This window comes from Callionymus lyra, chromosome 15 (genome assembly GCF_982586985.1).
Source record: "Callionymus lyra chromosome 15, fCalLyr1.hap1.1, whole genome shotgun sequence".
Lineage (NCBI taxonomy): Eukaryota > Metazoa > Chordata > Actinopteri > Syngnathiformes > Callionymidae > Callionymus > Callionymus lyra.
Window position 1 is genome coordinate 8,570,064 of NC_141832.1, and position 112,618 is coordinate 8,682,681.

Below are 112,618 nucleotides of genomic sequence, written 5' to 3' on the forward strand. Positions count from 1 at the left end.
GCATACTAATGTTAATCAAATGCTAAAAACGGCTAGAGTGCTAACATTAAGCTAATGCTAAAACACAAAAACAAAACCGCTAAAGCATGCTAACCTTTACCTAATGTTAAAAACGCAAAGACAAAACATCCACAGCATGCTAATGTTAAGCTAATGCCATAAACCACTATAGCATGCTAACATTAACCTAATGTTAAAACGCAAAAACAAAACCTCTACAGCCTAACATTAAGCTAATGCTAAAACGCAAAAACAAAACCGCTAAAGCATGCTAACCTTTACCTAATGTTAAAAACGCAAAGACAAAACATCTACAGCATGCTAATGTTAAGCTAATGCCATAAACCACTATAGCATGCTAACATTAACCTAATGTTAAAACGCAAAATCAAAACCTCTACAGCATGCTAACATCAAGCTAATGCTAAAACGAAAACAAAACAAAACCCTGTAGCATGCTAACGTTAACCTAATGTTAAAACGCAAAAACAAAACCTCTACAGTATGCTAATGTTAAGCTAATGCCATAAACCACTATAGCATGCTAACATTAACCTAATGTTAAAACACAAAAACAAAACCTCTACAGCATGCTAACATCAAGCTAATGCTAAAACTAAAAAAGCAGTAACATGCTAACATTAACCTAATGTTAAAACACAAAAACAAACCTCTACAGCATGCTAACATCAAGCTAATGCTAAAACTAAAAAAAAAAGCAGTAACATGCTAACATTAACCTAATGTTAAAACACAAAAATAAAACCTCTACAGCATGCTAACATCAAGCCAATGCTAAAACTAAAACTAAAAAAAAAGCAGTAACATGCTAACATTAACCTAATGTTAAAACACAAAAACAAACCTCTACAGCATGCTAACATCAAGCTAATGCTAAAACTAAAAAAAAAAAAAGCAGTAACATGCTAACATTAACCTAATGTTAAAACACAAAAACAAACCTCTACAGCATGCTAACATCAAGCTAATGCTAAAACTAAAAAAAAGCAGTAACATGCTAACATTAACCTAATGTTAAAACACAAAAACAAAACCTCTACAGCATGCAAACATCAAGCTAATGCTAAAACTAAAAAAAAAAAAAATGCAGTAACATGCTAACATTAACCTAATGTTAAAATGCAAAAACTTGTCCATCTTTCAAATACTAAACTAATATATATCAGTTATTGAAGAATAATATAACAAACCTTTACAGGTTTTATACAATTCCGTCTGTGCTGAAGACCCACATCAACCTTATTTTAATTTAAATGCTAAAATGCAAAAACAGAATCTCTACGGCATGCTGTTGTTCCGCTCATACAATCATTTTAGAAAAGAAAAATCCCGTAAACATGTTAAAAACAAGGTCACGAAGATAACGACTCGACGGTGTGAACGCCCGGTAATAACATCAGATCACTGGTAACAGTGATCAGGATCGTAACCCACATGACACTTCCTCCTACAAGTTCTTCTGCTTCCACCTTCTTCCTCTGAGACTTGAACTGTTGCTGCACTTGAGCTCACAAAACAGGTCAGGAAAGTAGGTCAGTGTGAGCGGGAACCTCGAGGGGAGGAGGTGGAGAGGGAGGTGGAGAGGGAGGTGGAGAGGGAGGTGGAGAGGGAGGTGGAGAGGGAGGTGGAGAGGGAGGTGGAGAGGGAGGTGGAGAGGGAGGTGGACGGACGTCACGACGTGTTTTTCTCGAGCAAACAGAGCAGAACCTCTCGTGTTACCTGGATCACCTGGAGCGTGTTCGCTCTTCGCTACATGACGCACTACAGGTGCTGAGATTGTGCTTCTGTCTGAATCGTTCATGCTCGGCACAGAGCTTTCCAGGGTGTCCCCCCCCCCACCTCTCAGTCCAGGTGGAGAGGTCGGAGGAAGGTTCCTGGCGCTGAGGGTTCATAAGTGAGTTGTGATAAGACGAAGGCCTGACACGTGAGGAGCGACTCGTGGTTGCTGAGCCACTTTTCAAACTGGTCTGAGGCGGCTCGGAATGAATGGAAGTGGGGCAGGGAGTGGCCCGGCCCAGTTTAGATCTGGGTCTTCAGCAGCTCCACAAACTCCTCACCTCTGGATTAGGCAAACCTCTGGGGGGGGGGGACTCGCTGACCCACATGTAAAATAATCCACCGGGTCATAGAAATAAAAGTGAATAAATCGCAGAGTCATGACTGAAGTTACTCATGAATTTACAAACAACAACACAAACAAGAAGTGTCTGTCAACGCATGTAACAGTAACACAATGAACACAGACGACCCCCCCACTTCTTACATCACACTTGTGTGTGTGTGTGTGTGTGTGTGTGTAGGGGGGCTCTGATGTTGATGACCTCGCGGTCCAACAGGAAGGAAGCTTGTGTCTGACACAGTTGACTCTTTGTTTTTCCCTCCCTAACCTCCCCCTTCTGTCTCCCCCCCGGGCCTCGGCCGTCATCGCTCGACCTCCTCTGACGACTACTTTTGTCTGAATACCTGCTCGACTGTTGGGCGTCACTGAGTGAACAGGTTCGAATGATCTGCTGCTGGACCGAGTGTCAGATGATTGACGCGCCTCCTGCTTCACGACCGGGGCAGGAAGTCGGATTTCTGTGTGTCAAGTGTCGTTAACACAACAGACTTTTTGACACTCGTGTCCCAGGAAAAAACAGAATCTTGGCAACAGGGGTCCCCAATTTTATTTTGCCACGGTTTATAGCGGACATTTTATTAATGGACCGACCTTCAGATAAAAACTATAAAAAACAAATCATTTAAAGTTTGTGTTTCACTCATTTTCACTAGTTTGCAGGTTTATTTTGAGTAAACTTGGCTGAAAAGAGTGTTTTGACGTGTCAAAAGTCACAGGCTAATGTTACTTCAGACAATTTAGCATCTTTTTTTCCAAACAAAACACCTTCAAACAGTAATAATCAACAGAACAGAATTCTATGAATGATTTTCTTTCTGGGTGGAAGGTACAAATACCTCAAACGGACAGGGTTACTGTGCAGCGTGCTAATTTCAAGTTAATGCTAAAACACGAAAACAAAATCTGTACAGCATGATACCGCTAAGCTAATGCTACAATGCAAAAAACAAAACCTGTACAGCATGCTAATGTTAAGCTAATATCTAAACGTAAAAATAAAACCTGATTAGCCTGCTATTGCTATGCTAATGCTAAAATGAAAAAACAAAACCTGTAAAGCATGGTAAGGCTAAGATAATGCTACGATGCAAAAATCAAAACCTGTACAGCATGCTAGTATTAAGCTAATACCTAAACGTAAAAATAAAACCTCCATAGCCTGCTATTGCTGAGCTAATGCTAAAATGCAAAAACAAAACCTGTACAGCATGGTAACGCTAAGCTAATGCTACAATGCAAAGAAACAAAAACATGTACAGCATGCCAATGATAAGCTAATACTAAAACATAAAAATATAACCTCCGTAGCATGCTATTGCTAAGCTTATGCTAAAAATCAAAAACAAAACCTCTACAGCATGATAACACTAAGCTTATGCTACAATCCAAAAAAAAAACCTATGCGGCATACTAATGTTAAGCTAATACTATGACATAAAAATAAAACCTCCGTAGCCTGCTATTGCTAAGCAAATGCTAAAATGCAAAAACAAAACCTCTACAGCAGTGGTTCTTAACCTTGTTGGAGGTACCGAAGCCCACCAGTTTCATATGCGCATTCACCGAACCCTTCTTTAGTGAACAATAAAATATGATTTTTTTTTTTAATTCAAGACAAAGATATGTAAATGATATGTTTCTGTATTCCCCGTCCAAAGTATTTCTTTAGTTTTGCTGGTGGGAGACTAGAGTTGCTCAACTTAGCGTTGCAAATCATGCAGATAGTACGCTCACTCCCATCACATTCCGTATACATGTGAATCCCTGTTGTCCAGGTTAAGAACCACTGCTCTACAGCATGATAACGCTAAGCTAATGCTACGATGCAAAAAAATCTATACGGCATGCTAATTTTAAGCTAATACTATGACATAAAAATAAAACCTCCACAGCCTGCTATTGCTATACTAATGCTAAAAGGCAAAAAAAAACAACTCTATACTGTGCTTATGTTGAGCTAATACTAAAGCGAAACAATAAAACATCCACAGCCTGTTTTTTTTTTTAAGCTAATGATAAAATACAAAATCCAAACCTCTTTTGAATACTAATCTTACGCTAATGCTTAAACCCAAAAACATTCTACAGCTTAAATGCAGAAACAAAACCTTTACAGCATGCTAATGCTAAGCCTAAATGCAGAAGAAAAACCTCTACACCATGCTAACACCAAGCTTATACTATAAGGCAAAAACAAAACCTCTACACCATGCTAATGCTAAGCTAATACTCAAAGTAAAAAAAAAACACTCTTCAGCCTGCTATTGCTAAGCTAATGCTAAAATGCTAAAAAACAAAAACCTCTACAGCTTGCTAACGTAAAGCTAATGCTAAAATGCAAACACATAACCATATAGAATGCTAATGCTAAGGTAAAGCAAATGCAAACTGAAAAGAAACAAGAGAATTAAGGACCTTCAAAACCTTCTAGAGTCCAGATGATTCTACACAACACTCACTCTTATGAGTTTGTCCATTTTTTAAACTTGTGAAGTGGATCATGTGACATGCACTCTGGCTTAGGAACACAGAGGAACCCACCAGGCTGAAGTAGCCGATGGAATGTGAGACCCTCGGACTGTGATGCGGAGAAACATAAACACGAGTGTCGAGGGCCGTAAAAGAAGCGTTACACAACTGCGAACCTCCTGCTGCTCGTTGAGTAACACACAGCTGCTGAGTTTGTTTTCTTTTAAATTACGAGTGTGTTACTGACTTTTTAATGATTTCATCGCTTACATCAGGTCGACAGACGGATGAGGCGAGAGCAGCTTTACGAGAGGTTCCTGCGCCAGTGAACGTTTACATGTTTTTGTCCATAGCAGGAAGAAATACTCAGCTGTTGTAAGAAGTGTGTGTTGAACCTAAAATTTAAACAACAGGTGGCACAGTGACCTTGTGTAGGAGACTCACAACCACAGATCGCACACAAGAGTGACACAAAGAGTGAGAAAGTCACGGTAAAGATGAAGCTCTGCTGAATCTACACAAGAGTCACCGGGCGTTGGGAAAAAGTGCTGACACATGGTCTGATATCTTCGCTCGTTTCTCACTTTAATAATCGCACCATCAGCCGATTTTTTACAACGTACGAGCAACTTCCAGGAAGCGAGATTTTCACAGTGAATCAGTCGACTTGACTTGAGAAAATATCGATACACAAATATATTTTCACAGCTCTGTATCAATATTCAACAGCACTGTTTCGATTTATTTGTATTTTTTTTTTCAAAAGAAAGAACATTTTTTTATTTGATTCAATTTTTTTGGCCTTTATATCATGTTTTATTTAGTTATAAGTATGGATACAGGATACAAACATATATATATATATATATATATATATATATATATATATATATATATATATATATATATATTTATTTACAATTAACTGCCGGTCTGGTGATATCAGAAGGTCATTTTAGCAATATAGGGAATTTTATTTGGATATTTTTCTTTTTTTGTTGCAATTAATCTTCCTCCAAACAATGAAATCCTGATGATGACTGAGGACGAGAGGATACAGTGAGTCCAGCAGCTCTTAATGCTGATGTTTGGACATATTTTGGTTTGAAAACAAATGAAAGCAGTCACGACTGAGGACGAGAGGATACTATGATGACTGAGGACGAGAGGATACAGTGAGTCCAGCAGCTCTCAATGCTGATGTTTGGACATATTTTGGTTTGAAAACAAATGAAAGCAGTCACGACTGAGGACGAGAGGATACTGTGATGACTGAGGATACAGTGACTCCAGCTGCTTTTAAAGCTGATGTTTGGACATATTTTGGTTTGAAAACAAATTAAAGCAGTTACGACTGAGGACGAGAGGATACTGTGATGACTGAGGACGAGAGGATACAATGACTCAAGCAGCTTTTAAAGCTGATGTTTGGACATATTTTGGTTTGAAAACAAATGAGAGCAGTTACGGCTGAGGACGAGAGGATACAGTGACGCCAGCAGCTTTTAAAGCTGATGTTTGGACATATTTTGGTTTGAAAACAAATGAGAGCAGTTACGACTGAGGACGACAGGATACTGTGATGACTGAGGATGAGAGGATACAGTGACTCCAGCAGCTTTTAAAGCTGATGTTTAGACATATTTTGGTTTGAAAACAAATGAGAGCAGTTACGGCTGAGGACCAGAGGATACAGTGACTCCAGCAGCTTTTAAAGCTGATGTTTGGACATATTTTGGTTTGAAAACAAATGAAAGCAGTTACGACTGAGGACGAGAGGATACTGTGATGACTGAGGACGAGAGGATACAGTGAGTCCATTAGCTCTTAATGCTGATGTTTGGACATATTTTGGTTTGAAAACAAATGAAAGCAGTTACGACTGAGGACGAGAGGATACTGTGATGACTGAGGACGAGAGGATACAGTGACTCCAGCGGCTTTTAAAGCTGATGTTTAGACATATTTTGGTTTGAAAACAAATGAGAGCAGTTACGGCTGAGGACGAGAGGATACAGTGACGCCAGCAGCTTTTAAAGCTGATGTTTGGACATATTTTGGTTTGAAAACAAATTAAAGCAGTTACGACTGAGGACGAGAGGATACTGTGATGACTGAGGACGAGAGGATACAGTGACTCCAGCAGCTTTTAAAGCTGATGTTTAGACATATTTTGGTTTGAAAACAAATGAGAGCAGTTACGGCTGAGGACGAGAGGATACAGTGACGCCAGCAGCTTTTAAAGCTGATGTTTGGACATATTTTGGTTTGAAAACAAATGAAAGCAGTTACGACTTCGTCAAGTGTCATGTGGTCTGTAAATTCTGCAACACCAGAGTCAAGTACTTGACAATACTACACATATATACTTGCTTCGGTATCGCAATATCAAAATATATCGTAATGTTTCCCCTGCATCGTGATACCTTTTGACCCCAAGACTACAAAGCGATGGAAAAAAAACGATTTTCAATGTTTTTCTTCTCAGAATAACTTCAATAGCGAGAGCAAAGTGAATATCGACTACTTCTTGGAACGCAGGAGTCCATTTTCAGGGATTCCTCTCCGGTGTTCCAGTAATGTGGTTTCCAGAAGACGAGCCAGCGATGGATTTATGGATCTGTTCCTCTGCGATTGGAAGAGCTGGACCCACAGGGAGGACGAGGGACGAGGATCACGTGTCCTCCTGAAAAGGTTAGCGTTAGCGTGAAGCTAATCGTTCTGGTCTGCATCAGGTCAGCGACCACGAGACTCCGCGACGATCCTGAGGTCGATTGTTAAAGATTATTGACGGTCATTCGTCTTTTGTTGGATCAGCGGAACAACTTCTCTGACCATCTGTCTTACTTTCTAGTTCAGAGGTCTTCAGTCGCACCTGTCCAGAGAAGGAAGGAGGCCCACGACGACCCTCTCTGGAGGTCAAGCCGAGGAACTGACCTCTTTTCAAAATAGGTTCGTTCCACATAGCGAGGCGTTACATTTCTGCTACAACTCACATCTGTGGAAGTGGATCAGCAGCATCGCAACATTAGACCGTTATATTTAACATTTACAGTGTAAGAGAAGCTCATTTTAATTCATCTGAAAATAACAATACTTTGAATAAAAATGTAGTTAATTTACAGGTTGAATACTTAGTAGTAAGTAGTAAGTAAACAAACAAAAATATTTAGCTTGAAAATTAATGTAATTCGAAGTCGCAAAAAGATGTTGATTAAAATTGTAAAAAAATATATATAATTTATTTCAACTATTTAAGTATATCAGTGCCATCAGAATATTAAACGGTTACATAATATGTATCGAAGGATGAAACTTTGAATATTTCTTTATTGAAATCTGTTTGTTTTATTTAAATATTGAAACATATTTTGAAAGGTTGAATTTGTGTTATATAATTTGTAGATTTATTGCAGTTATTTGGGATTTTATTTGAAAAAATCTATGTTTTAAAAATAAATAGTTTGAGTGGATTTTATATTCCCAATGATTAAAAAACATACGTTCTAAATTTAATATTATTTAATTTGTAGCCTTTAGAAGTCAGTATTGTCTGGTGGGACTATGATACGAACAGTTATTTATTTAATGTTAAAAGGCTATGAATAAAGAAAAATTGAATTTTGTGAATTTATGTTCATCATTGGAATGTTATGTGTAAAACTAAACACACACAGATAAAATTCCACACATATCCGTGGAAGGATCAAATGTTGCTGGTCCGTGTCAGCGACTAAACTACGAGAAAAACAAGTTTCTACCTGAAACATTTTCCACTCGCATCATGTGTGCAGAAGTCAAAACTCTCAATGTAGGTCAGACTCCTGGCCCCGCCCCCTTTTTCTAAGAACCAACTCTCCCGAGAGGAAACGATATCCAGCTTCATCTCATGATGAGTCGCCCAGAAGAACCATGACCATATTAAAGCAGGACCACCGCGTCACGTGTCCCTGCTGACCCCCCGCAGGAGGGTCTGCCATCAATCAACCGGTCCGGACTCGCACTCGCATGGAGGGAACGTTTAGAGCCTTTTAAGGAAGTGGATCAGGAACGAGACGCTGGTTTTTATTTCTCAATATGCAGATGAGGCTGTGAGATATGTTTAAGGGAGCAGCTGTCAATGAGGTCAAGAGGTCAAGGGGGGCGCACACTTCCGCCTATCACCCACTTCCGACAGTCTGTCACGACGTTAAAAGCAGAAAAATGACAGTTTGGATTGACAGCTGTTGGTTAAACCCGGTCAAAAGTTAGAGCAACATGTGTCTGTTTCCGGGTTTTTTCTGTCTCTTTAAATAAAAAAACCTGTAATAATGATATATATATGTATATATATATACATATATATATGGTGAGACTGGAACGTTGGTGGTGAGTTGAAGTACTTGAGGAGGGGGGAGACTTTCAGGGTACTGATTGATATGTAGGGGTGTGTATTGGAAAGAATCTGTTGATATGATACGATATCTCAATACAGGGTCAATGATACGCTATATAGTAGACAAAACAACAAGTATGTATGTAAGTATATATGTGTAGTATTTTTGAGTACTTGACTCCAGTGTTGCACAATTTACAGACCACGTGACTCTTGACAAAGTCGTAACTGATTTAATTTGTTTTCAAACCAAAATATGTCCAAACATCAGCTTTAAAAGCTGCTGGAGTCACTGTATCCTCTCGCCCTCAGTCGTAACTGCTTTCATTTGTTTTCAAACCAAAATATGTCCAAACATCAGCTTTAAAAGCTGCTGGAATCACTGTATCCTCTCGCCCTCAGTCGTAACTGCTTTCATTTGTTTTCAAACTGAAATATGTCCAAACATCAGCTTTAAAAGCTGCTGGAATCACTGTATCCTCTCGCCCTCAGTCGTAACTGCTTTCATTTGTTTTCAAACTGAAATATGTCCAAACATCAGCTTTAAAAGCTGCTGGAATCACTGTATCCTCTCGCCCTCAGTCGTAACTGCTTTCATTTGTTTTCAAACTGAAATATGTCCAAACATCAGCTTTAAAAGCTGCTGGAGTCACTGTATCCTCTCGCCCTCAGTCGTAACTGCTTTCATTTGTTTTCAAACCAAAATATGTCCAAACATCAGCTTTAAAAGCTGCTGGAGTCACTGTATCCTCTCGTCCTCAGTTGTAACTGCTTTCATTTGTTTTCAAACCAAAGTATGTCCAAACATAAACTATAAAAGCTGCTGGAGTCACTGTATCCTCTGGTCCTCAGTCATCGCCAAGATTTCATTGTTCGGAGGTAGTTTAAATGCAACAAAAAATATCCGAATACAATTCCAATATTTGACTGTATTGATGTTGTATTACACCACTACTAGCTACGGTCCACTGTATCCTCTCACCCTCAGTCATCATCAGGATATAATTGATCATCTAGCGGCCAGAAGTCTAACTACAACACAAAAATTAGCAACAAACGCAGTGATTATTTGATAATTGAAACTCAATATCAAATTATTTTAATTAACACACAATTTATTAAAATATAAATCATAACAAATGTTTATTGGAAAATAAATGTTGTGAGTGCAGTTGAATATTAGAAAGTTATTGTCAATCAATACTTAAGTGTTGTATTTTCTTACACCCATACAGTATATAATTGTGTAATTATGTCATTATACCACAACCATTATTATTATTGTTAGTTTAATCTTTTTCTATTTACGCTTCGACTGTGATTATTTATCTACTGTGGGACAAAAAAAAATGAACATTTTATCTTAAATACTTTCACATTTTTCAAGTCGTGTCACAAACGTCCTGCAGACGTGACGACGGTTGAAAACCCAACATCCTCCGCAGTGTAACCGGAGCTGCGGCGGCGAACATTCTTCAGCAGCCGCGGGGTGACGGGGGAGATCCGGGGGGAGGACGAGGGGAGGACGAGGGGAGGACGAGGGGAGGACGAGGGGAGGACGAGGGGAGGACGAGGGGAGGACGAGGGGAGGACGAGGGGAGGACGAGGGGAGGACGAGGGGGAGACAAGAAGACTTCCAGGGAGACAACAAACACGACCTCGAGGCAGAGAAGCTGCTCCTTGTTCTTGTTACGCAACCACAACATTCTTTCGTTGATCTTCTTCTGGCAGGAGCGACAAATGAGGCGTTAATTATGATTGACAGGTGAGCTGAGGTCACGCCCCACATCTGGAGCTCACGTTCGTGGGTCGCACACACACACACACCCGCCGCACACACACACTACTCTCTGTCCACCCGGGTCCGGTTCTCCCTCAGAGCCCGGAGGTCGAGTGTCACGGATACAGAGTCATTTCCTAACGGGGTCGGAGGTCAACGTGAGGATTAGCCGAGGTCAACGGGGGCGAGGAGGTGGACGGAACAAACTTCATGTTCTGAGGTTGTGATGAAACAATTCTAGATAAAAAGTCGGAAATTATTTGAATTATACATTTGAAAGTGACGATGTTTTAATACTCATCGTCAGGATTTTTACACTTTTTATGATATTATATAAGGTCTAGGATACATCTGTCTTTCTGATATGCCAACATGTTAGAATTATATGCTACAATTATTTAAATTATTTAATACATTTTATTTATTAAATTTTTTTGTTTTTTGTATCTTATTTAATTTTATTAGAAGCTAACAAGCCTAATATGCTTAGATGTTAGCCTTAGAAGCTAACATCCTAGCCTTATACGCATAGATGTTAGCCTTAGAAGCTAACATGCTAGCCTAATACGATTAAATGTTAGCCTTAGAAGCTAACATGCTAGCCTTATACGCTTAGATGTTAGCCTTAGAAGCTAACATGCTAGCCTAATACAATTAGATGTTAGCCTTAGAAGCTAACATGCTTGTCTAATACGCTTAGATGTTACTCAGAAGCTAACATGATTCTCTAATACGCTTAGATGTTAGCCTTATAAGCTAACATGCTAGCCTAATACGATTATATGTTAGCCTTAGAAACTAACATGCTTGTCTAATACGCTTAGATGTTAGCCTTAGAAGCTAACATCCTAGGCTAATCAATTTGATGTTTGCCTTGGAAGCTAACATGATATCCTAATACGATTAGATGTTAGCCTTAGAAGCTAACATGCTTGTCTAATATGCTTAGATGTCAGCCTTAGAAGCTAACCTGCTAGCCTAATTCGATTAGATGTTAGCCTTAAAAGCTAACATGCTTGGCTAATACGCTTAAATAGAAGCTAACATGTTTGCATGATCAATTTGATGTTAGCCGTTGAAGCTAACATGATAGCCTAGTACACTTAGGCTATAGCCTTAGAAGCTAACATGCTTGTCTAATATGCTTAGATGTTGGCCTTAAATGCCAATTTGCTGACCTTATTATGCCTAAACATTAGCTGTATATGTTAACATGCTAGCATAATATGCTAACACGTTAGCAATATGTGCTAAAGAATAAAATTGTTGCTGTGTGATGTCGTTTGTTGACGTCTGTCTGTCATCAAAGACACATAAGAGCTTGAAAGACTCCATGAAAGAATCAAAGTGGACTCTGAGAGCTCAAGTAGTCGTGGAGGTTCAGGACGAGGCAACAATAAAGTCGTACGTCAGAAGAAAAGCTCTCGAGATGGTGCGTCTGCACGTGAAGCGAGGAGATGAAAGCCAGTTCCTGTTCGACACCACGGTGGACGAGTCCGTGGACTCCCTCGTCCACCACCTGACCTCCGTCTACAACCGGAGACTCAAAGTCCTCCGCATCTGCGCCGAGATGCTGGACCTGGCCGACCACGGCGTGGTCCTGCCGCCCAACATGCAGGGCCTGACCACGGAGCAGGTGGTGGACCTGAAGCTGAGAGACGAGTGGGAGGAAACATGCGTTCCCAGTGGAGGGGTGGTCCTCAGGAAGGACAAGATCGGTCGGAGGAACGGGCGAGCTCCGAACGACAAGATGAAGCAGGTCATCGCGAAGACAGTCGAGGAGGTCAAAGGTCTCCTCTCCAAGAAGCAGGTCGAGGCTAACGTGTGCCTGACCTCCAGCAAGGTCCAGGAAGGTCTGGACCTTCTCCGGGGGGCCATCATGATCGTGTACCCGATGGGGCTCCCGCCTCACGAGCCCGTCAGGATGGAGTTCGAGGACCGTGAGGACCTGTCGGGGACTCAGGCGTCTCTGGAGGTCTTGGAGGAGGAGGAGTGCGAGCTGTGGTGGGCGGCCAAGCACCTGCAGAGAGGAACCAAGCTGCAGGCCTGGGTGGGCAGGAACGAGAAGACCAAGGTGGTAGTGAAGCTCCAGAAGAAGGGTCAGGGGGCGCCGGGCAGAGAGCCTCAGGTCACCAGCGCCGAGCACAAGCAGATGATGATGCACATGTACAGGCGGCAGGAGGAGCTGAAGAAGCTGCACGAGGCCGACGACGACGCCTACCTGGACGCCGAGTGGTCGGACGGGGGCGCTCTGAAGAGACAGTTCCAGGGGTTGTCCAAGATCAAGTGGGGTCCGAGGTGGACTTGAGTCATGTGTTAAAGGAAATCAACAGAAGAGAAAGAAGTCACATGATCTTAGGAAAATGGTTTGATGGCTGGATTCTTAACTTCCTGTTGCTATAATGACTCAATTTTAGAACTTAATAGTGATATTTTACAAGGGAGGACAAGTGTATCTACATTTAAAAAAAGTAATTTTACCTAAGAAAAAACAGCAAAAGACCTGATCTAATCCGTCTTAACTTCCTGTTGCTATAATGACTCAATTTTAGAACTTAATAGTGATATTTTAGAAGGAAGGACAAGTGCATCTACATTTAAAAAAGTAATTTTATTTAAGAGAAAACTGCAAAGCACCTGATCTAATCTGTCTTAACTTCCTGTTGCAATAATGACTCAATCGTATGAATCAATGGTGATATTTAACAAGGAAGGACAAGTGCATCTACAGGAAAAATTTACTGAAAGGGATAGTTAACTAAATTCAACTTTAATTAATCAACATTTTCACAGTGCAATATTTACTCAGGAGTGTTTCCTGTCTGTGTAGCATGTTAGCCTTTTAGCTTCTGCTACAAGAAAACTTCAAATATAGACTTGTTTTAAGTGTTTTTTTTGGAACAATTTCAATTTTCGGAGCTCTTTTCGTGATCGTCACATAAACATACATTTCTGCCTATAAATAATCCCGACCTTGAGTCGCCAGGAGTGCGAGTCGAAACTGAGAATTGAAATTTTTGGATTTTTTTATCACTTTAAAAGGAAACAAAACAGGAAGTAAAATATCAATATCTCCATTGACTTTCTGTTGACTCGCGGTTGTATTGATGAGTTTCCTGAGAGGGAGTGAGACTAAGAGTGTGAGGTAAACAGCAGAAAACAACATATCTTAGACAGTAATAATCAATAGAGAATGAATGATATAAGTTCTCGATCTGCGAGTTCCAACACTTTTGATCTATTCTTAATTAATATTAAACATGCAAATATTCACAGCGTTTGTTCATTTTTGTGTTGCAATTAAACTTCCTGCCACTAGATGGCAGCGGTTGTTACGTCCTCCGCAGCAAAAGGGACAATAAAATCCGGCGAGGACAGCTGAGGACGAGAGGATACAGCCCACTCCAGCAGTATTAAATAACTTTTGATTCATAAAAATACTTCAAAAGTGGTTGTAACTAGGTTGTGAGAAAAACAATCTGATCCAGAGAAAAACTATTGATACACTAAAATATCACAATTAATTTTGCGAGATTCTCAAGATGACTGAGGACGAGAGGATACAGTAAACGCCTCAAGGAGGGTTTACAACGACTTTTGTAAGAAAAAGTCGTTAAGTTTGACCCAAAACCAACACTAATCACGAGGATTTTCTTTCCTAACTTCCAAGAAACTCTCCGACACGTGACTTTCACGTTTAGCTGGAAAACCCGAGGGCAGAGGTTCAGGTCGGGGGTCGGTTACCATAGCAACCATCTATAGTCATATCTATTGCATTCTCCAGAAGAGTCGTTTCCCCTCACACTTGGTGTCGTCGTCGGTGTCAACAAACACCTAAAACCTCTTGACTTTCTTTCAAAGATCATCTTGAACTTTTCTCAAAGTCTCTCAGGAAGTTGAAATGTTATTTTCTCCGAAAACAAACGTCTGATCCGCAGTATTGATGACTTGTTACTGTTGAGTTTAAATAAACGACACACATTACACGGAAAGTAAAATGAAAGTAGGTCACTTCCCTTTTTCTACTTGGCTTGTATAAAAAAAAAACTTTATTTAAATGAATTGCGACTGAGAATTGTATAGTATGTACTGAGTAAAAATTACCATATTTTATATTTACTTATGCCTTTAATTAACTCTTAAGTACTTTAAGGTACTTTTTACAAGGTCTGTTTATAAAAACATCCGCTAGAAACTGCTCGTACTCGACACAAAGAACACACTTGTCACTTATAAACAAACGATGTGATGAACTACACACACACGCACACGCATACGCACACGCTTGGACACACAATCTGCTGTTAACCATAAAGTGCATCACTTTATCTTACTTGGATACACAAACAGCAGGTGTGGTTGTTTAACTGGCACACACACACACACACACCCACACACACACAAACACACACACACACACATACACAAACACACACATACACATAAACAAACATGGGAACATTTCGATCTGCTGAACTTCCGAGAAGAAAAAACTGTGTGTGTGTGTGTGTGTGTGTGTGTGTGTGTGTGTGTGTGTGTGTGTGTGTGTGTGTGTGTGTGTGTGTGTGTGTGTGTGTGTGTGTGTGTGTGTGTGTGTGTGTGTGTGTGTGTGTGTGTGTGTGTGTGTGCGTCTCACTGCCACGTGAGCTGCTGGTTAAGTAGGTCAGTCAGTAAGTCAGGAGTGGCAGGGCAGGAGTACACAAACACAGCCTACATTACCTCATGCGGTGGATTAGTGTCAACAGGTCCATCTGTCTCTGGTCGTCCTGGATCTGCAGGAGGTCCCGGGTCGCACCTGTGCAGGTGGACCAACCAACAAAAACAGAAGAAACATCAGTTTTTCTCAACGGCACACCTGTCGCCACCGGCAACCAGCGAAGATCATACAAGTTACTGACAATTGCGACATGACATAATAAAGTACAAATATATTTATTTAAAGTTTTACAAATGTACTGTACATCCTGATTTTACAAAGAAGGGCAAGTCTAGCCAGGAGGGGTGTAGGAAAACATTGATGCACTTAAACAACACTTTTGATCTATTCTTAATTAATATTAAACATGCAAATATTCACAGCGTTTGTTCATTTTTGTGTTGCAATTAAACTTCCTGCCACTAGATGGCAGCGGTTGTTACGTCCTCCGCAGCAAAAGGGACAATAAAATCCGGCGAGGACAGCTGAGGACGAGGGGATACAGTCGACTCCAGTGGTATTAAATAAGTTTTTGATTCATAAGAATACTTCAAAACCGGTTGTAACTAGGTTGTGAGAAAAATGATCTGATCCACGGTATTTATGACTTGTTACTATAAAGTTAAATAACTTGTATCCACAATTAAATATAGCAATTAATTTTGCGAGATTCTCGAGATGACTGAGGACGAGAGGATACAGTCGATTTCAGCAGCTTCAATTTGCATTAAATAACTTTTGATTCATAACAACCAGGTTGTAAGAAAAACTGTTTATACACTTTAATATCACAATTATTTTTGCGAGATTCTCGAGATGACTGAGGACGAGAGGATACAGTCGACTCCAGCAGCTTTAATATGTATTAAATAACTTTTCATTCATAACAATACTTCAAAACCGGTTGTAACCAGGTTGTGAGATAAACTATCGATACACTTGAATATCGCAATTATTTTTGTAAGATTCTCGAGATGACTGAGGACGGGAGGATACAGTCGACTCCAGCAGCTTTAATATGCACTAAATAACTTTTGAGTCATAACAATATTTCAAAAACGGTTGTAACCAGAGTGTGAGAAAAATTATCGATACACTTAAATATCACACTTAATTTTGCAGGATTCTTGAGATGACTGAGAACGAGAGGATACAGTCGACTCCAACAGCTTTAATATGTATTAAATAACTTTTCATTCATAACAATACTTCAAAACCGGTTGTAACCAGGTTGTGAGATAAACTATCGATACACTTGAATATCACAATTATTTTTGCGAGATTCTCGAGATGACTGAGGACGAGAGGATACAGTCGACTTCAGCAGCTTTAATATGCACTAGATAACTTTTGAGTCATAACAATACTTCAAAATCGGTTGTAACCAGATTGTAAGAAAAACTATCGATAACCTGAAATACCACAAATAATTTTGCACGGTTCTTGAGATGACTGAGAACGAGAGGATACAGTCAACTCCAACAGCTTTAATATGTATTAAATAACTTTTCATTCATAACAATACTTCAAAACCGGTTGTAACCAGGTTGTGAGATAAACTATCGATACACTTGAATATCACAATTATTTTTGCGAGATTCTCGAGATGACTGAGGACGAGAGGATACAGTCGACTTCAGCAGCTTTAATATGCACTAAATAACTTTTGAGTCATAACAATACTTCAAAATCGGTTGTAACCAGATTGTAAGAAAAACTATCGATAACCTTAAATACCACAAATAATTTTGCACGGTTCTTGAGATGACTGAGAACGAGAGGATACAGTGACTCCAGCAGCTTTTAAAGGTGATGTTTGGACATATTTTGGTTTGAAAACAAATGAAATCAGTTACGACTTCATCAAGAGTCATGTGGTCTGTAAATTCTGCAACACCAGAGTCAAGTACTCGACAAATACTACACATATATACTTGTTACTACAGTACAACGTTGAGCCTGTATCGTATCATTTTTCAAACTTTTCCAAATAGAAGGAAACAGATTTTACAAGGAAGAGCAAGTGTTGCTGGGGTTTTTACTTTTTTGTCTGACGACGAGGAACAAGTGTTCAGAAGTCTTTACAGGAAAGTGCTGCACCTCCTCTAATCCAAACACCTGGAGGGGGAGGCGGGGGAGGCGGGGGAGAGAGAGGCGACATGTGAGTCGACGCTCACATGCAGCCGGAGCTCAACGTGTTACAGTAACACCTTCACCTGAGACCAGTTACGTAAAGAACTCACATCAAAGTCCACTGTTCAGGTCAACGATCCAGATCACAGTACAGGATCTGCTTTCACGTTACCGTGGATACGCCGTCCTCGGGTATATTTAGATTTTCCTCTTTGGGAAGAAGATTGTTTTGATTGTGAGACGATGATTTCTAAAGAAACCTTTATGGATTGTTTACTGGTTTAAATGCAGCTCCAGGTACACGAGAGGCTCCTCTGTCAGAGTGAGTGACTCTGATTTCCTCTCAGTGAGTCACACAAGAAATTAAAATAGTATCTTCCTTGAATTCCTGTTGCCATGTTCAACCATTTTATGACCAAATAGTTTAAATTTACAAAGAAGAACAAGTACATCTATATTCTAATTTAACAAGTCATTTTTGTAAAGAGTTTTGTTTCATGAATTTATAAAGTTGTTTCAGCGATTGTGTGTTTTGTTACTTGAATTTATAAAGTTGTTTCAGTGATTGTGTGTTTTGTTACTTGAATTTATAAAGTTGTTTCAGTGATTGTGTGTTTTGTTACTTGAGTTTATAAAGTTGTTTCAGCGATTGTGTGTTTTGTTACTTGAATTTATAAAGTTGTTTCAGCGATTGTGTGTTTTGTTACTTGAATTTATAAAGTTGTTTCAGTGATTGTGTGTTTTGTTACTTGAATTTATAAAGTTGTTTCAGCGATTGTGTGTTTTGTTACTTGAATTTATAAAGTTGTTTTAGCGATTGTGTGTTTTGTTACTTGAATTTATAAAGTTGTTTCAGCGATTGTGTGTTTTGTTACTTGAATTTATAAAGTTGTTTCAGCGATTGTGTGTTTTGTTACTTGAATTTATAAAGTTGTTTCAGCGATTGTGTGTTTTGTTACTTGAATTTATAAAGTTGTTTCAGAGATTGTGTGTTTTGTTACTTGAATTTATAAAGTTGTTTCAGCGATTGTGTGTTTTGTTACTTGAATTTATAAAGTTGTTTTAGCGATTGTGTGTTTTGTTACTTGAATTTATAAAGTTGTTTTAGCGATTGTGTGTTTTGTTACTTGAATTTATAAAGTTGTTTTAGCGATTGTGTGTTTTGTTACTTGAATTTATAAAGTTGTTTCAGCGATTGTGTGTTTTGTTACTTGAATTTATAAAGTTGTTTCAGCGATTGTGTGTTTTGTTACTTGAATTTATGAAGTTGTTTCAGAGATTGTGTGTTTTGTTACTTGAATTTATAAAGTTGTTTCAGCGATTGTGTGTTTTGTTACTTGAATTTATAAAGTTGTTTCAGCGATTGTGTGTTTTGTTACTTGAATTTATAAAGTTGTTTCAGCGATTGTGTGTTTTGTTACTTGAATTTATAAAGTTGTTTCAGCGATTGTGTGTTTTGTTACTTGAATTTATAAAGTTGTTTCAGCTATTGTGTGTTTTGTTACTTGAATTTATAAAGTTGTTTCAGCGATTGTGTGTTTTGTTACTTGAATTTATAAAGTTGTTTCAGCGATTGTGTGTTTTGTTACTTGAATTTATAAAGTTGTTTCAGCGATTGTGTGTTTTGTTACTTGAATTTATAAAGTTGTTTCAGCGATTGTGTGTTTTGTTACTTGAATTTATAAAGTTGTTTCAGCGATTGTGTGTTTTGTTACTTGAATTTATAAAGTTGTTTCAGCGATTGTGTGTTTTGTTACTTGAATTTATAAAGTTGTTTCAACGATTGTGTGTTTTGTTACTTGAATTTATAAAGTTGTTTCAGCGATTGTGTGTTTTGTTACTTGAATTTGTCATTTGTTTTTAGTGATTATGTGTTTTATTTCTGAATTCATTTCTTTAGTTTTGCCTCCAGATCTCCCTGAAAATAGGAGAAGCAAACACACAGAAATATAACAAGATTATGCAACATTAGTGTTTTGAAGTGAAGCCTCTTGTGAAACATGTGAAGCTCAAGAGCTGCTGATGTCAAGAAACACTTGATCCTCACGAGACACTGATGACACTGAACAACATGTGGATCAGTGGATCAGAAACACTGGATCAGTTCTAGTTTTTACAGTAACACTGGACACTGTCAACAGGCTGTTCCTGGAGGAGGAGGAGGTGGGGCAGGAGGAGGAGGAAGAGGAGGAGGAGGAGGAGGAGAAAGGAGGAAGAAGAAGAAGGAGGAAGAGGAGGATGAAGAAAAGGAAGAAGGAGGAAGAGGAGAAGGAAGGAGGAGAAGGAGGGAGAGGACGAGGAAGAAGAAGAAGAAGAAGAAAGAAGAGGAGGAGGAGGAAGAAGGAGGAAGGAGGAGGAAGAGGAGAAGGAGGAGGAGGAGGAGGAGGAGGAAGGAGGCAGAGGAGGAGGAGAAAGGAGGAAGAAGAAAGAGGGAGAAGATGAAGGAGGGAGAGAAAGAGGAAGAGGAGGATGAAGGAGGAGGAGGAGGAGGAAGGAGGGAGAGGAGGAGGAGGAGGAGGAAGGGGGAAGGAGGAACATGAACAGGAGGAGGAGGAAGGAGGGAGAGGTGGAGGAGGAGAAGGAGGAGGAGGAAGGAGGAGAAGGAGGGAGAGGACAAGGAGGAGGAAGAAGAACAAGAAGGGACAGGAGGAGGAGGAAGGAGGAGGAAGAGGAAGGAGGAGAAGGAGTGAGAGGAGGAGGAGAAAAGAGGAGGAAGAAGGACGAGGAGGAGGAGGGAGAGGAGGAGGAGAAAGAAGAAGAAGGAGGGAGAGGAAGAGGAGGAGGAGAAAGGAGTAAGAAGAATGAGGGAGAGGAAGAGGAGGAGGAAGGATGGAGAGGAGGAGGAGGAAGGAGGGAGAAGAATAAGGAGGGAGAGGAGGAAGAGGAGGAGGAGGAGGAAGAAGAAGAAATGAGAGGAGGAGGAGGAGGAGGAGGGAGGAAGAGGAGGAAGGAGGGAGAGGAGGAGGAGGGAGGAGGAGAAGGAAAGCACGTGAAGCCAGGGAGTGAGTTGACGAGCATCCATGTGCCAGAGCCAGACGTGACTGAAATACTCCTCAGTGTGAGTCACAGCAGCAGGAGTCACAGCAGCAGGAGTCACAGCAGCAGGAGTCACAGCAGCAGGAGTCACAGCAGCAGGAGTCACAGCAGCAGGAGTCACAGCAGGAGGAGTCAGATCCTCGTTCACCTTCAACTATGTATTAATAACAAAAGCTGCAGGAACAAGAAATAGCTTCAGCAGAACATTAGACTTCATGTTCGTACATACATGTCAATGAACATGTTTGATGGAAGAACAGGAGACGAAACATGAAGAAAACGATCTAAAAAGGATAATAATTGAAGTTTAAATGGAATTTATTTGCAGGTCTATCTTTCTGTAAATGTGTTCCACAGTAAATAAATAAATAAACTATATTGAATGAAAAAATAACGTCAGAAAATTAAAATGATGAAAATCATTTATTTTTATTTCTGTCTTTAGAATGATGAACTGGTTCTGGTACTTTAGAAGTATATCAGTGGCATAAGAATATTATTATATATTGTGGGTTTTTTAGGGCGTTGTAAGTTTTTAATAATTTAATCCAATAATCAGAATATTTAAAGGTTGAATCTGTTTTTAAATAATGACATTTTTAAATGATATTAACATTTTGTTATAGTTAATTTAATATTCGTTTTAAAATTAACTTAATGAATTCAATAAAAATCTTGGTATAATAGGGTGAACATTTTTGAATCATCAGTCACATGACCTTGTGCCGACGCATGATTGGCTGAGAGTTTGATCGTCGGCGCTATTTTAGTACATTTTTATATTGGCAACAAATAAAACAATACAGGATTTAGAACAAAATAATAATAATCAATGAAACTAGTTATATATAGAATATCAAACACCACCACAAACATCTTGACTTTCATCTACTTTCAGCTTTAAGAATATATTTATTATTAGAATTTCTAAAATGGACAGAAAACTGAAGCTCCAGCATCGAATCATCATCAGCATCATCGCCGTGGTGACGGAGGCAGGACAGGAATAACCGAGTGGGCGTCAGAAAACATCTGTCCTGGTTCACTCTTGTGTGCACGTGCAGCATCGAGTGGGCAGCTCACACACGCAGACACGCGCGGACGACATATGTTGACGTGTGTGACGGAGTTAATAAATATAACAAGTCAAACGACGATTTGAATGAAAGATTTTTTTGCTTCATGACTTGAAGGGAAAGTTGAGACGTCGTGACCTGTCAATCATCAGAAGAGAAGGGATGACGGACAGGTGTGTGTGTGTGTTTGTGTGTGTGTGTGTGGAGGTCACGCTGGCGTTTGTGGGTCAGTGACACACATGAGCGCACATACATGATGCATGAGTGTGACACGCGTGTCCTGTTTCTCCTCCAGAACTGCTGACAGACTCACAACACACACACACACACACACGCACACAAACACACACACACCTCGATCCAGTGCTGACTCTACACAAACACACACATTTTCGTCGCTTTCAAAGAGCTTCAAACTTTATTTATTCAATTTTGACAAAATTTCTTGTAATTAAAAAAAAAATTGATGTAGCTACACTTGTCCTTCCTGCTAAAATGTCCCATTGTGTATTGGTTAAGCACAACCACGGGCCTCCTTTACTTTCAACTTTTTTTTCTGGAAGTTATTTTCTACTTTTAGTGTCGTCCACAGACTAAACAATGTTACCCGAGATTGAAAACTTTATTGACTCACATGACGTTACATAATCAAATGACTCAGAAACAACAAACCTGGTTATGAGTCTCTTGTGAGAAGTTGTGATGAAACCAGTTTGTGTTTACAGTAGGAGTAGCGCCCGCAGGCGGCAGCGCCGCGTTACTGCGAACTTTTAATGCAGGCGAACCGAAGCCAGAGAAATATGCGGATGACACCGCCATCTAGTGGACGCTACGGATAACTGATGAAGGATTTATAGAACTTAACTTTTGTTTTTTCTCTGCTGTTATTATGACCACTGACATAGATGATTGTCAGCAGTGGTCAGTGGCTATTACAGTGAAATAGCAGGTGAAAGCTAGTAACTCAAAAACAAAATTGTTTTTGTCTCGTGTGCCCCTGAACACAGCACTGGTGCGTTCAAGCGCTTCGTAATTCACACGTAGTACGTTCGCAAAACAACTTTAGTTTTGAGTCAAAAGATTATCACAAATCGGAAAAGTTTCAGAAAATAAATATATAAAAAGTACAATGAGTTTAATTATTTTATACTCATTTATACTCATTTGTTTTAATTGATGTTATAAAAGTATTACGCTTTAAATTTACTTTGAATACTATACTTCAAAATAGTAATACTAAATTTGGTATAAGTTAACTGTAAGAAAGTATTCTTTAATAAACTAAAATGTGTACTAAAAGTAGACATTTAGTGCACTGGTAGTATATACAACACTTTACTCTTGACATACTTTAACTATACTTCAATAAATTAAATGTTTTTTTGAGATACATGTCTTGTACACTGGTCGTTTATAGAATAGTTTAGATATACTTTAACTATACTACAATAAAGTAAAATATGAACTACAAGTAGACACCAAGTACAATTGTAGTAAATAGAATACTTACCTCTTGATATACTTTAACTATACTTTAATGGACTAAAATACGAACAAGAAGTGTATATCAAGTACACTGTTAGTATATACAAAACGCTACTCTTGATATACTTTAACTGTCTTCTATAAACTGAAATATATTCTAGAAGTACATATCTAGTACACTGGTCATTTATAGAATAGTTAAGATATACTTTAACTATAATTTAATGGACTAAAATACAAAGTTTATATGAACAAGTATGTATCAAGTACACTGGTAGTATATACAAAACTTGAATCTTGATTTACTTGAACTATACTTCAATAAACTTAAATATTTTCTAGAAGTACATATTTAGTAGACTGGTCATTTATAGATCAGTTTGGAAATATTTTAACTATATTTCAATAAAATGAAATATTTACAAGAAGTAGATATCATGTACACTGGTAGTACATAGTTCTTGATATACTTTAAATAACTTAAATAAACCTAGTACATTGGTAATAACGGGAATTTTCCACTTTGGCTATACTTGTATATATTTGTTCAAGCTTTTCCTTGATTTTCTGGAACTCCTGTGTTGTTCTCAGTATTATCTTGACTTTTAAAGTATATATTTTATTGAGTATTGTTTTGATTGTTTAAGCACTTTGTGACCCTGGTCTGGAAAAGTGCTACATCAATACAAATTACTTACTTTAAGTATACTCCTGTAAAGTTAACACTAGACTTGGAGTTTATACCTAGTACACTGGTATAGAGATGGGTATACTTTAAGTATACTTCTGGACACTTACAATGTTTAAATTAATAAATATATATTTATACACAACACGTACATATACCTTAGTATACTAATACTCAAGTATACTATGAACTTCAAGTTTACTTTTTTCTACAGGTCTATTTAGGAGTTTCAAGTTAAGACTAAAGTTTCATTGCAGGTAAAGAGTAAGTTATAGATCACACGCCAGCTACCACCAGGTACTGACCACTGCACCACCAAGAATGGTACTTTACATTGAACGTGTAACCATCGAGCCGAATGTTACGAATGTGTGGTACTTTCTATACACTAGCATGAGCTAGCTAATGCTAACTTAGCAAAGCCTCTTTTTTTAATCAATAAAAACTAAATAAGAATAATTTCTCGTCACTATACATTTCCAACTGTAAATAAAGGTTAAACCTGCACAAATATTTATTTGTATTATTTAAAAAATCCAATTTTTGTGATTGATTTAGTTAGCCATGCTAATGCTAATAGAACATTGCCAGTTGAAAAAAATAAAATAAACGCATGATTTATTGATCTTACCTGTGAGTGGCAGGTACGATGCTTTAATTCTGTGGCTATGACGTCAATCTTTGCGTATAAAAGCAGCGAAAATACTCATTTAAACGTCATTTTCTTTAGACGAATCAAACGTCAATAATGATGACGTCACTGACGAACACAGGTGACACAAACAAAACGAGCACGAGTTCCAAATATAAACAATAGAAACAAAATACATTTGAAGGTTTTTATCGGAAATAAAACAAGTTTCATTTTTTAATAACTGGAGTTAAAAGAAAACAATTTCATATTTTTCTCGCTTGATTATTCAGGTTAAATATCTATTACGGAAACTGAAGTGGGACAAAAATCAACCGATACTTTTTTTTTTTTCACTCCACGACTCAAGGCTGTAGTGTTTCTTAAAATAAAACCAAGTATTTCTTTTTTGCTACATATTTTTCCATCATTCGGCTGCTATTAAAGAAACTCAAGAGACAAAGTGCGTTGATGGAAGTTCTTCAACTTACCACTAGATGTCTCTAGAGTTCACGATTTCTTCAGGATCGGAACAGAAGCAGCAGTTTTATTAAAAATGATTCGGTTTTAAATCATCTGCTTCTTCAAAAGGACTAAATCAAAGACGCCCTTCGACCTTCACGTGGACCGGTTTTAAAACATCAATCAAATAAACCATTTAAAGTTGGGATCAGTGCGTGAGCGAGACGTTCTGGTGGAAGTGATCCACCTCCAGCGGTGACCTCCAGCGGTGACCTCCAGCGGTGACCTCCAGCGGTGACCTCCAGCGGTGACCTCCAGCGGTGACCTCCAGCGGTGACCTCCAGTGATTCCCTTTTTAGAAAGTCACAACTTTTCTCAGTCAAATGTCTCCAGTCTCGGGTGAGATCGTCCTAAAGTGCTTCAGTATCTTCAGACCAGGCTCGTGATAAGTCCTCGTGGTCTACTTGGTGTATCTGCCCAGACTGGACGTGGCCTTCAGGGTCTTCTTCTGGCTCTTGTGGCGCAGCACGAAGTCGAAGTTGGCGGTGGTGGACATGGCGTAGAAAACGTTGGCCTTGTCTGGGATCAGGAGCTCTGGGGAAACGAGAAGGTTTTGGGTTTGAGAAGGTCCGGTTGGTGGTGGACTGAAGAGGGGTGGTGTCGCTCACCTCTGTCCGGGGAGATGACCTGGGTCAGCGTGAAGTCCTGCCACGACACGTCGTCCAGATGATGCTTCTCCAGAGCTCTCTGGACCACGTGGACTGTCTTGTCCTGACTGGTCAACTGAGGAGGAGACGTTCGGAATTTAATGTGGGAACTGAATTGAATTCAATCATTTCTATACATTCTGTATCAATCACATGATCGTCAGCAAGTCGCCTGATTGGCTGAAAGTTCCATCAAGCAGCTCGGTGCTCTATTGGTCATGTCTGGTGACTCTATTATACCAACATTTTTATATTGAATTTAAAAGTCTACGGATTAAAAAATATTGAATTTAGATTCTTTATTTTTTAATTATTGGAATTAGAAAATTAAACTCTATGTGTAAATTATTTTAATTAATTTGTTAAATTTTTAATATTTTTACATTATTATAATAAAAACCGAATAAATCGAATACAAAAAGAATTAAATGCTTAAAAAAACAGCAACATTTCATTTAAAATAGTAACATTTTTACTTAACATTTTTGGTTAAGTAATACAAAATACAAGACATTTAAATAAATAGACAATTATTTTGTTGTTTTTATTTATATTTTTGTTTAAATTGACATCAACAACCAATTAAATCATCCACTATTAGTTTCAAAATATTAAAATACAAACATTTTGTAACGAGTGTTTTGTCAATAAAAAATATATAATTCATGAAAAATACGCAAATGTTTTCTATATTTCTATATATTTGTTTGGACTAACATTAGAAATAAATCATCAAAAATGATTTTTTTTTTTAAATTAAAAAATGTTTATTAATTTTAGATTTTATTTTACACTAAACTAAACATTTGAGGGTTTTTTTCCGAATAAAAAAAAATGGTTTAAAAATTAAAAAAAAAAAAGAAATTCATGAATTTCTTTGTTCTTCAAATTCATCAATATCGTTTTGTTAACAATAAATAAATAAAAATGTTTTAAGTGTTGATCTTCTGACCCACTTCCCCAGAACCACAGAACAGGACCGGACTCACCAGGATGCTCTTGTAGAGGTTCCCGTTGCCGTGCTCCACGCTGACCCTCACGATGCAGGAGTCGGCGACCTGACGGTTGTAGACGGGCAGCGAGGTCATGGACACGGAGCGCTTGTGCTGCGGCGTCGGCGAACACGCTCGCGCTCCTCCTCCTCCCGGGTCGCCTCGGGTCGGGTCCGGCTCGGAGGAGGAGGAGGAGGAAGGAGGAGCGGGGGACTCCAGGGAGGCGAAGGGGGAGGACGAGGAGGAGCAGGAGGAGGAGGAGGAGGAGAAGTCTTCAGACACGTTCTGGCAGGAGCTGTGGAACGACTGCAGGGAGGATAAAATGTTAATTAAAAAAAAATTATCTGGTTACGTTTGTCGTTCTCATGTACATTGTCACATGATCGTCTGTGCAGCCCCTGATTGGTTGAAGGTTTTGATTAAAGTAGCTCGGTGCTCTATTGGTATTGTCTGGTGAGGATACTATACCAACAATTTTACGTTGAATTTAAAAGACTATCAATTAAAAATATTGACTTTAGAAAGTACATTTTTGCAATATTGGGATTAAAATTTCAAACTCTATTGCTGTGTCTCAAATCGCATACTTGCGTACTCAAAGTTAGTATTGTTAGTGCGTAAGTGCGTCTCAATTCTTAGTATGTGAAATTCAGTGCGCCATGCACACTAAATTGTCACTAAAACGCCCACAAAACTGAGTATGGTTCGATGGACACCATCTACACTAAACGGCCGCCATCTAGTGGCGTTTTAAACGGAAGTTACATCATAAATATATATTAATTTATGTATACATTAATATACTTACAAGTGTATTTTCAGCAGCATTAGGAGGATAAACACGTCTTCGCTGCTGATACCAGCTTAAATATCACGCGAATATTTCGATTCTTATATTTTTTCTTCATTTCTTTTTCCAAACTTGCAAAACGTGCTGCCAGCAGGTGGCGATAGTGTTCCAACAGCTGGTTGCAACATCATTAAATAGTAGTAGAAGAAGAAGCTGTCGAGTAATTTGCTGTTAGCAGCAGTGTTTGATTTGAGACATACTATCTGTGTAGAATTTGCGTACTAGTTAGTACGTACACTAAACTGATGCATACTAACTTCTAGTATACTTAGAGAAGTATGCGATTTGAGACACAGCATATGTGTCATAACGAAATATTTTTTAAATATTCAAATTTGTTAATCCAATTATTAGACGGAAACAAATTCAAATTTCCAATAAAAGATTGATGATAAAAAACTCATTGAATGCTTTAAAAAAACTACATTTGAAGAAATACTTTGAGATCTTCTGATGCCTCTGATATTACTTCAAAACTCTCGCTCTGGTTTCCTCCCAGACGTGTGCTCAGCTCGGAGCGATCAGAACCGGAACACACAGAACGTTCCGAACCAGAAGCTGCTGATGTAATCTGTGACCGAAACTCCGCTCGAGCATGTGATCCAACAACACACACACACACACTCGAGAGAGAGAGAGCCGCGGGTTCTTGAGCAAGGCATTACACCGGTGGCTCACCTGCAGTCGGATGGAACAGGCCGAGTTGGCGGCGGACAGATCCTCCAGCTCGGACCCGCTGGACCCGGACGAGGAGACGCTGATCTGGTCGGCGGGCAGCTTCCTGGAGCCTTCGTTCATCAGGAGGCTGAAGCACAAACGCTGGTGAGTCGACACAGAAGCCGCTTGTGTGGACCTGGTTCTGCCCGGAGCGGCGGGACTGAGACTCACAAGGACAGTTTCTTGGACAGGGTTCTGTGGCTGCGGGCGTTCGGCGAACACAGATCCACGGGAGGCTCCAGCTGTCTCGACAACTCGTGGCTGAGAACGACAACTTCATGATCACATTGTGTTGACGTTAAAATGTTAATGAAGCTACTTTTTAAAGTATTATTATGTCTCCAAGTCTTGAAATACTTTATTGTCCCAATGATTATAATATTAATATACATTTCAGATTTTTTTTTCTTATCCTAACATTCTATCATGTTCTTTTACTTTTACAAATTCTTTATTAAACAAAAAAAAACATTTTACTGGCAATATCCAAGACATGGCAAATGTGTTTGAGGTATCCCTTGTGTTATCTCAGGGTCAAGGTGACATGAAAGCCCCAAAACAAATGTGTTTGAGGTATCTCTTGTGTGATCTCAGGGTCAAGATGACCCAAAGCCCAAAAACAAATGCGTTTAAGGTATCCCTTGTGTTATCTCTGGGTCAAGGTGACACAAAAGCCCCAAAACAAATGTGTTTGAGGTACCCCTTGTGTTATCTCAGGGTCAAGGTGACACGAAAGCCCCAAAACAAATGCGTTTAAGGTATCCCTTGTGTTATCTCAGAGTCAAGATGACCCGAAGCCAGAAAACAAATGTGTTTGAAGTATCCCTTGTGTTATCTCAGAGTCAAGGTGACACGTTTGTTTAGAGTTCAAAAATGATTTTACTATTTTTATACATTTTTTTTTTTTTAATATTCATCTTAACATGTTACGATTGGTTTAAGATTTTTTTTAAATATTGAAGTGACAATAGAAAATATATTTTTAATATTTTGGTCACAAATTCATTAAAAATAAATAAAAAAATTACAAATCTTTAATATTATATTATCTTTAATGTTAATATTAATATAAGATTTTATTTCAAACTAATCTAAACATTTGAGCCTTTCTTCCAACAATGGACTATTTTGTTTTGTTTTTCGTCGACACGTGTAAGAGACGCAGTTACACGTGATGTATTATTATTATTATTATTATACTATAAATGCGTCACTCGTTCATTTACAGCCGCTAACAAAGATAAGAACACATGAGTAGCAGCTGCTCACGAGCTCCACCTTCACACAACAATAAAATAATCCAACTGGACGTTTATGTCAACACGCTTTATGGCGCTAACATCACACGCCGCGGGGCTAGCAGTTCTTTTACGAGCCGTCAGCGGTGGGAACGAGACTCACCTTTCCTGGTCCGTCAGCAGACGCTGCTCCCGCAGCCAGGTGGCGACGGAGGGGTGCTGGGGGAGGTCGAGGTGGCAGCACGACGCCTGCAGAGCTCGGATTTGAGACAGAACCTCAAACTCCTGCGGAGAAGAAACACACTTTTAACATGAAGCTTGAAGAGAGCGACGGAGAAAGAGAACGAACAGAACTGACCCGCCTCCTCTTCTCGAAGTTGATCAGGCCGCCCTGTGGAGACACATCAACACACCTTTGAAACCATCTTTATTGTGTTTGTTGTTTACACATATCTGGGTTGTTTTAAGATTTTCTATTATTCCTGTGCTATGGATTATCTGAAATGTGACTCTTGACAGGCCAAGAGATTGTTTCACTTAAGTTAATGTTAAAAATTAACCTGTTAACAAGTGAAAATGAGTGAAACACAAACATTTTAATTTTAGTTTGTATCCGAGGGTCTGGGCTTGATTATAATGCCAACATTTTACGGATAAATGCTGCAAAAAAATAAGGTTTAAGACCACTGGACTCATGGGATCATTTACAGGTGTCTTGCATGGGAGGTGAGATTTCCAGGGTGTCCTCCTGCCTCTAAACAGCTGGAGAATTAACTCAATTTTTCAAACTCAAGCTCCGGTTTAAGGTCCGTCTTAAGTGTTTTCATGTCATCTTGTCGTCACGTTATACGTACAATTCTTTAGAAAACAGTTAAGTTCCGCTTACAATGAACTAAAGGTTTGTCATCAAGTTTCTTTCCTATGAAACTCTCCTGACTCACACGTTTGAAAAGTGGAAGTCTTTCTCTCGGAGACGCAGTAAGTTCCTCATCATGACCACGTTTTGAACTTATTACTTAATAAAGTTGGTGTGAAATCTAGGCGAACGAGAGGTTACGAGAGTCCATTATGAGATAATAGCGGCCTAACTCCTCCTCCGGCCAGCTGTAATCACGTCCCGCTTTGTTTATACAACGAGTCCTCTGGGGGTGGAGACTTTCAGGATTGATGACGCGCGGTGACCAACATTGGTGTTTGGCCAATCACATCAGAGTGGGTGTGGTTAAGGTAAACAAGATTGAATCTCCAGAAAAGTGTTTTCAGTGGGCGGAGCTTAAGATCATTTTCTAACGTCGATGTTTTAATTAAAAAAAGAGTTTTGTACAAACACACACTGACGATACAATAGAGTCACACATCACAACACACACTGATGATACAATAGAGTCACATATCACAACACACACTGATGATACAATAGAGTCACATATCACAAAACACACACACACACTGATGATACAATAGAGTCACACATCACAACAACACACACACACACTGATGATACAATAGAGTCACACATCACAACAACACACACACACACTGATGATACAATAGAGTCACATATCACAAAACACACACACACACTGATGATACAATAGAGTCACACATGACAACAACCCACACACACACTGATGATACAATAGAGTCACACATCACAACACCACACACACACACTGATGATACAATAGAGTCACACATCACAACAACACACACACTGATGATACAATAGAGTCACACATCACAACACACACACACTGATGATACAATAGTCACATATCACAACAACACACACAGATGATACAATAGAGTCACACATCACAACAACACACACACACACTGATGATACAATAGAGTCACATATCACAACAACACACACACTGATGATACAATAGAGTCACACATCACAACAACACACACAAACACTGATGATCCAATAGAGTCACATATCACAACAACACACACACAGATGATACAATAGAGTCACACATCACAACAACACACACACACTGATGATACAATAGAATCATGCATCACAACACACACACACACTGATGATACAATAGAATCACACATCACAACACACACACACACTGATGATACAATAGAGTCACACATCACAACAACCTACACACACTGATGATACAATAGAATCATGCATCACAACACACACACACACTGATGATACAATAGAATCACGCATCACAACACACACACACTAATGATACAATAGAGTCACACATCTGTTTAACACACACTTACATCAACACATTAGTTTAAGTTTAAGTCAAGTGTTACCTCCAGAGTGTCGGGCAGAGCCGTGTCCAGCATGGTGAGGACGGTCAGGTAGGTGCCCAGGTAGGGAACGACCGGGCTGGACGTGCTCTGCAGACAAACAATTCAAACACTTAATAAAATCTGTTTTTTTTTTGTAAATATGTCAGAAACTATATATATATGTGCAAAACCAAAACATGACAGGAAATGTACGCAGTATATGAAGGACTCGCCTGTTAAATATTAGCTTTTGTTTCACCGTTGTAGCTTTCCATTTAGAGTTCATGTGTAATCATCAGTAAACACATGAAGAAAAGGATGTTTTTGTAAACGGAGAATCTTTTTGTTTTTCTCCCACTTCTGCTTTTCTAAACATGGAAAAGAACAAGTACAAGTGATCCCGAGCTTCTCTGGCAGGAAGAGGAAGAAAACGCTGACGCGGGTTTGTCGTTTGATGATCCAGTTCCGTGAGGAAACGAGAAGGATGTCCACTCATTATGAGCGAGTACTGCAGTTCAACGGCTCTTGTTACCCCTCATAACTCGGGGACTATTATTACTGCCCTGAATCCAGCGAGCATCTGGAACTATGTCTGAGGCTAAAGATAGTCTGGGACCAGGATTCCTTCAACAGGAGGATTTGCGAGGGGAGAAAAGTCAAACAAAACAAAACTATCAAACCCACCATCTGTCTGGGGATCGGACAGCGCTTGGAGATCTTCGGAGAAATATTGTCCACGGCGACCTGACCCGCTTCCTGCAACACGGGGTCACACAGTTAGACAGGAAATGCTGCAGAACAGGCTTTTTTTGTTGCTGTTAAAAACAACTTTTTTCGCTTGATAAACAGCAGGAAAAGCTTCTTAAGCGACAATCATAAAACTCTTAAAAACACTTTTGTTCTGCTCATGACCGTCTGCGTGAGGTTAAAGGTCATAAAAGAAGCACAGGAAGTGAAGAGGACACACATGATCCATCAATATGTGACAGATTGCACTGAGAAAAGAAAGACTCGACACTGGCTGCACTCATGAGACGGTGTCGCCCGAGGGTGTCGACACTCAAGAACACAACTCTGGTTTCTTATTAATAACCTGGTCAACACTCCAAGTTAGCATTAACAGGAAAGTACCAGAATGAATAACAGACCGGCAAGTAAAACAACCTTGATCCAGATTTAAATTTAAAAAATAATGACAGTTGGAACAAAATCTGATTATTTATTTATTTTTACAATCGTCCGTTTGACTGAAGGAAGAAAATATTGCAGCAAATACTGGAGAAAAATGAATGACAAGAAATCCCGGAACTTTTTCCACTGTCAGTCATTTGTGATTGAGACACAGGAAGTTCATAAGTAGTGACTAAAAACTTTGTTAAACTACACAACGGTGCGACACTGAGCTACAAATATAACTGACCCAGGGTGAAAAAAAAAAAAGGTTAAAATTCAATTAAACCACAACGAATACACTTTAAACACATCTTTTTTTTGTTTTTACAATAAGTCAGGAGATGAATTTAAAGTATTTTAGTGAAAGTTTGATACACTATACTTTAAAATAGTACACTAATGTATACTTCTACTCAAGTATACTTTATAAAATGTACTTTAAGTACAGTATACTACTTGTTTCTTTGGGCAAAACTGTAATATTGTGGTGATCCAGGAGTAAATAGTGCAAAGGATTATGGGAGTTGGTGATGAGTAGGTGTTGGAACTTCTTAAGTGTTGCGAAGTACACTCTAGTAAACCAAAAATATGTACTAGAATTAAATACCTAGTACACTGGTAGTCTAGAGATGAGTGAACTTCAAGGTTTATTAGTATTATTAGTATTATTTGGATACTTTTAGTACACTACAGGTACATATACCTTAGCATGCATGCTATACGTTATATTTATGTTTGAAAAAATGAACTTGTATATAAAAATATAAAAGCTAAACTCATTTAGTCGAGCCATTACTGAGACAGTTTGTAAGTTTTTATACTTTTAAGTGTTGTAGCTTGACACAGCTAACTTGCTAGCACACAAGCTAATTAGCTAGTTGTCTATAGAAACACTTTTTAGGAACAAGAATATAAAGGCAGTTTTTATTTTTATTTTTATAATTGACTAAAAAGGCAGCTTTAATATAAAAGAAAAAAATCAAAGCTATTATCACTTTAATTAAAATAAAAAAATTCCATAAAACTAAACAAAAATATCTATTTTAATTCAACATTTTTACACTTTAGCCTTTAAATTCAATGCAAAAAACAAGTTCAAAACATGCTCTACTTTTATTAAATTAAATAAAGATTACACAATTTAAATAGACCTATTATTTTTATTTAAGAAAATGTTGGGCGATTATGAATTTGAAGCCACTTTTATTTTACGAAAATATGTTTTTGATTAAAGCAAATTTTTATTAAAGTATATTTAAATGTCTTATTTTATTTAAAAAAAATTAATGGGCAATATTCATAATATATTAGTACTGTTTAGCTACCAAAGCAAACAATAAATCTGACAAGAGAGTTGACATTATGCTAGTTAGCTTAGCAATGAAGGCGATAAACACAGGATTGAAAGTAAGACTGTCAATCAAACAGTGTACGGCTGATAAACGAGGGGTTCTAACAGAACAAAGTGAAAAGGAAAAAGATCTTCACCTCCACCAGCAGTTCTCTGCTGCTCAGAACACAGTTTTCATCTGGAAACGTCTCCCAGAGTTGATCGAACGTTGCTACACTCTCCCTGCAAACAAACAAAAGTCTTGTTTTCATCAATAAATTTTTTAAAAAGCTTTCATTTTCCAGTGAACATTTTATGAACGTGTAAATGGTTGACCACGAGGTTCGTGACCCCGGCCAGGAATTTGGGTTGAGGATGTGCTGACTGTCTCGTAAAAACACACTCAAGGTCAAGGTTCTTCTGTGGCTGGATTATGTAAAAAAAAAAATGGTTGAACCGAGGCTGACCTGCTGACCGACGCCCACGTCTTCCTCAGACGGTACACGGCGTTGGACTGCAGCGCCGACAGGATCGCTCGCAGAGACGAGAAGTTCCTCAGCCGGTGACACTCCTGAGGAAGGGAAACAAAACCAAAGGAGTGACGTCAGCAAGAGGACATTTGCGAAAGTCCTGCGTGTTTTATAAGCAGAAATACTGCTGTGACAGGGAGAAACGATGACTCAGCAGTTACTCAAGGATTCTCAAAACATCGGCTTCAGCAAATTCAAGAAACGTCAACGAGAACGAACGTAAACCAGAGAAACACTCGGAGAAAACACCTCCCCTTCTTTTTCAAGCATTATTTTTTCATAAATTGATAAAAAATTTAGATACTGAATTATTGACATTTAAAAAAAAGATCATTTTCAATATTTTAATTAATTCCAAAAACTAGCAAATATGCGTTGCATGATTGTCTTAAAATTTTAATCCAATATCTCTGACTTCTTTTGGTAATGTCTGGTGATTTTTTATATTTTTATATTCAATTTAAAAGACTACAAATTAAAAAATACTGTTTTTTTTTGGGTTCTTTTTAATTAATTATTGGAAAGTTTAAAATAATTTACTTTAACAATTAAAATGAAAATTTCAAACATTTTCAAAGACAAACTCTCAAAAAATACACACATGCATGGAGTGCACCAATGCTCCTCCCATGATGCAACACTAATAGACTCAGAATTATTGGAAAGTTTAAAATATAATTCACTTTGAAAGTGTTTGAAATTGTCATTTTAATTGTAAGAGAAAAACTCTCAATACACACAATGCACGCGTGCATGGAGTACACGAATGCTCCTCCCATGATGCAACACTAATAGACTCAGGGGCTTCTTTGTTTCTCTTGCTATTAGATTGTATAATTCTGAGTTTTCTGATATACACTATGTTAATCTTTTATCCTTTCTTTGTGTTATTTTTTATCTGATCCATGTTCGTTATACTTAGATTTTGTTGTCTTGTGCTTTGTTCTTTTTAGTGGCCTTTGTTCTTGTTTTTATGAATCTATCGTCTGGTGATTGTACCAACATTTTATATTGAATTTAAAACTACTACAAATAAAAAAATACTGAATTTCAAAGAAAAAAAAAGAATTATTGGAAAGTTTAAAATATATAAATCACTTTAAAAAACGTTTGAAATTGTAATTTTAATTGTTAAAAAAAACCTTTTAATACATAAACGCACGCATGCATGGAGTGAACAAATGTTCCTCCCATGATGCAACACTAATAGACTCAGGGACCTGTTTCTCGTGCTATTAGACTGTATAATTCTGGGTTTACTGATATACACTATGTTAATCTTTTATCTTTTCTTTGTGTTATTTATCTTTGATCCATGTTCTTTATACTTAGATTTTGTCGTCTTGTTCTTTTTATTGCCCTTTGGTCTTGTTTTTATGAATCTATTGTCTGTGTTGAAACCAATAAAAAGCGAATTATCCGATAAATAAAGTTTATTTATCCATTTAATTAAACTACTCTAGTAAAAATCAACGTCCCCTGAACGCATCACTCACTTGAGCCACTCGGATCCACTTCTCGATGATCCTCGCCCTCTGGGCGGGCGACGACGGCGGGCGGCGGGCGGACGTGGGACTGGACGTGGCGTCGGCTGGGCGGCAGAGCAGCGACAGGATGACCTGGTTGGTGACGGCGTTGAACTGGAGGACGGTGGCTCTGATGGTGGGCGAGGCGTTCTCCTTCTTGTCCCTCTGAGACCAGACGCCGCCCAGACACTGGTACGGAGCCACTCGACCGAACAGAGCCTGCGGCGCCGACATGTTAGCGAGAGGTTTTTTATTTTAGCTCCGGACGCCACGTACCGAGTCGATGCAGGCGAGCTGCTCCGCCACGATGGTGGCCGAGAAGTCCATGATGTCACACGGTTCCGGAGAGTTCTCGCAGCCGGAGTCCTCGTCTTCGGAGACGGCTTCTTTCGCTCGTCGGCTTCGAGCGGGACATAAATTCTTCTCGGTTTCTACGAGAAAGATGAGGAAAAAAACATTCAATAAAGATATTAAAACTGCAATTTGTACTTGATTTTATTTTAATATCTCTAGTAATTGTTGTCTTGTCATTTGAATATGTGTCTCTCGTTCATAAAAAAAAGATTGACAAGTTAAAGTTGAGGATAAAAAATGAAATTTTAGTTGTTTTTGTTTACTTTTAAATATTGCAACATGAATTTTGAGAGCAGTGAAACATGAAAAAAGAAAAAAACAGAGTAAGATTCCTTCGTTTAATTTCCGTTCTGAAACTAAATTTAAAAGCCAAAGAATAACAAACACTAAATACATTTAAACGCAGTTGATTTTGTGAACTAATCTACACTTTGTTTCACGTTTTTATTTGTTTAGGCTTTTCCTTGATTTTCTGGAACTCCTGTTGTGTTATCAGTTTTATCTTGATCTTTAAAGTATATTCTTTATTGAATATTGTTTTGATTGTTTAAGCGCTTTGTGACCCTGGTCTGGAAAAGCACTATACAAATAAAAATGACTTACTTAGCGCTAGCATGTTGCTAATCATGTTCTTGTTTACAAAAAATAATTAAAAAACTAAACTGATTGAAAAACTTTATTTAAACAGGAGAACGAATGATACACGCATTAAAATATTGAATGTAACATTTCAAATGTTGACATTATTTATGAAATTTTAGTTTTTTAAGCATTTAATTATTCAAAATAATAGTTAATATACTAAAGGATACATTTGTTTTTAGTGTTAAAGAAAAATCTCATCACTATCATACAGTATTTCAACATTTCCATTTGACCTTGAACTCACCTTCTCTCTGGAACTTCTTCAGCAGGGCGTCCGTCTGTCCGGCCAGCGAGCAGAAGTTTGGCTGGACCCGGACCCCGCGGGGTCTGCCGTGGACGGCCGAGCTGATGTTCAGGTGGTCCAGGAGCAGCAGGAGAGCCGGGTGCAGCGGAGGATCCCTGAAGTCCTCGCTGTACTCGTCCAACCAGGTCTGCACGAAGGTCAGCAGCGGCCTGGAGCGAGAGGCCAGATTGTTTTCAGTGCCGTCGCCGGAATGTTTGGGTCAGTTTTAGAGTCACTCACCTGGAGGGCTCGTCCAGATCCGACGCACAAGTGTCCCTGAAATTAGAGTCAGACTTTTGGTTCATTTTCAGGTTCGACTGCGAGTCACTCGCACGCGTCTCTGGATAATAACTGTTGTCGTGGTAATGACCGTGAACGTCCAGCTGAGTCAGCGGCTTCAGCTGTGGCCGGTCATAATGTTTGACCTGATCCCGGAGGATTAGAGCCGAGCTCTGGGATCATGAGTCACGTCTGACAACTACAGGCTTTAAGACTCGTCTGACGACGCTTTTCTCCAGAGTTGACCTGAACCACTGGAGCAGCACTGAGAGAGCACATGCCTCTGCCAAGGAGCTCATGCAAGTAAGTGAGTAAGAAAGTAAGTATTGGCATTTCTAGACATGACTAGATTAAAAAGAGTCAAACCATGAAAACAAAATCATGAAAGCCAACTTCACACAACTTCAACAAACACACAAACTAAAATATTACAATTTTTATCGATACCCAACAGCATTGTATTAATATAGAAAAACATTTTTAGTTTGTTTTTCGATTTTCTGGGCTTTCAAATCACATTTTTTTAAGTTCATCACTTTTTAATTTTGTTTACTATTAACAAAATATATCCCGGCGATGACTGAGGACGAGAGGATACAGTGGACTCTGGAGCAGCTTTTAAAGCTGATGTTTGGACATATTTTAGTTTGAAAACAAATTAAAGCAGTTACGACTGAGGACGAGAGGATACAGTGACTCCAGCAGCTTTTAAAGCTGATGTTTGGACATATTTTGGTTTGAAAACAAATGAAAGCAGTTATAACTGAGGACGAGAGGATACAGTGACTCCAGCAGCTTTTAAAGCTGATGTTTGGACATATTTTGGTTTGAAAACAAATGAAAGCAGTTATGACTGAGGACAAGAGGATACAGTGACTCCAGCAGCTTTTAAAGCTAATGTTTGGACATATTTTGGTATGAAAACAAATGAAAGCAGTTATGACTGAGGACGAGAGGATACAGTGACTCCAGCAGCTTTTAAAGCTAATGTTTGGACATATTTTAGTATGAAAACAAATGAAAGCAGTTATGACTGAGGACGAGAGGATACAGTGACTCCAGCAGCTTTTAAAGCTAATGTTTGGACATATTTTTGTATGAAAACAAATGAAAAAAGTTATGACTGAGCTCGAGAGGATACACTGACTCCAGCAGCTTTTGTAGCTGATGTTTGGACATATTTTGTACATTTTCTGTTACAACTTCATCAAGAGTCATGTGGTCTGTAAATTCTACAACACCAGAGTCAAGTACTCGACAAGACTACACATATATACTTGTTACTAAAGTACCTGTTGAAGAGCAGCTCCAAGATCTTGGTGGCGGTGGTGAAGGTTCTGTAGGTGGACAGGAAGATCCGGCTGTAGTCCGGTTCCTGGCAGTCGGGGTCCAGGAGATGACTCAACAGCACCTCCAGGGTCGCGGCCTTCAGCCGCCGGACCTTGCTGGTCCGGTACTGCACGAACGCGGCGGTCGGGCACACGCCGCTGGCGCCGGGGGAGGCGGGGACCGGCTCCCTGTGGAGGGTGACCCCGTACACGGCGCCCTCCTCCACCTCCTCGCCCCACTCCTGCACCGGGTTCTGGAAGACGATGGTCCACGATCAGAGGATGTTTACGAGCATTTCACAACTAATCCGCACACACCTGAGTCACATGGTTACGCAACACCTGGAGCTCTTTGACATGAACTTTAAAGCAAAACTTGTTTTTTATCATCACGGTGACATAAGATGGTTCTTCTGGACCATCTGTAGCGAACAGGCAGAGGTTGTTTACTCGAAAACCACTCAGACCGAGCCTCTTCCTCGCCTGCAGCTCTCAGTGTCACCAATAAAATAACTGGTTTATAAAAAGCTAGAAAAAAACTTCAAAAAGGAATCCTGAAGGTTTCTATTAAAAAAAAACACACAAACCTGAACTGACTTATGTAAGCAGAGGAAACGTTAGACGGTGCGAATCCTCTAATGGCAACATTCAAAGTCCAAACGGCGCCAGAAGAAACTCGGCAGAGTTCAACCGTCCGACTGAAGACTCGAGTCATAAATACACGAGTTTAACGCCAGTAAAATATAAAACCTTGAGTTCTCGTTATAGATAGAGACTGAAGGACAGTATGAGTGATAACAGTTGATAAACTATGAAAAAAGTTGATTAGGTTTCGGTCGAATAAATTGGAAGGAAAAAAATCTCAAAAAATGGCCCAAGAATTAATCCTTGTGGAACTCCTCACAATGCTATAAACAATTCATCAAGGAACATACTGATGACATTTTCGTTGGTTTCTTTAAAGTAACAAACATGTTAGAAAGATATACAAATATTTAGGACTTTATATTGTATTATGTAGCAAATTTTAAAGGTTTCTCTTAATACTTAAGCCACTTGTTTTAATTAATCTTGTAAGAAATCAGGTAAAAAAATCTTGATAATCGTGGTAGAAACAAACCTAATGAAAACAAAAGGTGGTTTTCTAATTGTATAAAACTATAGATACCCAAGAAGTGATCCCTGTGGAACCTCAGAGCACCTTTGACTCAATACTTTCTATGTCGAGGAAGTATCAAGAGAAGAAGCGATAACAGTTGATAAACTATGAAAAAAAGTTGATTAGGTTTCGGTCGAATAAATTGGAATGAAAAAATTCTCAAAAAATGGCCCAAGAATTGATCCTTGTGGAACTCCTCACACGCCAATAAACACTTCATCAAGGAGCTTACTGATGAAATTTATGAGTTTCTTTAAAGTAACAAACATGATACAAAGATATACAAATATTTAGGACTTTATATTGAATTATGTAGCAAATTTTAAAGGTTTCTCTTAATACTTAAGCCACTTGTTTTAATTCATCTTCTACGAAATCAGGTAAAAAATCTTAATAATCGTGGTAGAAACAAACTTGAATTGAAAAAAAAGATGGTTTTCTAATTGTATAAAACTATAGATACCCAAGAAGTGATCCCTGTGGAACCTCAGAGCACCTTTTACTCAGTATCTTCTATGTTGAGGAAGTATCAAGAGAAGAATCACTCAAGTACGACAAATTAAAAATTCCAGTTGTTCAGGACGAACAGAAGATTTGACATCACGACATTTCCATGACAAAACGAGACGGTGCACGTGTGGAATCATTAGTCGTAATTAAATGTGTTTTCGTCCTTTGATCTCGGCTGCAGAATATTCAGCGACTCATCCACGAACACTTCATCTACACAACAATTAGCTGAGTCACGAGTTTGAGACGAAAGATTTTTTTTTAAAGGCGTTTCGATCTAGTAGGCAAGAAATATTTGACTTTATTAATCTACGGAAATCTTATCAGCTCTCGGTCGCAGCCAGTGAGCAGAGTTCTGACGAAAACACATTGTTCTTTGAACACCTGCCGATTTATTAGAGCGTTTATTAAATGGAAAACATGTTTTTTTTTCCTCTCAGCAACGTTCAAACCTCTCTGAACATCGCATGTGTTGTGCGGCGTCGATACCAGCTCCACTTAAATCCACCAAACTTATTTCTCTAAACATTCCTAAAAAGATTTTGGGAGTTAAAACCAGCTGAAAAACGCTGCTTGTTTGCGGTCGACCTGGAAGCATGTTAATAAAGTCTGACGACAATGAATGGATCGGTTTCACTCGCCGACACCATTGTCAGGATAGAAACTACAGCTTTGTGCGTCCTGTGACGGTCGGTGACCAATCCTTTCATCCTGTTGAAGGTTCACTTATGAATGAAGATACGTTTGGTTTGGAAATAAAAGAATCATTAAAAAATATACATTTCCAGATTCAAAAACAGAATAACAGATGTGAACTTCATTTTTTTTATGTTAACTTGATTTTTACAAAATTAAAATGTAGTATTTATCTATTGATCGTAGTTGTTGTCTTTTTTTTTGGATGATAACTATCTTTTATGGTTAATTTTAAAGTATTTCCAAAGAAAATATATTGTTTACTCGATTTGAACGCAATAAAAAGATAGTTTTATTGCAATTGAATAGAACTTAAAGAGATATTCATGCATATATTCATGCAGGTATTCTGTGGGAAAAAGAGGATTTTTGATCTAAACCGAGTTTCCAGTTATACATAGTTGTTGACGTTAGAAGTAAAATGTTACCCTTTGTGTTTAAGAACTTTTTTAGCTGAACTTGATAGACTCAGAATTAAACAAAAAATAAAAACAAAGTTAAAAAGCAAATAAACGTTATTAAAAGTTTGATTCATTCGCTTGTATCGAAATGAATATAAAATCGTGAATATAAAGCTTTAATAAGTAACAATTCAAAACAATAGAACATCTAGTTCTCAACAGTAAATACAGTTAACGATGAGTACAAGTACAAAAGCACAACACATAAACTACAGTTTAAATGTTCACACTATGAGCAAATGTATAAACACACGAAATAAACGTGTTTTTTAAAACATTTCTGAAGGATTTAAACACAAACGTCTCCTACCATCGTGAGCTCCCACTTCCCCATCTGAGCTCCTCAGGGCTTCTGGTCCATGTCAGCAGGAAAACTCACTCAAGGATCCATGTTTATAAGTTAAAAAAGCGGTTTTAAAACTCTTGGTCCGCTTACATCAAACACACTATACGTCCAGATAAAGTGTTTTTCTACCCAAATACTGTCGCTACATGGAGTTTTAAATGAAGTTTTTTACGAGCCAAGTCTCTCGAGAATGTTGTTCAGACTGAAGCGGCGAAGCTAGAAGTCTTTGCAGCTTTATAGTGGGAGTGTCCGTGTGTGTGTGTGTGTGTGTTAGTGTGTGTGGGGGGGTGTGTGTGTGTGTGTGTAAGTGTGTGTGTGTGTGTGTGTCGGTGCTAGCTTAGGAAGCTAACGCTACATGCTAGCAAACAAGCTAACTAATAAACTAATCCAGTCTCGATTTTTTTAAACGAAAGAGTAAACAATTAATTAAAATGTTTAAAAAATATATCAAATAAATATAATTCTGTATTTGCTAATCCTGTTAAAAATGTTACAAATTAAGTTACAATTTTTAGATTAAATTAATTAATTAAATTAGTTAATTAAAACTAGTTTTTTTTAGTTTTTTTTTAAACTTATTTATATTATTCAATCCCAATATTACATTGAAAATTATACGTCCTGTTTGAGCGTAAAGATTAATATATATTATAATATATAACTTTTTTTTCTGTACATGTGTTGTTTGTAAATAACTTTCTACTTCCTGTGACTCACTCCCCTATTTCCTGTTTTTCAAAATGTCGTTTTTATCATTAATATATTTTTATCACTGTTTGTTATTTTTAATATGTGTACTCCAAGTCTTAATTTAATATTTATTTCATATTATTTATTCAACTTTACTTAAATTTCCCCCCAATGTGGAAGGAATATCAACCAATCAATGTCCAGGGTTGACAGACTCGCAGTGGTCAGTAGTAGGTCAAGGCCACACTGATCTTCCATCAGATGTTTCTCAGTGTTGTCTGGAGAATGTAACCTTCAAGTATGTAGAGCAGCGTCCAGGAATGAAGAGAAGCAGCTTCATGCGAACATGTCGTTGTTCCTGTCGGAGCGACTGTGACTCGATCAGATTCTTCTTATCACGCTTCGCTTCGAGACGCTTCACCGACTCAGTCGAAGATCACATGCAAGAGTCAAGAGTTTAAGGATATCATGTTACACAATAGACGACACAGTATATCGTGATACTGTAGGGTATATATGTGTAGTATTGTTGAGTACTTGACTCTGGTGTTGCAGAATTTACAGACCACATGACTCTTGAAAGCTTTAAAAGCTGTTTGGAGTCACTGTATCCTCTCGTCCTCAGTCATCTCCTGGGATCTTCTTGCGGGATTTCGTTGTTCCTGTAGCTGCGGAGGATACGACCGCTGCCACCTAGTGGCCGGAAGTTGGATTGCAACACAAAAATGAACAGACGTCATGAATATTCGTAAGTTAATAAAATAAGTCAATATTCATTTTTTTGTTTTTTTTGTTTTTCCTTTTAAAAATACACTTGAAATATAACTCTTTACCAAACTTTGATGAAAAAAAACAGGATTTCAACGCAAAAAAAACAACTTTAAAATCAATACAACGCAGTTGAACAAATACATCTAAATCTGTATTTTCTTACAACACGACCCCTCGGAAAATGTTCACAAATCTTTGTCACAAGACCGAACTGTTTTTGTCGTACAGTGGGTTGTTGTTTGGTTTTTATGTCTCATTTTTGCTCCGTTTTGCATTTTTGAAGGAAGGAAGGGAGTTCAGAAAAATTACATTTTTTTTATAAAATAAAAATTATTTTAAACTTGCATCACAGCAAAAAAAAACTTGCATTTTAAACAGAAAATATATATGTTTAAAATCATACACATTTTCTGAAGTACAAAACAAATCAAGTTAATCTTTATCACACTTTTTGAAGGAAGACAAGAGAATCCAAAATATAGAAAACGTACTTTAATAAAAAAACAGGCATAAAAACAAACTTTGGCTTCAGGTCCAATATTCCCATGAACGTTCACAGCAGCTGTGACTGTATGGCTTGAATGTTGCTGCTTTTTAAATATTGATCTATTAATATCACGTCTTTATATTCAAAGTTAAATAACAAAAAACGCTCATAACGTGAGCAGTAACATCTTTAAAACCCTGGATATGTCGCATTAGGTTCCGGAGGACGAGCTAATCGTTGTACTGAGCTTTATTCTTCTTGTTCAGGAGCTTCCGGAGACTCTCGGGCATCAGGTACGGTTTCTCTGGACTCCCGTCGTTCCTCTCGATGTCCTCCACTGTGAGACGACAGTCATGAAACTTTACTTTCGTAAACAGGGCTTTCAAAAACTTGATATAAAGTATATTGAAGTAAATCAGTGACATCAGGATAGTGAATGGTTGAAACTTTGAATTTTGATTAAACATTTTCGCCAAAAAAAGTTTCAATAACTAGTATATTGAAGTTGAATGTTTTTTTTTATCAAAATATATATATATATATATATATATATATACATACATACACACACATTTTAAATATAATTCTTTCTTGGTTTAGTTTGATGCCAATTCCAATAATTCATAAAAATGTATAAAAAAATAAATACATTTTGTAAGTTAATTTGTAAGTATTTCATTTTTTAGCCTTTAAAATTCAATATACAAATATGTGTATAATATAAGAATATCTTAGAAAGGTCATCTGTATGGAAGTATACCGGTCATCAAAAATATTGATATTTCAAATCTTAAATTAAAATTAGTTTTAAACGAGTTTATATGAAATACTTGAATTCAACAGTATCTAAAATCTTCAAAAGTTAAATGTATTTGTATTTCAATAATTTGTATATAGAATGTTAATAATTCAAATTAAAAATATTTCCTTAACACATATAGTTATACGATATTGTTATTAAAAAATACATGTTTTGTTTTTTTTTTAAATCGACATTTTTTTTTAATTCAGTTTTTGTATACAATATAAGAATGTTGTTATAGTGCCATAAGTTTTATGTCTGGTCTAGAAAGGCACTATATAAATAGAGATTATTATTATTATTTAATTTAAAATCTACAAATTTATTTAATTATTTTTTTAATTATTATGTAAAAATAAAATGTGGAAAATTGGAGAAAGAAAAATGTTTTGTATTTAATTATTTAAAAGAAAAATTCAAGCTTTCAATATAAAAATATTTAATTAAATTATTAAAAGAATATTGAACATTTATAAACGTTAAATTCCTTCAATATTTTGCTGGCACTGACATCCATGCGTGTTGACCTGGAGCTGCTAATGTAAACGAGGTGCACGAGTGCGACTCACAGAAGCAGAGGAAGAGAGTGTCCACCGCCATGGCGTAGACGCTGAAGAACCCGTGAGCGATGAGGTACGACCCCACCACCACCGTCTGCACACAAACACAAGTGAGAAAAACGGGATCCCGAGGACTCGCAGGTGGGCCAGGTCTCACCAGGATGGGCACCCAGTAGTAGTGAAGCTGCGGCGCCGTGTCATGGAACGCCTTCACTCTGCCGGAGAAGAAGAAGAACGAGAACACACCTGCAGGGGGCGACACCACACACTTCACAAACCAGACTCCACGAGACCCCGGACCTGAGGCGGAGACTCACCCACGAGGCCCACGATCAGCAGCTTCCCCAGGAACAGAAGGAAATCCGTGACCTTGTCCAGGACCGCCACTCTGTGGAGGGTTCATCGGTGAGACGCGTGGACCGGATCACGTGACCCCGGGGGGGGGGGGGGGGGACTCACCTGATGATGTTCCTCATGAGGAGGAAGAAGGCGTCTTTGGCAGCGGTGCAGAAGTTCTTACCGTAGATCGCGGTCTAGGAGACAAACCGTATTAGCTGCAGCACAGCGCCCTCTGGAGGCCGAACTAATGCACAGCAACGAGACTGACCATGATGTAGGCGTTTCTGTTCAGGAATTTGATGAACTTCTCCAGACACCAGAAGCAGCACTTCAGGCAGCACAGCACGAACTTGGTGCACTTGTTGTGAGCGCCTGAAACCACAGATTTATAACCATTTTGTACTGTAAGCACGAAGTGAAAAACAAATGTACAAACTCTACATTTTTATTGCCTGAAACAAATGTTCCAGGAAATTGTCACATTGTTTCAAAGTTTGTTAATTTGTTACACGAAATTGTCATCTTTGTTTGGGAAAGTGTTATTTTGTTTAAACATTTATACATTTGTAAATTTATTTGAAACAAAATGACAATTTCCTGAAACAAATGTACAAACTCTGAGATATTGTAAATTTGTTTCAAGAAATTGCAATTTTTTGATTCATGAAAATGTTATTGTGTTTCAGGAAAAAGTTTGTAAATGAGTTTCAGAGTTCGTAAATGTGTTTCTATGCGTTCTAGAGTTTGTAAATGAGTTTCAGAGTTTGTAAATGTGTTTCTATGCGTTCTAGAGTTTGTAAATGAGTTTCAGGGTTCGTAAATGAGTTTCTACGAGTTTCTATGAGTTTCAGAGTTTGTAAATGTGTTTCTATGAGTTTCAGAGTTTGTAAATGTGTTTCTATGAGTTTCAGAGTTTGTAAATGAGTTTCTATGAGTTTGTAAATGAGTTTCTATGAGTTTCAGAGTTTGTAAATGTGTTTCTATGAGTTTCAGACAGAGTTTGTAAATGAGTTTCAGAGTACGTAAATGTGTTTCTATGAGTTTCAGAGTTTGTAAATGTGTTTCTATGAGTTTCAGAGTTTGTAAATGAGTTTCTATGAGTTTCAGAGTTCGTAAATGTGTTTCTATGAGTTTCAGAGTTTGTAAATGAGTTTCTATGAGTTTCAGAGTTTGTAAATGTGTTTCTATGAGTTTCAGAGTTTGTAAATGAGTTTCTATGAGTTTCAGAGTTTGTAAATGAGTTTCTATGAGTTTCAGAGTTTGTAAATGTGTTTCTATGAGTTCTAGAGTTTGTAAATGAGTTTCAGAGTTCGTAAATGAGTTTCTATGAGTTTCAGAGTTTGTAAATGAGTTTCTATGAGTTTCAGAGTTTGTAAATGTGTTTCTATGAGTTTCAGAGTTTGTAAATGAGTTTCTATGAGTTTCAGAGTTTGTAAATGTGTTTCTATGAGTTTCAGAGTTTGTAAATGAGTTTCTATGAGTTTCAGAGTTTTTAAATGAGTTTCTATGAGTTTCAGACAGAGTTTGTAAATGAGTTTCAGAGTACGTAAATGTGTTTCTGAGTTTCAGAGTTCGTAAATGTGTTTCTGGGTTTCAGAGTTCGTAAATGTGTTTCTATGTGTTTCAAAGTTCGTAAATGAGTTTCTATGAGTTTCAGACAGAGTTTGTAAATGAGATTCAGAGTTTGTAAATGTGTCTATACGAATTTCAGAGTTTGTAAATGTGTTTCTATGAGTTTCAGAGTTTGTAAATGTGTTTCTATGAGTTTCAGAGTTTGTAAATGAGTTTCTATGAGTTTCAGAGTTTGTAAATGAGTTTCTATGAGTTTCAGAGTTTGTAAATGAGTTTCTATGAGTTTCAGAGTTTGTAAATGTGTTTCTATGAGTTTCAGAGTTTGTAAATGTGTTTCTATGAGTTTCAGAGTTTGTAAATGAGTTTCTATGAGTTTCAGAGTTTTTAAATGAGTTTCTATGAGTTTCAGACAGAGTTTGTAAATGAGTTTCAGAGTTCGTAAATGTGTTTCTGAGTTTCAGAGTTCGTAAATGTGTTTCTGAGTTTCAGAGTTCGTAAATGTGTTTCTGAGTTTCAGAGTTCGTAAATGTGTTTCTGAGTTTCAGAGTTCGTAAATGTGTTTCTGAGTTTCAGAGTTCGTAAATGTGTTTCTGAGTTTCAGAGTTCGTAAATGTGTTTCTGGGTTTCAGAGTTCGTAAATGTGTTTCTATGCGTTTCAAAGTTCGTAAATGAGTTTCTATGAGTTTCAGACAGAGTTTGTAAATGAGATTCAGAGTTTGTAAATGTGTCTATACGAATTTCAGAGTTTGTAACTGTGTTTCAGAGTTTGAAACATATTTACAAACTCTGAAACACAGTTACAGAGTTTGTAAATATGTTTCAGGAAGTGGCATTTTTTTATGAAATGGTAATTTTTAAATGTTTGTAAATTTGTAACAGATTTTTTCGGTAAACGGTTTCAGGGAAATTGTAGATGTGTGAGTATTTTTGATTCCCACTTCTGGGCCACTATAATTTTGGAGAAGAAAAAAAAACACAAATAATAAAGATGCGAGTCCAGAACAACACGAGCTCAGAGAACGTTTCCATTCGAGTGACAAACCTTTCATCTTGTGGTCCAAGTACTCCAGCAGCACCCTGATGATCTGGATGATTGACAGGAGGAGGGAGCCGAAGGCCAGAGTTCCGACATGGTACCTGAGAGGAAAACTCAAATAAATCATCCGCTTTAATTAACCTTTTCAAATCATGACATTTTTTTAAGCATAGCTTCTTTTTTAACCCTTGTGTTATCTCAGGGTCAAGGTGACCCGGAGGCACGAAAAACAAATGCGTTTGTGATATATTTTTTTGTTAAGCATTGAATTATTCTTTAAATCATTTATAAATTATTATTATTTTTTATATGTTCTTGTTCTTATATTTATGAATTATCGTCTGTATTGCTGTATCTAGTTGGAAAAACAATTAATAAAGTTCTATCTAAAAAAAAAAATGTATTGAAAGTTTATTTTAATAATTGGATGAAAGAATTCAAATAGTTTCTAAACTAATAATTATACATTTAAATATTTTTTAACAGAGTTTGATATTATAATCACAATAATTGAAAAAATTGAATTTACAAAATGATTTTTTTTTTATTCGTAGCCTTTTAACTACAATATAAAGATATTGATACAATAGTGTCTTGATCGAACGGTCACATGACCGTCTGCAAGTCGCATGATTGGCTAAAAAGTTAGATTTTTGTTTTGAATTTCAAAGGCTACGAATTAAAAACTGTTGAATTAAGACAATTTATTTCTGAATTATCTGAATTATAATATCATACTCCATGTGTAAAATTATTTTAGAAGATCGGACCCACCTGAGGCACCGGCCCAGCGAGGAGAAGACGGGGCAGGACGGCAGGTCGTCCGACTTGTTGAAGGCCCAGTAGTAGGAGGCGAAGGCGCCGGCGAGCGTCATCTGACCCAGCGCCGTGACAAAGTTGGCGCACCAGAAGAAGAGGAAGACGTTGTAGAACTGCAGACCGATCAGGTACTTGTGGTAGATGGTTTCTCCGCCGTAGAAGGCGAACAGACACTCGGAGTCCGGACACTGGACCTTCATGGAGGTCGTGCTGTAGTTCTAGAGACGACCCAGAGTCAAGTCCCCGGTGAGGGCGGCGAAGAAGAACGAGAGACACTTACGGCCGGATCGCAGGTTTTCCTGGAGAAGGCGCACGCCGACTCGTTGAAGACCTTGTACACGGGCTCGTTGGAGGTCGACAGGAAGCTGTGGGAGGAGTTAAAGAAGAAGAAGAAGAAGAAGATGCGGTCGTCGTGGCGACGCGACGGAAGGATACACGGCAGTGACGGCCCAGTAGGCGATGACCATGGCCAGCAGCAGGAAGGTGAAGAGAGGGTAGAAGAGCGAACACATCATCGCGCCGATGGCCCTGGAACGACACACACGGAGATAAACCACCGTTTTATAGACACGTTTACAGAGATTGTCATTTAGTTTCATAAGTTGAAAAAAACAAAAAAAAAACATAAATGAATTAATCAGGAAATTATTATTTTCAAAATGTGTTTTTATGAAATTATAAATAAGTTTTCCTTAAATTGTGATTTTTTTTTCTACGGTGGCCCAGAAGTTTTTGGAAAGTTTTATGAGTGTGTGTTAATTAGATTCATGAGTTTGTAAATTTGTTTCATGATTTTGTTAATGCGTTTTATGAGTTTGTGAATTAGATCCATGAGCTTGTAAATTAGTTTCCGGAAATTGTGTAAAGTGAATTTATTTGATGAGTTTGTAAATGTGTTTCATGAGTTTTTAAATGTGTTTCACGAGTTTGTAAATGTGTTTTATGAGTTTGTAAATGTGTTTTATGAGTGTGTAAATTAGATTCATGAGTTTGTAAATGAGTTTCATTAGTTTGTAAATGTGTTTCATGAGTTTGTAAATGTGTTTCATGAGTTTGTAAATGTGTTTTATGAGTGTGTAAATTAGATTAATGAGTGTGTAAATTAGATTAATGAGTGTGTAAATTAGATTAATGAGTGTGTAAATTAGATTAATGAGTGTGTAAATTAGATTAATGAGTGTGTAAATTAGATTCATGAGTGTGTAAATTAGATTCATGAGTGTGTAAATTAGATTCATGAGTGTGTAAATTAGATTCATGAGTGTGTAAATTAGATTCATGAGTGTGTAAATTAGATTCATGAGTGTGTAAATTAGATTCATGAGTTTGTAAATGAGTTTCATTAGTTTGTAAATGTGTTTCATTAGTTTGTAAATGTGTTTCATGAGTTTGTAAATGTGTTTCATGAGTTTGTAAATGTGTTTCATTAGTTTGTAAATGAGTTTCATTAGTTTGTAAATGTGTTTCATTAGTTTGTAAATGTGTTTCATAAGTTTGTAAATGTGTTTCTATGAGTTTCATGAAATGGTAAATTTGTTTCATGAGTTTGCAAATGTGTTTTATCAGTTTGCAAATGTGTTTTATCAAATTGTAAATTTGTTTCATGAAATTGTAAATTAGTTTCATCGAATTGCAAATGTGTTTTGCACTTCAAGGCCACCGTAGAAACGACTTTTAGTTTCAAGATAAAAATCCATCAATAAAGATCTTCAGAGGTCATTGACATGATGGCTCAGGACCAGTAGGGGGCGCTGCGGTCACTCACTTGCTGCCTTCTTTGATGAGGGCGATGGCGATGAGGATCCTCTTGCGGAGGAAGATGAGGATGAGGATGATGATGACCTCCACGATGGCCAGGATGATCACTGCGGGAGGTCAAAGGTCAGCGGGGTCCACACACCAGAGGCAGACACTCACTGAATGCGAGCCACGTCTGGCGGATCTGCAGGTAGACGGTGAAGTCGGTCTGGAAGCCCAAGTCCTGCAGAGTCACGTCTGCACCTGGACGACCCTTCAGAGCAGCGTATTCCATGTAGCAGTGGAAGATCCCTGAGGACGCACAACAGTTACAGTGATGACAACAACACACCCAGTTACAGTGATGACGACAACACAATGACTACAGTGATAATAAAAACAGTCATTGACTCACAATGACATCAACACACCCACGTTGACACAGAGTGACGACAACAACACACATTGACGACAACAACACACATACTGGCTTCCATTGACGACAACAACACACATTGACATACAGAGACATTGACACACACACGTTGACACAGAGTTACAACAACAACAACACACATTGACCAACAGTGACGAGAACAACACACCTTGACCAACAGTGACGACAAAAACACACCTTGACTAACAGTGAAAAGAAAAACACACACATTGCCTTAAAATGACAACACACACATTGTGTCAACGTGTGTGTTGATGTCTCTGGGAGTCAGAGTGCCGAAAGAAAACACACACGCACACACACACAAGCTCATAGTGACGACAACAACACACATTGAATCAGAGTGACAAGAACAACACACATTGACTCACAGTGACGACAACAACACACATCGACTCACAGTGACAACAACAACACACATTGACCAACAGTGACAACAACACACATCGACTCAAAGTGACGACAACAACACACATTCACCAACAGTGAAGACAACAACACACATCGACTCAAAGTGACGACAACAACACACATCGACTCAGAGTGACGACAACAACACACATCGACTCAAAGTGACGACAACAACACACATCGACTCAGAGTGACGACAACAACACACATTCACCAACAGTGACGACAACTCCACTGACCGTAGCCGATGACCAGGATGACGAGGGCGATCATGACCCAGACCATGATGCCGGCGAGGAAGCGCATGAGGACGATGAAGAGCAGACTCGTCAACATGGCGATCACCAGACCCCTGCAGGAGCGCACAGGTCAGTGACACACACACACACACACACACACACACACACACACACACACACACACACACACACACACACACACACACACACACACACACACACACACACACACACACACACACACACACACACACACACACACACACACACACACACACACACACACACACACACACACACACACACACACACACACACACACACACACACACTTCCGTGACTCACAGCAGGATCCAGTACCACGAGTGTGTGTAGTCCTCGAAGATCTTCATGACCACCTGACGCGCCTCGATCACCACCGTGGCGTTCCTGAGGACGAGTCACGTGAGCGGCCGAAGGTCACGGGGTCGGAGGTCGACACTCACTTCACGCCGTCCAGCAGATCCTTCGCTTCACGCATCTTCCCGGAGCCGTCGTCGAAGCTGGTGTTGTTTCCCACCGTGATCACGCCGTTGCTCTGACCCAGAGCCGGGAAGCAGCGGCGAGTGACTGAGGACAGGAAGTTCAACCGTGAAGCTGTCAATCAACACCTTTTTGACCATTTTAGAAACACGTTTAAAAAAAAAAAAAAAGTGAATTTGTTTCAATAAATTAAAAATGTATTTCATTAAGTTGTACATTTATGTCAGTAAATTGTAAATTTGTTTTACGGAATTTTAAATTGGTTTAATTAAATTTAAAGAAAATTACAATGTCCTAAAATTATAAATTTTCTGAAACAAATGTAAAGAATTTGTACATTGACTTCAGTAAATTTGATTTACAATTTTGTGAAACAAATTTACAAATTGTGCATTTTGTTCAGGAAATTGTAAATTTATTTTCATTAAATTGTAAAAAGACATTTTAATTAAATTGTTAATTTCTTTTTTTTAATTAAATTGTATTTTTTTTAAATTAAATTGTAAAAAGAAATTTTAATTAAATTGTAAATTTCTTTTTTTAATTAAATTGTATTTTTTTTTTAAATTAAATTGTAAAAAGAAATTTTAATTAAATTGTAAATTTATTTTTTTAATTAAATTGTATTTTTTTTTAAATTAAATTGTAAAAAGAAATTTTAATTAAATTGTAAACTTTGTTTCATTAAATTCTAAAAAAAAAAGTTTATTAAATTGCAAATTTCTTTTCATTAAATTCTAAAAATAAATTTTAATAAAATTCTAAATTTCTTTTTTTAATTAAATTGTAAATTTCGTTGCATTAAATTTTTTATTTCTTTTTTTTTAAATTAAATTGTAAAAAACATTTTTTTATTAAATTGTAAATTTCTTTTCATTTAATTGTAAATTTCTGTTTATTAAACTGAAATTTCTTTCAGGAAATTGTAAATTTTGTGTCAGAGTTTATGGTGTGTTTTGAGCTCCTGGGCCACCGTAGAAACACTGCACTCATCAGATTCAGATGAAATTAAAAAAACCTCGGCGAACAAAAGAAACTCACAGGACTTGCTGGGCGTCAACATGGCGGGACAGAGACCCAGAGACAGGATCTGAGGGACCCCCTGAGGAAAACATCAACCCCCGGGTGAGAAACCGAAGCGTTCATCTTAGTGTAAAAATCCTACCATGGAGGCAGAGACGCCACTCTTGCAGAAGGTCTTGTAGTAGCTGAAGTCCTTGGTGCTGCTGTAGGCCTTGATCAAGGTCATGAACCTGTCGGGACATTTCTCCACACACATCTGCAGACACGAGGCTCGGGTCATGAAGGTCGTGGTTTTGAGGTTTCTGTTGGGTGGTCTACCTGCGTGGTGGGACACTGGAACTCCAGCAGCACCATGGGACTCGCACACTTCATGATGTTGAAGTAGAACAACACCGGCTTGTTCCTGCGCCAGAGGAGCGTCAGTTAAACACATCGTTTTATATCAATGATAGAAGATACATCGAGATACAGTTAGTTTTAGATCTTTACATCCATGCAGAGGGCGCCCCCTGCTGGATCAAACGTTCAGTTGCATCAGAAAATTAAAAAAAAAAAAATTTAAGTTTTGTTTTGGAGGGAATTAAACCGAAAACCTTCCATTTTTAATTCTCCATCAGCTAAACACATGAGCGACGGAACCTTCAACCTCTCCTGGATCCGGATGAACCTCGAGAACGTCACACATTTCACGACATTTTCTTGGTTATCCGGTTTAAAAACATGCCATTGTTGACACGATCCTCGGCTGAGGTCATGAAACTCGACGGAGACAAGACAGGACTCGTCAGGATGATTGACAGGTCTGCTCCGTCACGGTCAAACAATCCGGAAGTATTTTTTTATCATCGATTCCTTTTTTCAGCTATTTTTAATTCATTTAACGCCACAACTTCAAGTGAGTCTTTCAGTTTACTAGTGGGTCAAACTGTTGGTTGTGGGTCTTATGTCAGTGGAGAGTCAAAATGGCGGATGTGTCTCCAATGTGTGAGAAATAAAACTTGACATTCATCTCTTGTTAAAGTTCAGCCTCTCATTCATGAAAGATGTTTACAATTATGAAACAAATGGCATTAGAAGTGAGATTACAGGCGTCGACTGTATCCTCTCATCCTCAGTCAGCGCCAGGATATCGCAAGATTCCTTTAGCTGCGGTGGACGTAATGACGGCCAGAGGTTTAATTGCGACACAAAAATGAATAAACATTGTGAATATTTCGTGTTAACTGTAAATAGAAATTGTGAAATTTCGTGATATTTAAGTGAATCAATGTTTTCTTACACTACTACTAGCTATAATTGCCCTTTCGTTGTAAATTCTGAATTTTAATTCATACAGTTTTTAAAATAATTAAACATGTTGTGGCAGTTTAACTGCAACACAAAAATAAACAAAATGCTGTGAATATTTGCATGTTAATTCTATATAAAAAAAAATTGACTTGGTAATATTTAATATTGATACAGTATTGTCAAAAGAAAAAACATGGCGATGTTTTAGTGTAATCGATATTTTCTTCCCTACTACGTAGACTTGCCCTTCTTTGTAAAATCACAATTATAACAATTTTGAAAGGACTCATTATAATTATACTCTGTGCTGCCATCTTGTGGCCGGAAATGTAATTGCAACGGAAAATGAACAGCAGGAGTATTTTCACTTTATAAGAAAATCCAAATTCAATACGTTTCTCTTAACCATCGATACAGTATTGTGAAGAAAAATGTTCGCAAAATTCAAAGTATATTTACTTACACCCCTACTAGGTAGACTAGCCCTTCCTTGTAAAATCCGAATTTTATTTTATAAAAGTTTTGACTTAACTCATAATTAATAAATAGTAATAATAAGTGGTTCTGCCATCTAGTGGCTGGCAGTTAAATTGCAACACAAAAATGAAAAAAAAAAAAAGATTAACCATAAAGGTTTATAAAGACTCTCTGCCTTTGAGCAAAGCTCTGGGGCTGCACAAGTCTACTCACGCCAGGGGGGTTCCAGCTTGTCCACAGAACTGGCCCTCACTGTCGGTGGGATAGATCACCTTGCGAGGGTCTCCCTGCGTCCACGCTGCAGCACAACCAGAGTCAGACTCACACTTGGAACCACAAGTGTGTTGTGCGTTCATTACCCAGAATGCCGACGGCGATGTAGCCCAGGATGGCGAGGACGAAGAGGATGCAGCACACGATGTCGGTGCAGCCTCTGAGGACAAACTCCAGGGTCAGAACCAGGTAAGAAAAATAAAATAAAGTCTCAAACCCACCTGTTGGCGACCGGACCCCTGAAGTTTGCGTCATACTTCCTGGGCTCGCCTGCACAACAAACACACTTTGATTCAGACGCACGATAGTGAACTTTGCTCATTATTTCCTCCCATTCTTCTCCCCCAGTCTCGAGCGACACGCCTGGCAACCCGACAAATTCCTCCCCCGTGAGTTCAGGAGAAACCCGGGAGGGAGCGGAGCGGCCACTAGGGGGAGCTGTGTTTGTTTGTTGTGTTGTCAGAGGATTCAAAGGATTCAAAAGTTCTCACAGTTGTTGCAACACTGAGTGAAACTAACAGCTACTCACAAAATAAATCATCAGGACTGAACTTTCTCAAAGAGAACATCATTTAGAAAACTCTTCTATCGTAATAACCTAAATAAAGTAATTTATTTTTCAACTAATTTCTTCTTTTTTTTCATAAATATTTATGTACATACAAAAACTAAACAAATACAATTAAAGGAAACAAAAAAAACACTTTTTGAAATGGCAGTGGAAAAAAGTAAAAAGCGTTTTATTAATTATTATATTGAATAGAGAAGCAAACATTTTTTTGACCTAATTTACCAAAAATTACTTTTAGACTTTAATTTAAATTCATGTTTCACCTATTTTTTTTACCTTTTTATGAAATGTCTACTTCATAAAAAACAAGTTTTTTCTTGTGATATTTGTTAAAGTTCATTTTTTTTTAAATATAATGCATGTTTTTTATCTTAAAATTTCAACTTAAAACAATGATTCAAGAATCATTTACGAGCCGAGTACTTTTGATTTTGTAAAATTGTGTCAAACATTTAATCTACTTTTACTAAATAACTACGATGTTCCTTTAAATGTTACACTGGCGAAAAAAAACAAGCCAGTTTGGAAGATAAACGACTTCATAAAATCTTCATTTTATTTCTCCATTATTCTAATTAAAAAGCTAAAAATAAGGAAAATATTGAGGGAGATTTTCCTTTTATTACTTTAAGAGATTCTGTAGATGTTCTCCTTGTTAGTTTGCAGGATAACTATGAATTAAAATCACATTTAAAGACTTTTTCCCTAAAAAAAAAGATCTTAAAAAATTCCAACTTGTCAAATATCAAGAAGCAGAAAAAATAAATAAAGCAAAGAAACAACGAAAGTTGTGTAAACAAACGTCTTATCTTCAGGCAAAAAACGCAAATAGAAGCAGAAACTGTTGAAGGCGCGTCATTCGCTGGAGACTCCGTGTAGATCTGCGGCTCGTGCGTCAAACCGACACGTCAAGATTCTTGTTGTTGTGACATTTAAAAGAAAACTGAGCCCGAGTGACTCATGTCATGACGTTGAGTCACTGAAAGAATCCGAATCTCCCTCAAGTCCTCAAATAACCCTTGTTTGCAGTTTAAGCGACAAACATTTTCTAAACAAGATCAGGAAGTTTTCAGTGCACACACAGACACACACACACACACACACACACACACACACACACACACACACACACACACACACACACACACACACACACACACACACACACACACACACACACACACACACACAGACACAAGCAAAAAGCCGCAAGCTCACACACCCAAACTTTCCCAGCATGTTGTGACCACAACACGAACGCTCGACGATCAAACTCCCTGATGGGAAAAGTCCAAAACTATTAAAGAGTTTTTTGTTGTTTTTTTTTACCATGTTTTCCATAAAACTCTCCGTTCTCTTCTGGCATCTTCAGATGTTTTCCTCAAACCCTCCTGGTCCCGCTTCACTCTCACCAGTCCTGGATCACCGAGAGTGAGCAAGAAACTGAGGCAGAGGAAGAAAAAAAACCGGTCGGACCTGTCCCTGCCAGCTCCACCTCAGATCTTCCCCCTCAATGTTGATCCTGAAGCTACTGCTGCTCTCAATCTGTGCTCCACCTGTGAGGCTCCGCCCCCTCCACACACACCCCCCCCCCCCCACACACACACACACACACACACACACACACACCTCTGGATCGTTTAGTCTAACCTGGCACAGCTGCTGCAACACAACATGTGTGGTTACGAGAGAAAATATGACCAGAAATAATGATAATGAAGATCATTTCCTATTTATGGTCATATTATATGGTTGAATTTAACATTTGAAATTTTGAAATTCATTGAAATGTTGTTTTTTAATGCATTAAATTATTAATTTTCTCAGAATCAGAACCACTAAACTTTTATTTCCAGGAAGTAGTTGTGGTGGTATTACAGAAAATAAATAAAAAATTAAACAACACAAATGAAATAAAAAGAGATTCATTACAATACAATACATTGAAATATGAGACATTTCCATAAAATGGCATAAAAATAAATTATTGACAATAAAACTAAATAAATGACATGACATTTAATTGAACAATATTCCATTTTATAATGACATTTTATTTTTTTAAAGTTGAATTTTAATTTGGCAAAAAAATATATTGAAGGGTTGAATTTGTGGGGGGGGTTTAAATAATTGAATCCTAAAAAAAATAATGAATGTTTTTTTACACATAGAGTTTGATATTATAATTGTAATCAATCAAAAATCAATTTTCTAAATTCAATATTTTTTTCATTTGTAGTCTTTTAAATTCAATATAAAAATGTTGGTGTAATAGAGTCACCAGACAATACCAATCGAGTACCGAGCTACTTTCACAACATCATTTTTAAGCTATTGGTAGTAATGCAGCGTTAAGAGAATTTCAAAGTAAGATCGAGTGGCTCGGCGCTCGATTGGTTTAGTCTAGTAAGATAACACTTTTAAACTCAACCTTTTATATTGAATTCAAAAGGCTATGAATTAAAAAATAGAAAATATAGAACATTTATTTTCGAATTATTGGAACTAGAATTTCAAACTCTATGTGTAAAAAAAAGCATTTATTTTGAAAATATTTTGTTAATCAATTATTTAACCCTTGGGATGACACAAACACAATAGCTTTCAGGCCACCGGGTCACCTTGACCCAGAGACAACAAATGGGTTAAAAAATGACCTTTGCTTAAAACAATATTCTAATGACAATGATATACTTTCATAGTGTCTGTGTTGACAAAAATATGATTTAATTGGCTTTTATTATCATACATGGGAAAACTTTAACGAAAAAATAAACAACTTTTCAGTTTCCCAGGTGCAGAAAACTTTGTTTTATGAGTAGAAACATCAGTAAATATATATTTTTATCTAATTAAATGTAATTAATGGTTGATTAAGTTGTTTTTTCAATGTTAAGTATATTTAACGGCATTAAATTTGGCTCAAAACTTTTCTTCAAAACAGTTTCTCCAACTAAAACTCCACCAAAACTTGTCAAAGAGTCAACGTTTCCAGAGCAGCTCGTCCAGCATTTTTTCTTTTCACGCCGTGAATCCGAGCCCGGGACCATTCAGTGGAACTCGACACGCTTGCCTTGCACATCAAAACAAAGGCCGTCGGTCGATTCCCTTTCAGCGCCGTGATCCCTGATCTCTGTGACATCAGTGGTTTCAGACGAGTTATTCAAACCGCCGCCGCCGTCCCGACCAGATTTGTTTCAGCGAGAAGATCACAGATCCCAGACCAGCTATACTCTCCGAGGGAGCAGATCGAGTTTCTCTATTTATACCAGTGTGTAGCTTTTGTCCTGCACACAGAGAGTTCACTCAGTAACTGAGTACAAATACCTTGAACCAGAACTACAGTATTCAAGAGAGAAAAACCTTCAAACTGGACAAACAACATTGTTCAGATCCTAGTGTTTTTTCCTCCCGGGAACATGCCGGAGCGTTTAGGAGCGTTGGCACCGCGGCGTTCCAGGAGTCACGTGACCCGGTCTGGCCCGGGACATCAAACGCTTAAGTGGAAACGGGTGGTGCTGCTCATGATGGTGTTTACTTCTGCCCGGCCGGAGGAGACTTGAAGGTCCAGGCGGCTCCAGATATCTGTTCTCAGAAGATCCATGTTTCTGTCTTTTTAAATCATATATATCATAGTTTTCTTTCTGGGTTATATTTTAACTAATCGTGTTTAATCAAAATGATTCTTTTTTTTGGTATTTTACTAATTATAATTAATTATTTTGGGGTTGCAAATAAACTTCCGGCCACTAGATGGCAGCAGTCAGTACGCCCTCCGCTGCTGAAGGAAAAAGGAAATCCCTTGAGACCCCGGCGATGACTGAGGACGAGAGGATACAGTCGTTTCCAGCTGAAGTTTGGACATATTTACTGTAGGTTTGAAAACAAATGAAAGCAGTTACGACTTCGTCAAGAGTCATGTGGTCTGTAAATACTGCAACACCAGAGTCAAGTACTGGACAATACTACACATAAATACTTGTTACTACAGTATCACAATAATTGGATCGTTGACCCAGAACTGCTAGATTCTTGCCAATACACAACACTACACGCTTCTGAGGATCGTAGAGGTTTGAGAAACAAACTATTTCCAGCCGAGAGAATGAAACCACTACTATGAACATCTTTTCAAGGTATAAAAAACGACAAACAAACATCTGTCCACAGTGTTCAACGATCTTACGCCTACATTTCACTCTTTATGACTCACTCGGTGATCGACTCACTTTTTCCACTTGAACACAATTCCTGTTTTGTTCTTGTATTACTGGCAATACATGCTGATGTCCTTAAACCATCTTTCTGGAGGAAGATGACTGTGTGTAGTTTTGCTGTGTAGATGGTTTGTTGCGGTTTTTGGAGCTTTGCATAGTATTACTCTGACAGGCTTCATATTATTACTCTGAAGGGCTTCGTAGTATTACTCCGAGAGGCTCCGTATTTTTACTCAGAGAGGTTTAGTAGTATTACTCTCTAAGCCTCCGTAGTATTACTCCGAAAGGTTTCATAGTATTAATCCGAGAGACTTCGTATTTTTACTCAGAAAGGTTTAGTAGTATTACTCTCTGAGCCTCCGTAGTATCACTCCGAGAGGTTTCATAGTATTAATCCGAGAGACTTTGTATTTTTACTCAGAAAGGTTTAGTAGTATTACTCTCTGAGCCTCCGTAGTATTACTCCGAGAGGTTTCATAGTATTAATCCGAGAGACTTCGTATTTTTACTCAGAAAGGTTTAGTAGAATTACTCTCCAAGCCTCCGTAGTATTACTCCGAAAGGTTTCATAGTATTAATCCGAGAGACTTCGTATTTTTACTCAGAAAGGTTTAGTAGTATTACTCTCTGAGCCTCCGTAGTATTACTCCGAGAGGTTTCATATTATTAATCCGAGAGACTTCGTATTTTTACTCAAAGGTTTAGTAGAATTACTCTCTTAGCCTCCGTAGTATTACTCCGAAAGGTTTCATAGTATTAATCTGAGAGACTTCGTATTTTTACTCAGAAAGGTTTAGTAGAATTACTCTCTAAGCCTCCGTAGTATTACTCCGAAAGGTTTCATAGTATTAATCCGAGAGACTTCGTATTTTTACTCAAAGGTTTAGTAGAATTACTCTCTAAGCCTCCGTAGTATTACTCCGAAAGGTTTCATAGTATTAATCCGAGAGACTTTGTATTTTTACTCAGAAAGGTTTAGTAGAATTACTCTCTAAGCCTCCGTAGTATTACTCCGAAAGGTTTCATAGTATTAATCCGAGAGACTTCGTATTTTTACTCAGAAAGGTTTAGTAGTATTACTCTCTGAGCCTCCGTAGTATTACTCCGAAAGGTTTCATAGTATTAATCCGAGAGACTTCGTATTTTAACTCAGAAAGGTTGAGTAGTATTACTCTCTGAGCCTCCATAGTATTACTCCGAGAGGTTTCATAGTATTAATCCGAGAGACTTCGTATTTTTACTCAGAAAGGTTTAGTAGTATTACTCTCTGAGCCTCTGTAGTATTACTCCGAGAGGTTTCATAGTATTAATCCGAGAGACTTCGTATTTTTACTCAGAAAGGTTTAGTAGTATTACTCTCTGAGCCTCCGTAGCATTACTCCGAGAGGTTTCATAGTATTAATCCGAGAGACTTCGTATTTTTACTCAGAAAGGTTTAGTAGTATTACTCTCTGAGCCTCCGTAGCATTACTCCGAGAGGTTTCATAGTATTAATCCGAGAGACTTCGTATTTTTACTCAGAAAGGTTTAGTAGAATTACTCTCTAAGCCTCCGTAGTATTACTCCGAGAGGTTTTATAGTATTAATCCGAGAGACTTCGTATTTTTACTCAGAAAGGTTTAGTAGAATTACTCTCTAAGCCTCCGTAGTATTACTCCGAGAGGTTTCATAGTATTAATCCGAGAGACTTCGTATTTTTACTCAGAAAGGTTCAGTAGTATTACTCTCTGAGCCTCCGTAGTATTACTCCGAGAGGTTTCATAGTATTAATCCGAGAGGCTCCGTATTTTTACTCAGAGAGGTTTAGTAGTATTACTCTCTGAGCCTCCGTAGTATTACTCAAAGAGGCTTTTTTTCGTATAACTCTGTGAAGCTCTGTAGTAGAACTCTGAGATTCTCTGTAGTATTGCTCCAAGAGGAATACTCAGAATAAAATGACTGGACATCAGTAACATGCGTCTGGACCAGCAGGTCACATGTGACATTGATGTCAAAACTTTGTGGAACTTCCAAGCGACACAGGAAGTTACGGGAAGTTACAGGAAGTTACACAGGTTACTCTGAGTATTCACCACAACACTTTGGTCACCAGCGAGCACGACGTCCCTCATTACCTCTGCCAAGGAGTGTCAGTTCTGTGTGCGAGGGCTGTGGTTAGAGTGGATGTGGATCAGATGTGTGGCACTGATGATTGTAAGCAGCTGTTGAACGTGGGCCACAAGAACACGAAATCCTCCCTCTGTGAAAAAACGTGGTCGAGGGAAGGAGTCGAGTCTGTCGCTCCTCCAGGCTGAAGGTCACAGAACTCAAAAAACTTCTTGAGTGTGTACCACAAACTGCTGGTCGACACCATGAGTCAAGACTGACAAGTGAGTCTTATCTCACATCTTTGTGCGACTCATCTTCACTTCCTGTTGACTCTTCAGTGAAGCTTCTCCTTCACACCCTCAGTTCTTCTTCTCTCTCTTCATGAAGTGGAAAATTGACATTTACAACTTTGAACTTATGAAAGACTCCATTGTTGAGAGGAAAGATGTTTGGATCGTTGAAGCATTGCATGTGTTTTTTTATTCTTTTTATTCTTTTATAGTCTTTATGGTTCAGAAGAGGATCTTAGAACGACTTAGATTGACATCATTACATAGCAAACCTACACAAACATCACTAACACTGTTTTTTATTTATTTAATATTTGATTTATTTTGAATAATGTTTTTTTAATTTAATTTATTTCATATTCTATTCAATTGGGTTCTATTTTTATTTTCTTTCAACATTTATTTTAAGTATTTTTCTTATATGTTATTTTATTAATTTCATATTTTTTATTCATTTTAAATTGTAATTTTTAGTATTTTTATTTAGTATTTTCTTCATTTTGAACAATAATTTATGTCTATTATTTATTTTGAATCAAATGTTTTTCAAATATTCTATTTAATTTTAGTTATATTTTTAGTTTGTGTGTTTTACTTAATCTGAAACATGTATTTATTGTATATATATACTGTATATATTTCGAATATTATTATATATAATTTTAATTTATTTCATATTTTCTTTATTTTTAAATAATATCTTGTATTATTTATACGTTTATTTTTTTTATCATATATATAGATATATACACATATAGTTTTATTATTTAATATTCTATTTTATTTTAGTTTTAGTATTTTTTGTTCTTTAAATATTTAAAAATGTCAATATTTTTTTAATCATTTATTCATTTAATGTTATTTTATTCTGTTTTCATTTATTTATTTATTAGTTGAATTCCATATTGTGTCCTGCCAGCATTAAACTGAGAAGTTTGCACTTTGACGATAAAGATATTCTGATCCACGACAAAGTCTCGAAGGAGTCGATCATCGTCTGGATTATCAACTGTGACTCAACACTGGGGTCGGTGTTTAACTCTGACCCTTGAACCCTCAGATAAGAAGGAAGTGAAGACACGGGAACATGATTCAAAACACTTGTTCGTTTTCAGCGATGAGATCATAAAGCTTCATGAAGCGTCGTCCTCATTTTCAGAGCCCATTAGAGGGCGCTGTTTCTCTTACAATCTTCAGCTTTGAGTGACGATTTTAATGAAACCTACCATCGGTTTTTATCTGATTTTGGTTCATAAAAAATTAACTGTTTCATAAAGCTTCATGAAACATCGTCCTCATTTTCAGAGCCCACTAGATGGCACTGTTTCTCTTACAATCTTCCGCTTTGAGGAACGATTTAATGAAACCTACCATCTGTTTTTATCCGATTTTGGTTCATAAAAAATGAACTGTTTCATGAAGCTTCATGAAACATCGTCCTCATGTTGAGAGCTCACTAGATGGCACTGTTTCTCTTACAATCTTCAGCTTTGAGTGACGATTTTAATGAAACCTACTATCGGTTTTTATCCGATTTTGGTTCATAAAAAATGAAATGTTTCATGAAGCTTCATGAAGCCCGCCATGAGCTGATTCCTTATTTGGATCGATTCGTCAGGTCTGATGACAGGAAAGAAAATCACACAGAAAGTGGAAATTGTTACAATGTTATCTCCATTAAAGTCAAAGTGAATAAACCGATGTTTAAAAGCAGAAGGCCGGTGACAGAAAAATATTTTTTTCAAATACACTGTTAGGAAACTACATTTCCCAGGGGGCCACATTTTATACAGCGACAGGGGCCGTCAAGCAAAATAAAAGATAGAAGCATAAAAAAACCTCAATATAGAATAAAATGAAAATAAAAATAAGTTACTAAAAAATATGGAATAGAATTAAGCTATTAATATTTCATCTATAATACTTGATTTAAAATGTGTAATAACTTAAGTATTTTTGACTAGCAATAAAGTACAAAAGTAACCCTAAAACAAAAGCCCAATAGTCATATTTACAGATTTCAACTATTGTTTTTATTATTTACCTTCACCTGGAATCTACCCTCACACACATCATCTTTCAAAACCATCCAACCACAACAAACCACATGTAACCGAAACTATTTCCGTCACACAACTTTAGAAGTAATTACACGAACACACACCGCTTCGAGGGTGTGTCCTGCTCTTGGGGTGCATCTGGATGGAAAGGGTACAATTATCCCTCAGTGGAGTCCAGAAGGTTTCATGTGTGTGTGTTCTGCTCTCACACACACACACACACACACACACACACACACACACACACGAACATTTTTAATCATCTTTGTCTAAACTTAGCTTCAGCTGCTGGTGCGAGTGTGTGAGGAATGTAGGAGCAACTGGACGAGCGAGGGCATGACCTCTGACACCTACGTTGTGACAATGACGCTGTGACGTAGAAACACGTTCACGTCTGAAGGTTCGATCGTTTCTGCAGGTGTTGCTCGCACGCGCACGAACACGCACGAGCAGCGAACATCAACGTGACAACCATGACATTGGAGCGTGAAAGTAACACTGGAATAAGACTTGAACTCCTCGTCAGTGAGCGACGCGCTCCATAATAAAGCGAATAAAAGTATTAAACTCTGCGTTAAAGTTTTTAAAAACCTACCAAACTTCTCCCGCTCCTCCAGCTCCATGGTGTCGCGGACTTTCTCTCCTCTTCAGGCGCTCATGGACGACGAGGGGTCTCCGTTACCTTGAGGGTTCTCGACGATCGTCTCGACTTCTTCGCAAAACTTCGTCCCACTACATTTAAAGGGGCTTCGCTGAGACGCGGGCGCGAGCTAATCACGTCGCGACGATGGTGATTGACGTCCGGTGGGACCAATGAGGCGGCCGGAGGCGGGACGTTCAACCACGTACCGTTATCTTGTTGATGTTGTCTTGAATTTTCACAGACAAAAGTGAGAGAAAAAAAACCGTGTTAAACATAAACCATAGATAAGAAGAAATCAAACGTTTCTACCTCAAGGCCTTTTTACTCACACTTTTACAATGTTTTTTTTACGCCACAAAAACACACAATAGGTATATTTTATTTACTTATTCTATTTTATTTTTTATATGCAACCTCTAATGTAGCGGCTTTTATTTTATTGTATTTTATTCTTCCAATTTAATTTAATTAATATCTGTTTTATTAATTGTATCACCCTCCCCCCACACACCCACAAAAAAAATAGTGTTACTATACTGTCAATCAACAGTACACTATAGTGTTCTAGACTGATCAAAATAAATATTATTTATTCTAGAAATAAAGTAGAGAGGGAAGTTTATTAATAAATGTAGGTTTGTATGTATCACTTGCACGATAGTGGATTTAAATAAAAACGAATAAAAATAAAATTATAATCAAATTAACAACTGCTCTTTTGCATTTTATAAAAATGTTTACATTTAATAAATACAAACTGTACTAAAATATAAATTCGTCTACGAGCAGTGTTACTAAAACGTGACACATATATATATATATATTTTTATTTGAAGTATTTATTTATTCCATTTACTATTTATTTAAACTCCTTTTACTTTACAAATAAAACTTGCTTTTCTTTTTGGTTTTTATGTGGATAGTTTGTCGCTTCAGACGTAAGTATGTGCAAGAGAAAATAAAACATGGCTCACAAACACAGTTCATTAAAAGATGCATAAAAGTAGTTGTTTTGTTTTTTTTTCCTTTCCTTTAACTTTGACACGAAATGACATTATAAAAAAAAAACATTTACGGATCCTAAATATAATAAACTTGTCAACGTGTCACACACCCACGCACCTCAACCAATCAGAGACGAGGACCAAGTTTAGGAAATTAAATTGAATTTTAATAAATACCATAAACACACCAAACTATAGTTTATTTGTTTTAAACTATAACTATTGGATGTGATTTAAAATTAAAGCGTGTTTTGAACGAATTTTGTGTATTTGTGTGGAGGCGCTGCGTGATGACGTCACGAAGCGTCTCATTACGACAGCTCGCCGCTGAAGGACTTGTGAAGCACTTACAGGTAAACACTCTCACCCGCTTATCTGGGCTTTAATTCTCACGTGAATACGTTCATATGTTGAGCTCACTTTAGTTCTAAAGTTCTTTTTGTTCTCGACCATCACGACAGAATCGTGCAGAGGTTGTTGTAAGAGTTTCCCCCGCAGTTAGCTTCGTTAGCTTAGCATGTTGACACTTGAACCAGGTGACAAGAGTTCAAACGAGTGTTGTTTCTAAGATAATGTTTTATTTACCTGTTGAACATGAGGTGTAACACACACGGTTGAACGTGTGTTTTGGACAAAATCCAGGGAAAAAATATCCTCACTTTACAGTGAAGAACTTTGAAAAAAAATAAATCTGTTTCTCCAATAATTTACATCAGATCGATAACAAAAGTGAGTAAATAAATTGATAAAAACTATTGTTTTTCTTCAGAGGAAGTGTGATAACTAAGAATAAAACTAGAAAAACAATAGTGTTGTTTGTTATTTTGAAATTCAATTATTAAAATAGTGTATTATGTATGTGTTTGTATTGTGTTTTATATGGATAATGCATATATATTACAATATATCATGTTGGATTGTTAGACAAGGCGAGATATATTATGTATTGCTACGAGTGATTATATTATTATGTATTTATATGGTTATCTTTGTAGAAATATTTGTTGATTTGCTACAAAATTTACATTTTTCTTTCACTTACTACAGTGTTTTATTGTTTTCTTTTTTTATTTGGCTTGATTTTTTATTTCTCTCTTCCGTATGTACATGTTGGAAATTATTTAATTAATTCATACTTTCTATCTTTCCTGGACTCAGATCCCAGCATGGCTTTAAGACATCTGTGTGGCCTCCTGGCCAGACCCCGGAGTGCTGTCCTTGTGTCGCTGTCCAGAGCACAGGGCAGCGCAGCCCCAGCTAGCCAGGGTGAGAAGCCACATCTGCTGAATGTTTACCTTGTGACACGATACAGATGGAACGGCTAATAAATAACTTTGTTTTTTTCATCATTTCAGTCGCACAGGAGGTCGTGAAAAAGTCAAAAGCACGTGAGTTATTATCATTTTTTCTCCAAACGCTCGTACATTTGAGCCAAAACCATCTCTCATTATTGAACCAGCCAAAGTCCAGTTTGACTGGCGCGACGCTCTGGAGCTGGAGGGTCTGCTGACCGAGGAGGAGATCATGATCCGGGATTCCTTCAGAACGTACTGCCAGGAGAAGCTGATGCCCCGAATTGTTCTGGCCAACAGGAACGAAGGTGAGCGATGCGTCTCGGACGATTGTTAACGATCTTAACGACTCATCGGATCTTCGTTCCCAGTGTTCCACAGAGAGATCGTGTCGGAGATGGGAGAGTTGGGCGTCCTCGGCCCGACCATTCAAGGTTCGATAAAATCCACTTTTATTGTCTCTCTGACAAGTTGCAGCCGTAGATATTGTACAGTTTGCTTCATGATTGACAGACCTTTAGATCAGCTACAGGTAGATTAAGTCGGAGTTAAAGATTAGACATTAACTAGCGATTGTCGTGTAAATAAACTGCTTTTGTTCCTGATCTAACCGCTGGGTTCTTCTGCAGGTTACGGATGTGCCGGCACCAGCTACGTGGCCTACGGTCTGATCGCCCGGGAGGTGGAGAGGGTGGACAGCGGCTACCGCTCGGTCATGAGCGTGCAGTCGTCGCTGGTCATGCATCCCATCAACGCGTACGGCACCGAGGAGCAGAAGGAGAGGTTCCTGCCCAGACTCGGTAAAATAAGTTTGTCTATAAGAATGATGTTTGGAGTTAGAACCCTGACCATCATCTTGAATCAGCTCGTGGAGAGATCCTGGGCTGCTTCGGCCTGACGGAGCCGAACCACGGCAGCGACCCGGCCGGCATGGAGACCAGAGCGAAGTTCAACCCGTCCAGTCGCACCTACAGCATCACCGGCTCCAAGACCTGGTGAGGAAAACAATGTTTAAAGCAAAACTGAAGGAGTTTTTTTGGATGAATCGTTGCTTCTTATTTCGTAAACCTGTTGTAACCTTATGGTTATTATGCGTCATGTTTTTTAATTGTTGTAATTTTGTTATATTTAGTTAGTGATTGTGTGTCGCATGATTGGCTTAAAGTTCGATCAAGCAGCTCTTTTGTTTTTTTTTAATGAAACGTTTCAATGGCATTGATATACTTGCATAGTATACTAACTCACCACGTGAGGGCGCTGTTGTCTATAGACAAACTATAGAGAAAAGAATTGGTGTCATTAGAATATTGAATAATTGAATTTAACGATTCAAATTTTTTAATTCAAGATTTTCTGCATTAAATTCTGTTTTAAATAAAAGATCAATATTAATAATTATTTTAAACACAGATTGAACACAATAACTCAAAAATTGAGTTGAACTCAATTCAATTTTTTTTTAATTAAATACAGAAATGTTGGTTTGATAAGAAAATATCTTTATATGTTATAATATTAAATGTAGAAATATTTTTGAATTGGTATTAGAATATAAAACTCTGTGTTTAAAAAGAAAAAAATCAAATTCAATTATTAAAATAAATAAATAATTTAACGTTTGAATCTACAAAATTCTTGAATTCAATTATTATTAAAAGCTTAAAAAACGTTAAAAGAATGTTAATTAAATTAAATCATAATTCTAAAGCCACTGATTTTACTTGAATGAATGTTCCTAAAGCATCTTCTCTCGCTCAGGATCACCAACTCTCCGGTGGCCGACATCGCGGTGGTCTGGGCCCGCTGTGACGACGGTAAAATCCGCGGCTTCATCCTGGAGCGCGGCATGAAGGGTCTGTCCACCCCCAAGATCGAGGGCAAGTTCTCCCTGAGGGCCTCGGCCACCGGGATGATCGTCATGGACGAGGTGGAGGTTCCCGAGGAGAACCTGCTGCCTCACGCGGCCGGCCTGGGGGTGAGAGTCCATGACAGTCACCAGCAGGGGGCGCTGTAAGTCGGTGCTAAACGCTTTGATGGTCCTCAGGGTCCGTTCGGCTGCCTGAACAACGCCCGCTATGGTATCGCGTGGGGAGCTCTGGGCGCCGCCGAGTTCTGTTTCCACGCCGCTCGCCAGTACACGCTGGACAGGTCAGAGGTCACGAGTCGTTTACAGTCAACGGAATTAAGTTCACAAGTGTATCCGTGTCATCTGAACGTTTTAATGATTGAACTCAACGTGTTGAAACTTTAATTTATGTTATTGAAGTCTTGGGTTTTGCATCATTTAAATAGTTTCTATATTGAAAGATTAAATTTGTCTTCTTTTTATTTAAATAAAAAACTGTACTAATAATAACATTTTTTACACATAGTTTGATATTCTAATACCAATGGTTGAAAAAAACATTTTGTAATGATGAATGAACAATCCATGTTGAGACTTTGATTCCATTATTTAATTGAAATGTTTGGTGTTTTTTTTAATAATTGTATTCAATAATTTTTATATTAAAATATTGATTAATTGAATTTAAAAATGTGAATATTTTCAAAAATAATTATAAATTATTTCACAGTTTTTTTATTAATTGAAACGTTATTTGTATGTATGATTTTCTTTGATAAATTATTACAATACTTGTTTTTTTATGATAAAATGGTTGAATTGTTATTTTTCTTAATAAATTCATTTAGAAATTTGAATATTTTTTTTAAATAGCTTCTTTTTAACACATAGTTTAAAATTACAATTTCAATCGTTCAAAAATAAATGTTCAAAATTCAAAATTGTTTAAGTTATAGTATTTTAAATTCAATGTTAAACATTGGTATAATGGTGTCGCCAGACAAAACCAACAGAGCACCTGATCGAACTTTCAGCCAATCATGTGCTCGCGAGATTTTTATATTGAATTTAAAAGAGTGGAATTAAAAAAGGATTATTGGAATTAGAATATCAAACTCTATATGTTATATAATAATAATTATATAATAAATAAAAAAAACGAATTCAACCTTTTAATAAAGAAATTATTCAATTATATTATTTAAAAAAATATATATTTAAATGCTTTAAAAAAAAAAGTAAATGTAACAAATTCCATTTTCAACATGTTCAATTCAAACTTTAATTATCCTCATGTCACTGATATACGACCAGCCTCTTGACTTCCTGTGTTCGGCACCAGGATCCAGTTCGGCGTGCCTCTGGCCCGGAACCAGCTGATGCAGAAGAAAATGGCCGACATGCTGACGGAGATCACCCTGGGCCTGCAGTCCTGCCTCCAGCTGGGCCGACTCATCGACCAGAAACGGTAGAAACTCCCTCCCTCTCTCTCGCCGAGTCACCTGACCCGTGTCCCGGCTCACCAGGGCCGCCCCGGAGATGATCTCGCTGCTGAAGAGGAACAGCTGCGGGAAAGCGCTGGACGTGGCGCGTCAGGCCAGAGACATGCTGGGAGGAAACGGCATCGCCGACGAGTACCACGTGATCCGCCACGTCATGAACCTGGAGGCGGTCAACACGTACGAAGGTGAGACCGGAGGAGACGCTTCCTCTGCTCCGGAACCAGTCTTAACGCCCAAGGTTTCCTCCAGGTACTCACGACATCCACGCTCTGATCCTGGGTCGAGCCATCACCGGCCTGCAGTCCTTCACCGTGGACAAGTGATCGGTTGACTCTCATGTAGGTGTGTGTCTCGACTAGAAATGTATATTTTTGTACGACCTTCAACTCTCTGGGTTGTGTTACTACGCGCGAGACGAACAACTCAAGCACTTTATCAATAAACCTCGTTTGAACTTCTGTCTGGTCGTCACTCGGACGAACACGTCACTCTGGAGTCTCTCGTCGTCTTTCATGGTCCGAGGTCATGGTGGTCGTTACGATACAAGGAGTCAAAAGTGTTTCCAAAAACCTCAAAGAATCACGTTTTTTTTCAAGCAGAACTTGTTCTATGACTTGTAAAACAGTGGAGTAAACAAATATAAAAGCAAGAAACGGATGATGAATATTTTTTAACTCTGAGAGTCAGAGAAACTTTGCTTTTACAGTTTTTTTTTAACCACAAACCTATTAATGTGTAAAATAAACTACAGTAAGCAGTAAACTTGTGTAGGTTGATCTTTTTTTTCTTTTTTTAATTTCATTTTTAACAATGTCAATTAAATAATATATATATGTATATATATATATATATATATATATATATATATATATATATACATACATAAAATAAAAAGTTTAAAATTTTTAAATGACAGAAAAAGAAAAAAGTTACTTCAATCAAAGAAAATATTGGTTGAATCCCAAAAAAGTTGCTTCAATAAATAAAAACTTAAATAAAAAGGATATATATCCAAAAACGTTGCTTTAATGGGAAAATATAAGCGTTTGTTTGAAAACTGTTATTTTTTCATTTTAGAAAGTTTGTTTTTGATTGAAGCGACTTTGAGGTGTTTTCGCAGTTCAACGAACAAGAAACAATATTCTCACTCAACGCTGGAGGGCGCTCGAGGCACACTACCATGCACACAAGAACAACGATGTATAATTTAATGCTATGTGCTTTTACAATTGGCACTAGTTGTTTATTTACTCATGTCGTTTTCATTTGAATCTTCCTTGACAACAACAAATGTCATTTTCTCAACATACTGCCATTTTGCGCTGTTAATGTCAGAATCAAAAAAGTTTTAATTTATGTAACTTTCTTTTTGATTAAAATATCCTTTCTTTTTCATTTACACAACTTTCTTTTTTATTAAAAATATACATTTATTTGATTTACAAAACTTTATTTCTGATAAAAAATATACATTTATTTGATTTATGCAACTTTATTTTTATTAAAAATGTACATTTATTTTATTTACACAACTTTCCTCTGATTAAAAATATACTTTTCTTTACACAACTTTATGTACGATTAAAAATATACGTTTATTTTATCTATGCAACTTTCAGTTTTTATATAAAAAAAATATACATTTATTTACACAACTTGTTGATTGAAAAAAAACTTTTTTATTGTAGCACCTTTTTTCGCCATTTCATTTTTTTTATCATTATTATTTTTGAGAGATTATTTTCAACCGTGAAGTTGTGTCCGTTATATTTTTTATACCTCATTTAAAATCTCTTTACGTCAATTTCTAATAAAACTAAACCAAATCACACATAACAGATAACAACAATAAATTGTTAAAATTGATTAAAGTAACTTTACTTTGGACTGAAAATGTTGTTTTTTAATTGAAGCACATTGTTATTGAACATATATTTTGTTGATTTAAATACGTTCTTTTGATTATTTTAATTCATTATTATTATTAACTATCATGAAATGTGTCCGTTCTATACATTTGTTCACCTAATTTGAAACAATGTTACGTCAAATACAAAGAGTCAACAACAAGTGATTGTTCCGCGTCACTTAAAGCGTGTTTTCCACTGAAGATTTAAAGATTAAAAAATGCGCACAGACTCACGCAAATAGCTTTTCTGCGCAGCGGAGTTTCTCGGTAACCTCGGCGCATGCGCACAGCGCACCTCGCGGCATCACTCACGTCACCTTCTTCTGTCGCGTTTGTCGAGACTTTTCTTCTGGACATGTTGTGATCGAAGAACCATGAACGGCGTCAACTTCTCCAGCTTCAGCCTCTCAGGTGAAGCCCAGGCCGACGCCTTCTCCGCGGACACGGACGAGTCCATGTTCCGCCAGTTCAAGCCGGAGGTGAAGGGTCTGGTCCCGCTGCCCAGACCCGTCATCTACGTGCTCATGGCCCTGGTGGTGATCGTGGGGATCGCATACGCCATCATCGGACACTTGATCAGGGACCTGGCCATCGACATCACAGGTGCGTGACCCGCAGAACCGAGCCTGACCCGTAGAACCGAACCTTCATTCAAACAAAAAACGAAAAAACTTTTTTTTAAAACGTTGTTTTTCTGGGGGTTTTTACTTTTTTATTGATGAAACTTTTATTTGGATTTGAGATATTTTGGGGAATTTAATAAACTTCCTGTTTAATCATTATTTTTATTGAAGCAGAAACAAACACACTTCTATTTAAGACACACAACATGATCCAACACACACACCTGAACATTCCTAAATCCAACAAAACACGATACAACATACAATGTGTTTCTCTCTGTCACACACGCACAATCTAAACTAATATGCATGACAACGAACACACACACATTGTGGTGACCTGAACACAGTCCAACACAAACTCACACACACTTTTGTCGAACAAACCTTCTTAAAACACAACTGCTCACAACTTACTTTTATTGAATTATTAATTTAATTTAATTGATTATTGTTGTTGTTTTTTTTAATATTTGTATTATTATTTATGTGTGTACTGCTTGTTGAATCCAATGTTTATGTATGTAATAATACTGTGATATACTGACACACAAATTACAATGTTTAAAAAAATGTGCACACATCATAATGTAACACACACTGTCAAACACACACACATCCTTGCAGCTAACGCTGAAATACACACACTATATAACACATATAAACACAAAAATGTTTAACAAAAATGCGACATACACACACTAAAAGATAAGATGGCTTCAGAAATTCCAAATAGAAACACTAAGAAAAACACACACAACTACAACATTAAAGGATAAATAAAGTAATACACTGCAACACAAACATGTTTAATAAAAATGTGACATAAAGATAAGATGGCTTCACAGATTTCAAATCGAAACACTAAGAAAAACACTCGAAGCTACTACATTAAAAGATAAATAAAGTAACAAACTGACACACAATTTTTATTAACAAAAATGTGACAAACACACACCAAAATCTAAGATGGCTTCACAAATTCCAAATAGAAACACCAAGAAAAACATTCACAACTACTACATTAAAGGATAAATAAAGTTACACACAAAAAATGTTTAACACAATGCGACATAAACACACTAAAAGATAGGATGGCTTCAGAAATTCCAAATAGAAACACTAAGAAAAACACGCACAACTACTACATTAAAGGATAACTAAAGTAACACACTGCGACAAAAAAAATGTTTAACAAAAATGTGACATACAAACACTAAAAGATAAGATAGCTTCATAGATTTCCAATAGAAACACTAAGAAAAACACTCACAACTACTACATTAAAGTATAGAAAAAGTAACACACTGACACACCATTTTTAAAATAAAAATGTGACACACACACACTAAAAGATAAGATGGCTTCACAGATGTTAAATAGAAACAGGAAGAAAAACGCTCACAACTGCTGCGTTAAAGGATAAATGAAGTAACACACGGACACACAAAAAATGTTTAACAAAATGTGACATACAAACACTAAAAGATAAGATGGCTTCATAGATTCCAAATAGAACAACTAAGAAAATCACTTACAAATGCTGTGTTAAAGGGTAAATAAAGTTACACACTGACACACACAAAAATGTTTAAACAAAATGCTACATAAACACACTAAAAGATAAGATGGCTTCACAGATTTAAAATAGAAACACTAAGAAAAACACTCACAACTACTACATTAAAGAATAAATAAAGTAACACACTGTCACACACAAAAATGTTTAACAAAAATGCGACATACACACACTAAAAGATAAGATGGCTTCATAGATTTCAAATAGAAACACTAAGAAAATCACTCACAACTGCTGCATTAAAGGGTAAATAAAGAAACACACAAATAAAAGCCGTCCACCTACTGTAACACACTCTCTCACCAAAACACACACATCCTTTCAGCTAACACACTAACACTCACCACGAACACACACCACAATAAATCCAAACATGGCAACAACCTAATGGATGAAAAGACAGTGTGCGACTAAAGCTCTTGTTAACAACAATGTTGTGTGTCTGTGCTTCAGAGTGTGTTCTCGGTCCCACCGGAGACGAGGACCAGGACAAGAACAACCCTCAGCGCTTGTGCACCAGCTTCCCTCCCCCGCACCCCTTCACGCACAACGCCTTCCACGTGTGGGACCAGGACGACGTGGTCATCTCGCTGCCCCAGGACCAGACCCCCCAGACCAGCCCCATGATGCTGGTGGCTCTTCCCTACATCCCGTCCTTCTTCCCGCACTCCCACAGCTCGCCCACCAGCTACAGCTCGCCGGCGCTGTTCAGCAGCGGCAGCCCGGGTCAGACCCAGGAGGTGAACTTCCTGAGGGACACGTGAGGACTGGATCTTCTGGAAACTGACTCGCGACAGGAAGTCGTCTAGTCCAGGACTAACATACTTTTTAAACTATGACCCCTGACAACTCTTACAGTAGACGTTATGATTGCTAACATGCTGGCATTATAAGATAACATGCTACTCTCATATGCTTACATTTGAGCCTTATAAGCTAAAAAGCTAGCATACTATGTTAACATGCTAGCTTAATAAACTAACATTATTATTATTATTATTATCTGCTCAAATGCTAGACCGATAAGTTTACATGTTAGCATTATAAGATAACATACTAGCCTAATATGCTAACATGTAAGAGAAAAATGCTAGCCTACTATGCTAAAATGTTAGCCTTATATCCTAACAGTCTAGCCTTATATGGTAAAATGTGATCCTTATAGGCTAAAATGCTAGCCTACTATGCATATATGTTTATCTCATAGGAAAGCGTGCTAGGTTTATATGCTAACATGCTAGTCTCATATGCTTACATTTGAGCCTTATAAGCTAAAATACTAGCTAAATCCGCTAACATGTCTGTCTAATATGCCAACATGTGAGCATTATAAGGTAAAATGCTAGCCTACTATGCCGACATGTTAGTCTTCTAGGATAACGTTCTAGTATTATATGCTAACATGCTAGATTTATAAGCTTATATGTTAGCTTTATGAACTAACATACAAGCTAACATATAAGTCTAATATGCTAACATGTGAGCATTATGAACTAAACTGCAAGTTTTATATGCTAACATGTTAGCCTTATATGCTAACATTTTAACCCCTATAACATTTTAAATCAAAAACTTAATTCTTGATTGAAGCAACCTTTTTGGAAGTATTTGGGGGGATTTAATGGACTTTCCTTTATTTTTATTTATCTATTTTTATACGGTGACTTGTAGGCCTTATAAGTTAAAATGCTAGCCTTCTATTCACACATGTTATCTTATAAGCTAACATGTTAGCTTATAAGGCTAACATGTTAGGACTATATGCTTACATGCAAAAGTTAAAGGCTCACATTTTAGCCTAATAAGCTAAATTGCTAGCCTAATGTACAAACATTTTTGCCCTTTATGTTAAAATGCTAGGCTAATGTGATAACATTTTAGGCTTATATGCTAACATGCTAGCCTCATATAAGTTTTCAGGCGGATGATTCTGTTAGTAGAGAAGTTGTAGTTCCTGGTCAGGGACCTCCAGGTTGCCGTGGAGAAGAAGCTGGTTTTAGAAGAAGCACCGTGACAGCAAGAGCTAACCGTTAGCATCTAGCATCCTCACGACCCATTGGTGAGGACGCTTGTATTTTAGTTTCTAGTTCCACGAATGTTTCTAGTAAACCATGTTAATCGTGACGCGTCTGTTTGAGGCTAAATCTGGTCCAGGATTCAGACGTCTACGCGTCAGTCGCGCCACGATTGGATTCCCTTGAAAACTATCTCCGGCGCTGCCAAGTGGTTTCTCCGGGAACGTAGCGTCGGCAATAATCCTGCCTGGCCGTCTCTCAAGTCATTCTTAGCGAAGGCGCCGCGGCCCGAGTGCCTCCAGAGGACAGTGAACATTTGAACCTGTAGTTTGCTGCCGGTGCATTGTGGGTATCCAGGGGAAAGGTTTCGAGGAGCTCAGTGCCTTGTGGTCACAGAAGAGGATTAGAGGATCTTTGTGCCTGAGCTTCAGTGAGAAGCTCTGATACGAGTTACACTCGTCTGCGCACGGATTCTTGTTGATGTGTAAATAAAGTTGTTTTTAAAAAAGCTAAAACCTTGTGGATTTACTTAAAACGCCCTCTAGTGGACACAAGTCTGTTTTGACGGTGGACTATAATGGACGATCCATCTTGAATGAAACGTAATCTCGAGCGATTAGTCTTCGATGGAAGACTTAGGGAGTTCCATGGACTCGACCCGTAGTGGATAATCCCGCAGCGGTCAGGGGCAGGTGTCACGCTCGCGGCTTTCTCCTCGTAATCGACCCTCATGACTCCGGTCCAGGAGGTCAACCGGGTCCAAGACCTCGGATCTGAGACCTGCTCAGCCACGGAAGACCTTCGAAGAAACTTGTCCGACGGACGTATGAGGGTCATGAACACTAGTCACACCACCAGGGGGACACCCTGGAAAGGCGGCCAGAGCACATAGACACCCGCTCACTCACAACTACTGACTTAGATTCATCCAACGACTGTGGAATGTGGGAGGAAACTGGAGGAACAAGCAGTTAAAACACACAGACTCGAACCCACAACCTTCTGCTGCACGGTGACCTGGATTAACCTCCCATGAGCAGGAGCTTCGATCTGTTGTCGTTCAAACCTTGAAGAAAGTTGAATCCAAACTCAGCAGATTGAGCGTCTGAGGAGCTGAAGCTATCGCTAAACTAATGCTAACGCTAAGCTAACGAGCTTAAAACATTAAGCATATTAGCAAAAATGATCTTCAAAAGATGAGCAAGTTATTTTTACGACATAAACGTGAGCTTGTTAGTTATTTTTCAAGAGCCAGAGGTCATTTACGGAAATATTTCTAAAAGAGAAAACATTAGCAAAATGCTATTAGCATCATTAGCTCGTCCATTTTTAAAGACTCCACTCACATAGAGTGAAATCAGTCAAAAGTATTACATAAATTGCAGTTTCTCATCTAAATAACAGAGAAAATACAGCAAAACTTTCTTTTCATGAGACTAAACATCCTACCTTTGTTGGTCTGTTTGACACTGTTATTTTAACCTTTATTTAATTTATGAACAAACATTTATTTCGACCAGACTTGCATCAATCAAATTATAAAATTCCATATTGTTTTTAACTCATTAACATTTTAATTGTGGGACTAATTTTAATTGATATATTTTAATAAAAATGAAATAATAAATACAAGAAAACAATTCTGTTTTTTTTTTTACAGAAAAAAAAGATTTATTTCATGATTCCAGGTGTTTATCATCTGCGGTAAAAAACATCATTTCACGTCGTCCCGTCATTGGTTTATTGTCCGTCACATGATCCAGGTGTGGCGACGCTCTCAGGAGTCCAGGCGACAGATGGGACTGTCGTAGACCATCTGCAGGTTCACCTTGTGTCCCACCAGCTCTCGGATGTTGTTGATCCCGTACTTGATCATGGTGGGCCTGCAGGGGGCGACGAAGAAAACGGATCAACCGACAAAAAGACAAACAGCAGAAAATCTACCGGAAAAATAAACTATTTTTAAAATTGTTAGTTTGGAAACGAAAAACTAGATTCTGGTAAATGGCGAGGGAGGGTCCTCACCGCTCCAGGGAGAGACCCCAGGCGATCACCGACACGTCCTCAGGGAGACCCATCGGCAGCAGCATCTCCGGTCTGAAGATCCCAGAGTTTCCCACTTCAACCCACTTCTTCAATCCTGAGGGAAGAGCAGCACGACAAGCTAACACGCTATCGTAGCATTTTTACATCATTCTATATATTTAAATAAACATAACCATGTATACGTGTTGCGCGGGTTTACTCCAGACACTCCGGTTTCCTCCCACAGTCCCACAAAAACTGCTGTATTATTGACGACTGTTTTTAAGAGTAGAAACTAACTTTATTTTGTCTTTATTTCTATTATTTATTATTGGTTCTAAACAAAACAGATTCAAAATTTCAAAATACAGTAGTATTGACTTGTATTGTTAATAAACAAATTTAAACATTTAATATAGATATTATTGAATTTTTTGATAAAAACACATTTAACCATCAAAAAAACTGAACTGAAATATTAAAAAAAATAGATTTAATGACCAATATCTCATAATTTCATTATTTAAAACTGTACTTTTGATATTAACTATACGTTCTTAAAAATAAAATTCATTTCTAGAAAAAAAACCATCGTTTAAAGCCTTATTAAAAACCTAATCCGACACAGGAACCTCTCGTCCGTCTAAAGGTTATTAATCTTCTATGAAAGGTTTACTCGTGTGCAACTGTAAACATTGTATTTTTGGCTCATTAATCATTTTTATTTTGCTCCTTTCACATTATTTTTGATAGTTCAGAGTAGTTAACCAAACTTATCAAAACTTTCTTTCATTATATTTTTTAGGATTTACACGTAAATATTCACAAGGTTTTTTTTTCTTCCATTTTTGTGTTGTAATTCAACTTCCAGCCTCTAGATGGCAGCAGTAATTATTTCTAAATCCCTGATATAAACATAATGAGTGTGTGTGTCAGGAGAAGGGGGCGGGGCTTGCGTACCTTCATGGTAGCTGAACACCTCCATGCTGGGCTCAGTGTACGGGTTGTAGGCCGGCTTGAAGCGAAGTTTACTGATTCCTGTCGACGAACAACAGCGTCAGGAGGGTCTGGAGGTTTTTGTTTTAAATTGTTTCAAATCCAGACCAAGTTTGGTGAAGAACTGGTGCAGGATCCCCATGAGGTCGCCCAGCGTCAGCCCGTAGTCGGCCACCAGGCCCTCGATCTGGTGGAACTCTGCCAGGTGGGTGGCGTCCAGGGTCTCGTTCCTGAAGACCCGGTCGATGGAGAAGTACTTGACGGGGGTGAACTTCTCCTGGTGGAGGGAGGGGGGCGGTGGATGAGGTTCTGAACCAGGGATCAGGAGACGGGAGGTTCTCACCTGCTGGGCCAGTTTGTACAACATCCTGGCACTGACGGCGGTGGTGTGAGTGCGCAGCAGGTTCTTCTGGGCCTCCTCCAGCTTCCACTCGCACTTGTACCTGAAACACCAGAGGTTCTGATGGACTGTCGTGGGCTGGACTTGGATGGACCAGAACTACAGAAACTATTGAAACTCTCATATTTTTTTCATTGAATGTTGTGGTTTTTGACCCTGAGATAACGAGCGCATTTTTATTATTTTTTCAAAAGTTTCATTAAATAATTTGCATATTAAAAGTTTGAATTCGTTTTTCATCATTTAAAACATTTAAATAATGGTTAACTTAATTTTCCTTTTTTTCAGTTTCATATTTTAATTCCAATAATTCGAAAATACATTTTTCTAAATTCAATATTTTTTTATTTGTTGCCTTTTAAGTTCAATATAAAAATGTTGGTATAATAGTGTCGCCAGAAAACACCAAGTCCTGAGTAAATTTATCATGTTCTTCTTCGTCGTCACATGATCATCTATGCGCCGCGTGATTGGCTGAAAGTTCCAGCATGTAGCTCGGGGCTCTATTGGTATAGTCTAGTGAGACTTTCATACTTCTTTTTATAATGAATTTAAAAGGCTATAAATTAAACAATTTTGAATTTAGAAGAGGTATTTTTGAATAACTGAAATTCGAATTTTAAGCTCTATGTGTAAAAAAGAAGCTATTTTGAAAAATATTCAAATTTCTAAATGAATTTATTAAATAAAATAATAATTCAACCATGTTATCATAAAAAAGTAGAATTGTAATCATTTATCAAAAAAAAAATTCAATGTTTACATAAAATTTCCATAAATAAAAAATGAAATAATTTACAATTATTTTTGAAAATACTCACGTTTCTAAATTCAATCTTTTAATAAAGAAATTATTGAATTCAATTATTTAAAAAAAAACACCAAACATTTCAATAAAAAAATCTAATCAAAGTCTCAACATGAATCGTTCAATATTCCGATTACACTGATAAACTTCCACACAGAACTGTCAGGGGGTCCATCGGACACTTCTGGACCAGAACCAGCACTTGTAATAACCATCAACGCTCACCCCTGAGATCCGTAGCCGCCCTGCGAGTGGACCCGCTTCACCCTCTCCAGGTACTCCTGAGGGAAGTGCTGAGCGAGCGCCGGGTCTGCAGACCACACAGGGTTCAAGTTCAAGCGGGTCCGGGCGACGGCGGCGCCGACTCACCCGACAGGAAGAAGGTGTCGTGCTGGTCGCGGGCCGGGTGCTGCTGGGGCTGGAAGAGCGAGTCGAAGTTCCAGAAGGAGCTCTCGATGTAGTTGTTGGTCGGCATCTCGGAGAACCTGCGAGACAAGCCCCAGCTCGAGAGTGCTGCAAGTGCATCATGGGAGTCCGTCCGGAAACTCACCCCATCTCCAGGAAGATCTGCCTGAACTGCGTCCGCACCTTCAGGAGCGGGTGCAGGTGGCCGCAGTCCGGGGCGACGCCCATGGCCTCGAAGTTGTACGGCTTGAACTTCTTCTCCTTCCAGCTGCCGCTGCGACCAGACAATGAACGTCAGACCAGAGCAGTCGATAACAGAGCTTCTCCTGCGGGACGTTAAGCGGCGACTCACGAGGCGATCATCTCCGCGGTGAGGTCTGTCTCCTGCTTGGTGACGGTGGTGCTGAAGGAGGGTCCTTTGCTCAGCCAGTAGGTCTTCACGGTCCTGGAACAAACACAAGACATAATAAAGTAAATATCACCAGAATATTCATGGTTTGAACCTTTTAAATGTTGTTTTATTAAGCATTGGATTCTTTTTTAAACAATTTAATTTGATATTTGTTATATGATTTTTAATTTTTTTTATTGGTCTTAATTAAATTCAAATATTTGAATATTTTCAAAATAAATAACTTTTTTATATTTTTATTTATTATTTATATTATATTTATTATTATTATTATTTATTTTTATACATATATTTTTTAAATTCTATATTAATTCTATGGTTAGCAACATATAACTAGACCAATCCAATCGAGCACTAACTCACTCTCAACCAATCATGCCACGCGCTGATAATCATGTGACGCTCACTTTATATGTCGTGATGATGAAATGACATGTGATCGCCTGCGCGTCGTGTGATTGGACGAAAAGATCGATCAAGTAACTCGGTGCTCAATTGGTTTTGTCTTGTTATTATACCAACATTTTTGTATATAATTTAAAGGGTTACAAATTAGAAAGTATTGAATTTAGAAAATAAATTTTATATACATTTATATATATTTATATATTATAGAATTTTTTATTATTAAACTCTTTGTGTAAAAATAAAAAACATCTTGAAAAATAAAAAAAAATTAAAAGCGCTATACAAATAAAAATTACTTACTTATTTATAAAAAATAAAAAAAATAGTTCCACCATTTTATTATAAATAAAAACTATTGGAATCATTTATCCTCCCAAATGAATTAAATGCTTAAATAAGAATTCCACACACACTCACTAGTCATGATTTGTTGAACCTTCAAGTACATTTACTTCTTTAAATAAAACCTTCATTATTAAGAATGTTCTGCTCCATCAACACACAAACGCCTCTGCCGCCCCCTGGTGGACCCTCACGTCACTCACACTTCTGACAGCAGTTTCCTCTTCTTCAGCTCGTTCTTCTCCTTCTCCTCCAGCGAGACGTTTCCTTTCTGGACCAGCAGCAGCTTCTCCTGGACCTGGTCCTGGATGTTCTCCACCTGAGCAGGAATAAAAACCCATCTTCAACGACATGGCCGACGCCGACAGAGGTCATGTGACTCACTGACCGCCCTGAAGATCCTGGGCCCGGACTCGTGACCTTTGTCCAGGCGGATCCATTTGTTGGACATGGCCTTGCTGAAGCCGATCTTCCCGAAGGACAGTTTCTACGAGAGGGAAGAGAAATAAAGTTAGAGCGTAAATGGAAAGATTGGTGAGTAAAATGCTTTTTAGTTGTTGTTTTTGTCTCTCTCCCTCTTTTAGCATACAAATAAATTAAAATAATTATATATAAACACATGCACGTATAAATACAGAACTATAGAATAAATATAATTCATTCATTCTGATTTTATTTTTGTAAAATAACATAAGATTTATGTGTATATATACACACATTTGTTTACATAAGTAAGCAAGTTATTGTCATTTGTAAAGCACCTTATACATTTTAACGTTTATTTTTATATTTAATTATTTATGCATTTCATTTGTTTTACATGTATTTATTCAACTAAAAAAAACCTAATTAATTTTCTTACTTCCATCAAAATGTCAAAATGAATAAAATAAACTAAAATGAATGACAAGGCAAATGTATGAATAAATATATAAAATAAATCGTAAATAATTTAATATACAAATAAATAAAAGTTGAAATGTATAGAAAATTAAATCAAGTAATTTCTTTATTTTAAACATTTTTATATTCCGTCCCACATTTATTTATTTATACATACATTTAGTTAAGTATTTATACATTTATATTTATGTGATTTACTTCATATTTAAGTCCCTTATTTTCAAAACCTTCTCTATCGTCGTCATCATCTTCTTCAAAGCACCGGATCACACGAGTCACTCACCATGAGGTCGCTCTGAGCGAGACCCTCTGCGGGGACGGAGCTGAAGACCCTCGACTCATGACTGCCCTGATCCGCGATCTCCGTCCCCTCGGCCGTCAGTTCCCAGTGTTTGCAGGAGCGAAGGTCGGCCGTGATCACCTGCAGAGACGCCATGATGTCAGGAGACCAACGAAGACAAGCTCGTGTTTCAAATATAACAACGCGATTCATTAAAATTAATTAATTAATTAAACTGTGAAAAATCGCTATTTAAAAACAAGTATTTTGACAGGTTTCATGTAAGGAATCTTGAAAAGAAAATCCCTGATATGTTTAAGAATAAAAAAACAAAACAACTTTATTTAATTAAAATTACAATAAATCTACTAGTTGGTCTTAATAACTTGTATTTGAAACAAAATTATTAAACGTTATTATGATTATCTTTTACATCAGGATCTCATTATTTTCAAAAATGCCTTACTCAATTATAAAGTTAATAACTTTTACATGTAATATTTTTGTCCTTTTTTTTTACCGCTTCCATATATTTGGGTGAAATCTACTCAGTTGGTCTTCTTGACTTAACTTAAGATATTTGCCCAAAATATATATATATATATAATACAATTATTTTGACACAAACATAAATGTACAAAGCGCTTGAACAATCACTGATGTACGGTGGAGTCTGACCAAGGATAAGCTCTGAAAGTAAGAACCAGAATTATTTTAATTGAACCGGAAATGTGAGTTCTTCTACTAGAGCGGCTCAGAATTCTCGTCGAGTTATGTATTAACTGCAGGCGAGACACTCCTTCTTGTTTAGACATGAAAACAAACTGTTACAATAGTCGAAATAAGAAAACACAAACATTGGATTATAAAATCCAGATCGTGTTGTGACGTCATTTTCCTAAATTTAAAGATTTTTCTCAGTTGAAGGAAACAGTTTTAAGCCTTTAAATGAAAGGAATCCTGAAAAATAAAGATAGATCCTGTTATAGTTCTATCATAACAATAATATTTTTGTAATTGTGTTACAATTATAATGTATTAAGTCTAAATGAGTAGATTTATTGTGATTTTTTTTCTAAAATATGCGGAAAACTGTCAAAAAATATTGACTTTCTTAGAAACAAGGAACATAACATTTAAAAAAAACATGTTACATCATGTTATATTAAAGAATTAAAAAATTAACAACAACCGAGTACATTTATTGTAATAATTTGTGAAAAATGTGGATAATAGTAAAAAAAAAAAAAAAGTAAAAAAACTACTCTATTTTATTTTGACGAGGTTAATACATTACGTTAAAAGTATTTAAAACTATAAATAATAAGGAATATTGAAAAAACTGTTGTGTTTACTGATGAAAACTTGTAAGTTTGTGATCTCGTAGTATATAAAGTAAGAAAACACGTCATTTCCTGACTCAAACGATGTATTCTTGTTCACTTTAATGAAGTATAAACGCAGAATAAGCCACTTATTGATGACTCGCAGTGACAGCTGAGCTCGTGCAGTTGCATCAGCACTGAAACCACAAGAACCAGCGGGACTTACATCACCGAGCGCCTGGAGACTCTTCACGGCTCCGACGATCACCTGGTGGTCGAGCTCCAGGCGGGCGGACAGTTCCAGGCTGTCCACGCCGTCGTCCGAGGTCTCGATCCGCCGTAAGAGCGTCTCCGCCACACCGGTGTCCGCCATGATGGATGCGCTGACGAAACAGGATGTGACGTAGGACGCCATTACGGAACTCGTAGAAGACGTGTCAGTAAAACAAACGCATTTAATTTTTTTTAAAATGATAAACAAAAATACATTTATAATAATAAATTATAATAAAATATATACATTTGGGGAAAACATGGTTTCTTAAAAAATACATTTGAAATTTAGAATAAAATTAAGGAAACGCTATTTAAAACACGCAAGTCGATTAATTAAAATTAAAACTAAATGTCAATTCTTTCAAAGTACACACGACATTTCAACACTTGAACCCAAAAAACCCAAAACATATTTGCAAGTTTTAAACACGAGAATAATGTTGCTCTAAATTAAAATTCAAAGACGTTTTGTTGTATGATAAAAAATAAAGAGCTTTATATAAATATTTGCATCAACCTCAGGCAAGATCACACGAATCTAAATTTAAAGAAAACACTCTCCAAATATAATTGATTTAAAGTAAATGTTCAAATATTTACTCTTATATTTGCATTGCTTTGTTTTTCCTGTTGATCAATCAATATTCTTTATTGATCTCTATAGAGAAATCTCACAGAGAAATTCAATTGATTTGTTTAGTTGTTGAACAACTTTTTTCCATGAGAAAATTTAAATATAGCTTGTTTTTTATTTTATGTTGTCGTTTCCAGATCCAAACTTTGTAAAAATAAATGTAAATCCTTGAAAATAAATGAAAGCAAGTGGATTAATTATGTAGGTAAATATGTGCATCATCTTTTATTCAGAGGCTCGTCATTTAAATCCACATATAATGCTGAGAAAGTAAGAATCAATTGTATTTTCATCCCAACTGGTGTCAGGATATTTAACTCTACTTTAAATATCCTGATGCTAATCCGTAGTGTGTTTTTCTTCTCATGCGTTTTATTTTATTTTTATTTTATTTTATTCTATTTTATTTTGTTAATAGTGTTAAATTTCTAATTTTGTAAATAATTTGTATATTTTTAAGATTTTTATTTATTTTATATTATCTCTTTTATTATTTCCTTGCACTTTATTTATTTATTTATTTTTTCAACTGTGCTGTTGTAAAAGTGTGTTTCCCCTCTGGGGATGAATAAAGATTTTCTATTCTATTCTATTCTATTCTATTTTTAACCTTTAATAAAACAATCACATTGTGTTGAACCGTCTAAACCGATCTATCAACCGTTTCCATCATAAATATAGTAACAAACAGAATCAACAAACAAGTCCAAAATAAAAATCATTTATTTATACAAACAGTTGATGAGAAACAAAACACCTGCAGCTATTTTCAGCAGCAACATTTCCAGCGAAAAAAAAACAATCAATCGACTAAAAGCAAAATTACAAGCGGGAGCATCTTCACGACTGAACTACTTCCATGTTTATATCTACACCAGACGACGACGATACACTTGGAAAGTTTTCCGAATCTCTCGGTGAAGTCGGATGACGCGGCACGACCGGAACGTGTCGTCGCGAGAGACCGATCGACCGCGGGCCGTGGAGGCGACGCACGAGAGGATGGAGGGAGTCGGTGGAGTCGCCTCGGTGAACTGCATTATGTCTGGAGCTGATGGACCCGTCGGGGCGGCGGCTTTATCTGTACTGGTACATGCTGCCGTCGCCCTTCCCGTAGCCCCCCGCGTGGTACTGGGAGCTGCCGAAGCCCTGGTTGTTGCCGGACCCCTGGGAGCCGTAGCTGCTCGGCACGTTCCCGAACCCTGCGGCGGAGAAAAGATTGACGGATCCACTTCTATCACGGGACCCTCGAGCTGAACTCACCGTCGTAGTTGTAGTTCTGGCTGCTCCCGGATCCTCCCGTCACCTGACTCGGATACGCCGTGCTGTACGCGTACCCTCCGGAACCCCCCTGGTTCTGGCTGAAGTTCTTCTTCCCTTGACCGTAGCCGTACTGGTTGTAAGTGGATTGTCCGGACGGGCCGGACTGGAAGCCCCCCAAGGAGCCGCCGCCGCCGCCGCCGCTCTCCCCCTGAGCTCCGGAGAACGACTGCTTCCCTCCTTTGTGCATGGGCTTCTTCTTGGACTTGGCTGCGGGAGCGGTGCTGGCGTTGTAGGCGCCGTTGTTCTGGTAGTAGGAACCGTAGGAGCTCTGCGACGATCCAGACGCTGGGGAGGATGGAGGTCCACCCGTCGGGCTGCTTGAGGCCCCGGCTCCTCCGTTCTGGCCTCCGTCGCTGTTGTAGTTGTAACCTGTGGGACAGAAACACATGAGGATGTAAACACACACTAATACAGCAGTGGCATCAGATTATTGAAGGCTTGAATCTCAAACATTTCAAAAGTGGAAACATGTTTTTATTAAAAGGTTTTTGTCAGCAATGATGTTTATTTTTTTTAGATTCGTTTTCTAATAATTTAATATATTAATTCTAAAAGGTACTACCAACACAAGTTGCGATGACCAAATTGTTAATAAATAAATTCCGATTCTGAATTTGTTTTTTAATACAATTATTTGTAGATTTAAAGGTTAAACTTTTTTTTTTTGAATAATTGAATTAAAAGATTGGAATTTTTCAAAATTAAATGTTCCTTTTTAATTTTAATTTGTTGCCTTTTTAATTCAATATAAAAATACTGTGTCACCAGACAATACAGAGACACTTTCAGCCAATCATGGACGCACAGGTGATCATGTGACAGGCTACTATTTAGCAAGATATAAATGTATTAAAAAAAAAACTAAACATTTTCCAATTATGAAAATCAAACTGAATGTTTATTAAATTTAAGGATGGTTGTTAAAAGAAAATAAAAATACAAAATGCACCTTTCAATATAGAAATTGTTGAATTCAATAAAAACAAATTAAACCTTTAAACATATAAATACAAAACAAAACAATCCAATGCTTAAAAAAAGAACATTTCAATAAAAACCTTCAAGTTGAAACATCTGAAATGTTCCATTAAAACATACATTTCAGAAGCAAAGCGTGAATTCAATACTTTTATTGTTGCCGTGGCAACCGTCGGTACAAACACACATTAAAAGCTTCATCCATGTGTAAAAACATTCAAGTAAAAAAACAAAAAAACAAAGTTCTCAGTCTAACGGGCGCTGGTCCGACAGACGCGTCTACAGAAACATGATCGCGGGGGTCCGCGGGTCCAGATGTGGTCCACAGAAGGCCAGTGTGCGAACATGCATGACGTGACTCGACGCCTCGAGGCTGCTGTCGCTTCAACTCCGTGGACTCCAGGCTGACGAGTCGAGCCGGAACCGTGACTCAGTGTGTGTGCGTGTGTTTAAGAGTTTTAGTGTTCTAAGAGTGTGTGTGTGTGTGTGTGGGGGGGTCTATGTCGCAAACTCTTGGTAGCCATAGGAGTCTGAGACAAAGTCACCTAAAGAGTGAGACAGGGCAGAGAAGAGGACACAAATGGCGGATTAGGATTTGTTTGCCGTCAAAAAGTGGCAGCATGTTTGGATTTGGTCAGATTTGATTTGATTGATGTCTCTGCTCCTGTCACACTCGGAGGGTTTGTGTCGAAGAAACTGCGTCTCACGGCAGAGAAATGCAACGAGGCTGGACTTCACGGTTTGATGTGGACGAGTTTCAAAGATTTAACGCAAAAGAAAGACGTTTACACCGACTCTACAGTAGGGGGCAGCAGAAACAAGCTGCCATTTTCAGTTTATTGTTTCCATTTTCACTTTAACAACACATATTGGTGTGAATTAGAATGTTTTTTTCTGCCCTTATTAATGAATGAATGTACATTTGTATTTGTTTTCACTGATATTTGTGAGATATTTAAAATCATTTCTTATTGTGTCCATTCCAGGTGTTTTATTAAAGGTTTTTATTTCGGTTCAAAACTTAAATAAATATGTTATTCACATTGGTTTATGGATTGATTAATCATAATAAACAGGCCTGTCCTTCAGGGAAGAAGTGTTGTTTGTATAAATAATCTATTAATTTAAGATAAGCGTTTTAAAATATCACAATATTGTTAAAAATTTAAGTGAAATTGGATTTAATGGTTTGGCTCCAGTGATGAAATGATGACTTACTGTATCCTGTGTTGGAGTTGTTTCCGTAACCGAACGACCCGAAGCCTCCTTGACTGTATCCTCCTCCATTGTTGAAACCTCGGCCCCTTCCGCGCCCGCGCCCCCTTCCCCGACCTCTAGGTGGCGCTCCGTTCCCAGGGGGTCCCATCATGCCGAAGCCAGCGGGGTTGTGCTGCAGAGGAAGTAAAAACACGTCACTTCCTGTACGACGCCTGAGCGGTGGGTAGGGGGTGTTCACCATGGGGGGTCCCTTCTTCTTGGGGAGGGTCTCGGGCTGGCTGCCTTCGGGGAACAGCTGCTCCAGGGCGGCGAGCGCGGCGTGAGCTTTGGCCACCTTCTTGTTGGAGCCGGCGCCCTGGAACTTCTGGCCGTCGATGTCCACCTCCATGACGAACCTCTTGTCGTGGCTGCCGCCCGTCTCCGAGATGAGCTCGTACTTGAGGCAGCGCCGCTTCTCGTTCAGCTCCATCACCGGGTTCTTGCCGTTCTTGGTCAGGATGGGTCCCTGCTGGCGGGGCGGCTGTCGAGAGAGAGGTCGAGGGGTGAGAATCTCGGGGTCGCGACGGGTCGACGCGTTCATTGACGGTACCTCGGTGGCGTCGGCGGTCTCGGGCGCGGCTGCTTCGAGCGTCTCCTCGACAGGCTCCGCCTTGACTTTCGTCATCTCCACTGGAGCTGCTGCCACTTCTGGCGTCATGGGCTCCGTCTTCACCTCCACTCCGGTGGGCAGACCCATGTCTTGAAGCACCTGCGCCCACAACGCTCTGCTCAGTCCTCTGAAGGACCCGCTAAATAAACCTCCTCACCTTCACGGCCACGTGCAGCTTGGCGGTTCTTTTCGACGGACCCGAGGCCTCGAACGTCTTCCCGTCGACTTCCACCTCCATGGTGAAGACCGGGACGTGAACCGGGCCGGTTTTGGAGATGAGCTTGTAGTGAAGACCCGGCCTCAGCTGGTTGAGTCTCATCAGGGCGTTCATGGCTTGGGTGGGCTCGGTTTTGTCGTCTGCAGCTGAAAGTCGGGGTGTGAGAAAAAAATATTTAATTTTCATGATAGTTTAGATTTCAATAGGTGTACAGTTATTTTTTATTCTTTTGACAATTAAAATAAAACATTCACTGTGTTTCTTCATATTGGTGTTGCTATTAAACTTCTAGACACTAGATGGCAGCAGTCATTACATCCTCCGCAACTAAAGGAACAATTAAATCTCACTCAATGACTGAGGACGAGAGGATACGGTGACTCCAGCAGCTTTTAAAGCTGATGTTTGGACATATTTTGGTTTTAAAACTTCATCAAGAGTCACGTGGTCTGTAAATTCATCAGAGTCAAGTACTCGAAAATACTACACATATATACTCGTTACTACAGTATCACTATATAGTTTTGCTGCCTCTGTATCATTTCAACAGATTCTTGACAATAAACAGAACCAGCTGGAGGCAGAAAAAGTGGATCCGACCAGTAAATTCCTGCTCGTCTCCTGTGACTCACATTTCTTCTGCACTTTCTTCTTCTTCTTGTTTGGACTCTTGTCGTCCGTGCCCTCCTCCTCTTCTATGGGTCTTTTCATCGGCGGAGCGTACGCTGTGCTGGGAGGGATTTGTACTAGAAACAGAGAGTAAAACATTGAGTCTGGCTTCAAAACACACTTCATCTGCTCGTCTCTCTACCTATGTAGTCGATGGGAGCCTCGGTACGGTTCTTTTTGGGGATCTTGGTGGGAAGTTGATCCATCCCGAGCACTTTGTGAAGCTGTCCGAAAGCAGCCAGCCTCAGAGCGTACTGCAACGACGGACAGGTCAAGCTCAACTACAAAAAGGGATTTTTGGGAAAAGTGCTTCTCACCTGTGCACTGGACGTGATGTCCTCCCTCTGCTGGCGGCTCAGGTGACTGACGGCGTCAGTGGGCTCCTTCTCGCACGGATCGGAGATTCCTGCGGATTCTAAAGAACACACGCGATTAAAAAAAAGAGAAAACTTTAAGCCGTGGACTTTTCTCCTACCGGGCATGAGGATTCCTGACGCCAGACATTCTAAGACTCGGCGCAGAGCTTCTCCGGCTCCCATCGGCCTGTTTGTGGTGCCGATGGCTTTTTCACAGATGAGCTCAAGAGGCTGTTAGGACGACACAGTTGTTAGATTGTCATTCTGGTCCTTTTACTTTAATTTGTAGTCTTTAAAATTCAATAAAAAAAGGGTTGGTGTAATACCGCCTGCAGACATTACCAAATATTTGCTATATATATAAATAAAGCTATTTGAATGAATGTTCAGCCAATCATGTGACGCAGAAGCGCTGGTGCGTCAATTCATCATGACAAATTAAAATTAAAACAAGGTTAAGACTTCATCCATTTGCAATTAAAGGTGGTTTTACGGCTTGAGTTCAAAGGTTACGGCGGGCTGCGCTTGGATTAGTCTGGCAAGACGACAGCATTACACAAACCAGTTTATATTGAATTTAAAGGGTAACATACTCAAAAATAGTGAATTTAGAACATCTATCTTTGAACTATTGGATACAGAATATCAAACTTGTGTAAATATAATATATATATATATTCTTTTAACACAAACTTTCCACATAGAAAATATTGATTTATTTAAAGAATAAAATAAAAAGCTTAAACAACAATACAATTAAATAATTTTAACATAAACAATTAAAATATTCTGAGGCCTGATCCGCTTCCACATAAAAACCATCCAACATCTCACCCAGCCGTGCAGGGGGGTCCACACGGGGATGCGGACGCAGAGGTCTCGGAGGATCCGGATGACGATGACGCAGGAGCGCAACCCATTAGCTCTCGCCTGCAGACACAAGCAGGGACGGGAGGAAGGGGGTTGGGGGGGCACGAGGAAGACAAGCCATCTTCAGTCAAATGGCGACAACTGTGTGAGCTTGACCAACACAATGAACCATCAACACAAAGAAAAAAGGCACACGACTAAAACAGTGAAGCGTTATCATTAAGGAAGCATTCAGACAAAAAAAAAGAAGGGAGGATCGTATTATGAACTGTTCCACGTCAAAACAATCTTGTGTTTGAATAGTTGAGACTGGTTAGTGGAGGTCGACGTTCGGTTAAAAAAAACCCGAAGCTACGACTGAGCGGGACCTTGGGACGGATTAAGAAAACAGAAGGTGCAATATTCCTGATGATTCGGTGACAGGGCGGCGGACACGTGCGTCACAAAACAAGACATCCGAGGGTGAAGATCTGAGCCGAGACTGGTCACAAGACGGAGCTCGAGTTAATGTAGCGACAAAAGTAAAGCTCCGAGACCGTTGGTGGATCAAATACTCAACGAAAAGTCAACATTGAAGACGACCTTGTGCCAACGGAGTCTTTAAATCAAGCTTTTTGAACCGTCGCACGAGTTTCACATCCTCGTCTTACTTGAATTACACTTTGTATCACACAATTTTACTGACAAATTCTTTAATGTCGGTGCGTCAAATTTGTGGTTACTTAGACGTAACCCTGGTTCTAAGAGTATTGTGGATCATTAGCAGAGCTCATTAGTGGGCAGAGCCTTACACAGATACAGTTGAAATTATTAAAAATAATAACTAAATGAAGGAAACACTGAATTAACTTTAAAATGTCTGATCACACACAGTTCAAGTCTAATATTGCATTTAGGAAACGAGGGGCACGGGGGCTCCATCTGGTCCACCAAGTCATTTTACGTTGCACCGCCGGATGATGACCAGTATATGTTGACCTTTAAAAAGATGCCAATGTTTAAGATAACAAAGAGATTATTGGTGTCAACAATCATACAGAGCCTTCCAATAACCATACAATGTATGTTGACGGACAGAAATTTAGTGGCGAGTGTTTGAAAGGAGGAAACAAACAGAGACAATTAAGATAAATGGAATAAAAACACTTATATTTACTGCTACGTACAGTTGTCGATTACGATTCTGACGGCTGAAGGATTTCGGTCCCTTGTTTGATGGCGTTTGACGCCCAGGATTTAACCTATAGTTACGTTTGTCAGGAATAATAATAAATAAAAATGAAATGACTGGACGTCTTATTCAAGCATTTACTTTTAGAACCTGCTGCAATATTTCTAAGAGTCGACAATGAAAACACACAGAGAAATATTGCACCTGTAGCTGCTCGTATTTGAGGTGTTTTTTTTTGAAAATCAAATCCAATTGAATAGCCTGTTAGGTGAGCCACAGAAAAAACACAAACTACTCTAAAAAGCAGTGTTAACAAATCAAAATCTTCTAAATCCAAACACCTGGATCAATAAGGAATGCTACTGCAGTCGTAAATTAAAGGGTGGAGGGGGAAAAGCACATGGTATTTAAGACGGAAAAAAAGAACACAGAGCTTAAAAACAAACTTAAAACTACTTCATTTTTTTTTAGAGACAAGTAAAGACAAGATCCAAACCTGGAACCACTTAGCGTGGCGGAGAGACGCCAAGGCAGTCAGGCATTTCTGCCTGTCCAGAGCATCCGGAGGATCGTTGACTGAAAGCGATTCTATTGGCAGGTGGAATAAGAAGACAAGGTACAGTTTGACCAAGGGGAGTTCTGTCAGGCGGCCAGGGGGAACACAGGCAGCTTTCCCAAAAAACCACAGGCTGGAGGGGGAAGGGAAGGGGGACCCCTCCCCTGCAGAACCACCAAATACTCTCAACCTCCTTATCAATGCAGGTTTCATCTTCTAGCGTGGTGACGGTGCAAGAACGTGCATTTGTAAGGGGAAAAGTATGAAATGGGAGGTTGTTTTTTTTTTCTCTAGCATTTGTTGACAATTGACATGGCGTAAACAGGAGGTAGAGCCCCTCCCCTTTCCCCCTATTCTGGGTACACTGCACTTTGCCCCTTCCGAGACAGAGAGCGGCCAGTTGGTCAAAGGTCCAGCGTCCCTAAAAATTGACAAACTAGAAGGCTTGACAGAGAGAATCAGAATTGGAACCACAGGTAGAAGTTATCAGATGCACAATAGTGGATATTCAAACGGGTCCACACTGCAGCAAAACTGATGGCGTGACGGAGCAAACAAAACACTAGCACGGGGCTGCAGATAAGGTCAAGGTCCTGATGGCTAATCTTCCCTCTTACAGTCCGTTTAATGTGGAATATTTTGGATTTCGATCGCGAGACATACACGGGTTTCTTTGTCTTTATCTGCAGCCCAGGACCTCCCTTTAAAGGACAACATGTCCGACAGCTTTTGTGATTCGGTGTGCTACTCATTTTTGCTGCAATGCAAACCGTTCATCATCAGTAAAAACACATGCAACAAAGTTGTTGTTTTTTTGGTTAACTTCTCAGTAAGCCTTCATTTCATTGTTGAACTCCATCACTGCGCTGGCAGAGGAAGCCTTCAACTGCCCTTTACTGTATATTGGGCCATCAAAAAAGTAGATCTTCTTCAAACCGTGAGTGAGTCTTAAGGCTACAAACATAGCACAGGTTATCTTGACAGTGTCTTCTTGCCCTCCAGCTCCATTGAAGGCCCAATAAACAATATCTGTGTGATTTTTCTGCCAGGACCCCCTGCAGGAGGACTAGTGCTACTGAACCATTGGAGTTTTTTTTGCGTGTGCTTACCTCCGGCGGCCTCCTTCTCTATTTCCTCCCGGACCTGGGGCGAGGTCAGCTGGATGGTAAGGGCCAGAGGAGGCTCTTTGGTGTTGCCGATGACGATAGTAGCGTCCTCGATGTGCTGGCTCACCACGTACTGTTCCTCGGTTATCGTCTGCAAAGGAACGCGACGCAAGCGATTGAAGTTGCGTCCTTGGCAGAGGTATGCGCTCTCCGAGTGCTGGTTCTGATAAACGGTTCGACTCACCTTGAGCTGACTAGACAGATTATCAGCCACCATCTTCAGCAGCGTTGCCGTCGGCGTTTCCTTGCAGAGAAGAACCAGGTCCAGGTCTAGGTCGCCTTTCAGCAGAAGACCCTTCGCGACGAGACCCACCCTCATGACCCCCCTGAGAGTGCGGTGTTCTTTGTGTGCTTCGCTGCAAAACACAAGACGCATCATTAGTTCCGTGAGAAATTCTCAATTCACTTTAATAACGCACTTTTGTTTTCACAATTTCAATTCGATATTCAACAGCATTATGTGTTGTTTTGTATTTCTTTAGGCTTTTAAATCATATTTTCTTTTTAAACATAATTATTTTATGGTTTATAGTTAATATAATTATATATAAAAAATATATATATACATATACATACATATTTTCTTATTAACAACTAACATGCAAATATTCAATTTGTTTGTTTGTTTGTTCATTTTCATGTGGCAATTAAACTTCTGGCCAATCTATCTGCAGAAATTCTGCACGATCCCGGCGATGACTGAGGACGAGAGGATACAGTGACTCCAGCGGCTTTTAAAGCTGGTGTTGGCTTCAAAACAAATGTAAGTAGTTACGACTTTGTCGAGTCATGTGGTCTGTAAATTCTGAGTCAAGTACTCGACAATACTACAAATATATCCTTTGTACTACACCATTACAATATATCGTATTGTTGTATCATAATACGCATCATATCGCCAGATTCTTTCCAATACCCAACTCCAGTTCTACATGCAAATATGTTCTCACCTGTCTTTCTCACTCTCTGCAACATCTGGCTCTGTCTTTACGATTCCCTTTTCTTGCCGGTCCAGCCAGTCGGAGACGGCCTTGAGAGCCCGTTCTGTGTGAGACACCATGTTCTGGACATTTTCCAGTTCCTCTTGCGTCGGGTAGATGGCGGAGTGCTTGGCCATGGCATGGCGGTCGTCGTGCAGGAAGACACGCATGGATCTGTGGCGCATGGGTGGCTTAACAACAACAAACAAGAGATTATTAACCAGCGTATAGTTTTATAGATTTAAAACATGTTCAATGCATTTATTAGAGAATAACAGCTGGAAAACCATATGCCCTCTTCTCTATCTTGGCCTGACACAGCGCAGACATCACATCTCTTCCAGGGTCAACAGTTACACAAGCAGGGTGTCAGTACGAGCAGAAGAAAAAAAAGTCAAATTAGAAGATGGCAGTGAAGTGGAAGACACAGCATGTGTCGCTTAAGCCTGCAGCATTGTGGGATGAATAAACACAGCCACCAGCTCTCCGCCATGTGACTTCAATTAGATGTGACATGTTTATTTGTGTCAGGAAGAGGGAAGTCCAGCGTATCACAGCTCCGACATGATCGACAGACTTACCATGATTGTACGTTCGTCCGTCCCAAGACTGTAGAACTTTATATTTCTCAAAGACTTTACACAAACTCAGAGCTTCGGTGTGGATCTCTAGGGAAGAAAAGAAGAAACATGGGGAGGTTATTGTACAAATCAGCACTTAAAACGTAGGGCTTTGGATTGTCATGACACCAATTTCATACTGTAACTGGTCAGTCGACTTAAAAGGTAGAATAAATCAATTTATTACTGTACACAAGACCTAATACTTTAAAAGTAAACCCTGACTGTTATTATAGAAGATAACACGTTATTAGAAAATGTACCCACGTGTTTAATTTAACAGAAAATTAACATTATTTTACTTTGAACATCTTTATAAATAGCCAACATTTACCACATGTATTTAATGTTAAACAGCAGATAATAAAGCCGGTGACGATGCTGTTGAAAAGCAATTGTTGCCTCGTCCTCATTCCTTAAAGCAACAGTCGATATTCCAGAGGTTCTGACCCAGTTCTGGGCCAGAACTATCGATCTCACCATTAATTAAAATCGAAAATACAAAACTTTAATGAAGCCACAGATAACCGAACAGATGGGAGAAGCCAGTACATACAAGGATATTTACAAGGCAACAGTAGTAGAAACGTCATTTTAATGTTGACCCGTTTAAAGAATACTTCAACGGTAGCAACAAATAAATACTTTTAAAAGACGCCATTTTCATTCGCCATCGTTAGGTAAGAAAGAACAAAAGCAGGCCACCCACACATGACGCAAGAGACAAATGTCATCTTATCCTTGATCGTTTTGAAGAGTTTAATGTTAGGAAGCAAACATTGTGTTCGTTATTAAGATATTTGTCTGGGTTTTAGACGCCAAAATGGTCGAGACAGTTAGCATGTTAGCTTAGCCGAACAAAGCCGAACGCATTTCTCTGACAAACCCTTGTGAGTTGAGACAAAACAGAAAGACGGTGTGAAAGTCAACTCGTCCCGCCACCGTTTTCCCTTCTCGTGTCGCGTTATGTTCGACATTTTTTATTGGAGAAACTCACCGTAAGTCTGGAGGATGTTGCACGCCTGACTCTCAGTCCCGAGCCTCGGCAGGCAGCAACAGCACAATGGGTCACGCCCACGACCGCGGTCATTGGAAGAGAGTTTGAGTGGCAGCTCCTTTGACCAATCGGGTGACAATCTCACAGTTTGTCGTTGTCTCTTGGCGACGGTGTTGGTCGAAGATATTCGTTTGAAAAAAAAATCAAAATCAATTTGTACGTTTCGTTTTATGCTCCGTGTTTGTATTTCCCTCTTTTAAAATGTGAAGAATCCGAGAATAATAATAAAAAAACGATAGCTTTAGTAATGTGTCACCATCTTATTTATGTCAATAATATATACAGTATATTAAAAAATAATCATTTAGACACACAAAACTACAAAGAAAATGAAAATAATTTCCTTAAAAAAGGTACAGATTTAAAAATAAGTAGCAACAAATACATACATACAAAAATGTGTAAAAAAAAACACAAAAAAACAAAACAACTATGAGATGAAGTCGTTCATACACAAAATAAAAAAACACACAACCATACAAACTCTCACACAAACCAAGAAAAACAACAATAACACAAAACTACACAAAGATGCTAACTAACAAATATGTTGTTTTATTTATGTTCTTTACAATCTTGTCGTCTCTGAGGTGTACAAAATTAACTTCATTAAAATAAAAAAACATGATTACTTGACTTGTGTAGAGACGGATTCAGGAAGATTTAAACAAACAAATATTTATTACATTATGATATGTTTATCAGAACAAAACATAGTTGAAAATGAAACAGGAAACTTAGTTTCAAGGTAAATTACATGAATCTGAAGAGTTTTCTTTACAATGATACTCACACATCTGCATTTTTATATTGTGAAACAAAATGATACAATTCTTCATCTTATGAAAACATCCTTGACACGAGATGACGGACAGAGAGCTTGCGTCCATCATGAACTTTCAGAGTTTTTCTTTCTTTTCTCAGACGAGCTGGAGTCCAGGCGCAGGGAGCGGATCTTGCTGCCCCTCAGACTGGCCTGCTTCTTGGTGATGCGGTAGATCTTCTGCAGGACGGCGCGCCGCAGCAGGATGTAGACCCACGGGTCCAGGATCTGGTTGCACGCGGCCATCCTGACGAAGATGATCATCAGGCTCGTGGTCGACTCTCTCTCGCAGTCCGGCGTCCCTCGGTAGGAGGAGACGGCCAACATCAGCCCCAGGATCTGAGGAGAGATCAACACGTCAATCACTTTTACAAGAAAAAACCCATTAAATAACACTTAAAATTAGACACAAATGGCAAAAATCCACAGTGAAAACACATGAAAATTAATCAAATACTAAACATTCATTCATTCATTTTCTACCGCTTTGTCCCTTATGGGGGTCACGGGGAGACTGGAGTCTATCCCAGTTTGATTGGGCGAGAGGCAGGGGACACCCTGGACAGGACGCCAGTCGGTCGCAGGACACACAAAGACAGACAACCATTCACACACACACTCATACCTATGGAGAATTTCCCCAAGTTCTCAATCAACCTCTGTATGTTGGGAGGAAACCGGAGTGTCTGGAGTAAACTCACGCGACACGGGGAGAACAAAGAAAATATAAATCAAATCAAAGACATTTAAAAAAAAAAAGCTGCTAAAAGACCAACCAGATTTTGAGACGCCTGATTTGGACGCACAAAAGCTTCTGCATCGCAGACAAACACAACTTAAACACACGTTAAAAAACGCCAAAAAAAACCGATAGGCGGGAAAATGGAGAGTAAACACCAAATTACAGATAGAAAAACGAAAAAAGTATATATAACACACAAGAAAACACAAACATAAATGTCAAAACTTAACTGTATAAACAAGGAAATACTGACAAATGTATTTAAAAAAAAGTTCAACTACATTTAATAAAATTAATAAATATAATAATAAATGAACTTGTTTTTAACTTTTCTGTAACTTGTTTCTTGTAATCTTGTCTTTATCTACTCAAGCTTGTCCTTTACCCTTTTTAAATAATCTGAAAATGTAACACAACAATACAAAGAAAATGAGAATATAGACAGACATGAAAGGGCATAAAAAAAAGTACACACAAAAACACGTTTGAAAATGAATAAAAACACAAAAAAAAAAAACGTACTATGAAACACACACGAGCAAAAATGTGAAACGTTAAACCATCAACATGAACGACACACAAACTAGAAGTCAGAGCGACTCGAAGAAACACAAACTTATACACCTTCACCGTAATAACTGTACAAACAAAAAGACGAGCCACGCCTGCTGCGAACCAACAAAGAAGTCATTTGACTTTGTGTCTTTACGACCGAGTCTCGTCTCCCAGATGTACTGCCCGGTCAACATCTGGAGCCTCTGACCTCTGACCTTTCCATCTGTTCAGTGGAGGCGGACACGCGGACATGTGCGTCTCTCGGGGTCCGTCGATTCGTTGGAAGTTTAAAAATGGAATAATTGTGTAGTTGAAATGAGATCCAGAGAATACTCAGACATCAGTCAAAACATCTTCAGGGCAGGAACAACCGTCCTGTCACTCATCCGAGACAAACAACGTCCCTTATTGATGGATTCATAATAGATTCTCAGAAACTCAATGATCCTCTTCCGTGGAACTACTTCACCGTGCAAATATAAAGTGTGGCAGCATGAATGGAATCATTGATCTCAATAATGTCGCCGTTGAAATGTTTTTAATTGTGTAACTTAAATAAAAATATCTAACTACGATTAAACATTTATCCTATCACACATACATTTTGATATTCTTATTCTAATAATTCCCAAATACTTTTTCTAAACTCACTTTTTTTCAATTCGTATCCTTTTAAATTCAATATATAAAAGTTGGTATAATAGTGACGCCAGACAGTACCAACAGAGCACCGAGCTACTTGATTGAACTTTCAGCCAATCGTGCGACGCGCAGACGATCACGTGACAACGTAGACGCCCTGGTGCATTAGTTCAATTCCAAAGCAACGCTTAGATTTCCGGATTTTTGCAAATAATGGTTGTTTTGCAGCTGAATTTAAGTTGGAGCGAGTGACTCGGCGCTCGATTGGATTGGTCTTGTTAAATGATGCCATCGTTTTTTATTGAATTTAAAAATGCTACAAATGAAAAAATATTGAACTAAAACAAATGATTGTTGAATTATTATAATATCAAACTGTATGTGTAAACAAAAAAAAGTACAATGTTGAAATTCTTGTATTAAACTAATCAAAAAACTGAGGTAATCCAGCTTGTCAATGTACAACGATTGAAATCAATGATAATTAAATGCTTAAAAATCAACAACCTTTCCATTTCCATTTCCATTACAATTTAAAAAAATACTATTGAAATGTAAAATATTTCGATGACACTAATATACGTCCATATTTGTAGAAGATCACATGTCAATTTAAATTGTGGCTCATGAGCAAAACATATTGAAGGTTGATTTCAGTGAAGTACATGCAACTCACCAGCAGGGGGCCCCAGCACATGCTGCAGGTCACCATGATGCCCACCAGCTGCACCACCATCTCGGTGTCATGTGACTGGGCGGAGGAGCGCAGCGAGGAGGTCTTCCTCAGGCGGGCCCGCACCAGGGTGACCCCGCTGACGGTGTTGCACACCAACGCCGTGGCCAGGGAGCTGAAGGCCAGCCCGGAGAACAGCACCATGAAGACCAGGTCCGTGAGCCGGGTCCCCTCCGTCACCCTGATGAAGCACCAAGTGCCCGGGTGCTGGTAGGTGTAGGCCCCCAGGCTGAAGCAGGGCAGGACGGCCATGCTCAGGGCCAGGAGCCAGATGAGGCTGAGGGCCACCTTGGTGCGGGTGGTGGACACCAGGCGGGCGTGGAGAAGAGGCCGGGTGATCCCCACGCATCGCTCGGTCGCCATGGCGCAGCCCAGCAGGAGGGGGCACAGCCCGAAGAACACCATGCAGCCCCCCAGGAACAGGCAGGAGGCGTCCGGGTCGCCCGGGGCCCGGCTGGACATGTACCTCCTCAGCACCAGGGCGCCGGCGATCAGGTGACCCGCCAGGTCCGTGGCCACCAGCGAGCTGGCGAAGAGCAGGAAGGTGGCCTTGGAGCGGCGGCGGAAGCGCTTGTAGGCCTTGGCGAGGATGACCAGGGCGATCCCGTTGGAGAAGATGCCGAGCGTCATGAAGAGCACGGCCAACGTGGGCGTGTTGCGCCGGGGCCCGACATGGTCGGCGTCCAGGAGGGTTTGGTTCGGCGCCGAGGAGTTGAGGCACTGCATCGCTGCTGCCTGTGAGGAACCAAGAGAGTCAAGGCTGTTCCAAACCAGCGAGGAAGGACACTTGTCTTCACCAGCTCGAAACAAGAGCTTGTTGAGGGGTTTTTTTCCGATAAAGTTTTTGTTCGATTTTCCAGATTCGAATGTCAGGTACTAGCTAGCTTGGCGCTAAATACTTGCTACATATGAATTATTTATGATACTTTTTTTCTAGTTTTATTGAAGTACATGAGTGTCATCAAAATATTGAATGTTTTAATTTACATTTCAAATGTTGAAACTTTACATTTTTCTGAATATTTTTTTGATTAATTAAATTCAATAGTTTCTTTTTAGTTATATTGAGTTTTATTTTCTTAAATAATAGAAAATTAAAACTTTTTTTACACATATTGTTGGATATTCAGATTCAAATAGTTCAAAAAGAAACTTTCTAATTCAATATTAATACATTCGTAGTCTTTTAAATTCAATATGAAATGTTGGTATAATACTGTCTACATACAATACAAAGCGTACAAAAAAATACTTTTTATTATTAGATTTTATTTTTAATTTGCTTGACCTTCAAAGAATTATATCAGCTTCATCAGAATATTGATTTTTTTAATTTCACATTTCAAATTTTAATGATATTTTTCAAGAATTTAATTTATATTTTTATTAATTAAATTTAATTGTTTCTTTAATGAATGATTAAATGTGTTTTCATTGAATAGTTGAATTCAATAATTTGTATATTCAAAAGATTTTTTTTCATTAAAGAAAATATATATACAAAAGTTTTACACATAGAGTTGAATATTGTTATTCAAAATTGTGTAAAAATGTACTTTCTAAATTCATATTATTAAATTCGTAGCATTTTAAATTCAATCTAAAACATTTGTAAAACCAGACTAAACCAACAGAGCACCGAGCTACTCGATCGAACTTTCAGCCAATCATGCGACGCGCAGACGGTCACGTGACCACGTAAAAACGCACTAGCAAGTATCTGAAAATTTCAATTAAAAAACGTGTAATTTCAACTTCTGAAATATTAAATCCAATATTCAGATTAAAATTTTTACTTCCAAGATTTTAACCTTAATTTGGAATTAACTTCAAATGTTTAAACCTTTTTTTTTATCATTACATTATATTTAGAAAAAATATTGAATTTAATCATTTCTAAATTAAAAAGTTTGTAGTTTTCTTGTAATAATTCAAATTAAAAATTATAACCTTTTAAAATTTAATGCATTTTTTTACACAGAGTTCGATTTTCTTATTTATATAATTCAGTAATAAATTGTCTTAATTTAATCTTTTTGTAGTCTTTAAATTAAATATAAAATGTTGGTATAAAAGTGTCTACATACAATACAAAGCGTACAAAAGTACTTTTTATAATTAGATTTTTATTTTTAATTTGCTTGACCTTCAAAGAAGTATATCAGCTTCATCAGAATATTGTATTTTTTAATTTAAATTTTCAATTTTTTAATGATTTTTTTCAAGAATTGAATTTATTAATTTTTAATAATTACATGTTATAGTTTATTTAATGAATGGTTAAATGTTTATTCATTGAATTGTTGAATTCAATAATGTGTTTATTTAAAAGTTATTTTTTTTATTTAAAAAACATATATACAAAAGTTTTACACATAGAGTTTGATATTGTGTAAAAGTGTGTAAAAATGAACTTTCCAAATTCAATAGTATTAAATTCATAGCCTTTTAAATTCATTATAAAATCGGTAAAATCAGACAAAACCAACAGAGCACCGAGCTACTCGATCGAACTGTCAGCCAATCATGTGACGCGCAGACGATCACGTGACCACGTTTAAAACGCACAAGTATCTGAACAATTAATTAAAAAAACGTGTCGTTTCAACTTCAATATTCAGATAAAACTTTTCTACTTCCATAGATGAAGTAACAAGATTCTCTCAAGGCTGTTCCAAACCAGCAGGAAGGACACTCGTCTTACTGGAACCTGAGGTTCTGTATCAATAAAGTTTCATTCTCTAGCTCTGACGCTGTCTGTGCTGTTGGATTTGTTTATCCTGGACCTCTTGGCTGCGGCTGCTGCCCCCTCGACCCGCCTGGAATCATTAGATCATTGGATTCCTTCATGTTCCCTGCGCTCGTGAAACTGAAGGTCTGGACACGTTCTCGTTCCAACACATTCTTTCACACACATTTACGAGTCGACTTCCTTCACAGACATGTTTGCAGACGATCGAGAGGTTTGTCAGCTCCGGGTGAGGAACCGAGGACATGTTTGCAGACGATCGAGAGGTTTGTCAGCTCCGGGTGAGGAACCGAGGACATGTTTGCAGACGCGGGTGTCGTCCAAAGTCAACACTCGCGTCATTAACGACAAGTTCATTATCGTTTCATCAGAATTCACTCCTTTTTTTTCCCTTGAAAATGCTCCAGAATCTTCCTTCAGACGCAGCAGCTGCTCTGAGGCTTCGCTTCAGCTTCAGAGTCGCGGACCGAGACGTTGATATCTGACCTTCTGCTCACCTTCAAAGGTCCAGAGTGTCGGGGCAGAGGCGGGTCATGGCAGGTCCTGGTGGTGAGCTCCTAATCCTGTGCCGGAGAAGCTGCCTGGCTCGCTGTCACAACACACTGCTCTCGGAGCAACACTGGCGGCTTTTATGAGGCGAGAGGAAGAGAACCTCCCCCGAGCTCAGGCGTGGAAGGAAGCAAGAAGTTTCAGCTCCAGGATGGACGGAGAAGATTCCAAGTGTCCTTCGGTGAAGCTTCCTGTTGTTTCTCATGCATACCTTTCATTTCCTGTCGTCACATGTTTCGACGTCTGACTGTCGACGCAGCTGCGACTCATCCTGCAGCTTTATGAAGGTCCCGCACGACTGCAGGCTGTTGTTTGACTGACGGATGCTTGTTTGACTTCATCATCATCATCATCATCATCATCTTCGTCATCATCTTCGTCATCGTCATCGTCGTCATCGTCTTCATCACCATCATCATCATCATCATCATCTTCATATTCGTCATCATCTTCGTCATCGTCATCGTCATCGTCGTCATCGTCTTCATCATCATCAACATCAACATCATCTTCATCTTCATCTTCATCATCTTCTTGTTCTTCTTCATCTTCTTCATCATCATCATCTTCATCTTCATCATCTTCTTGTTCTTCTTCATCATCATCATCATTGTCATAATCTTCGTCATCGTCATCATCATCATCATCAACATCTTCCTTTTCATCTTAATCATCATCATCATCATCAAAATCTTCATCATCTTCATCATCTTCATCATCTTCATCATCATCATCAAAATCTTCATCATTTTCATCATCATCGTCATCTTCATCTTTATCTTCATCATCTTCTTGTTCTTCTTCATCATCATCATCACCTTCACCTTCACCTTCACCTTCATCTTCATCATCATCATCTAGTCTCACCTTCATCTTCATCGTCATCTTCATCATCATCATCATCATCATTGTCATCGTCATCGTCATCTTCATCTTCATCTTCATCATCTTCATCATCTTCATCATCTTCATCATCATCTTCATCTTCATCATCTTCATCATCATCGTCATCATCATTATCAAAATCTTCATCATTTTCATCATCATCATCATTATCAAAATCTTCATCATCTTCATCATCATCAAAATCTTCATCATCTTCATCATCATCGTCATCATCATCATCAAAAATCTTCATCATTTTCATCATCATCATCATTATCAAAATCTTCATCATCATCATCATCACCTTCATCATCATCATCATCATCTTCATCATCACCTTCATCATCATCATCATCATCATCTTCATCATCATCACCTTCATCATCGTCTCACGTTCAGTTTTCTTGTTTATCATCTATTTCCAGAAAAGTAATATTTTTCCTTCATCCATTCAAAGGAACATATGATGTTAAATGTTTCCAGATCAGGTTAAGAGAGAAAAGTGTTCTTTGACTAAAAATAAATATTATTTATCAACATTATCTTCAACAGTGTTCTTTGTGTTCATGCGTGTTCTTCAACAATAGTCCAGCGTGTTCTTCAACAATAGTCCAGCGTGTTCTTCAACAATAGTCCAGCGTGTTCCTCAACAATAATCCAGTAGTTCCTCAGAGACACTATTTTAGATCCAAACTCTCTGCAGATCAGACACATAATGACAGGAAGTGACATCATTAGAGTCTCTATAGTTCTTCATGGGTTTTACAGCACAGAGTAACAATGTGTTTTGTTTTACATCCCAGAGACACAAGCACCATCATGTCTGACCCTGATCCTGAACGCACCGTGATCCTGAACGCACCGTGATCCTGAACGCATCGTGATCCTGAACGCACCGTGATCCTGAACGCATCGTGATCCTGAACGCACCGTGATCCTGAACGCACCGTGATCCTGAACGCACCCTGATCCAGAACGCACCGTGATCCTGAACGCACCGTGATCTTGAACGCACCCTGATCCTGAACGCACCGTGATCCTGAACGCACCCTGATCCTGAACGCACCGTAATCCTGAACGCACCGCGATCTTGAACGCACCGTGATCCTGAACGCACCCTGATCCTGAACGCACCGTGATCCTGAACGCACCGTGATCCTGAACGCACCGTGATCCTGAACGCACCGTGATCCTGAACGCACCGTGATCTAAATACACCGTGATCCTGAACGCACCGTGATCATAAATACATTGTGATCCTGAACGCAACGTGATCCTGAATGCACCGTGATCATAAATACACCGTGATCCTGAACGCACCCTGATCCTGAACGCACCGTGATCCTGAACGCACCGTGATCCTGAACGCACCGTGATCCTGAACGCATCGTGATCCTGAACGCACCGTAATCCTGAACGCACCGTGATCCTGAACGCACCCTGATCCTGAACGCACCGTGATCCTGAACGCACCGTGATCCTGAACACACCGTGATCCTAAACACACCGTGATCCTGAACACACCGTGATCCTGAACACAAAGTGATCCTAAACACACCGTGATCCTAAACACACCGTGATCCTGAACGCACCGTGATCCTGAACGCACAGTGATCCTGAACGCACCGTGATCCTGAACGCATCGTGATCCTGAACGCACCGTAATCCTGAACGCACCCTGATCCTGAACGCACCCTGATCCTGAACGCACCGTGATCCTGAATCCTGAACGCACCGTAATCCTGAACGCACCCTGATCCTGAACGCACCCTGATCCTGAACGCACCGTGATCCTGAACGCACCGTGATCCTGAACGCACCTTGACCCTGAAAGCACCGTGATCCTGAACGCACCGTGATCTAAATACACTGTGATCCTGAACGCACCGTGATCATAAATACATCGTGATCCTGAACGCAACGTGATCCTGAACGCACCGTGATCCTGAACGCACCTTGACCCTGAAAGCACCGTGATCCTGAACGCACCGTGATCATAAATACACTGTGATCCTGAACGCACCCTGATCCTGAACGCACCGTGATCCTGAACGCACCTTGACCCTGAAAGCACCGTGATCCTGAACGCACCGTGATCCTGAACGCATCGTGATCCTGAACGCACCGTAATCCTGAACGCACCGTGATCCTGAACGCACCCTGATCCTGAACGCACCGGATCCTGAACGCACCGTGATCTTGAACGCACCGTGATCCTGAACGCACCCTGATCCTGAACGCACCGTGATCCTGAACGCACCCTGATCCTGAACGCACCGTAATCCTGAACGCACCGCGATCTTGAACGCACCGCGATCCTGAACGCACCGTGATCCTGAACGCACCGTGATCCTGAACGCACCGTGATCCTGAACGCACCGTGATCCTGAACGCACCGTGATCTAAATACACCGTGATCCTGAACGCACCGTGATCATAAATACGTTGTGATCCTGAACGCAACGTGATCCTGAATGCACCGTGATCATAAATACACCGTGATCCTGAACGCACCCTGATCCTGAACGCACCGTGATCCTGAACGCACCGTGATCCTGAACGCACCGTGATCCTGAACGCATCGTGATCCTGAACGCACCGTAATCCTGAACGCACCGTGATCCTGAACGCACCCTGATCCTGAACGCACCGTGATCCTGAACGCACCGTGATCCTGAACGCACCGTGATCCTGAACACACCGTGATCCTAAACACACCGTGATCCTGAACACACCGTGATCCTGAACACAAAGTGATCCTAAACACACCGTGATCCTAAACGCACCGTGATCCTGAATGCACCGTGATCCTGAACGCACAGTGATCCTGAACGCACCGTGATCCTGAACGCACCTTGACCCTGAAAGCACCGTGATCCTGAACGCACCGTGATCCTGAACGCACCGTGATCCTGAACGCATCGTGATCCTGAACGCACCGTGATCCTGAACGCACCGTGATCCTGAACGCACCGTGATCCTGAACACACCTTGATCCTAAACACACCGTGATCCTGAACACACCGTGATCCTGAACACACCGTGATCCTGAACACACCTTGATCCTAAACACACCGTGATCCTAAACACACCGTGATCCTAAACACACCGTGATCCTAAACACACCGTGATCCTAAACACACCGTGATCCTGAACACAAAGTGATCCTAAACACACCGTGATCCTAAACGCCCCGTGATCCTGAACGGACCGTGATCCTGAACGCACCGTGATCCTGAACGCACCGTGATCCTGAAAGCACCATGATCCTGAATCCTGAACGCACCGTGATCCTGAACGCACCGTAATCCTGAACGCACCCTGATCCTGAACGCACCGTGATCCTGAACGCACCCTGATCCTAAACATACCGTGATCCTGAACGCATCCTGATCCCGAACGCACCGTGATCCCGAACGCACCTTGATCCCGAACGCACCTCGATCCTGAACGCACCGTGATCCTGAACGCACCGTGATCCGGAACGCACCTTGATCCCGAACGCACCGTGATCCTGAACGCACCGCGATCCTGAACGCACTGTGATCGTAAACGCAACATGATCCTGAACGCACCGTGATCCTGAACACACCATGATCCTAAATGCACTGTGATCCTGAACACTCAGTGAACTTGTAAACACCGTGATCCTGAACGCAACATTATCCTAAATTGTACAGAGAATCTGAATGCACTGTGATCCCAAAACAGCTACGATGTTAGCATCACTAATCATTTAGCACCAGAACTTATTCGGTCAAGCTAACTACATAATTCAGGTCCAGACTGAATAAGTTGACCTTTTGTCCTTCACCACTAGTCCAAGGTCAGGACGTGGAGGCAACAGTAACGGACAAAAACATGTTTCCGGGGTCAAGCAGGAGACGTGGAGACACTCGTGAACAAAACTCCAACATACTGAGCTCCTCCATGTTCTTCATGTTCCAGAAGGTGATTTTCTTCCAGACACAGGAATGTTTGGCTGGACTTTCTAATCCAAGATGGCCGCCGCGATCCAACTGAGTCCAGAAATGGAAACATTCAGAGAAATTAAGCTCAACTCACGACCTTGGACTTAAGGAGTGTCGGCAACACTCGAGGACTATTCGTTGGAGGCTGTGTTTTGGGTTCGGGCCACAACACACACACACTTCTCTCCCGAGAGCAGCCTCATTAGACCCACAGTGGACCAAAGAGTTACACAAAACAAACATATTTACTCTCCGCACAACTCACACGTCAGCGCACAAGGTCGACTCACAACTTCTTCTGAGAGCTGCATCATATTGTCACACACACTCCCACACAAGTGCACACACACACATTCAACTACACATCAGACTCATCTACTAATCAATCTCAGACTCACTCACACATGCACACACACACACACACACACACACACACACACACACACACACACACACACACACACACACACACACACACACACACACACACACACCCACACACACACACACACACACACACACACACACACACAAAAACACAAACACACATGCTCACACACTCACACACACAGACACAAAAACACAAACTCATACAAAGACACACAAGCACATTCAAACACAGACACACAAACACTTACACAGAGACACACATACAAACACACACACAGTCATAGACAGACACACACAGACACAGACACACAAACACAGACACAGACACACAAACACATACAGAGACACGCAAACACATTCATATACAGAAACACAAACATACAAAGAGATACACACTAATAGACACACAGACAAACACATACACATACAGAGACACACATACACATTCATATACAGACACACAAACATACAAAGAGATACACACTAATAGACACACAGACAAACACATACACATACAGAGACACACATACACATTCATATACAGACACACAAACATACACAGAGATACACACTAATAGACAGACAGACAAACACATACACATACAGAGACACACATACACATTCATATACAGACACACAAACATACACAGAGATACACACTTATAGACAGTCAGACAAACACATAAAAACACACTCAGACTCGTGCACAGGGATTAGCAAACACACGTCTACACAAACACACAGTGTTCTTGACTTGTTGCAAGGAAGATACTAAATAAAGTTTAAGGAAAGTTTATGTCAACATCGTCTTCCCAGAAGTAACAACATCCACTAGATCTGACCCGGGGCCTCCGCCCTTTTTACAAATCATGTGACATGAAGACAGAAGTCACTCTGGCAGTGAAGGACTCCTGGACACACAGCGTGTGTGCACATTAAGTAGGTGTGTAGCTGTGGTTGTGTTACTAAAATAAACTTTTCCTGGACTCCTGCTGTGACGACTACGTTTACAACATTTCTGCATCAAGAAGAGTGACTCAGCAATTTTTCCTCCAAGGTCTCGGGTTTGAATCCCAGCGTATGTTTCATGTGCGACAAACATCAAAACTTCATCAACACCGAGCGTCTGCAGCTGCTCCAGGTGCCGCTCTGGGTGCCGGTCTGGGTGCCAGTCTGGGTGCCGGTCCGGGTGCTGGTCCGGGTGTTGGTCCGGGTGCTGGTTTGGATCCTGCTCCGGATACCGCTCCAGGTGTCGCTCTGGGTACCGGTCCGGGTGTCGCTCAATGAGTCTCTACAGGTGCCGCTCCAGGAGCCGCTCAAGGTGCCGCTCTGGATCCTGCCGGTCCAGTCACTCCAGGTGCTGCTCCGGGTGCCAATCCGGATGCCGCTCAAGGTGCCGCTCCGGGTGTCGCTCCTGATGCCGCTCCAGGTGTCGCCCCAGGTGTCGCTCCAGATTCCACTCCAGGTGCCGCTCCGGATGCCGCTCCTGACGCCGGTCCAGGTGTCGCTCCTGATATTCCCTGGTGTCGCTTCGGGTGCCGGTTCCGGGTGTCGCTCCATGAGTCACTCCAGGTGCCGCTCCAGGTGTCGCTCCTGATACCTCCGGGTGTCACTTCGGATGCCGGCTCCGGGTGTCGCTCCATGAGTCACTCCAGGTGCCGCTCCGGGTGCCGCTCCAGGTGCCGCTCCGGGTGCCGCTCCAGGTGCCGCTCCGGGTGCCGCTCCAGGTGCTGCTCCGGGTGTCGCTCCATGAGTCACTCCAGGTGCCGCTCCGGGTGCCGCTCCAGGTGCCACTCCGGATGCCGCTCAAGGTGCTGCTCTGGATCCTGCTCCGGATGCCGCTCCAGGTGTAGCTTCGGGTCTCGCTCTGGATTCTGCGCCGGGTGTCGCTCCGGGTGCCGCTCCAGGTGTCGCTCCGGATGCCGCGCCGGGTGTCGCTCCATGGGTCCCTCCGGATGCCGCTCCAGGTGCCGCTCCGGATGCCGCTCCTGACGCCGGTCCAGGTGTCGCTCCTGATACCTC

General features: G+C 39.0%; 7 protein-coding genes and 1 pseudogene across 12 annotated transcripts; 3 read left to right on the forward strand and 5 right to left on the reverse strand.

Moving 5' to 3' along the window:
- Nucleotides 1-12,180: 12,180 nt before the first annotated feature.
- Nucleotides 12,181-13,653, forward strand: LOC148064779 (cilia- and flagella-associated protein 298 pseudogene; annotated as a pseudogene).
- Nucleotides 13,654-24,494: 10,841 nt separating this feature from the next.
- rgl3b (ral guanine nucleotide dissociation stimulator-like 3b) lies at nt 24,495-42,581 on the reverse strand. 3 transcript variants are annotated; one of them, XR_015713395.1, is made up of 18 exons: nt 42,334-42,581; nt 39,162-39,451; nt 37,831-37,866; nt 37,552-37,760; nt 36,585-36,739; nt 36,279-36,527; nt 34,720-34,823; nt 34,411-34,495; nt 32,434-32,505; nt 31,771-31,857; nt 29,834-29,866; nt 29,639-29,760; nt 28,409-28,498; nt 28,199-28,325; nt 26,668-26,976; nt 25,640-25,754; nt 25,258-25,565; nt 24,495-25,218 (listed from the first exon to the last, which is right to left on the reverse strand). XR_015713395.1 is itself a non-coding variant. In XM_087808994.1 (18 exons), the coding sequence occupies exons 1-17, from the start codon at nt 42,355-42,357 to the stop codon at nt 25,432-25,434; spliced, it is 2,241 nt and encodes a 746-aa protein (XP_087665120.1). In that variant the 5' UTR covers nt 42,358-42,581; the 3' UTR covers nt 24,495-25,322; nt 25,407-25,431. The 3 variants fall into 3 exon arrangements, 2 of the variants coding, with proteins under 2 accessions (XP_087665120.1, XP_087665119.1); XM_087808994.1 differs by having other exon boundaries at nt 24,495-25,322; nt 25,407-25,565; XM_087808993.1 differs by having other exon boundaries at nt 24,495-25,565.
- Nucleotides 42,582-44,307: 1,726 nt separating this feature from the next.
- LOC148064781 (choline transporter-like protein 2) lies at nt 44,308-65,837 on the reverse strand. 2 transcript variants are annotated; one of them, XM_087808996.1, is made up of 22 exons: nt 65,696-65,837; nt 56,096-56,144; nt 55,961-56,034; nt 55,815-55,899; nt 54,153-54,237; nt 53,977-54,090; nt 53,853-53,913; nt 52,775-52,898; nt 52,635-52,718; nt 52,290-52,402; nt 51,363-51,494; nt 51,211-51,310; nt 49,881-49,973; nt 49,726-49,810; nt 49,401-49,663; nt 48,633-48,727; nt 46,287-46,390; nt 46,139-46,212; nt 45,997-46,067; nt 45,837-45,925; nt 45,689-45,773; nt 44,308-44,654 (listed from the first exon to the last, which is right to left on the reverse strand). In XM_087808996.1, exons 1-22 carry the CDS (start codon nt 65,721-65,723, stop codon nt 44,548-44,550), a joined length of 2,115 nt encoding a protein of 704 aa, XP_087665122.1. In that variant the 5' UTR covers nt 65,724-65,837; the 3' UTR covers nt 44,308-44,547. The 2 variants fall into 2 exon arrangements, with proteins under 2 accessions (XP_087665122.1, XP_087665121.1); XM_087808995.1 differs by lacking the exon at nt 65,696-65,837 and adding an exon at nt 57,775-57,932.
- A 1,214-nt stretch (nt 65,838-67,051) lies between these two features.
- Nucleotides 67,052-71,845, forward strand: LOC148064782 (glutaryl-CoA dehydrogenase, mitochondrial-like). The gene is made up of 12 exons (XM_087809020.1): nt 67,052-67,100; nt 67,906-68,013; nt 68,103-68,135; nt 68,207-68,347; nt 68,411-68,473; nt 68,669-68,839; nt 68,905-69,034; nt 69,798-70,014; nt 70,084-70,187; nt 71,228-71,353; nt 71,412-71,572; nt 71,637-71,845. Exons 2-12 carry the CDS (start codon nt 67,914-67,916, stop codon nt 71,708-71,710), a joined length of 1,320 nt encoding a protein of 439 aa, XP_087665146.1. The 5' UTR covers nt 67,052-67,100; nt 67,906-67,913; the 3' UTR covers nt 71,711-71,845.
- Nucleotides 71,846-73,670: 1,825 nt separating this feature from the next.
- LOC148064783 (uncharacterized) lies at nt 73,671-76,262 on the forward strand. The gene is made up of 2 exons (XM_087809617.1): nt 73,671-73,899; nt 75,952-76,262. Exons 1-2 carry the CDS (start codon nt 73,671-73,673, stop codon nt 76,260-76,262), a joined length of 540 nt encoding a protein of 179 aa, XP_087665743.1.
- Nucleotides 76,263-79,153: 2,891 nt separating this feature from the next.
- farsa (phenylalanyl-tRNA synthetase subunit alpha) lies at nt 79,154-86,194 on the reverse strand. Its single transcript, XM_087809018.1, has 13 exons — nt 86,044-86,194; nt 84,496-84,633; nt 83,698-83,796; nt 83,513-83,628; nt 82,500-82,592; nt 82,293-82,421; nt 82,112-82,227; nt 81,968-82,052; nt 80,878-80,977; nt 80,643-80,811; nt 80,499-80,576; nt 79,539-79,653; nt 79,154-79,396 (listed from the first exon to the last, which is right to left on the reverse strand). Exons 1-13 carry the CDS (start codon nt 86,188-86,190, stop codon nt 79,291-79,293), a joined length of 1,491 nt encoding a protein of 496 aa, XP_087665144.1. The 5' UTR covers nt 86,191-86,194; the 3' UTR covers nt 79,154-79,290.
- Nucleotides 86,195-87,432: 1,238 nt separating this feature from the next.
- Nucleotides 87,433-98,570, reverse strand: ilf3b (interleukin enhancer binding factor 3b). Of its 3 annotated transcripts, XM_087808990.1 has the most exons (17): nt 98,498-98,570; nt 97,462-97,548; nt 96,851-97,071; nt 96,085-96,256; nt 95,844-95,991; nt 94,675-94,766; nt 92,972-93,067; nt 92,257-92,368; nt 92,099-92,196; nt 91,924-92,035; nt 91,745-91,858; nt 91,053-91,258; nt 90,836-90,994; nt 90,485-90,766; nt 90,247-90,418; nt 87,991-88,419; nt 87,433-87,929 (listed from the first exon to the last, which is right to left on the reverse strand). In XM_087808990.1, exons 2-17 carry the CDS (start codon nt 97,462-97,464, stop codon nt 87,805-87,807), a joined length of 2,541 nt encoding a protein of 846 aa, XP_087665116.1. In that variant the 5' UTR covers nt 97,465-97,548; nt 98,498-98,570; the 3' UTR covers nt 87,433-87,804. The 3 variants fall into 3 exon arrangements, with proteins under 3 accessions (XP_087665116.1, XP_087665115.1, XP_087665117.1); XM_087808989.1 differs by having other exon boundaries at nt 90,485-90,994; XM_087808991.1 differs by lacking the exons at nt 87,433-87,929; nt 87,991-88,419 and adding an exon at nt 89,146-89,573.
- Nucleotides 98,571-99,111: 541 nt separating this feature from the next.
- On the reverse strand, nt 99,112-105,400 carry LOC148064786 (prostaglandin E2 receptor EP1 subtype-like). Its single transcript, XM_087809022.1, has 3 exons — nt 105,299-105,400; nt 101,996-102,787; nt 99,112-99,719 (listed from the first exon to the last, which is right to left on the reverse strand). The coding sequence occupies exons 2-3, from the start codon at nt 102,776-102,778 to the stop codon at nt 99,447-99,449; spliced, it is 1,056 nt and encodes a 351-aa protein (XP_087665148.1). The 5' UTR covers nt 102,779-102,787; nt 105,299-105,400; the 3' UTR covers nt 99,112-99,446.
- Between the last annotated feature and the right edge of the window lie 7,218 nt (nt 105,401-112,618).

Excerpts from the sequence above, each read along its gene's own strand:
- LOC148064783 (XM_087809617.1), top strand. The coding sequence starts at position 73,671 with ATGAACGGCGTCAACTTCTCCAGCTTCAGCCTCTCAGGTGAAGCCCAG. Across the intron at positions 73,900-75,951 it reads CCTGGCCATCGACATCACAG|AGTGTGTTCTCGGTCCCACC; the intron begins GTGCGTGACCCG and ends TCTGTGCTTCAG.
- LOC148064781 (XM_087808995.1), bottom strand. The coding sequence starts at position 57,811 with ATGCCAGAAGAGAACGGAGAGTTTTATGGAAAACATG. Across the intron at positions 54,238-55,814 it reads CAAGCTGGAACCCCCCTGGC|GAACAAGCCGGTGTTGTTCT; the intron begins GTGAGTAGACTT and ends CCTCTGGCGCAG. Across the intron at positions 48,728-49,400 it reads TCGCTGGGCCGGTGCCTCAG|GTACCATGTCGGAACTCTGG; the intron begins GTGGGTCCGATC and ends TTTTCCTCTCAG.
- farsa (XM_087809018.1), bottom strand. The coding sequence starts at position 86,190 with ATGGCGGACACCGGTGTGGCGGAGACGCTCTTACGGCGGATCGAGACC. Across the intron at positions 82,422-82,499 it reads ACCGCGGAGATGATCGCCTC|CGGCAGCTGGAAGGAGAAGA; the intron begins GTGAGTCGCCGC and ends GTCTGGTCGCAG. Across the intron at positions 80,978-81,967 it reads GGCGGCTACGGATCTCAGGG|GTACAAGTGCGAGTGGAAGC; the intron begins GTGAGCGTTGAT and ends CTGGTGTTTCAG.
- rgl3b (XM_087808994.1), bottom strand. The coding sequence starts at position 42,357 with ATGGGGAAGTGGGAGCTCACGATG. Across the intron at positions 36,528-36,584 it reads AGCTCGCCTGCATCGACTCG|GCTCTGTTCGGTCGAGTGGC; the intron begins GTACGTGGCGTC and ends TCGGCGCCGCAG. Across the intron at positions 28,499-29,638 it reads CTGCTGACGGACCAGGAAAG|CCACGAGTTGTCGAGACAGC; the intron begins GTGAGTCTCGTT and ends TGTCGTTCTCAG.
- LOC148064782 (XM_087809020.1), top strand. The coding sequence starts at position 67,914 with ATGGCTTTAAGACATCTGTGTGGCCTCCTGGCCAGACCCCGGAGTGCT. Across the intron at positions 68,014-68,102 it reads CGCAGCCCCAGCTAGCCAGG|TCGCACAGGAGGTCGTGAAA; the intron begins GTGAGAAGCCAC and ends TCATCATTTCAG. Across the intron at positions 70,188-71,227 it reads CGCCAGTACACGCTGGACAG|GATCCAGTTCGGCGTGCCTC; the intron begins GTCAGAGGTCAC and ends GTTCGGCACCAG.
- ilf3b (XM_087808989.1), bottom strand. Across the intron at positions 94,767-95,843 it reads AGAGAAGGAGGCCGCCGGAG|AATCGCTTTCAGTCAACGAT; the intron begins GTAAGCACACGC and ends ACCTGCCAATAG. Across the intron at positions 92,197-92,256 it reads GTCAGGAATCCTCATGCCCG|AATCCGCAGGAATCTCCGAT; the intron begins GTAGGAGAAAAG and ends TGTGTTCTTTAG.
- LOC148064786 (XM_087809022.1), bottom strand. The coding sequence starts at position 102,778 with ATGCAGTGCCTCAACTCCTCGGCGCCGAACCAAACCCTCCTGGACGCC. Across the intron at positions 99,720-101,995 it reads TGTGCTGGGGCCCCCTGCTG|ATCCTGGGGCTGATGTTGGC; the intron begins GTGAGTTGCATG and ends ATCTCTCCTCAG.